Below are 119,891 nucleotides of genomic sequence, written 5' to 3' on the forward strand. Positions count from 1 at the left end.
GGGTTAGCTGGCATTTTTCTACAAGAAAACAAACAAACAAACAAAAAAACCAAAAACTTTCCCTCATCGATTAGAAATTAACCTAACTACAGTTCCTCCCAAAAAATGCAGGAGAAATGCTTCATTCTCTAAGGGAAGGTCTTTGTTTTTACTCTTTAAATGAGAATATCTAGAACCTGTTCGTATGCTGAGGGAATCATTCCATGGAAAGGATGGTGCAGGAGAGGAGGGAGTTACAGAAGGAGTGAAGTCCACAAAAGGTGAGAGGATTCGGAGTGCAAGTGGGGAGGAGGAGAAGAGGTGGAAATTTAGGGGACAGAAGGAAGGGTGTGAACTGGTCATCTGGGCAGACAGAGGGCCAGCTTACTAAAAAACTGCCCTAAAAAAAAACACCCCAGAAACCTGGCCAGTTGTGGGCTCAATCCCGAGGGGCGGGGGGGCGGTGCGTGCATGATTGATGATGTTCTTCTCTCATCGATGTTTCTATCTCTCCATTCCTCTCTTCTCTAAAAATAATTAAAAACATTAAAAAGAAAGAAACTGCCCTGAAGGATTGTTGGGCTTGGCTAGTGTACTTTTTAAAACCCTAACCAGAGGATATGTTTTACTGATTTTAGAGAGAGGGGAAGGGCAAGAGAGAGAGAGAGAGAGAGAGAGAGAGAGAGAGAGAGAGAGAGAGACGCATTGATCTGCTGCCTCCCTTACCCCCACTGAGGATCATACCTGAGGCCTAGGTGTGTGCCTGACTAGGAATCGAACTCAGCCTTTGGTGTATAGGACGACACTTCAACCAACTGAGCCGCACGGACCAGGGCCTGGCTAGTGTCCTGAGGCGGGGAGTTGTGAGCATGTCTGCCTGCATGCAGGTAGTTTTCTCCTCCCTCCACGCCCAGAGGAGGTGGCTGGTTGGATTGCTGCAGACCTGGGGCTTTCCAGGTGAGCACGCCAGAGCAGAGGGAGGCAAGCAGTGCAGGGTCTTTTCGAAGTGGACTATGCGGAGTGACAACAGAAACTAGGCTGGTTAAAAACAGAAGTGAGCCCTAGACGGTTTGGCTTAGTGGATAAAGTATCGGCCGGCAGACTGAAGGGTCCAGGGTTTGACCCTGGTCAAAGGCACATACCTCGGTTGAAGGCTCGATTCCTAGCTCTCGTTGAGGTACATGCAGGAGGCAACCAAATCAATGAGTCTCTCTCACACCAATGATTCTCTGTCTCTGTCTCTCCTTCTCCCTTCCATTCTCTATTAAAAAACATTTAAAAAATATATAAAATGCTAAAGTGTCTGGCAGTTCAACCATTCGATGGTAACTATGACATGCACTGACCACCAGGGGGCAAATGCTCAATACACAGGCATGGAATCATGGAACAGATTGATGAATCTCAGAGGGAAGAGGGGAGGGGGGAGAGCAGAAAGAGATTAACCAAAGATCTTCCTTTTAAAAAAATATATTTTTTTATTGATTTCAGAGAGGGAGAGATTGAAACATCAATGATGAGAGAGAATCATTGATTGGTTGCCTCCTGCACACCCCCTACTGGGGATCAAGCCCACAACCTGGGCATGTGCCCTTGACCGGAATCGAACCCAGGACCCTTCAGTCCACAGGCTGACGTTCTATCCATTGAGCCAAACCAGATAGGGCAACCAAAGATCTTATATGCATACTAGAGGCCTGGTGCATGGATTCGTGCACTGGTGGGGTCCCTCAGCCTGGCCTGCACCCTCTTGCAATCCAGGACCCCTCGGGGGATGTCGAACTGCCAGTTTCAGCCCAATCCCTGAAGGCCAGGCCGAGGGACCCCACCAGTGCACAAATCTGTGCACCAGGCCTCTAGTGTTTATATATATATTAAAAAAAAAAAAAAAAAAAAAAACAGAAGTGAGAGCAGGAGAGTAATGGCTAGATGGGAAATGGATGGGAGGTCTCAGCCAGCTTGCTGGGCTTTGATTTTTGGTTTTGGTATCAGTTTTCAAAATTGATTTCACATGTTAAGCGCCCAGCCTATTTTGTCTTCCCTGATGGAAACTATAGTGCCAGTCACCAGTGACTGACTGGGCGCTTAACCTGTTAAACAAGCATGAAAGCATGGAGGTGGAAAGGGTAGTGGAGGCCTGTCCTGTGGCCTCTTTGCCCTGTGCCCACCATCACCTGTACCATAAAGGGAGGGAGTGCCACATTGAGGACAAGGACTGGACCTGATTCCTGTCTGAGCCCCCAGTACCCAACCTGGCACAGAGTAGTGACAGGGAAGGCTTAAGGTTTCATTGAATGAATGAGGATAGCAAACACTTATATGGCACTTACTAGGTGCCAAGCACTAGTCTAGCAGCTCATTGATTTCTCCCAAGACTCCTGTGAAGTGGGGTCAACTATTATTCTTACTTTAACAGATGAGGAAACTGAGGCACAGAAAGGTAAAATAATTTGTCCAGGGTCGTGGAGCTAGAAAGAGGCCAAGTCCATGTTCCTAACCACCAGGTTATTCTAAATGGAGAAATAAGAGTCAGGATCTCTGTCCGGAGTGATGCCAGGTTTCTCGAGGTCAGAGCCCTGGTCTGGTCGAGAGATCCAGAGACAATAAACAATGAACTGAAAAATACACAATTCTAGATTATGACAACTGCCATGACGGAGACAAACTGGGTGCCAAGAACAAGAATGGGCAGACTTCCTTAGTTGGGGTGGTCAGGGAAGGCTTCTCAGAGGAGGTGGCAAAGGATAGACAGGAGCCAGTACTGTGAAGAGCAAGGAACAGTATCTTAGGATGAGGGAACAGAAGGCCTTGAGGCAAACATTCCATGTACTCTAGGAACTGAAAGGGATTCCAATGGCTGAAACGGAAGATGGCCCAGTGGCACTGGAGAGGTGGGCAGGCACACAAGACATGGCAAGGTGTTTGGATTTTATTACTCTTTTTATTATTTTATTTTTATTATGCAAGCAAAGTGGAAGGTAAGTCATTAGAGAGTTTTAAGCAATTGGGTTCAAATTAATTAATTAATTTACTTACTTATTTTAGAGAGAGGACAGGAGAGGGAGAGAAACATCGATTTTTTAAAATATATTTTATTTTATTTTTTTATTAAGGTATTATATGTGTACATATCCTACCATTGCCCCCCCCACCCCACTCCCATACATGCCCTCACCCCCCAGAGTTTTGTGTCCATTGGTTATGCTTATATGCATGCATATAAGTCCTTCGGTTGATCTCTTATCTCCCCCACCTCTCCCTAACCTTCCCACAGTAATTTGACCTTCTGTTTGATGCTTTACTGTCTCTGTATCTACCTTTTTGTTCAACAGCTTATAATTTTCTTTATTATCCATAGATGAGTGAGATCATGTGGTATTTTTCTTTCATTGACTGGCTTATTTCACTCAGCATAATGTTCTTCAATTCCATCCAGGTTGCTGCAAATGGTAGGAATTCCTTTTTTTATAGCAGCATAGTATTCCATTGTGTAGATGTACCATAGTTTTCTAATCCACTCATCTGCTGATGGGCACTTAGGCTGTTTCCAAATCTTAGCTATTGTAAATTGTGCTGCTATGAACATAGGGGTGCATATATTCTTTCTAACTGGTGTTTCTAGTTTCTTGGGATATATTCCTAGGAGTGGGATTACTGGGTCAAATGGGAGTTCCATTTTCAGTTTTTTGAGGAAACTCCATACTGTTCTCCACAGTGGCTGCACCAGTCTGCATTCCCACCAGCAGTGCACAAGGGTTCCTTTTTCTCCACATCCTCTCCAGCACTTGTCGTTTGTTGATTTGTTGATGATAGCCATTCTGACAGGTGTGAGATGGTACCGCATTGTCGTTTTGATTTGCATCTCTTGGATAATTAGTGACTTTGAGCATGTTTTCATGTGTCTCTTGGCCTTCCTTCTGTCTTCTTTTGAAAAGATTCTATTTAGGTCCGTTGCCCATTTTTTATTGGATCATTTATCTTCCTTTTATTAAGTTGTATAAGCTGCCTGTAGATGTTGGAGATTAAACCTTTATCAGTGATAACATTTGCAAATATGTTCTCCCATACAGTGGGATTTCTTGTTTTGTTGATAGTTTCTTTTGCTGTAAAAAAGCTTTTTATTTTGATGTAGTCCCATTTGTTTATTTTCTCTTTAGCTTCCATTGCCCTAGGGCAGTGATGGGCAACCTTTTGAGCTTGGTGTGTCAAACTTCGCCAAAAAACTGAGCATAACTCGGGTAGTGTGTCACTTTGAGGAAAAAACTAACTCCAAGACTCTAGTCGCAAATATTTCATCCTCGGCATGCGGCCGCGTGTCATCAGAAATGGCTACGCGTGTCAGTGCTGACACGCGTGTCATAGGTTCGCCATCACTGCCCTAGGGGCAGTATCAGTGAAGAAGTTCTTTCGGCATATGTCTGAGATTTTGCTGCCTGTGGATTCCTCTAGTAGAAACATCGATTTTTTGTTGTTCCACCTACTGATGCACTCATGACCCAGGATTGACTACCCAACCTTGGCACATCAGGACGATGTTCCAACTAACTGTGCTACATTTTAAAAATGTAGATTTTGCCGAAACTGGTTTGGCTCAGTGGATAGAGCGTCGGTCTGCGGACTCAAGGGTCCCAGGTTCGATTCCGGTCAAGGGCATGTACATTGGTTGCAGGCACATCCCCGGTGGGGGGTGTGCAGGAGGCAGCTGGTCGATGTATCTCTCTCATCGATGTTTCTAGCTCTCTATCCCTCTCCCTTTCTCTCTGTGAAAAATCAATAAAATATATTTTTTAAAAAATAAAAAATGTAGGTTTTAATTGATTTTTTTTTTTTTTTTAGAGAGAGGAAGGAAGAGGGAGAGAGAGTTAGAAACATCAATGATGAGAAAGAATCATTGATTGGCTGCCTCCTGCATGCCCCACATTGGGGATCGAGCCTGCCACCCGGGCATGTGCCCTGACTGGGAATCGAACCGTGACGTCCTGGTTCATAGGTTGACGTTCAACCACTGAGCCACGCCAGCTGAGCCCAGTTTGTATTTTTAAAGCAGAAGAAGCAGTTTTGTTCCTCTGTCTATTTGCTTATTTAGTCATTGATTCTCGAACTTCTTCATTTATTCTTTGATTCCTTCTTATTTATTTTTTATTGATTTTAGAATGGGAGGAGAGAGAGAAAATATCAGTTTGTTGTTCCACTTATGTATGCATTCATTGGTTGCTTCTTGTATGTGCCCGGACCAGAGATCAACCCCAAAACCTTGGCGTATTGGGACGACGCTCTAACCAAGTTACCCGGCCAGGGCCAGTTCCTGCTTTAATTCTTACCTTCGGTTATTTATCTGTCCATTGGGCTTTCATTGGTTCACCTGTGAATTCCTTTGTTCCTGAATAATTCACGCATTTCCATGTCTAAGAGCCTGTGACTGTGTCCAACCCTGCGTGGGCACTGGGGGCGTTGACAAGAGCCAGACCCAGGCCTTGCCCTCGAGGAAAACACCTTCCACACCCCACATCCTAAGAACCAGTCGGCACCCTAAGACGGCGCTGAGTGTTCTGGGGATGGGGTGGCAGTCAAGGAAGGAGGTGGGCAAGGCTGGTGACCGTAGCCAGAGGTCACCTGGCGTGAGAATTTGGGTAAGGCCTGTCCCGTCCGGTCCTCAGTTCTCCCGGCTGCAAAAGGTATTGGCAGGGGGAGGGGTGGGGGGGGGGGTCAGGGACAGGAAAGCCCCTCTTAACCTCAAAGGCAGCGATTCTAAAAGAGCAGGTGCCTCTGGAGGGAGGGACCCGCCCCTCTGCAGGGAGCCGTGGGAAGGCTGTGCTGGACGTTGGGGTCTGCGGAGAGGAGCTGGGGTGCGGGGACGGGGCCGGGCCGACCCTCGGTCGCCAGGGGAGGCGGGCAGTGGGGGCGGGCGGGCCTGGGATTTGCGGGCCCCTCCCCGCCGCGGGCAGCCGGCTCGGTGCTGGGGCGGGACTGCGAGCTCTCCCCGCCGCCGCCGCCGTCCCGCCGCTGCGGCTGCAATAAGAGAAGTCCGCGACGGCTTCCTCCTCTGCCCCGCGGGGCGGCGGCCAGAGCCCCGGCACCTCCGCCGTCCCCCACCCACTCAGACACTCGCCGCTGCCGGGCGCCCCACGGACTCGCCCCGGGGCCCGTCGGAAGGGCCTCCGCCGGGACCAGGTAGGCGGTCGTCAGGTGGGGCTGCAGGGGCTGCGCGGGGCCCGCCCCCGCCCTCGGGTGGCCCCGGAGGGGGGAGGGGGCAGCGGAGGGAACTGAGGGCCAGGGGGCCGCCCCCCGAAAAGGACCTAAGGAGGAGGACTGAGAGTCAGACTGATAACAGGTGGGGCGGGGCTGCGGGAATCGGGGAAGCAGGTCCCCACAGGTCTGGTGGGAGAACGGAAGGAACCTGCGGGGTGAGGCTGATGGAATTTGGAAGACGATGAACGGCGGAGAGGGACCGGCGGCCTCCGACCGGGGCTGGGGGGAACCGAGGGGACCCTGACCGTGAGAGTCTGGGGAGAAGCCCGGGGCCTGAGTGAGGGACCGGGTGGGGGTCCGGGGGCACCAGGAGGAGGAGCCGGCGGGAGGCTCATCGGGACAGCCTTCTCCGGAGGATGCAGAACGTGGGGGGCCCCCGGAGGTGCGGTAGGTCCCCCTGGCCGGCCTGGGCAGAAGTCGGGGCGAAGCCCGTGGCCGGAGGGGCGCGGAGGCGGTCGGGACCGAGCCGGGGACCCTCCGCCCCCCACGGTGGGCGGGTGTCGGGATGTCGGGGACTCCTGCACGGCCTGGAGGCGTGGGCCCCGCTTCCTGGGGAAGTCCCCGCCCTCGGCAGGGGTGGGCCTCTCGGGGCGCCCCCTCCCTGCCCTGCCCCTGCCGCAGCGGCGGGCTCGGTCCGCGTTCTTCTCGGGATCCGGGAATTGCTGGCCGCCCCGACGGAAATCCTGCCTTTGACCGCGATCGCAGGGAGGGGCTGTCTCCATGGCAACGAGAGGGTGGAGACGCTCGGCCCGCGCCTGGCTGCTGCAGCGCGGGGCCCTCGCAGCCCGCTCTGCTCCCCGCTTCGCTCCATTTTTTTTTTTTTTTCTTTCACTGATTTGAAAGAGAGAAAAAGGAGAGGGAGACAGAGGAGGGTAGGGGGTGTGAGAGAGAGAGAGAGAGAGAGAGAGAGAAATATCTATCGGTTGTCTCTGGTACCCGCCCGGGGGATTGAAACCGCAACCTGGTCTGTGCCCTGACCGGAATCGAACCCGCCACCTTTTGATACTCGGGAGGAGTTCCAACCAACTGAGCCACAACAACCGGGGCTTTGCCCCTGTTTTGGGTCCGCAGTCCCGGGAGGACCCGGGAGGGCAGCGGGACGGAGGAGTGAGATGATGGTGATCAGTGTTCAGGGATCCCGGGATCCCGGGGTGATTGCTGTGTGACTTTACGCTGGTTAGGCGGCTTCTCTGGGCCTCATTTTCCTCATTTGAATTATGGGGGAAATCACCTCTGCCCGCACCAGCCCCCACCTCCCTCCCATCCCCGGTCAGGAGCATCGGGTGCAGAGCGCAGCTTTTGCTAAGTGTCCCGGAGAGGTTAAGAGTTATTGGTCACTGAGCTGGGCAGCCTCCCCTTCACCTTCTCAAAAGCATCAGGGGCACCCGAAAGCCTGGCAGGGCCTCCAGGGACCAGCACGTAGTTGACACCTAACCAATGAGTGAACGTTTGGGGTCTGTCCCCAACTCCCATGGTCCCTCTGTGGCTGTGCTGGGAGAGCCAGGCTCTGTTCCCACCTCACAGGCAGAGGACGGCGGTGTGGGCGTCAGTGACTGACAGGGCCGGCATGAGGGACCGAGTCCAGGGAGTCTTGTCCCTGATGTGGTGAAGGAAGTAGCCAGAGCTGAGGTCGGAGTTCCCCCCTCATCCCTCCCGAATCCCGATGTCTATCCCTATTTTCTAGGCAAAGAAACTGCAGCTCGGGAAGGTGAACCAACTTGCCCCTCTGGAATGTGTGCGGGGGCGGGGGGGGGGGGGAGAGGGGAAGAAGGCTCAGGCTTCACGGCTGGCTCCCGATCCCCGGGGGGGCGTGAGGGTGGGCGTGTGTGTGTGTGTGTGTGTGTGTGTGTGTGTGTGTGTGTGTTTAGGGTTTGGGCTTTGAGTGAATGAGCATCAGCATGTAAGCATATGTGTGGGTATTCGGGTGTTCTCTGCAGCCACCTGGGGCTGATGTGGAAAAGGAAGTGGCCAGACCTTGAGGGGCTGGGTAGGGGGGCTCCAGAACCAGGGCCTTTCCAGCTGGCTGGAGAGGGGGCTTCCTGTCTGGCCACACTGTGGAATGTAGACTCATTCCTTCAGCTTCCTCCCAGCCACCCAAGAATCTGGGGTCCCTAAAGACCGCCGCTTTAGAGGCTGATGGGTGTGTTTTCAGCAACAGATGAAAAACCACTTTCACCCACAAGAAGTGGAAAAAATTCAGCTGACACCTCAGGACCATATGGAGGGTAAAGCCAGGGTAGCAAAGATAGGTTCCCCTCCCCCTCGCCTGCCCCATCCTTCCCCCACTGTCCTCCCCACACCAGGGTAGCAGCTTCAGATTGCGGTATGTCTTCCACGCCCCTGGCTGTTCATGGGTGGAGAATGGTCAAGGCCTCAAAAAAAGCTGGTGTGAGATGGTTGGAGGTTCAGGGAGAGGTGAAGGCCTCAGTGAAGGAGATCAGGGCTCAGGAAGGGCACTGGAGCAGGAGGGGTGGAGGGTATCAGTGAGGGATGCAAGTCAGGGGGGCCGGGTCTAGGTGACGAGACGAATGGGGTGCCGTGGGGCTGAGAGCCCAGAGCCCGGAGCCCTGAGGAGAAGCCGGAACTCTTGCAGGATGGTGGTTTCCGGCTGCTGCCCAAAGGCCCAGTTCCCTTTTGGTGAAATCTCCCAGGCAGCTGTGCCAGCTCAGTCCCCCCTCCCCCTCCCCCCCCCCCCCCCCCCCCCCCGCTCCCCCTGGGAACCTCCCTTTCTCCTCAGCCCTGCTGCTCCTCCTCCCTCAGCCTTGGAGGTGCTTTCAGGGGCTGGACCTCACTTGATATTCAGAAACAACCTCCGGAGGTAGCGATTTCCATTCCTATTTTCTAGGCAAAGAAACTGCAGCTCAGGAAGGTGAACTGACTTGCCCAATGTCTCAAGCTAGTTGTCATGCCGGGTAGAATTTGCCCCTAAACTTGTCTCCAGATCCTACAGACACTTGGCAGGGGCTGGGTTGGGGCGGGTGGGGGGGGGGGTGGACAGGACATCCTGGCTCTATATCAAAGCCCTAACATGGCTTTGGGAAGCGTGGCCCTCAAGAAAGACTGTGTAGGCCTCGGCTCCTATGTCCAGGAGTAGGGGGGGGGGGGGGAGGCAGGCTCCGGGCTGGGTGGCCAGCTGCCACATGATATGGCAGGGGGTGGGATGTTCAGTTGGCCAGGGGCTGGGATGGAATTATGACGTTCTCCTGCTCAGTCTTTGGAGAACACAGCCACGGTTCCAGGAACAGAACTCTGGACCTGAATTTATAGCCCTGGCTTTGAATCCCCTGTCTGGCTGTTTGACCTCGAGCAAGCCACTTCCCCCCTACACACAAGATGGGGTGGGCGGGGGTGGCCTGATTAATGGTCCCTGGGAGCACTCTAGCTTGGAAGCTTGTGGCGCTCAGCCTCACTGAGCCACTGCACCCTGGGCCAGAGGCACGTTTCTTCAAGCCTTCCCAACAGCTGCGCAGAAGGTACAGGTGCAAAGACTGAGGTTCGGGGGGCTTATGGCATTCATTCAAGGTTCCGGGGTTGGGTCGGGCCACACAGAGGAAATGTTGAAGGTCAGACCTCAGCTCTGACACCCACAACCTGATTTTGACCCAGGTGGGCCTCTGGTAACTGACTCCTGTCAAGCAGATGTTCAAGAGGCATATTTACGAACAGAATCAAGTCCCTAGCTGCGAAACGGGGGGGCTAATAAAACCCACTTCCTAGGGTCACTGAGTGAGGTCATGCATGGGAATTGCTTGGATCAACACCAGGCGCTGAATAGGTGTTCAGTAAAGTCGCATTTTTAAACGGATAGGCATTGCCTCCCAGACTTCTAGGGAGTCAGGTTGCTCTCCAAAGGTCCCTTTCTCTCTTCTGTCTCTGTCTCGCTGCTTTTCACTTCTGTCTCTGTTTCTTTGTTTCTCCTGGCCGTGAAGTGCTGGAGCCAGCTAGTGCTGGCCCTGGGGAGCTGATTCTGCGAATCTCTTTCCAGCCCAGCGTTCAGGAAGTCACTTCAGTAACCTGCAATCAGCCATGGTGGGAATATTTACACCATGGAAATCAGCAAATGCTACAAATCAGGGCCTTTTTTTCCCCCTCTCCCTTTAAGGGTCAGCATACCAGCACCTCACCCTGGGCTTCTCGTTGTCTCTGTCTGCATTTATGTCTTTCTGTGTCTCTCAATCTCTGTCTCTACCTTTTCTTTTTTTCTTTCTCCCCATCTCTTTCTTCTGAGACGGCCATATGAGTGTGGTCACATCCATCGTGGCCCTCTCACTGCCTTGGGGCATGCAGATGCCACACCCTGTGCCCCACACCCTCACCCCACTTCCTCCAACCCCCTCAGCATACTGGTGCTCAGAGGGTCAGGCTTAGCCCCGGGCCCTGGTCCCCTTCGGGTCCAGAGTGCCAAGCCCGGAGAGCTGACCCTGCTGCCTGTTGCCCATGGTGTCGGATCTGCCACGGCTCTTCCTCAGCCCACAGAGCCCTCTGCCTCCTTCTCCATGGCTGACAGTTCCTGATCCCTACCCCATTCCAGACATGCAGAATGTGGGCTCCCCTTAGGCTGGTTTAAAATCATGGTGGTAACTATGTGGCAACATAGTAACTATGTGGGGACCCAAGTGGTTGTATAAGTTTGTGTCTTTGATATATTTTTGGATGGAAGGGGGAAAGGTAGAAAGAGAAAGGAGGGGGGAGGGGGGAGAGAGAGGGGGAGAGGAACATCAATGTGAGAGAGCCACATCAATTGGTTGCCTCCCACATGGTTGGGGTGGAGAACCTGCAACCCAGGTACATGCCCTTGACGGGGAATCGAACCCATGACCCATTGGTGTGTGGGCCGATGCTCTAACCACTGAGTCCCGCTGGCCAGGGCTATGTTTGTCTCTTTTACACAAGGGAGTTCTGTGTGGGTCTGACATGTGGAAGGGCTGTGTGTCCCTGTGGGGGCCCCAGGCAGCTGTGTATGCTTGTAGGAATGGCTGTAATTTTCCAGGTCTGTGGCCAGGCAGTAGGGAAAAGTGGCTCTGATTCTGGAGCCAAATGCCAGGATAAATCAACTGTGTGACCCTGGGCAAGTTTCTAAACCTCTGTGCCTCAGTTGCCTTATCAATAATAATACTTACCTCAAGAGGTTGTTGAAAGAATAAAATGAGGCAATATATGTAAACGGTTTAATGCAGTGGCTGGCACATAGTGCTATAAATTCTATACATGCAATTCTTGTGGAGAGGCTGTGTGTGTGTGTGTGTGTGTGTGTGTGTGTGTGTGTGTAGGTGTAGATGGGTGAGGACTGGAGGTATGTGTATATGGGGGTGTGGGTATCCTTGCAGATGTGTGTGTCCGTGAGTGTGTGTGTGAATCTGTACAGAGGAGCTGAGTCTCTGCATGAGGTGCCGTGTGTAGCTGAGGTAATGTGTGTGTGTCTGAAAATGTGTCAGGAGAGGTGTGTGACTCTGGGCATCGGCCCTGTGTGCTGAGATAACATGTGTCTTCCGGTGAGAAGACCTCCATCTCATCCTGTAACCCTTGTTTTCATCTTACCCCCATCTGTCCCCTCGGCGCCTGAAATCCCTGGATGCCATTCCCAGCTCCATTCTCTCCCTGGCCCTATCCAGCCCTGCACCATCCTGGAGCCTTTCAGACACTGTGGTTTTGCCCCAGGGGAAGGGTCCTGGGGTGAAGACCTCTGCAATGGCTTGGTGAACAGGGGCTATTTTAGGTTTCTCACCACAGCCTGCCTCACAGTTCACCACGTGGGTGTCAGCCCCCCCCACTCCCCTTCCACAGGAGAACGGTTTCAGTGAAGGGTGAGAGGGGTGGTAGGACTAGGGTGGGGACCAGGGCACTGATGTGACAGAGTCATTGGCTGGGCAGCTGGACCTGGTGGATCCAGGAAGGCTTCCTGGAAGAGGTGAGTGTTGCTTGGTAGGAGGGGCAGGACCCATAAGGGGAACTGGATTTGGGGGTTAAGAAAAGCCAAGCAGGGGCCCTCGGGCCCCTCTGGGGAAATCAGTGTTCACTGTTGGCCCCACCCTGCAACTCTCCATTCCTCTCACATCTTAGGAAACTGAGTGCTCTCCCCAGCAGTTCCTCTCTGAGTGGTGCAATGGCCAAGTTTCTGGTAGGGTGTGGGGAGCCCTTGCTCAATGACCTGCTAGCCTGTTGCTCAGGGGACACAGTTACCAGGAAAGGCTAGGCACATTGGTGGGCTCCCCGAGGGATCCTGGTGGCCCTGGCTTCTGACGCGGTATTTCCTTGATGGCGGGGGGGGGGGGGGAGCTGGCTCTGGAGGTAGGTGTCCACCTTTGCTCTGCCACCATTTGTGGCCTGTAGCCGTGGGCTGCGGGGTTTACCCGCCCAGGCCGTGAGCAGAGGCAGCTTCCGAAGGAAGGAGACGGTTGTTAGGAGGCAGTGACTGGCAGCCAGAGAATGAGCTGAGCTGACTTGATAGAAATCCAATTAGAGAAATGGATCTAACACTAAAACATGAGTGTCCAAGTATCTGAGTCTGTTTACGTGAGAGGCAGCTTCTGTGTGTGTGTGTGTGTGTGTGTGCGCGCGCGCGCGCGCGCGCACGCTACTTTGCATCAGAGTTTGGGCTTGTGTAAGAGTTAGCTTGAGTTGGTGTGTTGCAAGTGCATGCTCTGAGTGTTTGTGTGTGAGTGTTGCTGGTGTGTGTGTGTGTGTGTGTGTGTGTGTGTGTGTGTTACTGTATGAGGTGGTATGTTGGTGCATCAGGTGGATATGAGTGTGAGAGTCAGTGTGGGTGGTGTGTCCTGTGTGAGGGTGAATGTGTAAGAGCGCCAGGGCCAGTGGGAAGGAAAATGAAGGCAGAGGTCATGCGGGGGCAGAGCCCAGGCCTTCTGGCTTCCTGAAGTGGCAGGAGCTAGCAGCTGGCTTGCAGGAACATTGGCAGAACCTTCATCTTCCATGTCCTTCTGTCTCCCCTCAGGTCTCTGGCCCCTCCCAAGGACCATGCTGCAGCCCCACTGACCGAGGAGTAGGGGCCTGAGGGGTGAGTGAGGAGGGAGGGGACTGATGGCTCCCCATACTCAGGAACCTTCCCCCAAGACTCATCCGCTTTGAGGGCTGGGAACTCGGGCAGGTTGGCCTTCCTGGGCCCCACAACTCCTCACAGACCCCTCCTCCTACAAGGGCCCTGTTGCTAGGTAACAGATGGGGGAGCCAGAATGAGGCAGCTTGAGAAGCCAGAGGCTGGACCTGAGACAGGAAATGGCCTTGATCCCCTCTGCAGGGAATCTCCAGGTGCAGGCACACAGCCCTCACACACTCACTCACAAGCATAACATGCACATACACAGAGACACACAGACATGCACAGACATTCACACATACTTCCACAGAGCCGCACACACAGACAGGCACATATACTCCCACACAGGACTGTGCACATGGTAATGACACAGAGGCACCTACTCCCACAGACCTGCATGCACAGGAACACACACACACAGGCACACACTCCACAAGAAACGCGTGCATATGTACACACTCACAAGACATGAGCACACACAGCCATACATACACAGATCGGTACATGCACTTACATCCACAGACATTCACAAAAGGCTGTGTACACACATAGATGCAAACCTACAAACAAACTCACAAATACTTAGAGACACAAAAGACACACACCGTGCTCTGAAGGAGTCACGGAAATACAAAACGCTGAAGCAATAGGAGGCAAAAATATATAAATAAGCACAGCAACATTTGGAAGCAGAAAAGCAGCCCCACTGAGAATACACATTCTCTCTGCAAACACACTAAGGCAGCTGGTAGTTAGATCCAGTGGTAGCCCCGCCCACCTTCATCCCTCACGAGGGGGGAGCCCCTGCTCCAGACCTGAGAGGGAAAGCTGCATGCTTGTGACAGAGTCATCGGCTAGGCAGCTGGACCTGGTGGTGTGTATGTGTGTGTGCAGGTGCGCACATGCATGCATGCACATGTGCATGTATGTGTGTGTACGTGAGCACAGGCATGCATGCATATGTGCTTCGGGGGCCTCTCTGGCAGGGGCCCCTGAGTAAGGCATGCCCCCATTTTTTAGCAGGGCACCTGGAATGGGCTGTGTGTTTTGCAAGAAGGTGGAGCCAGGGCCCAAGGAGGATGTTGGCCTGGAAGGGGACTTCAGGAGCTACGGGGCTTCGGACCGCTATGGCCCTGACCCTACTCAGGCCCGGCCTATGTCTTCCTTGGCCCATATTCCCAACTACAACAACTTCTCCCCTCAGCCCACCAGCCCCGCCTTCCTTGAAGGGAGCACCATCAGGGCCATCACAGGTGAGTTCAGTAGCTGGAGGCAGGCACGGCCTAGACCCTGGAGAAGGGAAGGTGTGGACTTGTCCTTGGGAGCCTCCAGCATGGCACGGGAAACAGCCCTGCTTTCGGCGTGCACGCTGAGGACATACGTAAAGCTCTGCCCTCAGGGACCCCCGTCTGAGGGGGAAACACAGCTCTGCCCCAGTCTGAGAGAGGGACCCTCACCACCCTGCAAAAGGGAAGTCTTCTTGGTGGGGAGGGGGAGGAATTGGTGATCTGGCGACTTCCCAGGTTGGGAGGGATGGGCTTGAAGGTGTGTGTCCTGAATCCAAGGCGTGAAGCCTGAATTGGACATCCATGGGGCTCCAGAGGCCTTTGGGAAGCAGGCCTGACTGGGGATCAGGACTCTAAGGATGCAGCCCCTTGGTGCCCCCCATCCTGTGCCCTACCCTACTGAGTAGCCCTGACTCTACAGGGCCTGGGGTGACCCTGTTCATTGCTCTGTATGACTATGAGGCCCGGACAGAAGATGACCTCACCTTCACCAAGGGCGAGAAGTTCCACATCCTGAACAACACGTAAGTGACCAGGCCGCTCAGCGCAGGGCACGGCCTGGGTTGGGAGCAGGACCCACAGAGGGATTCTACCTGGTTCCTATCCTCAGAAATCTCCAGCCTAGTTGGAGACACAGATGCATGGCAATAACAACCCTGGGTGATTGCTACTATGCGAGGGGACCATGAGGAACTATGGGCACAGAAAGAATACCAAACATGGTCTCCAGGGTGCTGGTGGTCAGGGCAGGCCTCCTGGAGGAGGTGATTTCTAAGCTGAGACTAGAGAAATGAATAGACCTTGAAGGGAGAGGTGAGAAAAGAAGAAGAAAGAGAGAGAATGAGAATAAATGATGACTTCTGGAAACTACCAAGTGGTTTGGTCTAGGTCTGTGGTCGGCAAACTGCAGCTCGCGAGCCACATGCGGCTCTTGGGCCCCTTGAGTGTGGCTCTTCCACAAAATACCACGGCCTGGGCGAGTCTATTTTGAAGAAGTGGCGTTAGAAGAAGTTTACGTTTAAAAAATTTGGCTCTCAAATTTCAGTCGTTGTACTGCTGATATTTGGCTCTGTTGACTAATGAGTTTGCCGACCACTGGTCTAGGTGGATCATAAAGTATGAGGTGCTGAAGAGAGAGAGCAGGGGCTGGAGGGGTGAGTGGGAGCATATCTGCAGGGCTTCAAACGCCATGTTGAGGAGTCTGGATTTTATCCAGAAGGAAAGATGTGGCCACTGGGGGTGGGGTTCAGTGGGGAAGTGACCTAGTTAGCTGTCCCATTGCCTACCCAAACCCCAGCCCAGCACTGGAGCCAGAGGAGAGAGTCAGAAGGCCCAGATGTTCCCAAACACATTCCCCCTGCAGGGAACAGTCTCCTGGGACAGCTGCCGTGGCTGGGGTCAGAGCAGCCAATAGCCCTGGGGTGGGGGGAGTCCAAGGTCAGGGGTTGGCAGGTTCAGTCTCCACCTGAGCCTTTGTGTGGCCCTGCCTGGTCCCAGGTTGCTGCTGACACCCCCTGTTCTGTGCCTGCAGTGAAGGTGACTGGTGGGAGGCTCGGTCCCTCAGCTCTGGACAAACTGGCTACATCCCCAGCAACTATGTGGCCCCTGTGGACTCCATCCAGGCTGAAGAGTGAGTAGGGGGTGAGAGGAGACCAGCCCTATGAACAGTATTCTGGAGGTCAAACTCTAGGTCATCTCTTGGGCAAGCCACAGCTACACACTATCTCCTTATCTATAATTCTGTAAGGTCATTGTGAGACTAAAAGAAGATAATAATTATGATAATAATAGATGATACTTATGTAGCATGTACTATGTTCTGGGCACTATTCAAAGTGCTTTCTGTGTATTAATCGAGTTAGGAATTAATATTATTCTGTTTTACAAACGAGGAAACTAAGGCACAGAGAAGTTAAATATCCTGCCCAAGCCCTAGCCTGTTTGGCTCAGTGGAAAGAGCGTTGGCCTGCGGACCAAAGGGTCCCGGGTTCGATTCCGGTCAAGGGCACGTACCTCGGTTGTAGGCTCCTCCCTGGCCGAGGCCCTGGTCAGGGCACGTGCAGGAGGTAACCAATCGATGTGTTTCTCTCACATGGATATTTCTCTCTGTCTTTCCCTCTCTCTCCCACTCTCCCTAAAAATCAATGGAAAAACATCCTCGGGTGAGGATTAACAACAACAACAACAAAATATCCTGCCCAAGTTCACATAGCTAGTACGTAGGTGGAGCTGGTGTTGGAACCCAGATCGTCTGGCTGCGTTTGCTGAGCATTATACATATTGGCTCTCAGTGATAAGAACAGTGCCTGGGCTTTAAAACTTTGCAAACTGCTAAACAAATGTAAGGACGTATTACTTAGAATGAATTCTATGAAGGAGGCAGGGAATTATTCACAGAATACCTTTATATACTTGAGATACTACTATAGGTACCTACCTTGATTACTTCTCACACTATTGATATTACTATTATCCCCATTTCACAGGTGAGGAAACTGAGGCTCATACTTAAAAACAATCTACACGCTCATATGAAAAGGACAGATTAGAGAGACTGCAGAGTGAGAGTCAGCAGGACTTGGTGACGGATTTGCCACTGGGACATGGAGAGTGGGAGGAGTCAAGGGTGGCCCGGTCTTCTTGAGAAATTGGGTGGGTGATGGTGTGCCATTTGCTGAAGTGGGAACGTAGGAGCGGGTCGGTTTCTAGGGTGGACTTGTTGGGTTAAGTTTCATGGCTGGGAACACCCAGCTGGAGGAGACCCCCAGCTAGTGGATTCGGTTGTACTTTGCATGAGAAGTGTCCAGCCCATGGCAAGCCAAGCCCCAAACTGGCCCAGAGCAAGGGGCATCTTCTAATTGGCACTAGGCTCTTCGTTTGTTTGCTGTGGCTCTTGCCTCTGGCACACCTGGGGCTGGGGTGGAAATTTGGGACTCCTCAGAGTGCAGATGATAGTTAAAGCTGAAGGAAGAGGGAGGCATGGGAGAGAGATTGGCCCTAGGACCCAACTTCGAAGAAAGCTGCCCTTGAAGCGGAAGGAGCCGCTGGAAAACCAGGCCAGGCCCTGTCAGAGCAGCCAAGAGCGTGGGGGAGAGGTTTCAGGAAACAAGAGAAATGAGTACCAGAGGCTTCCGCTGGATTTGGCAATGGGGCTGACCTTTGTGAGACATCTCTGTGTGAAGTGGGGTAGAGGCCAGACTGCAGAGCCTGGGAGTAGGAGGTGAGGAAGTGGAGCCCCAAGTGTGAAGTGCTTTCTCAAGAGAAGAGAAGGTGAGAAGTACAAGAGAATGTTGATGGCAAGATAGGGCTTAGCCCGGCCCGCATGGCATCCATCTATGAACCAGGAGGTCATGGTTCGATTCCCCGTCAGGGCACGTGCCCGGGTTGTGGGCTCGATCCCCAGTGGAGACATGTGGGAGGTAGCTCATCGATGATTCTCTCTCATCTCTCTCATCATTTCTCTTACTCTCTCTCTCTCTCTCTCTCACCCTTTCTGAGATCAATAATAATAATAATAACAACAAAGAGAGGGCTTAGAACAGTTTCCTCTGGGGAAGGAAGAAATGTAGGCATATGTAGAGGTTGGTGGGAGAGAGGTGTTCTGAGCAGAGGGGCGTGGACAGGGTCCAGAGCTCAGTGGAGTGAGGACTTTACCTGTGAAGGTGGCAGGAGGCCTGGAGAAGAGGAGGGGTGATGATGCAGAAGATGAGAGGTTCGTGGGTTCATGCTTGTGTCCACATCTTGGCGGCAGAGGCACTGTGCAGTGTCGCTGTTAAGAACAGTGTGGTGGTTAAGAGGGCCGGCCCCAGAGCAGACGGCTCGGGTTCCTATTCTCGCAGCACAGCTTTTAGAGCCTGTGGCTTTGGTCAAGTTGCTTAGCCACAAGGTATCTCTATTTCCACATCTGTCTAATGGGCGTTAATAATAGTACTTCACTACCTTGTTATAAGAATTAAATGAATACATGTATGCATTAAAGCAGAGCCTGACACAAAATAAGTGCTGTTGTTATTACATTAATTATTAAGGAAGTAGCTAATGTCATGGGCATGGGTGGGGGTAGGGCTCTAAAAAAATTTGGAAATGTGTCTTGTCTACACAGTCCTTCAACAGTTCTTCCTTCCCCTTCCTGCCTACCCTCCTGGACATTTCATTTGCCAATGCCTTCCCCTGATCCCCAAAATGTGCCTAGTACCCGGGTGTGGATGACAATTTTAGAGTTCACAGAGACTGCCACCTTCCTTGATTTGAAAACGATGCTCCTTTTAATTGAGCCCAAGATGGTCAAGGGCCAATTTTGTGATCAAATGACATCTTATTCTTCTATGGCACCTGTGGTCATGTCATCTCCCCAGTAAACTTTCACAGTTGGTTTGAGGCTACAATTCAGTCCCCGAAGAATATCCAAGAGAGAGCAGCAATGCTCGAGGTCTGACGTTGAAGTTGAGACTTAGAACAATATTCAAATTTAAGAGAGTGGAGGAAAAGCAGCAGTCCGAACCAGGCAGGAGCAGTCAGAAAGAGGGGAAGAGAAGCAGGAAAGAGTGTTGTTCTGGAAGCCAAAGGAGGAAAGGGATTTCCGGTGGGTGTGGGGAGAGGGAGCTGAGAGAGTGCCTGGGGTGGTGTGAAAAGAACGGGGGTGGGCTGCAAGAGATTTCAGTCAGCTCATTGCAGGCCTTGCAGGAGGTCACGGCTCCTCTCCCAGCCTCAAGTCCCTCATCTGTAAAACGAACTTCTAGAGGAGCAGTAATGAGATGGACTAATGGACTGGTGGCACCCTGAGGAGGTCCTTGGTGACTGGGGTTCTAGCAATTTTAATTCAAGAGAAGCCCAGAGAGTGGAGAGGAGAAGTCTAGCCGTTAGTGGGCACCTACTGTGTGCCAAGTATTCCAAGTCCCCTTCTCTGTGACCCTCATACCCAGGCTGTGAAGCAGGTGGATGAGCCCCCTTTCAGGGATGAGGACACTGAAGCGTGGCTTGTGAGGTGGCTTTTCCCAGGAGGCTGACTTGAGGGTTGGACTAGGTGTGTAGCTGACTCTTGCCGGCCTTTCCCTGCAGGTGGTACTTTGGAAAGATGGGAAGGAAGGATTCTGAGAGGCAGCTGCTCTCCGCTGGCAACCCCCGGGGAGCCTTTCTCATTCGGGAGAGTGAGACAACCAAAGGTGGGGGCTAGGCCCTGGCTGGCCCTGGGCCAGGACAGCCTAGCCATTAGGGTGGGGCTAGGAGCCTTGGTGGGGCTAAAAGCAAGGGGGTGGGGAGGAGGGTGGGTGGGGGTAGGAGTGGGGGGTGGGGCTTGGGTCAGGGCCAAGACTGGGACTGGGTTTGAGGGATGTGGCCTTCCAACTCCAGGGTCCCCAGTCTTTTGGGCCTCTTCCTGCTTCCGGACTGGGGCAGGACGGAAGGTGATCCTTCCCAACAGGTGCCTACTCTCTGTCCATCCGGGATTGGGACCAGGCCAGAGGCGATCACGTGAAGCATTACAAGATCCGAAAGCTGGACACTGGTGGCTACTACATCACGGCGAGGGCCCAGTTTGACTCGGTGCAGGACCTGGTGCAGCACTACATGGGTGAGGCGGGCCCTTGGGGCTGTCCTGTGCTGCAGACCCCTGTCCCACGCCACTGAGACCGAGGCCCAGAGGAGGGTCTCCAAGCGGGAGTGGCAGGCCAGGACTAGGACCCAGTCTAGGCTCTCACCCAGCATACTGCTCTGTGGGGTTCCAGAGGAAACAGGCTGAGGCCGCGCATACCAGAGCAAGGGGGTGCCCCGGTGTCTGAGCCGGGTAGGAGGCAGCATAGCACTGACTAGGAGGATGGGCTGCAGGGCTAAGGGGAGGGTGGCATCATGCCCAGGTTTCTGCTTTGGTTGATTAGGGAGGGGATGAGGGCCATGGAAGAGTGAGGGTCCCATGTCCACACCTTTGGAATCGTCCACTCCATCTCCCCCCGTCAGAATCCCACCTTCTTCTTGGGGCCCAGCTGGAGGCCACCTGCCATGGGAAGTCCCCGGTCCTTACAGGGGCCACCTCACCCTCTTGTTTTAAAAAATATATTTTATTGATTTTTTACAGAGGAAGGGAGAGGGATAGAGAGTCAGAAACATCGATGAGAGAGAAACACCGATCAGCTGCCTCCTGCACACCTCCCACTGGGGATGTGCCCGCAACCAAGGTACATGCCCTTGACCGGAATCGAACCTGGGACCCTTCAGTCCGCAGGCTGATGCTCTATCCACTGAGCCACACCGGTCAGGGCCACCTCACCCTCTTGATGCCACCTCCTTGTCTGGGCACCAACATGTTCACCTGCTCCGGGGCCGCTGCCTCCTGCCCTGGCCTGGGACCTCACCTGTGTCCTGGTTCCTTGTAACGGATCCGGGAGACGGAGGTGGGATGAGGAGTGTGGGCCGTTCTAGCCCGGTGACCTCCGACACCCTGTGACCTCCGACACCCCGCTCCGCAGAGGTGAACGACGGGCTGTGCCACCTGCTCACGGCCGCCTGCACCACCATGAGGCCGCAGACGCTGGGCCTGGCCCGGGACGCCTGGGAGATCAGCCGCAGCTCCATCGCGCTCGAGCGCCGGCTGGGCACGGGCTGCTTCGGGGACGTGGCTGGGTACGGGGCCCGGGCCGGGCTGCGCGGGCGGGCGGGCGGGCGGCGGGGAGCCCGTCCTGACGAGCCGCGGGCGCCCGGCAGGCACGTGGAACGGCAGCACGAAGGTGGCGGTGAAGACGCTGAAGCCGGGCACCATGTCCCCGAAGGCCTTCCTGGAGGAGGCGCAGGTCATGAAGCTGCTGCGGCACGACAAGCTGGTGCAGCTGTACGCCGTGGTGTCCGAGGAGCCCATCTACATCGTGACCGAGTTCATGTGCCACGGTGAGCAGGGGCCGGGCGCCGGGGCCGGGGCAGGGTTTGGGGTGACGTTAAGGTGAGTGGGGGGGGGGCGGTGGGGGGAACTTGGGTAGCGATCTGTGATGGGAGGAGGTACCCGGCTGAGAAGCCCACAGAGGCCCTGAGAAGTGAGACCACGTGACTGCCGGGACTGGGGGCGGGGCCAGGTTAGACCAGGTGGGGTCTGGGAGTGGGGGCGGGGCCAGGTTAGACCAGGTGGGGTCTGGGAGTGGGGGCGGGGCCAGGTTAGACCAGGTGGGGTCTGGGAGTGGGAGCGGGGCCAGGTTAGACCAGGTGGGGGGGTCTGGGACTGGGGGCGTGGCCTCTGGCGTGAGGTGTGGTCAGCTGGTGGGTGGGCTTGGGGCAAGTGAAGGCGGGACCGTGAGGAGGTAGGGTCTGGGACGGAGTCTGAGTGTGGCGTGTCTAGGGGTGACGTAGGAAGAGAAGAGAGATGTGGGCAGAGTCAAGATGTCTGTGGAGGGGGATCCGGGTGAGCTGTGTGAAGGGCTGAGGGACCTGGCGGGATCTTGAATGGGGGCCGGTCTACAGGAGTGGGCTGGGAGCAGGGGATGGGGCTGTAGGATAGGAGATGGGTTCTGGATCCGGGTGGGCCCAGGGAGACAAGGCTGGCCTGGAGCTGGCGGTCGGGTCTTGCTGCTGATTTTCTGGGTTCCTCTCCCCAGGTAGCTTGCTGGAGTTCCTCAAGGACCGAGAGGGCCATGATTTGATGCTGCCCCAGTTGGTGGACATGGCAGCCCAGGTAAACTGGGACAGCAGCCTTCATTTCTCAGAGCCGCCTCCTATTAACCTTCCACAGATCCTTGTGCCCGTAAAGCCCTGTGCCCTTCAACACAGCCTCCCCCGGACATGCAGCCCCACCCACTGCACCAGCTGTGCCAACTGCCTCTGAGCCAGTGCCTGGCACTGTTGGTTTTTCTGATGATCCATCACGTAGCCATGGTGTTCCCATTTCTCCACACCTCGGCCCCCAGGTAGCGGAGGGCATGGCCTACATGGAGCGCATGAACTACATCCACCGCGACCTGAGGGCGGCCAACATTCTCGTGGGGGAGCGGCTGGTGTGCAAGATCGCTGACTTTGGGCTGGCCCGTCTCATCGAGGACGATGAGTACAACCCCCAGCAAGGTGCCCTGCCTCATCCCACCTCAGGGCCTCACATGCTCAGGGACCCTTCCCCTTCCCATCGCAATGTAGTATAAGAGGCAACCCTGGGTTCAAATCCAAGCTCCTCCACTTATCAGCCATGTGACCTTGGGCGAGTCACCTAAGCTCTGTGAGCTATTATTCTCATCTGTAAAATGAAAATATTCAGATAACAGTAAGTCAACAAATATTTATCAAGTACCTACTATGTGTCAGGTACTGCTAGAATTCTCAAGTGAGAGACAATAAGCATCATAGCATGAGCTCTGTAGCCAGAATGCCTGGGTTTGAATCCTAACCACCTATGAACTTTGTGGTCTGTCCCCTTTTCCTTATCTGTGCAATATGGATAATAGCATGTATCTCAAGGGGTTTTTGTGAGGCTTAAATGAGTTAATGCATGTAAATCACTTAAGACAGTACCTGGCATGTAGGAAAGGCTATATTGCAGGTCCTCGAATAATGTCGATTTGTTCACATCGTTTCTTATAACATTGATGAGAAAAAAATTAATTCCCAGGCTTAGGCCACTGTCTGTGTGGTTTGCACATTCTCCCCATGTCTTCGTGGGTCTTCTCCTGGTCCTCTGGTTCCCTGTCTTCCCAAAGCTGTGCATGTGAGGTGACTGGGCATGTCTACATCGTCTCTGCCTGAGTGAGCGTGCATGTGAGTGCAGCCTGCAATGGAAGGGCGTCCTCTTCAGGGTGGGGTCCCGATTTGTACCCTGAGCTGCCTCCTGCACGCCCCTCACTGGGGATCGAGCCCGCAACCTGGGCATGTGCCCTTGACCAGAACCAAACCCTGGACCCTTCAGTCCACAGTCCGACACTCTATCTGCTGAGCCAAACCGGCTAGGGCAAGACACCATTCTTTCAATCCGGCTGGTCCCAGGGACCCCCCTCACTAACTTCCCCTTCTCCTCCAATCTCTCCAGGGGCCAAGTTTCCCATCAAGTGGACAGCCCCAGAGGCGGCCCTTTATGGCAGATTCACCATCAAATCAGATGTGTGGTCCTTTGGAATCCTACTCACCGAACTCATCAGCAAGGGCCGAGTTCCTTACCCAGGTTTGCTGGGGGCGGGGAGGTGGGAGAGCGGTCATGGGGAAGGATTTCCTCCTTGCTGCTTCTTTGGGAGAGGCTGGGCCCCCTGACTGATGGAGCCTCATCCTCTAGGCATGAATAACCGGGAAGTGTTGGATCAGGTGGAGCATGGCTACCACATGACGTGCCCCCCAGGCTGCCCAGTATCCCTGTACGAGGTCATGTTGCAGACCTGGCGTCTGGATCCAGAGGAGAGGCCTACCTTCGAGTACCTGCAGTCCTTCCTGGAGGATTATTTCACCTCCACAGAACCCCAGTACCAGCCTGGGGATCAGACATAGCCGGTCTGGGCATCGGCCACCTCTCTGGGGGTGCCCACCAGCCCTTTTCAACCCCCCAGGGCTCTGGTCCCAAAGCCCCCAGGCTTAGAGCCCTATAGAGTCCTAGCCTGTCAGAGTAAACAGGTTGCTCTGATGTCATCGAGGGCAACCCACTCATTTTAAAGATAGACAAATCGAGGCTCAGAGATTATCCCTTACCCAGTGTGGCCCAGGCACTATTTCTCCCTCCAATTTAGGACCCTATGTGCCTCTAGTCTCCCTACTCGCCCCGCCCAAAAAAAAAAAAAAAAAGAAATGCTCAGACCTTGTCTAGTTATTTATAAAACTATATCCTTTCCCTTGCCTCCCATCCCTGCCTTCCTGCCCTGCCATCCCACCCTGGTCCAGGACTCCAGAATTCAACTCCATTCAATCTCTTGTGTCTGTAAGCTACAAAGAGAGGGAAAAACTTCGCTGGATCCCTTTCCTGTTGGATGTACCCTGTAGTCCAGGACTGGGGTCCAAGGCCCAGATTGAGAGAGAGGATTGCTGAGGGCTTACCCCGCCCCCCCCCCAGTCATGTGTGTGTGTATTGATTTTGTAAATAAGAAAAATGACAATGTGAATCCATGAGCTATGACGATCCCTTCCTTTGGGAGGGATGATGGTCAGTGGGAGGTGAGTGGGGCTGCTTTGGCTGCTGGGAAGAGGGAGTACCCTTAGAGCTGATAAGCACAGGGTACACCAAGGGGTGATTTAGGACACCCAAAAGTCCTGATGCTCGTCCCCATTGAGTTTAGGACAAGCTGAGAGATGGATACAGAAGACAGGCAGTTGGAGATCAAAATGTCACCTTCGTTACTAATGTGGTTTTAGTTTGTGCGCAGTGGGTTTGCTAATTCTTTACTTGATTCTACAGATTTACTGTTCTTCACAGGCATAGCAGCAGGCCTCCCTCCAAAGGGGCAGTGGGGGAAGATCACAGTGGACCCTCTGCAGCTCCCCCAAAGAAGACAGAGGGAGGGGAGGGCAGAGGCCTGAGAGTTAGCCTAGCTCACTGGGTCTCACTTGGACAGCTCTCACCCTAGGGGGTTTGGGAGAGGTTTGGAGGCAGTTTTGTTTGTGATGATGATTAGGGCTCCTGTCATGGAGTGGGCAGGGACTGAAGGTGCTAAGCGACCTGCCATGCACATGTGCAGTGAGGAATTGTCCCACCCCCAGGTCCCCTTCGAGACACTGACAGCTGACGTGCATCCATGTGGAAACAAGGGGAACCGGAAGTAAGGACTTCCACCTCTCCCATCAGGAAAGTGTTGACCCCCTGACTTAGTAAGAGTGTGGACAGGGTAAGAGGCTGGGAGCTAGGAATCACTGCTGCGACTGGCAAACAATTACAGGGCATTCAATGTGTGAAGGCCCTTTGCTAGGCAGGATTTCCGGAATACCAACGTGAACAAGACCCGTCCTTGTCCTGGAGGAGCTTACAGTCAGGCGGGAGAGAAACAATACTAACTCATTTACTAAGTGTCTGCTGAATGCCAGATGTGTTTACATCCATTTCGTCTAGTCCCGAGTCGGGTTCTATGATGAGGACACTGAGGTCATGGGTCACACAGCTATATGGGACCGAGCTGGGATTTGAACCCTGCTCTTACATTAAGGCCCATGATCTTTCTACCAGACCTCACCGCCTCTGGACTTTGGGAAGAAATCATATCGGCCCCAGGTGGATGTTTGGGAGATCCTTCTCCCTCTAGATTTTGGTAGAAAGATTTCCTGGAAACCCAAGTTGAGTGACCTAAAGAAAAGGGGACAAAGTGGCCAACGCAGATTGAGCGTTCCCTGTGTTCCGCCCTGTGCTAGGGGATGCTGGATGGGAGCCATCCTAGGGAGAGAGGCCAAGTGATGCTTAGAGAGGGCGACCACAGAAGTGGGAGCCGTGGCTCTGCACACTCAAACTCTCAGGTGCCCAGGCTTCCTGAGGCTTTTGCAGCCAACCGAACTCACAAGAGCCTGATGTACAAACCAGAGTCCCGGTGTTTCCATCTGCCTTGGAGTAAGCAGATAAGAGCACCGCTCAAGAGCTGTACTGCCTGGTGTGAATCTTGCCTCCACCACGCGCCAGCTGTGTGATTTTGTGTAGGTTATTAACCTCTCCAAACCTCAATTTCCTCATCTGTGAAATGGCAATAAAATGCTCAATACATGCTAGCTCTCTTTGTTATACCTCTTACTAATTACTTACTATATGCTAGGTATCCTGCTAAGTGCATGCTGCCATTTAATCCTCACAGAACCCTATGAGGAGAAGGCTTCATTTTATTAATAGGGAAACAGAGGCACAGTGAAGTAAATAGGTTACAGGACATAACTGGCCGAGCAGGGGCTTGAACCAGATCCTCTGACTTCAGAATCAGTGCTCTTAGTCTCTATAGTCTTTTCCTGGGACCAAAATATTTTTGTCTGACGGATGGAACTCTCTGCCTGGTACCTGGATGCCCATTGAGCTTAAATAAGGCCCAGCAGGGCAGTGAACCACGTGGAGCTCACCAGGCCCTCGCTGCTCAGCAGACACCAGAGCCTCCTGAGCCTGGAATCCGTGTATCTATTGGTTCCCTGTCCCTCCCTCTGGTGCAGCTGAATAAATTCTCCCTTGCACCCCCTTTTCTGTGCATCCTCCTGTTCCCTTCAGATAGAGCACAATGCAATTGATTAGGCCTCTGTTTTCTCCATTTCAATCACATCCTCGCCCTGCCTCCCTGAGATTACAGGCGGGCGGGTCACCTTGATTGCAGTTTCCACTGTTCACAAAACCCTTCAGTCGTTTACAAAACCATCTCTCGCCTCATTCACTCCCCCACCTGGCTCTTCTCCTCCTGAAGCGTGGATTTTACTGGCTTAAGACTCAGAGGGCAGTTTTATTTCCAAGTTCATGGTGGGGGAGAAGGGCACATAATTGACTAATGCTAGGTGTTTCACATGCATCATCTAATACGATCCTCCCGAGGCAGAGCAGAAGTGTGATCATTCCCGTTTTATAAAAGAGGAAACAAAGACGCTGAGAGGCTCTGACACCTGCCCAAGGTCATACAGCTGGATGGTAGGGTCAGGATTTGAACCCTGCATTCCACTGTGTCCCATTCCTTCATCTGATGGAGCAGCATGGGCAAGTATACTACTCACCCAGAGTCAGGCCCCGGGAGGGCCTGGTGCAGATAGAGGTCTGGGGTGGCCCCATAAATGCCGAGGATTGTATTTGTAAAAGAACCAAGTCATGTATTAATTTTGCACACACTTACTGATATCTCCTGTAGGCTGGTCCTGCCCAGGCGGCAGAACGGTAAGCAGTTACCACACTTAGGGGCAAGGTCAGTCTGGATGGAGGCCAAGGGAGGCTTTTTGGAGGATGTAAAGAAAAGTGCCTGGTGAAGCAGCCAGAGGGTGAGATCATCTCCCACTGAGGGAATAGCACATGCAAAGGCCCAGAGGTATGGAAGAACAAGGCAAGTCAGGCAAGTGCAACTAATTACGTATGGGAGGCTGAGGGTGCAGATGAAGCATGGAAGAAGGTCAGAAGGTCAGAGGCAAGAGGTGGTAGGGTTGAGCCCTGGCCAGGTGGGTCAGTTGGTTGGAGCATCCTCTCATACATCAAAAGGTTGAAGGTTCAAGATTCCTGGTCAGGGCACATACCTAGGTTGTGGGGTTAATCCCCAGTTGGGGTGCATGCAGGAGGCAACCGATGGATTTTTTTCTCTCTCACACATCTGTTTTTCTTTCTCTCCCTTCCTCTCTGTAAAAGTCAACAAAAACATATCCTCAAGTGAGGTTTCAAAAAACCCCAAAAAGCAGGAGAGTTGGAAAGCCAAGGGGTATGGCCCCTGAGTTGTGGAGAAAAGTCAGAGAGAAATCTATGAGGCCTAGGATCTACTGGGGAGTGGGTCTATCTTGGATCCCACTGTTCTAGTACTGAGCTGGGTGGACCCCCTATCTACTTCAGTGCTCTCCCAGGTACAGTGTCAAAGCCTCCCTTTCACCCATTACACACACACACACACACACACACACACACACACACACACACACACAGCATGGTCTTGCAGAGGTGTCCATAGGCCCTCTAGTGGTCACTCTGAGTACCATATTTAAAACTGCAGAAACTTTCCTCTGGGATAGGACTAGGTCCCTTCAGAACCTTCCAGTCCCATCGGATGGGAGATACGGCACAGTGCCTGCTCTCAGAGCTCACAGTAATGGTGATGAGGGCGAAGGGGGCAGACACAGGCAGAAAATGTGGGAGAACAGGGAAGGGTACTAACTCAGTTGGTCATGGGGAAGTCTGGAAGGCTTCTCAATGGAGATGTTGTTCACCAGAGCCTTGCAAAAGGAGTAAAAGTTTGCTTGATAAAGAAACAAAAGCCCAGCTGGCATAGCTCAGTGGTTGGGCATCAACCAGTGAACCAGGAAGTCACGGTTCGGTTCGATTCCCAGTCAGGGGTCAGGGGTCAGGGCATATGCCCAGGTTGCAGGCTTGATCCCCCGTGTGGGGCATGCAGGAGGCAGCCGATCAATGATCCTCCCTCATCATTGATGTTTCTCTCTCTCTCCCACTCCCTTCCTCTCTGTAATCAATAAAAAAATATTTTAAAAAAAGAAACAAAAGAAGGGCATTTCAGACTTCACTGGGACCATACAGGCTGTTACAATTAGGTAGGTGTGACTGGAGTGAAAATTTTGAGGGGGGTTAGTGGCTAAAGATGGAGATGGTGAGGTAGGCATGGGTCTTGTCTGCCATGCATGCAGGCCAGGCTTCTAGGTTTGGGGCTATGGAAGCTCTGAAGGGTTTTGAGTAGGGGAGTAACCAATCACATTCACTTCCCAGAAGGAAACCTCTGGTGACCAATGTGACGGAAGAGTGGGAGGGGAAGAAGTGGGAGAGGGACACCTCTCTTGGACACAAAGAACAGTACCAGGTCACACTCAGGACACATAACTTTGAGCAGGCCTGTGAACCGGGCACATCCTGACACCTACAGACATGTCACGGGGATCCCAGGCTGAGCACCCACAGATAAACAAATGCGCTGATATGCACTCAGACACATAGCTCAGGTTCATAGTTGAAAGGAAATCAAGGAGTGTGTGAGAACCACGCACACCCTGATGGACACAGGACTCTCTCTCTCTCTCTCTCTCTCTCTCTCTCTCTCTCTCTCTCTCAGACACATAGCTCAGGTTCATAGTTGAAAGGAAATCAAGGAGCGTGTGAGAACCATGCACACCCTGATGGACACAGGACTCTCTCTCTCTCTCTACACACACACACACACACACACACACAGAGAGAGAGAGAGAGAGAGAGAGAGAGAGAGAGAGAGAGAGAGACCCTATCCTACCCCCCTGTTTCCCCCAGGGTCCCTCACCACCTCCAGGCAGGAACAAAGCTGACCCTTGCCCTCTGGCCCCTGGCCTCTCCTCCCACACCCCCTGCCCAGAGGGAGGAGCTGTTTGAAGTCTGGGCTGCAGCTGGGGTTTCCTGTTGCCTGGAGGAATGTGGGAGGACTTGTAGGGAGGGGGGAGTGGAGCGGGCCGGCTCAGGAGGAGGGATAATGGGGGCCTGGGGGCCTTAGTTCCCATTGTACCAAAATGAGGAAGGGCTTTCTGCTTCCACGGTCTCTTGGGCCCCAGCCCTGAGCTGTTCTCAACCAGAGGAGGGGAAAACCAAGGCCATAATGGCTCCAGTCCAACAGGCCTCTTGTTCCTGGATCTGTATGTAGTTCAGTGTCTTAGGATAGGTCCTCAGCCTCTCTTGGCCTCAGTTTCCCCTTCTGTCGGCTGGGATGAATCCCTCTCTAGCAATCCACGCCTTTCCTGAGAGAGCTCCAAGGGGTGGGCCAGCCCCAGGACTTCTGTAGTCACGGAGGGCAGTGCCCATCTCTACCCAAGGCTCACTCCATTTTGCCCTTTCCATGAGCCCCAGGGGCCTGGCCCCAGCCTGCTGCAACGTCTCAATCATTGTCACCATTTTATATGACTCAGTAGCCCCACAACATGCCCTTGCCAGGTCTCAAAGTGCTTTTGCATCCATGTGCTCAGTAAGTCTTTTGCAAGCACTGCCTGGAACACAGGGGAGGGATGGCTCTTCTATTGTGTACACATGGAAACTGAGACTCTAAGGGGGTAAGGACACACGAGTAAAAGCAGAGTCAGAACCAGGTCTAGCTGGCTCCTCATCCGCACGGCCTCCAAACCCTGAGACCCTACCGCTTTTTTTATCTCTAGAGTCTCACCTCTGTTTCCTAGGATCTAGCTTCTGCTTATTGAAACAGAAGTGACTGGAATGAGCTGAGCCCAGAAAAGGATGATGGAGGCTCTTCCAGAACCTGGGTCCCCTCCTTCAAGTCTGCTTTCTTAGGGAGCTAACCGTTCTTCTGCCCAGCCTTTGGTGACACCCACCCTGTTAGGAACTGGGTAGCTAGTCCTAACCCTTTTTAGACGATGGCTGCCAAAGCAGATATGGAGATTAGACGCTAGGTGGCAGCAGCAGCCCACAGTAAGACTCAGCTTGAGTTTGTTTGGGGAGAGCCCCCCCAACACTATTTGGAGCGGCTCCAAGAGAAAGGCCAGCCCCCGAATAACTGTGAAACCCTGAAATGCATGATTTTCAACGATGCCCAACACCTTGGCGCTTAAATACTCACTTTGTCTTTGGGGAGCGGACAACTGAGGCAGCCTGGGTTGGGGGGGGGGAATACTTGCAAAATCCTACCTAACTTCTATTCCTTCCGTGGAGCCACGGAGCCTACAAATATTGCCCTCTTAGACCTCATCACTTAACCTCTCCCTTCCCAGGCCCTTCCCAAGCTCTTCTTCATCCCAACCCCCCGGGGCTCCCTATTTCCCAGAAGCCATCCTGTATCACCCTATCCAGTTCCTTCCCCAAACTTGGTTCCGACTGGGTGGGCCAGAGCCCAATAGGCAAGGATGTGAGGGAAGCTAAAAGAAAGGGGAATCTGGGCTTCTCCTCCCCTCCCCAGGGTTAAGTCTCTCCAGAGGGGGACCAGCTAGAGCAAGATGCCTGCAAGGAGAAGCTGTTCCCAAATGGGGGCCTCTCCAGCTGGCCATACCAGATCAATAGGGGTACCAGTTAGAGTCCTAGACTTCTCCCACCGCTGCTGCTCCCCTCACCAAAAGGACCAATGAAGAGAGCCCCTCAGACCCCTTCTTTTGCCCTCTGGAGATTCCAGACTATCCTAGAAGAGGGGCTTGGAAGAGATGGAGGTATAGGGAAGGTGGTGACAGGAAGCTGCGTTTGGCAAAACGTCACCACCTGCCTTTGTCACATACTGGCCATCAGCCTGCATCACCCCAGAGGGCCAAAGGCGACGTCAGAAACAGGTGGGCTAAGAACAAAGGCAGTGCTGAAGGAACTCCGGACAGGGAGCAAGACAGACAAAGCTGACATACGTGGGCAAAGGAATGCCAGGCACAGATGAAGTGGGTCTCGCTCAGGACCAGTCAGAGCCGGTGTTGGTAGACACTGAGGACAGGACGGTGGCCATCCATTATTCATCTCGTGTCCTCTGTGAGCCACACACAGACACTGGGAGAGAAGATCAGACAGAGGCCTGGGGAGTCACAACTCCCTGCATGGCTCAGAGGTTAATTGGAAGGCCTGGGCCTAGTGGTGTGCCCTCATCCTTGGAAATGCTAACTACCATTTCACCAGGACTTTGCCAGATTCTAGAGCCCTGTGGTGGCCAGTAAATGGCAGCAGCAGCCGTTCTCCTGCTTGGGCTGTCCAGCTACCTCCCCTTGGTAACCAGGCCCTGGCAGTGCACATTCCTCCCATCTGTGGGGCTGGGCCAGGCAGGGGGCCCGGAGCTGGGAGCTGGGAGCTGGATAACAGATGTGACCTGAAGAGGAGGTAGGTGAAAGTGCTGAGCCCAGCCCCCTGGCCGCAGCAGGGGCTTTGAACTGTTGAATTTGAATCTTACTTCCCGACACAATGAAGACGCTCAGTCGAATTCAGGAAGGGTATGCGTGTGCACGTGTGTGTGTGTGTGCGTGTGCGTGCGCGCGTGTGTATTACCCAGGACTTTTGTGCCCTTGCCGCCCTTGGACTTCTAGGAAAACAGGAGTTGGGGGAGGGGGAACGCTAAACCCAGAGCTCAGCTTGAGACGGGGCACTGAGTGAGGAGGAGACGCCAGTGGGGCTGAGTTTTCTGGAGCATCCCTCCTACGACGTAAGCTCTTGCGCTTTACTCAGTAAAACACCGTTTCAGTAAAGGAGAACGTCCCTAAATTCAGGGAGCCTGTCCTCCTCCCTCTCCCCTTCCTTTCCCATTTAATTGGGACTCCCCAGAAAGTCTCAGGTCTTTTGGCTAATCCCTTGATTCCCTATTCGACTCTCATTCCATTCTCAGACCCCGCCCCTTCCCTCCCACCCGCAACCTCCCTCAAGCCAGAGCACCCCGCCGGGGACAAGGAACTTGGTAAACGTTCCCAATCCTTGGGGAAAACCAGCGCCCCTTGGAAACGAAGATCACGCCCCCGCCGGAGGGATCCGGGTGCAGGCGTCCAGTGGGCTCCAAGCCGCGCCGTCGGAGCTGCCCGCGCGGCCCCGCCCGCTGGGCGCACGGAGCGGCCAGGGCGGGGACTACAAGTCCCAGCGTGCTGTGCGCGCGTCCCCCCCTGGGGTTCCGGATGGTGAGCGGCGAAGGTAAGGCGAGCTCGCAGAGGCAGCGGCGGCGGCGGCGGAGACGGAGAGAGGCAGGCAGGCAGGGCGAGGGCGAGAGACGGAGGGAGGGAGTGAGCGAGGCAGACCAGACAGACAGACAGGCGGGCGGGCGGGCAGAGCGAGCCACCCGCCAGGCTGCGCTCAGCCCCGCTCGCAGCGGAGAGAGCAGAAGGCAGGAGGAGGGAGGGGAGGAGAGGGAGGGAGGGAGAGGGAATCCAGCTACCACCACCCAAAGCCAGCGTCTGCTTTCTGTCCTCATTTCCTTTTCCCACCCAGCTCTGAGAGCAGAGAAAGGCAGAGAGCGAGAGAGATAGAGACAGTCGGGGAGACAGACAGACAGAGAGAACGGGAGGGAGGAGGGCGGAGGAGGAGCAGGAGGAGGACTACGCGGGGCGCGTTCTCTCCCAGGTTTGCAATTGGGGGGGTGGGGGCGGGGGTGTCCAGGACTGTGAGAGTGTGTGCGCGGCGGGGGGGAGCGAGGGGGGCGCAGAGAGAGCGAAGGAGTGATCGAGGTGGGGGGGCGCCGCGGGAGCGGGGGCCGTGTCCAGCGGAGTTAGCGGCGGAGAATGTGAGCCGAGGCGCGAGCCATGCTGTCAGCAACAGCGGGCGGCTCAGGGCTCCTTCACGACTCCTCTCCCCAGCTGCCGGGCGCCGCGTCGCTGCCGCCGCCGGAAGACAGACGCCCCCAAAAGCCCCTTCCCTGGCTCGGACCCACGGAGCCGGCAGCCCAGCACTCCGGTGAGTGGCGCCTCCTCCCCAGTCCTAGACCCCCGCTGGGGACCGGCTGGCCGGGCTCTTTTGTGCAGCGCGCCAGGGGGGCTCTGCGCCCCTTCTGTGCGCCCCGGTCCGGTCCGTCGGACCCCGTGGCTGCGGTGCCCGCGGTGCGATCTGTCTTTGTTTCCACCGGGGCCCGCAGCTCGGCTGGGCTCGGCTTGAAGCCTGGCAGGCAGTGCCGGGAAGGGGGAGGGGGAGGTGGACGAGAAGGGGGGGGGGCAGGGAGGGGGGGTTCTCGGGTTTCCTGGCCGCCCCGCGGCTCCCCGGCTCCCCCGGCTCGGGGGCGAGGTGCGCGCTCAGCGCTGCCGCGCGCCCTCTCCACCTTCCCCCTCCCTCCGTCTTTGGATTTAAAACTGCAATTTGCTCTCCAGCTTGCTGAGAATGTGGGGGGGGGGGGGCAGTGTAGGGGGGACCGTGGGAGCGGAGAACAAGGCTGGATTTTAGGAACGGCGCTGGGAAAGGGGGAGACTGCGGAGGGAGGAGCCCCTCCCCTTCAACCCCAAATCCCAAGGTTCCGCTGGTGCTCTGGGAGTTGAGGGGCGGGGACCTAATGACCCGGAGGGGGTGTGGGGTGGAGGAGGGATTTGGGGTGGCCGGGGCCAAAGGGTTGGGCCGCGTGCCCGGTTACCTGGCGAACAAAGTCGGCTCACTTTTGCATAAATAAATAAATAATCGCCTATCAGTGCGTTTCCTCTGGGGCTCCGATTGAATCGGCCCCCTCTTCCCCAGGGGTGGGGTGCTGAGTGACAGCTGTCAGCCCCCTGGGCCGGTAGCTGGAGGTGAATTGCTGAATCCCTCTGCTCTCTGGCTGAGGGCACCTTCCCCTGCTGGGTCCTGGTCCCCAGGCAGAGCCAGAGGGGCAGGGGGCTGGCTCTGAATCTAGGAAATAACCTTGTTTCCTGTTCTACAGGAAAAGGGACAGCAACCCAGAGTTTGGGGGCTGGGGATGAGGACTGACGGGAGCTGGAGGGGTTCCCCAGCAGCCTGACCCCCCAGCCTCCTGCCAGGCGAAGGGGCCAGCTGAGGGAGGAAGGATGTGGGCCTTGCTGGCCGGAGGCGGGAGCTGGGGCTGTCCCTGAGGCGGCAGCGGGCACAGAGAGGGAGGAGGGAGGGAGAGAGAGAGAGAGAAGCGGGGGCGGGAATTCTCTACCGCAGACCCTGGGGGCCAGGGCCAGATGTGGAGGGGTGGGGAGTCCCCCCCTCCCTTCTAGCTTGGGGGCCCTGAGGCTGGGCTGGGAGGGGCTGAGCCTGGTGCCCTCAGTTCTGCACCAGTGCCTGACTGGCAGGGCCAGCTGAATTTGGGCCCAGGCGTCACCCTGGGAGGCAGGGCTGGGCTGCACCAGTCTGGTCCCTGAACACAAGGAGGGACCCTTGGGGGGCCTGTGCCTGTCTGGCTGGGCAGGCGTTTCCCGCCGGACCAGTTGGTGTCAGGCGGGACTTGGCCCCAGCTCCCTGGGCAGAGCTCAGGGCGTGAGGACGAGCTTTGCCTCCCGGTCACGGTGGCCACATTTTGTCCACTGCTGCCACTGTCGGAGCGGGGGCATGTGCCCGGGACCGGGCCGAGTCCTGCGAGGAGCATTTGGGGTATTTCTATTGTTGGCTTGTCCCTGCTCCATGTGACCCCTTGTGTGTAGCTTTGTGAGCTGGGGCTGTAAGTGAAAGATTACCAGTCTGTCACCCCCCCTCCCCCTGCTTTGTGGGGGCGGCTAGGCTGTGTTGGTGAGTTGTGGGGGGACCTTCCCCCAGGTGACATGTGCATGCCGCTTGCTGTCTCCCTCTGAGCAGATGTATATTTATTTTTGTAGTAATGAAAAATCAAACTGGATAGTAAGTTGAATTCGTTTTTTTCTCTTGCTGTGTCAATAGTTGGAATAACCCCCAGGGACCGGCGAACTTCTTGCCCCAGAGCTCCCACCCCTCAGAGTCTGCAAAGATCAGTGAGGGCATGAGCTTTGGGCGGCCAGTGAGCACCAGTCCAAACCAGTACGCTGGTCTCTCTTGGTCTGGCATTGGAGCAGGTGCCCAGGTGGGCAGGCATTGCCCCCTCCCCAGGCAAACCCCCACACCCCAGGGTGTAATCTGGCCTCTCAGCCACCTCTTTGGTCAGTGCCTAAGCTGTGCCCAAGCCCTCAGGGAGAGTCTCCAGGTGGGCTCTACCCCCCTGACTAGGCTCCCCGGCCACGTGCTGATATTTATTTTCTGTAGTAAAATCCATTTTTAATGCCGTTACTTTTGAAATAATATAGAAAGAAACAAATGTGATGTGTTTAAGTTGCCCTCTGTGAGTTTTTAATGTGATCTATGGCTGAGGTAGTGATGGAAGGAACTATTGGGCTTGGAGGAATTTGGTGTCATAAAGAAAAAGAGCTTGCTGTTTATTATGGTTGCTGGGCTGGGGGTCTGGAATAGGGTCATGGGGGCAGGGAGCCCCAGTCCCCCCCCCCCTCCCACCCAGATGCGGTGGATGGACAGCGTAGCTTCTTAGTTTGGGGTATGAGGGTTCCAGGATTGTTTTTGCATTGCTCCACAGCTTTTAAGGGGCCTTTGGTGAGGGGGCTCGGGAGTTGGGGGGCTTTGTTCTCCCCCTCCCACGTGCTTAGATCTTGGCTGGGAGGCCTCAGGAGCCCCCTGCAGAATTCAGTGGAGGTGTACTGTGGGCGTTTGGGCTTGGATCCTAAAGGAGATTAAGGGATGGGATCTCCACCTGATTGTTGTGGTTGTGCTAGAAGCTTGAGGGGAAAACTGTCCCTGGCAGAAACCAGAGGACTTTTTTTGGTGGTGGTGGGGGGGAGGGGGCACCACTCTGGACTGGCAGAGCCCCAGAGGGACAGTGCTTGTTCTCGGATCCGCCTGGAACACTGACTTGGGGCCACTCCTTCCTCTTGACTCTATTTGCCTTTGGACAGGGGTTACCTTCAGGCAAACCTGATCTCCCTCATTTCCTGTCCCCCCCTCACCCCAAGCAAACCCCCACACCCCTGGGTGTCATTTGGGCTTTTTTTTTTTTTTTTTTTGGTTTGGAAAACAACTCTGTGTCTCATGCCAGCCAGCCACCGAAGACCGTGGGGTACCATGCCTTCCTACCAGATGCCCAGGCACTTCTGATCTGGTTGAGTAAGGTCAAGCAGGCTCACTATTATGGGATGGAGCCTGGCTCTGCCGCTGGGTCTCCTGGGTCCCTGGGGATAGAGCCTGAAAGGGGAAGCTAGGATGGGGTGCAGCTGGGGACTGCTGGAGAGAGCATGGGTAACATTGTTGATAAGGTCAGCAGACGGCCCCCCCAGGGAGAATGGGGGAGGCGGGGAGGAGAGAGACCCAGACAGCCACTTGCCCAGTGGGGAGAGGGAAAGGTGGTGACAGAAGCCAGAGGTGAGAGGGTGAGAGAGAGAAGCAGGCAAGGAGAAGAGCCAGGATCCCAGCCCCAGGAGGTGGGGTCCAGGTGATGAAGGCCTAGGCATGAGCCACAGCCCAGAATGGGCAGGCACTGGGCCCTCTCACCCAAGATCAAGTGCTGGGGTTGTTTTTGGAGGAGAGACAAGCAAATGTCTCTGGGAAGAGGAAGGACAGGTGGGAGAGAGAAAGATTCCCACAGGAGGAGAGAGAATGGGGAGACAGGGGGATTCCAGGGGTCACTTGGTTCCTGCTTCTGCCCAGGGCAGTGTCTTCCCTCTGCCCTCTCCAAATGTCTGGGGACAGAGCAGAGCTCCTCTTTGGACCTGGAGGTGGGGCCTGAGGCAAGTTCTGAGCCCCACGGGGCGTGGGTGCTCTATGTCAAGAGGCACTGGGGTTTTAAAAGCGGGGAACATTAGGGTCCCCAGGGATGCCAGGGGCATCGTCCAGTTGTGACCCCTCCCTTGTTTGACAGGAGGAAACCAAGTCTAGAGAGAGGAGCCACTTGCCCAGTATCACAGACCCTTGGCAGGGGCGGGCCTGGGACCCATGCTCTTTGCGCTCCCCCTCTCTGTAGCTAGAGAATTGGAACAGCTGCAGGGGGGCCTCCTGGGCTCAGAGGGGGGCCAAGCCTGGAGAGAGGAGCAAGCAGGCACCCTTGTGGCCAGAGCCCCCCCAGGGGAGGGGGAGGTGCTGCTGCGGGGAGAGAGGGAGGGAGGGGAGAGAGGAGGGGAAACAGTGAGTCAGGCTTCCAAGAGCTGAAGATGAGAGAGCCAGCCCTGGGAGGGAGAGGGCTGGGAGGGCTGCTCAGAAGCAAGGAGAGGGAGGGGGCCCAGCCAGGGGCAAGGAGAGCTCTGGAGGGAGGGAGCCCGCCCCTGGCCCTGGCCCAGCGGCAGGCCTGTGCTGTGTGGAGGGTGCCGCCAATATGGACTTTGCCCATGGTAGGTCAGAAAGGAGCCAGATTCTGCCTCTGCAGTGTCCCTTTCCCCCCTATTCCTCATTTATGATCCCACCCCAGGGTCTCAGGGGATGACTGTGTGCCCTCCCGTCCCTTCGTCAGTTTCTCTGACCATTGTGGGATTTGGACCTTGAGCTTTTCTGGGGGCGGGGGGTGGGCACAGCATCCTGGGCGGGCGAGGGATGCTGTCTCCAGCTGCTGTCTTTGTGCTGGGGACACTGTTGGAGCTGCCACTGGTGCAGGGTGTTAGAGTAGGCTCCCTCTTGAACCCTCTGAGCTGCTGGGCCAGGAAGTGGAGGTGGCTGGCCATGAGTGCTGGGGTGCAGACTGTGTGTGTGTGTGAGGTGCTGATCTGGTGATGTAGATGGGCTACCTGGGGCCTCTCGGATGGCCTGTGCCTAGACAGGGCCAAGGTCCCCACATGTCCAGAACCACCTTCCACTTGAGGATGGGGGTGACACTCATGTGATCCCCCCGTATTCCCATGGATCAGAGGCTCTGGGGAAACTGGGAAGCGGGAATAACCCATGTGGGGAGCTGGCGAGAGCTGCCTGTACAGCCTCTCATGCCTGGAGCTGGGACCAGAACTGGAGAGATTCCCCAGAGACTGCCTGGAAGGAAGTATGGGAGGAACCTCCCCCCACAACTGACAGGTAGCTAAGGCTCCCAGTTCCTCCCTCTCCCCCAGGCCTGGCATCACTGCCCCTCCCTCTTGGATCCCAGCACCTCTTCCTTTGCCTAGGGGATAAAGAAGGTGGGACTAGGACCCCTCTCCTGTGGGCCTGGCTTTAGGGAGGACTGGCCAAGTGAGGGTAAAGGAGGCCCCCTGCCTCCTCCCTTGTGTACATATGCAAACTCAGCTGCAGCGAGGCCCTGCTTTCTCTCCTCCTTCTGCTCAGGGGTCCTTGGCCTGAGAGCCCAGGGGAGGGGCCACTTCTGCAGCTGGCTGCCCCAACTCCCAGCTCAGCCCAGCTGCTACTGAAGCTTCCAGAAGCTGCAGCTCTGCACCCTTCCCCACCCCCTGAGCCAGGAGAGGCCTTTGCTGACCTGGGGGAGGGTACCTTGGGGAGTGAGTGGGCACCCTCACTCACAACAGACAACCAGACAGATGGGTGGTGGAACAGATGGACAGAAACACCCACGCACAGGCAGACGGAGAGAGACGGACAGATGGACCAGGACAGGGAGAGACGGACAGACAGAGGTGCTGGCAGAGAGGAAGAGTTGGAAAAGGAGGCGCCTGGGAGAGAGAAACAGAGAGACAGAAACTTGGAGACAGGGTGACCAGGTGACTGAGAAGGGAGAAGGAGAGAAATGCGGGGGGGGGGGGGGGGCGGAGTGAGAGGCAGGAAGAGATAAAGAAAGTGGGAAACCCAGAGAGAGAGAGAGAGAGAGAGAGAAGAGGAGAGGAGAGGAGAGGAGAGACGAGGAGAGACTTGAGGCTACAAACCACAAACAGGGATTTGATGAGAATCTGGAAGGTGTTTTCTCCTGCTTCCCTCCCCAAACCCCCAGGCTAGCCAAGTCTCCATTCCTTCCACCCCCAGCTCAGTTTCCAGCTGCTAAAGAGGTCAGGGAGAGAGGGGGGAGGGGGAGAGAGAGAGAGAGAGAGAGAGAGAGAGAGAGAGAGAGAGAGAGAGAGAGAGAGCCCAGAGACCCCTCCTCCCTGCTCTTTTTGTAGGGGCTTGAGTTGCTGAGAGCAGCTCTCAGCCCTGACCCTACTCACAGATGTATATACATACCTCTGGGCTCTTGGAAAATAGCATCTCACACTCACCACTCACTCAGTGTATGTCTCCTTGTATAAATGCACCCCTCCCAATAATCACACCTGTCCACACAAGCCTTACTACACACACACACACACACACACACACACACACACACATTTTGTGACATACAAGTCTCCACGTTTACACTCATTTCGAATCTCACAAACCTAACTAGTGAACTCATACCTATGTTTCTTTACCCATACAGGTGGTGACACAGGCCTTGATGTCTCTCTCTCTCTCTCTCTCTCTCTCTCTCTCTCTCTCTCTCTCTCTCTCACACACACACACACACACACACACACACACACACAGTCATGCAGTCACGCAGTCACACTCTCACACGTACTCTGGCAGCCACCAGAGCAGAGAGAAGGCTCTTTCTTTCTAGACATGAAGATCAGGGTTCCCAGGGAGCGGTGGGGGTGGGAGTGGTATACCCCTCACGCTCACCCAGCTGCCAGGGTGGGGTGGCAGGAGGCCCTTGGTTGGTGGGAGCCCTCCTGGGAAGTTGCAGGGCTGGGCCTGGACACAGGTAAATTGGCTAGTGGGTCTGCGTGGTGTGAAAGAGCTGAGACTTGGTGAGCGGGTATGTGTGCACATATAAAATATAGACAGCCCTAGCCGGTTTGGCTCAGTGGATAGAGCGTCAGTCTGCAGACTGAAGGGTCTCGGGTTCTATTCCGGTCAAGGGCACATGCCCGGGTTGCGGGCTCGATCCCCAGTAGGGGGCATGCAGGAGGCAGCTGGTCAATGATTCTCTCTCATTGATGTTTCTATCTCTCCCTCTCCCTTCCTCTCTGAAATCAATAAAAAATATATATGTATATTTAAAAATGTATACATATGTACAGCTATAAGGGATGGCAAGTGTCTATTATGGTGTGTGTGAGAAAGAGACTGAACTCATGTGAGATAGGTCATGGGTGTGACAGGAAGATCCAAGGTGTGTGGAGTGTGTAGGTGTGTGTGTGGTAGCTAATTGTCACGTATGTATATGTGAGTGCATGTATGTGGCAGGTGTGTGGCTGTAGCTGTTTTTTCATAGTGTGTGTGTGTGTGTGTGTGTGTGATGGGTGTACATATGTGAAGGTACAGGGCCCTGGGGGTGAGCTGTATGTGTGTGGGGGTGCAGTGTTATGTGGATGTGAAGGTGTGGGGGGCATTTTCATGTGAGTGTAGGCAGTGTGCACGTACGAGGGGGTAGCTGCCTGTGTGAGGCTGCATGTAGCCTGGGTTGGGGGGCTGTTTTCCAAGGCCAGGACGCTGCCGGAACAGAGGCCATCCGTGCAAACATATGCGAAGGGGCTCCAAGGCTCACAGCTGGGCACTGACCCACACAGCCACACAAGGACAGACAGACCCGCCCCGTCCTCCCTCTTCCTCTCTCCTGGCGTCAGTGGTTTTCAAAGGAGCCTCCGTGAGGACTGTTTGCCGTGCAGTCCCCCCACTCCCAGCCCATGCCTCTTCAAACACAGCGATGCCCTCCAGGCAGCTCTGTGGAGGCTCCTGCCTCGACCATCTGAAGGCAGATGGGTGGGCTAGGATCTGCTGCCATCCCCCAGGGAGCGAGGAGGCGGCTGCTCCTGGGCCTGGGCACAGGCTGAGACAGATGGACTGCCTGTCTGGACACCCTCGCACGGGGCCTGGGGGTGGGCAGGCACCCCCGGTAGGGTAGAGGGCTTCTAGCTGGCAGCCCTCTAGTGGGTGCCTGAACAGAGGCCAGGATTCAGCTCTTCATTTCCCCAGAGGGGCACCCATCCTCACCAACTACAGCCCCACCACCTCCTAAATACATAAAACTGCTCCATACACACAGCTCCGACACCCCGAAACACACAGCTGCTCCACCTGCAAACACACACAGCCCAGTACCTCCACAAACAGTCGCTCCACATAGAACACCTGACATCCAACTGCCCTGTATCGCACACAGCCCGAACATGCCCCTGAACACATAACCACCACATAAATGCCTACCCACACAGATATTTGCAACCCTAATGTTTAACCAAAACAAACATTTTTATGACCTGCAGTATACCCCGAAACATCCCAGTGTACACACGCACGCACGTAGCTTCAGCCACATGGACGCCGTCTCCAACCCCAACACTTCCCCAGGTATACCCCGGACTCCGCTGCAGCCCCGGCACTTGGCACGTGTGCAGACTCTCAGAGTCCCACCACCTCACTAGCACACGGGCTCTCCCGATAGCCCAGCATTCCCCCCCCCCCCCCCCCCGCTGCAGCCCAGCACCTCCCCAAATGCGTCTGTCCAGCCTTCTACACCTTTCCAAACACACAGCCCCCTCCCCGTTCACGGAGGCACACTCACTGCCTCAACACCCATTCAGATGAGAACACCCCCTGTAGCCACACCAGTTACCCCAAACACACAGACATTGATAGCTTTGGCTCTGGTATATCTCTAAACAGATAACTTCCCCCCAGTTTCTTGTACTCTCTCTCTCTCTCTCTCTCTCACACACACACACACACACACACCTGCTTTCCCCATCCAGACCCAAAACCTCCTCAAAAAGGCAGACCTCTGTACATCCCCAACAAGCTCCAGCTCCAGAACTTTCCTCAGCCATCTGAGAGCTCAGGGACAGCCCACACGCACCTCTCCAAACACCGACCCCACACTCACACCCAGACAGCCTCAGCTCAGTCACAGCCCTGCACATATTCACCCCTTAGAACTTAAGAGCAGCTCTTCCATGCTCCCCTGAACCCCCACCTCACCCTCACCCTGTCACATACCCCACCTCAATTTGACTGCAGCCTTCACTCCCACCATCACACATTCCAGCACACCCTCCTCCCAGCACTCTCCATCACAGCTCCCTCAGCCCACCTTGTTCTCCCCAGACGCTACCCCCCTCCCCAGACAGCCTTAGCCTTGCACACACAATCGCTCACTCCTGTGTGCTCTCTCTCTCTCTCTCTCTCTGCTTCCCAGACCTCCCCCACTTCTCAGAGCCTCCTCTGCCTGGGGAGGCATCTCCACCCCCCTCACTGCCCCAGGCCTTTCATTCCTGGACAGTGAGGCTGTACATCTGGTTCAAAGCTGCCCCACCCAAGACCCTGTGTGCGGGGCACCCTGGCCTGGGCTTTGGGGGCTTGGGGCCTCTTTGGGGGCTCTTGGCACCTGGTCACTCTGGTCTCTCAGCCAAGAACTTTGAGTACCTAGCTCTGCCCTGGCTGTGGCATGTGGGGGGCGGGCAAGGGGATTTACCCCCAGCCTGTACTTTCTCGGGTGCTTGCCAAGCCCTCCCCCCCCGCCCCCGCCCCAGCTCACCTGAGAGGGACATGGGCTTCAGGAAAAAAAGACCATGAAGGTGCTGGCTTGACGTGTTCCCCCCACCCCCATCCGGGCTTGGGGCTTGGTCTCCCTGGGAGTCAGTTCCGACAGTGAAGGTTACTTGACTAGATGCATGATTTTAAACGGAATCTCCACCATCTGTTCCACCCCCTAATTACAGATGCACAGAATCCGCCTCAGAGGGCAGCATGAGGGGAGTGATTTAGAGGCTGAGCTGCTTCTGCCCGCATTAGGGCTGGGGAAATTGGGGGGCCTATAGGTATTGCTCACAGCCTCCCCCTCCCCAATACCATCTGTTTCCCAGGGGCTTCTCGTGCCTCATCTGTTGCTGGAGGAAGGCTCCGAGAAAGGTTTCCCTGACCCCCAATACCTGACAGATGAAGCAACTGCAGTGCTGAGGGAGGGGTCCCCAAGACATCCCCTGTGTCCCAGGCCCCAAGTCCTAGGATGCAGGCTCCATTAGAGCCTTGAAAAATTCAGTGGATCGATCTCCTGCCTGCCTCTTGTACCCTGGGGAGCCACAGGCGCTGGCCCAGCTGTCTGCCCACCCCAGGGGTAGCAGGGATTGGTGAAGCAGGGAGGGGTTGGTCAGAGCTGAGTGGGGGCAGCCAGGTTCTGGCAGCAGAGGACACGGTCAGGCATGCCAAGATCCACCAAGTGTGTTTGCGTGTATCTGCTCATCCACCTTGGCACAGCTGGCATGCCTGACCCTAGCTTCAGCCATACTCTGTGGGGCTGGACCAGTACCAGGGGCTAGAGGGGATGGGCTAGGGCCTGGGCCTCAGAGGGTTCTGAGGGACATGGGGCTACACCCTGAGGATGGGTTCCCCTTTGCCCATGGGCACCAGCCTGCTTGGTGGTGGCATCGGCGGGCACACTGCGGTAGAGGCTGGAGCATTCACTTCTGGGAGAAAGGGAGCGCGGTTGGGCTGGAGGAATTTTAGATTGCTGCAGGCAGGAGGGTCTCGGGAACCCCGTGGAGCAGGCAGTCATGCAGAAGTAATCCTATCGCTGCCTGGCTGGAGGAGTGGAGAGGACAGGGCGGGAGAGGAAGGATGGGTTGCTGCCCCTCTCCCACCTCAGCCCCTGCCCTAGCCAGCCAGAGAGGGAGCCAGGGACCCCGGGGGCCTTCCCTGAAGAGGCACCTTGTCTTCTCCATTCCACTGTGGCGTGTGCCCCCTGGAGGGGCAGCGCTGCAGCTGTTGCTCAGCTCCAAGCTGTGGGTTTTATAAATAATGCAGCTCCGAGGTGGGGGCCAACGCAGCCCCGGTCACCTTGGGTCACCCCGTGTGATGGCTCCAGCTGGCAGTCCTGTGGCAGAGCCCCCTCCCTTCCAGCCTACTCTTCTGCTGTGTGAGCTCGTGCCCGAGGCCCAGCCTCTCTGGGCTGGGCCCGGGGCAGAGGAGTGTGGAAGAACCCAGAAACTCCTGTCCTTTTGTTCCGCCTCTCAGCCCGCACAGGTTAACTGGCACCTGGCTCATGCGAATTCAGGCTGGAGAAGGATGGCCTGCTTTATACCGGCCGCACCCATTCCAGCCCCTCCATTTTGCAGATGGAGTAACCGAGTCCAAAGCGGGAAGGATGGCCAAGGCCAAGCAGCGGATGAGCACCTCCTTCCCGCCCCATTCTGCTGTCACTCAGGCTCTGCTCAGCTCAGCTCAGCTAAGAGCAGGGCTTGTGGGGGGGGGGGGGGGCGGGGGATGTTTGGGAAAGTGGTTGCGGGCTGAGAGGTTGCCATGGCGATGCTGCAGGATGCTGAGCTGAAGTGGGGGTCCTACAGGGTCTCTGGGGCCCCCAGCTCCACACCCCTGTGGTCTTCTCCTCCCCATCTTCTGCTCCCCACCCAGATGCCTGTCAGGCAGCTCTGGAGACAGGCTGGGTGGGTGACAGGTGGTGCAGGTGATGGGCTGGGTGGGTGACGAGCTGGGTGGGTGACAGGTGGTGCGGGTGCGAGGCAGGCAGGTGACAAGCTGGGTGACGGGCCCTGCTGATGACAGGCAGGGGGTGTGATTGCCGAGGATGCTGTCTCCCGGCTGGTGGCCTGTTGCAGCTCCCCACCCTCATGCGTGTGCACAGACATAGACTCTGGGCACAGAGCTTGGGGCTAAGATACTAATGAGGCTTATTATGTGCAGAGGGGCAGGTGCCCAGGCTCACTAATGAGAGTCCTTTAACGAGTCGGGGAGACAGCTGGGGGCTTCGAGGAATTTGGTTGGCCCTTCTGGGCTGAGACCCTGGGGGTCCCGATCTGGCTGGAGGATGAGCCATTTCCCCCCTTACCCTGGCCACCTGGGTTTACGCCAGCACTACCCACAGTCGTGATAACTAGCCATGCATTTCCTCGTGTCAGCTTAACGGTGGTAGGCGGGAGGCACTGTTACCCATTTTGCAGATGAGGAACCTGAGGCTGAGAGAAGGCAAGGGACCTCCCATAACAAGTTTCTGGAACTTTAATCCAGGTCTTTCTGTTCTTTCTACTCTTAACCACCAGCGAAACTGAGGCCTTGGTCCAGACCCAGGCTCTATCCCAGAGCTTCAGCTTCTCTCTTCCGGAGAATGGGTGCGTGGCGAAGGGGTGGCCACCACAGGTTCTTCAGTTCTGACTTGGGTGGCTTCAGGGACTTTTCCAGGTAGCTGCTGCAGCCTCACCCCATCTGGCCCAGATTCTGGGTGACACCCCTGGACTGGAGAGAGGGCAGGGCTTAGTGCTGAGGGAGCTGAGCTGAAGCGGGGGACACCTGGGATTTCTGAGCCACTTCCTGCTTCACGCAGTGGGGAGGCCTGGAGAGGAGCAGCAACCGCCCAAGCTCACACACCCCGTGAGCTGTCGGGCCCCATGGGATCCCAGGTCTCCTTGCCTGTTGAAAGGGCGGGGCTGGGTGTGGTACCGGGGCTGGGAGGTCCCTCCTCCTGGGCCCCACCCACCAGCCTCGCTTCTTCCCTGGAGGTTGTGAGCCCTCAGCTCCTGGGAGGGTGCAGGGTGCTGTCACTGCCTCTAGCGCCATGCCCCCTCCCCATCAACCGGCTCCTAGTGTCAGTTGAGCTCCTCCTTTTGGAACTCATGGGGGTGGAAACACCCTAGCAACAGCTGATGGATGGGTTAGGGCCTTGACATTGGCCTGGGGCCACAGCATGACCCTGGAAGGACCAGGCTGGTGCTGGGGGGCTTGGTGGGGAATTTAAGGGAAAAGAATTAAGCTCATAAATCTTGGACCCGCTCAGTTTTCCTCCTCCACCACCTTAATCTCTCACCAAACCTGCTCCCCAGTTGCTCATCCAAGGCGGGGGGTTAAGGGAGTCCACCTGCCCACTCCCCTCTCCCTCCAACTGGTGCTCACCCACTTCTGAAAGGCACACTTGCACCCCTGTGGGGAGGGAAGAGTCACAGCTACTGCAGTTGGGTAGGATAAAGACCCTGTGTGTCCACTACTGGGTGTACCTCTGATTCACAGTGGTAGACAGGGCAGAGGGCTTCGATGTCTCCGTTTCCTCAACCTGGGGTTTGAAATTCTCTCCTGGTACCTGTCTGCTCATTCAGGAAGGAGCACTAAGACCAAGAGGGATTGCGCAGCTGCAGGACACATGGCCCTGTCTTCAGAAGCCCCAGTCTGAGAGAAGCACAGCCTTGGCCTTGGGAGCCCTCAAACCCAGAGGTGAGGTCTAGAATCCAGGCTGGGTGTGTGCTGAGGTTCAGGCGGGAGGGGTGGTGCTGGGTGGATGGCCTTTGATGGATTTCTGAAGCAAAGGCTGAGGCTGGGGGGAGGCCAGAGGGAGGGTAGTGGTTTGCTCGGGGGCTGGGGAGCCATCTTTGTTTGGGGGCAGGCGCCTCGAAGGGTCTGGCTTTCCCACAGGCCTGGGCAGCAGTAGGCTAGAGTTCTGGGGCCCTCCTCCCTCCCCAGGGAACTGACTGCTGCCTGGCCCTGGGGACCCAGGCATCCTGGCGAGTGAGGGCGGGTCTCCAGCAGGCGCCCTGCCAAACCCTGCAGCCTGCTCACCAGGAATCTTGTTGCTGAGAGATGGAAAATCCCGGCTGGGCCTGCAGCTCATCCCTCCCCTCCGGGAGGAGGAGGGGCCCAGAGAGTCCTTCCTGTACCCCCTCCCATCTGGGGCAGGGCCCTCAGCAGTGGGTGGGGCTGGGGGGCCCAGGACAGGCCTCTAAGGCTTGGTCACATGTCCTGGAGCCCAGCCCAGCCCGCAGTGGGCACTAGGGCACTCTGGAGGCAGAATGGGCCTGGTGCAGCAGAGGAGGGCAGGGGTGGGGTGCTGAGACCAGAGTGGGCCTGGGTGGGGGCCCATGCCTGGCCCCGGCCCCACTGGCTCCCCCAGGGCGGAGGGTGAAGAGTTGGTTCTCTCCTTGGACAGGAAGACGAATGATCCCATTATGGGAGCGTGATTTTATTCCACGTGTCATGGAGTCTGAGATTAACTTGCTCACCAGTCTGTGACAAACCCCTCACACCCAACACACACACACACACACACACACACACACACACACACAGGCACAGAAACAACACATATCCTTGGTCCCACAAACGTATATCCCACAGATACAGATAACAATTTTCCTACCACAGTATATGACAGAGTCTCCCACACAGAGACAGACACAAGCACATACTCACACTTAGTTACACCGAAATCTAGACCCACAGCCTCAAAGCACACATTCCCCCATTCACGCTAAGGCCACATGGACGCACAAATACACAGGCATTCGGGGGGATGCTCGCAGCCCTGCTTAGACACGCACAGATCAAGGACACACGGTACCCCTTAGACACAGATACACTCAGCCACACACAAACCAGACACAGCCATGCAGGCAGGCATAGACCAACAGCCACACACACTGAGACAAAGGCCTAGATACATACAGAGACAAAGACAGGCACAGACACACAGCGGCAGTGCGCACACAAGCACAGGCGTGCACACCCGGACACAGACAAAGACAAATAAATGCCCAGAGGTTTTGCTGTGGACAGATGTAAGGCACACACACATCTGGGCTTCCTCCTCGACCTCCCTGCCTGGGGATATGATAATCTGGTGCCTGTGGTTCCAGGAGGAACTCTGAGGAATCTTCTGCTCAGCCAGAGCCCCCCACCCTGGGCCCGGGGCCAGCCCCCACCTCTGGCACTGGGCCCGTGACCGAGGCCATGGCAGCCACACCCTCGGCAGAGCCCTGACATTTCTTACCTTACCCTCCCCATTGGGCGCGCTCACAGGCCCACCGTCTCCTTCTGCACATGTTCTTAGCACTCCCACATACCCACACACTTACATTTCTCACCCACACCCCCCACAGGTGTCCCCTTATCTTTCTCAGTCACCCCCCCCCCCCAAGTAGACGTATACAGTCTCCAGCACATACACACCGCCTTCACGGCACACACCCTTGCCTTCTCTTACACGGACCCCCACACAGATAATACACACAGGCTCTCCACACCCTCATCTCTCACGGACCCTCCCCGCACACACATATGCTCTCCTTCGTGTACCTCCTCACCTTCTCTTTCACAGACTGATTCCCAAATGCAAAACGCACACACATGCATCCTCACCACTTTCTCACACATGTGCGCACGCACGCACACAGAAAGCCGCCCTCACACCGGCACCGTCTCTCACAAACACTCCCGCTGCCAGACGAGTAGCCGTGCTGCAGAGCGGTGCTGGCAGCAGCTGTCCCTGCCCCCACTGCGCCCTTGGCCTTGCTGGCCTCAGTCTCTTCCCCTTCACCTCCAGCCCTGCATTCTGTGGCCTTGTCATCTCTCTGTTTAGTCAACAGTTATATATGGAGCATTCACTTATTCATTCAACAAATGTTGATCGAGCATTGGTTTTGTGTTAAGTATTGGGGCTACTGTGGTGACTCAGGCCTTTCCTTCATACAGCTCTCAATGTTGTGACCAGTTTTGCCTGTTGCTTGACTGGTATGACTAGATTCTAAGGTACCCTTTGATCTTGGACGTCGAAGAATGGGAAGGGAAAAATATGGGAAGGGTCTTCCAGGCAGAGGAAATAGCATATGCAAAGCCTGGAAATGAATCAAACTATTATACAGGGGTAGGCAAAGGTAGGTCTACACTTGTGAGTACATGAAACAGTTAATATTAAGCTATTGTAATAATCATAACCTGCATATCTTTTTCCATACGAACAACTGTAAACCTACTTTTGCCCACCCTGGTATGCTGGGCCGATGGGGTGATGTGCAGAGACTAGAAGAGAAGCTGCAAAGAAAACAGGCCGGCTGTCCCAGCGTTGAGATGCCATGCTCAGCGGTTTGGATTTTGTCCAGTGGGCCACAAGGAGTCACGGGAAGTCTTCAGTGACCGGATAGGGTGGGAAGGGAATGGAGGCAGGGAGGCTAGTGGAGAGGTTTTAGTGGTCCAGATGGGAGATGAGGGTGGTCTGACCTAGAAGAGGCAAGCAGGATGGAGGGGATTCATTTAGAAGCAAGAACCGGTGGAGTTCCAGTTCCTGAGCTGGAACCCTGGAAAGCGTCCCAAAGAGTCCCATAGACTCTGAGCTGGGTCCATCGTGTGAGGATGGGACAGTGCAGGAGCCAGGCTTATAGGAAATGCTTAATAAATGATAGCCAATAGTCAGTTATCAGTAGGGCATGGGGAGACATCCGATGAGGAGGAGATTTTCGGAGCACCTTCTGAGTGCTGGGTACAGTGCCCGGTCTGGGCCCAGAGGCAAGATGGGCTGCAGCTTCAGGAAGCTCATGCCCTGAAAACCACAGCTCACGCAGACAACAGGGAGGCCAGGCGTCGGGGTGGGCGGGAGAAAGCACCCTGGGAGGTCAAAGGAGGATGAGGCAGCACCTGTCAGGGCTCTCTGGGTGGCTCACGGAGGAGCAGGCATTGAGTCGGACCCTAAAGAGGCTGGTGGAACTTGGGCAGGTAGAGGTGGGGGAAGGAGCTTCGGGGGGAGGGAAGCATGTGAACAAGAGCTCAAGGGCAGGTTGACGAGTCTGGCTCTTGTGTTGTGGGCCACAAGGAGGGGGCGTCAGGAGTTGTGGGATGGGATTATTGAGGCGAGGCCTTGGTGGCCGGCTCAGAGGGATGTCAGCACGGAGCGGAGCTGCACCCTAGAAAATACCACGTGTTGGTGGTGACATGGAACATGCCCATTAGACATTCTGCTCCAGGCTTTGCTGCTAAGCCATTGATGATGGCAAACAAACGCCTTGGCCCTCCTTGGTCTCAGTGTCCCCTTCTGTACAATGAGGCAGTTAGTCTTGCCTAGGAGGGAATCGTGTGTCATGTCCCAAGGGTTGGTCTGCCTGACTCTGGGCATCTTCCAGCCTGGGATTCGGGGCCTCAGCCGTGCTTTCTTCCTGCGCATTCTGAGGAAAAGGAAAGAGCAAAGTGAGGGGTTCCCCAGAGACAAATTTTGGGTGCTCCAAATGAGGGGCCAGGCACTCACCATGCAGGGAGGGTCTTTGCCAGGCTCCGACTCCAAGCCCAGCAGGGACCCAGAAGAGAAGGCAGAGCCCCCCTCCCTCTGTCCTGACCCGTGTGGTTGTAGATGTGGGCCATGTGCCTCCTGGGCCCGGAGGGTGTCAGGACCCTCCCTACCCACTGACCAAGGAGCAGGGCTTGGGTTCAGGAATGGGGGTCAGGAGCCAGGAAGCCAGTCTGGGGGTGACAGAGCCAGGTGAATGCCTGTGGGTAGCTGGGTTCTGCCCCTGATGTTTGGGGTTGCTGGGAGCTGTGGTGTCATACAGGCAGGTTCCGGTGACCCCCCCCCCCCCCGGATCCTGCCTGCAAGGGCCCCTTTAAGCATCTTACCTGTGTGTGAGGTGGGGCTGGTAGAGAATTAATTTCCTGGGCTATTTTAATGTTGCTGTATTTAATTTGCTGTTTATTTTAATTAATTAACGGCAGGTAATCGTTTCTCGTAACTTGCTGCCGCTGGCTCCTCTTCCTTTTCAGCGGGTGGAGGCCAGGCCCTGATGGCTGAGTGAGCGTGGAGGGGAGGGAGGGCCGGGGGACATGTCCCTCTCCCCTTTGCCTCCTTCGCCCAGGAGTCTTCTTCGCTCTCCCTGCTTCTCTTCTAAAGGGGCCCTCTCCTCCCCTGCCCTCACTTATGGTCCCTCCTGCTCTGCCCGCTCCACTCCATGTCTGCGTCAGGGTCTCAGATGCAGTAATTTGGTGAAGGCAGGCCTGACTGAGACCCCTGCCTGCTCCCCGGTAATCAGTATTTTAATCAGTATTTTAATCTTAGGGTGGTGCTTTAAAAGGGGCAGGGAGCTCGGCTTGCAACCTAAGCACTGTGTAGGGGCTGATGGGAAAACTTTAAAAGTGAAGGTCAGTTTTTCATGCCAGCCCCCTTTCCTACCCCATTGCCCAAACGGCAAACCCACCCATGTGGTCAGGCCTGTGGGACACTACTGTGTCCAAGCACCTGTGAACACACCTGTGGGCATGATTTCAGTTATTAAATAGCCAATCTTTAGGACAGACCTCCAGGGTCGACTGTCCTCTTCTAGAGATGAGGAAGTGAGGCTCAGAGAGGCTAAGGGACTTGCCCAAGGTCACACAGCAACTAAGAGAGGCAGGGCCTGGATTCTGGCAGTCATCTGTCTGTGTAGAACGAGTTAACAGTTGGAAGGAGAGGAGGGGAAGTGGCTGGGGGATTAGGGTAGGAGTATTAGGTCAGAAAACTGATGTGGCCAGGAAATGGGGTCCTCTGCCTCTGGAGGATGTAGGGGGGGGAGGGGGGGTCCCTGCCACAAGGGCTTCCTGAGGTGTAAGGCGGAGCCACCTGTTTTCCTTTCCCCGTGTGTCTTCAGTTGTCTGTTTGGAACTGGGCCTTCTTTGTCCCTTGCACTGTACCCCTACCAGGGGGACCCTTCCATGGAACCCTACTTTTACTTAATTTAACAAACACACAGCATTTACCATGTCCCAGACAGTCCCCTAACTTTATAGATATTTATTTAATCATCATAGCAGCCCTATTATCTTTTTAAATTTCTTTATTGATTAAGGTATCACATATTTGTCCTCATCCCCCCATTCCCATCCCACACCCCTCCCCACGGATGCCCCCACCCCCCTGTTGTCCCCAACCATTGGTTAGGCTCGTATAGCAGCCCTATTATTATCATCTTTGTTTTACACATCAGAATATTTTTTTAAATATATTTTTATTGAATTTTTACAGAGAGGAAGGGAGAGGATATAGTGTTAGAAACATCGATGAGAGAGAAACATTGATCAGCTGCCTCCTGCACACCCCCCACTGGGGATGTACCCACAACCAAGGTACATGCCCTTGACCGGAATCGAACCTGGGACCCTTCAGTTAGCAGGGCGACATTTTATCCACTGAGCCAAACCGGTTAGGGCTACACATCAGAATATTGGGGCTTGGGTTAAGCCTCATGACTTGCCCAAGGTCACACAGCCAGTACCTGGTAGAGCCAGCCTTTAAACTTGGAACACTGGTTCCTTGCTCTGAAGCACCAGGCTACCCTGCCTCCTTAGTCCTCGAAGTGGGAGATGGGAGCCCCGAGTTCCTGGGAGTCATGGCATCTTTGGGGAGCCTCTAGTCTCGGTGGAAGAGGAGATCCAGCCCTGCCCTCACCAATCCCAAGCCTGATTGGGCAGACACAGCTCGCAAACCAGGACCTGCTTTGTGTGAGGAGCAGGCGAGTGTCAAGGTGTGCCTGGCTGGGAGGAGCAGATCAGCAGCCAGGGAGCCTCTGTGGAGGAGCAGGGCCCACGGTGGCGGTCACATGGAAGGGCTGGCCTCAGACTGCCTGCAGAGAGCTTGCTGTCTAACTGACTGAAAAAATAGGGCAGATGTGTGCCAACAGTTACCTACAGTTGTATAGGACAGTGGGAGAAAAACATCACAAACACGATGCAGTTGAAAGAGTTGGGGCTTTGCATCCTATGTGACCTTCGTTACTTGACTGCTCTCTGAGCCTCAGCTTCCTCATCCGTCAATGAGAAATAATGTGGCACTGATTCCATAGGGTTTGTGAGGGGGTTGAGCTCTGGAGCAGGGGCTCAGTGACCTAGATTCTAAGGTCCAGCCTCTGGAGAAAGACAGCGTCCTGGCCTGGGGGTTGGCACTGGAGCAGAGCAGGGTGGGAATAGTGAAGGCAAGGAGGGCGATGAGAGTCTCAGCTTTAGAGGCAGACTGCCTGGGTTCACATCCCAGTGATGGCGAGTTGCATACCCTCTCTGGGCCTTGATTTCCTTGTCTGTAAAGTGGGTATAATAATAGTGCCCCTCCTCCTAGGGTGTTGTGAGGATTAAACTAGTTATTTCATTTATTCAGTGCGCAATATTGAGCACCTTGCTGGGTGCCCGACATATTTTTACTTGCTGCAGATAACAAGTGGTCAATACATGTTAGCAATCTTATTATTGCCACTTATATTCTGGAGGAGAGGGCTGATTGGGAAGGAGGAAGAGAGGAGGCTGAGGCCTTAGAACAGGGATGAGCAACATGATGAAATGGTGTAGGAGAAATCACAGCTGGTATTTACTGAGTGTGTGCTGTGTGCTAGGCACATTCGTCCACGAGGCAGGTGCTCCTATGATCCCCATTGTGCAAATAGGAACAGGTTCAGAGAGGTGTAGTGACATGTCCAACGAAACACAGCTAGTAGGGGGTGGAGATGGAGTTTGAGAGACTCCAAAGGCAGGCTCTTAATCACCGAGCTTTAAACCTGATTAAGAGATGACATGGGGTGGGAGCAGTGATTCAGCAGAGGAAGGAGGGAGGAGAGACCTGGCCAGGAGACCCACAGAAGTGAACAAGGCCTCCAAGTTCAGGAAGCAGGGACTGGCCCAAGCCAGCATATGCTGCACGGGTGGGTTTTCCCAGCAGTAAACCAGGCACGAGGTCAGGGAAGGGAGCACGAGGTCAGGGAAGGGAGCACGAGGTCAGGGAAGGGAGCACGTAAGGACTGGAGGCCAGGCTTCCTGGAAGGGGTGGGTCCGGAGAAAGGGGTAGAGTTGAAAGAGATGGGGTCAGCGCATTCCAGGCAGAGCACAGCATTAGCAAAGGCCCTGCGGTGAGGATGAACATCGCGGCTTATGGCTGAAAAGTGGGAGGAAATGGCTGAGAGAGGTCAGAATGTGGATTGGGAGGGCTGGTAGCCTCAGGGGCACAGGGAGAGTAACAGCCCCAGGGAGATAGGGAGGGTGACAGATTCAAGAGGCTTAGCTAAGGAAGAAATAGAAAGAACCCCCCTCCCGCCCCCCACCTAGACAGGAAATAGAACATAGAGTTCAAGAGGGCAGTTGCTAGAGTCAAATCCCAGCCAGGCTGCTTCCTACTAGGTGATCAGGGCAAGCCACTGAAGGTGTCTCTTTTTAAAAATATACATTTTTATTGATTTCAGAGGGGAATAGAGAGGGAGAGAGAGAGAGTAACATCAATGATGAGAGAGAATCATGGATCGGCTGCCTGCTGCATGCCCCCCACTGGGGATCGAGCCCACAACCCGGGCATGTGCCCTTGACCAGAATCAAACCCAATGCTTCAGTCCGCAGGCCAACGCTCTATCCACTGAGCCAAACTGGCTAGGTCTGAAGGTGTCATTTTTAAAATGAGGTAATGAAAGTACTTGTCTCCCAAGGTGAGATGATCTGTGAGAAGAATAGCACAGTGCTTGGCACATAATAAGCACTTGCTTCATTCATTCATTCATTCATTCATTCATTCTTCAACTAAAAGTACACACGGGAACTTTCCTAGGGCACACAACAGAGACCAAAATAAATAGAAATCTCTTCCCTCAAGGAGCTTACCTTTAGAGGATGAAACACAGTAAACACAAAAATAAATAAAATAGTTGGTTTGTTAGATGCTGGTAAGTGTCAAGGAGAAAAATGAAACAGGGAAAGGGGTTAGGGAGTGCCAAGGTTGCAGTGTTGTTGCAATTTTAAATAAACTTATAAATGGAGGCTTTGTTAGTATTTTTGTATAGCAAGTTTTAATAGAAACAGTACCTTCCAGTTTATAAGGAATGAATCCTTTGTGAGAATCACATGAGGTGTAGGTATTGCTGTCCCCATTTTATAGATGGGGACATTGAAACTCAAAGAAAAAAATCTGACCCAGGAGTCATGATCGAGGACAGTGCTATACCAGCTGTCTCACTGTGATGAGAGGAGTGTTCCTGAAAGTCTAGGGGACAGAAGGAGAGGGGTTCACTGAAGAGCATATGGGCCGTGGCTAAGGTGGGTCATTGTCGAGGGATGGTTCTGGGCTGGAGAGCAGGGGCAGAGGGCTGATTCCTGGAGCCAGAGCTGCGATCGGTATACCCAGGCGTGGCCTGATCAGGGTGAGTTCAGAGAGTGGCTGGACCCAGGGGCAACCCTAAGGGCAGAACGGGGGAAGCAGGCTAGGCTGAGACACTGTGTGATTGAGCAAAGGGGCAGAATCTGTCCAGAACTGAGTGATTGTGTAGGTGGTGTGAGACTCTGGGGAGGGGGAGAGAGGAGAGGAAGAAGTCAGCTCCACTGACCAGACAAGAGGGAACAGTGAGGAGGTTGGGAGCCAGAGTTGCCTTGAAGGCTCTTGAATGTCAGGCTAAAGACCTCAGCCTTGATGTTGTTGTCAGCAATAGGGAGCTATTAAAGGTTCTGGAGCAGGGACACAGTGTCATGAGAGTGACATTTGAGGAAGATGAACCTGGCACTAGGTGGAAGAGATTCAGTGGAGGCATTTGGAGGTGGGGAGCCCACTGTGGGGGGCTTTCATGGCTGAGCAGGTGAGAAATGATGAAGTCAGATCAGAGAGACAGCTTGGCCCAGTAGAAAGAGTGGGGCCTTGGAGATGGTACTCCTGGGGGTACTTTCTAAGGGAGCCTGGGCTAGTCCTTCCCCCTCGGTGTGCCTGTTTCCTCGTTTGGGTTGAACGAAAGCCCCCCCCCCCCCCCCACACACACACACACCCTCCTCGTTTTTAGCCATGTGGGCTAAGGATTCATTTTGAGAAGGTGAGAGCCATGGGCCTTCTCTTTACAAGAGCGCAAAAACAGCTTTTGGTTAAAATATTGTACAAACCTGCCAAAGTCCACCTGTGGAACCATGCTAGATCGTTAATATTAATAAAAATAGCAGCTAGCACCTCCTGCTTACTGGGCCCGGTGCTGGACAAAGTGACAGACGTCATGGTCTTAAGTTTGTACAACAACCCTGCGAGGTAGGTACCATGGTTTTTATTCTGTTTCACAGATGAGGAAACTGAGGAAGTCTAGAGGGGTGGAGTGTGACTTGCCTAAAGTCAGAGCTGGAACAGAAGCCTGGGTGTGTCAGCTCCAGAGCCCACGACCTTAACTGCTGAGGTTAAGGCTAGAATTTCTAGGCTGGAGGGAGAAAGGCAGATGTGGGAGGGTTTTCAAAGAAAGCCACGAAGAAGCAAAGCTGGAGGCAAACTAGGGGGGTAGCGGCACGACTCATTCCTGAGGTGATAGGCGTCAGGGGGTTGGAGGTGAAGATTCTGTTTGGAGCCCTTTGTCTGGCTTCTGGATGGGTTGGTTATCTGGCCCACATGACCCCCAGCTAAGTGACCTGCTCTGCAGCCTGCTGGGAAGGGGTGGAGTGTGGGCTACTCTGCCTTCTTGGCCTGGTTATGTTCTGCACCCTTGGCAGGGAGGGACTTACCCCGAACGCTTCGGCGTAGCCTCCAGTGCCGGCTCTGGAGTCTACCCTCCCTCTTTCTTCTCAAGGCCACTGAGCAGGGTCAATGGGCCTTGAGCTCTCTGGGGGAATTCGGAAGTGGAAACACCCTTTCCATCCCAGAGAAGAGTACCGGGTCCCATTTCCTGAGATCAGAGCAGAATCTGGAACGCATGGGGCACATGGTCAGCTCTGGGTTAGATCCTGGTCAGTGGTACCCTCTTACAGGAGGTGATCTAGATTAGATCAGGTGAGGCCATAGTCTCGTCTAGATACAAGATGGGTTAGACTAGTTGGGCCTCTAGAATGGGTTGGCAAACTTTCTATAAAAAGTCAGTTAACATTTTAGGCTTTGCAAACCATAGGATCTCTGTCATGAGTCCTCAACTCTGCCATTGTGCCTCGAAAGCAGTCCTAGATGATGCAGAAAGGAATGGCCATGACTGTGTTCTAATGAAACTTGAATTGTTAAAATAGACACAGGCTGGATTTGGCCCTTGGGCCATAGTTTGCCAACCCTGGATCTAGAAGCTTATTCCTCCTGAGGGTGTCTAGATCTTAAATCTGACTAAGTGATCTCTAAGCAGACAAGGTTGGGGTTGTCAGGCTGGATAATACGGAAGGCGATCTAGAGATGCATCTTGCTGGGATCTAGATATTGGGAATTGTCGAACAAGAAATGTACTGGACAGTGGTTTAAAGCAGACAAAGCCATAATCTCTGGCTGAGCCGAAATTCACAGGAAGCTGGAGTGTGGTGAGACAGGGTGGTGTGTGGAGATTTAGACCCATACATAGGCTGTGGTCTGGATATAGGGAAGTCGATGAGCTGAAGCCACAGAGACAATAATCTAGAGCAGGCAAAGTCTTGGTTCTAAGCTAGAGCACCATATGATCTAGAACAACATTTTCCAATCGAAATGTAATAGCAGCCATATATGTAATCTAAATTTTCTAGTAGCTACATTAAACAAAGTAAAAAGAAATAAGTGAATGTTAATATATTTTATCTAACTCAACATATCCACATTATTATCATTTCAACATGTAATCACTATAAAAATTATTAATGAGATTTTATTTTTTTCATATTTAGACTTCAAAATCTAGTGTGTATTTTATACTTACGGCACAGTCCAGTTCCAATTAGCCACATTTCCAGTGCTCAATATTTCTACTATATTGCGCAGCACAGGTTTAGGAGCGGGATTGTCTTTGGGACCAGGGTCCAGAGGCACCATGAGCCAGAATGATACAGAATAAATAGAGTTGGACACACACCAGAGGTTCTATTGGTACTTTTAGACTTGAACTGGGTCTAGACTGACTCACCCTGGGAGAGCATCTAGGTTCTGGGTTGGGAGGTGGGGTACCTCCCTTAGCGTCCTGACCTACTGGCCTGCTCCTCCCCCCCTCATCCCAGCGTCACCTCTGACTCTGAAGTCTAGCCTGGCCTGGCAGGTGGGGCTGGGGCAGGGGAGCAAGAGCTCCACCCCTCCCAGCCAGCTGCTGCCAGCCTTCCTGGACTGACTCTGTGGAAACAGGGGGCCCAGAGACAGAAATAAACTGCCAGGTTTCCGGGGAGGAGTGGGGGGCCTGCCAGGCTTTGTGCTTCCTTGCCTGGGGTTGGGGGTGGGGGCCGGAAGCAACTCCAGGCCCTGTCTGAGGCTGTCACACCTGCGTGCATCTTCTTCCCTCACCCCCAGGTGCCCCCACCCCCATGACCGAGGCCCGGCTAAGTCTAGAATTTGATGGATTCGTGAATCCTGGGGTCCAGGAGTCTGGGTCTGACCCTTGGGAGCAGAGGGTGATCTCTAGGGCCCTGGGGCACAACCTGGTGCCCATGTGGGTAGTGCCCACGTGCCCATTTCTAGGACCGTATCCTCGCTGCAGCGGGGCATTAGGCTGAGTCGGAATATCTCTGTTGGATGCTCTGCCACTAACTGGCCAAAGGCAACTTTGGACAAATCGCTCTTTGAACCTGCTTCCTCCTCTGTAAGAGGGGGCAGCGCTTGCCCCTCTTGGCTCAGGCCACTACCCACTGCGGTTCAGTGGTTAACTCAGGCTCCGGAGTCAGAGGTCCTGGCTCTGACCTCTGCCAGTGTGTGGCCTGTGGCAGGTCACTTAACCTTTCTGAGCCTCAGTTTCCTCCTCAGCAAAAGAGGGACAGTATCACCTACTTTATGGGAACCTTGTAATCAAGTATTCAGTGATGGTTGTTACCACTGGGCAGTCCCTAAGCTCAAAAGGGCTGTAAATGAAAATGCGCTATTCAAACGTAAGGTCTTCTTTCCCCCTGGAAAGAGCCCTCTCAGACCCCCTCATTTTATAAATGAAAAAACTCAGGCCCCCAAGAAGGGAAGGCATTTTGCCCAAGGAGAGACACACAGCAAGCCAAACCTACTGGATGATAGTAGATGTCACTCTGGCACTGTGGGTTGGGTACCCACCATATAAGTAAGCCAGGGAGCTCATTCCCAGTTTACCCCATTTACAGGTAAGGAAGTTGAGGCCGGTGATTGGCCGCCGGGGCACCCCGGCGCTCTCCAGTGAGGCCCGACTCCGTCACTGGGGAGGGAGTGCCCTGCCGGCGGTGCTCCCCGGGGGAGGGGCGCGCAGGTAGCGGGCGCCCCGGAGCTCGAGTCCGGCCCAGGCGCTATTAATAACCCGGCCGCCCGGGCCCCGGCCGAGAGCAGAGGTCCGCACCGCCGCCGGGCGCCTCCGGGGCCTGGGCCCGAGCCCGGTCGCGGCGGCCCCCCCACCCGCACCGCCCTTCGCCCCGCCACGTGACCCCCTCCTCCCACTCCGCGGGCAGCTGAGGGCCCGGGCTGGTGGGCCGGGGGCCAGGAAAAAGCCGAAAACACGGAGGCTGGGCCGCTCCCCTCCCGCTCAAAATAGCCCCCGGCCGGGGCTGCCACGCATTCCGCCCGGCCGGGGTGCGGGAAGGGGCGGCCGGCCCGGTCCCCGCCCGGCCCGACGTGGCTGCCCAGCCGGGATGGAGGGGGGGTGGGGGGGCCGAGGGCGGGCCGCGCGGCCGGCCGGCATGTGGCTCTCCTTCGGGGAGCCTTGGCAGCCGGGCTGCGCGCTGCGCCGGGATGATGGAGAGCTTCTGGAATTTCCTGCAGCTGGAGCGCGCGGCCGGTCGGGGGAGCGGGCCGAGCGCGCGGTGCGGGAAGGGGCGCCTCTCGGCGCGACCCTAGGGGGCGCCTCGGCGGCGAGGGCTGCGGGGGGAGACCGCCTTATCTGCCTCCACACCGCCGGGGAGGAGGCTGCACACCTCCCCTCCCCCGCCGCTCCGTTCGGGTCTGGCAGGGGTCCAGTCCCGCCCTCCCGGCCTGGGCGGCAGAGAGGGGCCAGGTGCAGGCGACGCCCCTCCCCCAGCCGCCTGGTTTCCCTCTCGCCCGTCACCTCCTCCAGGAGCCGGGAGCTCGGCGGCCTCCTCCGGGAGGGGGCGGGGGGGGGGCAGGGATCGGGGGGCAGCCCGGGCCTGCCAGGTAGCCGGAGAGGCGCGGCGGGAAAACCCGCGAGTCTTCCCGGCGGACCGGCCAGGCCCGAGAACGGCGGGGCCGGCGGACCGGGGAGAGCCTCCTGCTGGAGTGATAGGCGTCTCAGGGCCTCCAGGTGGGGGGCGCGGCCGTCTTCCCCCAACACGCCCTCACCCCCACCCCGCCACTGCCCAGCGGGTGGGGGGGCGGACGAGCTGGAAAAACCCTGGACACTTCTCCCGACGGTGGCCGCAGATTGCTTTGGGGGTGGCTGGGCACCTTGCAGGTCCCGAAGTCCAGAAAAGGGCTCCCGGGAGGGAGGGGCCTCCTTTTACAGGAGCCCCGAGAGCCAGGGGAGTAGGTAAGTGACTTCTCGGGGCTCACTCTGGCACTGTGGGTTGGGGGAGGGAAAGCGTCTGCCCTGCCCTTTGTGGGGGAAGGGAAGGGTTGCTTGCCCACAACTTGACTGGTTCTCCTCCCATTTGGTGCTCTACAAACTGATGAACCTTTTGGTAACTCAACAGGCACCTCCCCCACCTTGGGTGAACCCAGCCTCTACCCTTGCCAATGGTTCCAGTTCAACCTCATTTTCTGCCCCAACCCTGCACCCCCTCACCATGTCCAACAAAAGCAGAGGGGACAGACCCTTTTCTGCCACTCACTGGCTGTGTGACCTTGAGCAAGCCCCTTCACTCCTTAGTCCCTTTGCTCATCTGAAAAACTGGATGATAGTAGGTGGGCTATGGCCCACAGCATTTAAAGCAGTTAGCAGGTAGTAAGGGTGGGAAATAAAGGGCACCTTTGTAACATACAGCCCCATTCAGAGTCATCAGAGTATCTAAATCCCCTTCCCCTCCAACAACACTTCAATGGCTTCCAATGGTAAGTAGTGCCTCATTCAGGTTGGGAGGATTGAAAGATGGTTTGATTGAGTGTTCATTTATTCATTAAACACATATTTAATGTTGTTGCTTCAGACCAGGGGAGACACTTCTGAATTTGTGCTGTGGACTGAGACCTAGGGACTGGTCACCAAGCTATGTTAAAGCTGGAAGGGCCCGGCCCTAGCTGATTTGGCTCAGTGGATAGAGTGTAGGCCTGCGGACTGAAGGGTCCCAGGTTCGATACCGGTCAAGGCACATGCCCGGGTTGCAGGCTCCATCCCCAGTGTGGGCATGCAGGAGGCAGCCAATCAATGGTTCTCTCTCATCATTGATGTTTCTATCTCTTTCCCTTTCTCTCTGAAATCAATAAAAATATATTTAAAAAGAAAAAGCTGAAAGGGCCCTTACAAGGCCTTCCTGCTAGGCTAGCTCTTAGTACAGATGTGGAAACTGAGGTCCATGAAGGGGACCAGGTCTCCTTATAATGCTCCTTCTGCTGTTCAAGTGCGGGTGGGGGCAGGGGCTGGCAGAGAACTCTGGGCTGGGGGGAAGTTGGGGCAGCCCTGGCCCAGCTCCCTGGGGTATGGCCCAGGCTGGCTGAGAGGCTGATGGAATTCTGCTTCCTCTCCCTCCCATCTCCATGCTGACCTTTCACTCCACCACTGTTAGAGTGGGTGGGGGTGGAACCCAGACACCCAGATTCAAATTCAGATGCCTGTTGGCTCACCCTCAGCCCAGGATTTTGGGCCTGGGCCTGTGTCAACTCCCACCCTTCCCTCCCTTCCACCCCCCCAACCCCCCCAGTTCTCCCTGTTTCCTGTTGGATTGGCCTTCCTTGTGTATTGGAAGGAACTCAAGGCTCCATTTGTTGTCTGTGCAAACTTAGGCAAACTACCCCACCTTTGTGAGCCTCAATTTGTTTTTCTGCAAAATGGAGTTGAAATAAAAACTTTCTAGCATAAAACCTCTTTCACATGAACCCCAGAGTCTTCCTGGTAGATCTATTTAAATAATAAAAGGCCAGGATTCAAGGCCTGGGATCTGAGCAGTCTTCCTGTATCTTTGGTCTGGGGGACAGCCCTCTGGGTTCCTGGGTTAGGAAGTGGAGTGGGGATAAGTATCCACCAGATCATTTTGTCAAAGTCCAGATTTGAACAAATTTACAGGGCCTAGATTCCAAGACCGCCAGGTGCCCATGTCACTGAATGCTCATTTTTTACAAACTTCTCTTTAGGATCACAGATTCTCTCTCTCCCACTAATCCAGTCCCACCCTCCCCTGCCTCAGGGGAGCCTTCCTGGGCTGACTGTACCTCCCTCCTCCTCAGAGGGCTCTCCAACCCAAAGAGGGCTCTCTTCAAGGGGTGGAAGCAGTAGTTGGGCTGTGTGACCCTGGGCAGGCCACGTCCCCTCTCTGGGCCTCAGTTTGCTGCTGCATAGCAGAGGAGGCTGGATTAGTGACTCCCTAAGGCACCTTCCAGCTCTGACAGGCTCTAAGCCTGTGTTGACTGATGTATCCTAGGAGATAGGAGCACACAGAACCCAGTAAAATGGGAGATTCCTGTTGAGGTATATCCCCCCACCTTCCCTCCAAGGCTGGAGTGCCTCCCTACCCAAGACACACCCTTCAGGGATACTTGCAGAGATTGTGGTGGGTGGAGGGGGCACATCATCCGAGTGAGTGGTACTGCTGAATCCCAGGGTCCCTGCTGACAGCCGAGAGGCCTGAGCCCAAGAACCAGACTTGTGTCAGGCGGGGCTGAGAGACTGCTGGCTTCTAGGGGAAGGGAATGTGTGTGTCAGTGACCAGTCAGCCTCCAGGGAATGGGGGTGTGGTGCACGAGGCAGCTAGTTAGTGGGATGGTGTGTCCAGAGGGCAATTGCAGGGGCAGTATATTGGGGTGTGTGCAAGACCAAGGAGGCTGGCAATGAGAGGGAGGGGAAAAAATGAACCAGAGAACCAGGCTCTGGGTTAGGACGACAGGCTGTGTGGGGAGGCTCCCGCCTCATGGGGAGGTGTGGAAGAAGATTCAGCACAGTCTGACACTGCAGTCTTGCTTGTGCCTAGGTTTGTCCGCCTGTAGCCTCTGTTGTGAATTGCAGTTGTCACATTCTTTTGTGGGGGTATCTGTGTCTGCGTGTTTGTCAAGGTTTTCTGAACAGTGAGTGTCTATTTGGGGTGCATGTGTCTGAACAGAATGGTATTGTAAGGCAGTGGGCAGCTTCTGTCCATTTGGGGTGCTTATCAGAGTGTACCGGGGGCATCAGTTCTGGCTGTTAGGAAGCCTTGGGCTGTATTGGGATTGCTGGGTTTTAACGGAGGATGATTTCAGGCTGTGAGCGAATCCTGGCCATGATTTGGGCGCCTCTTCCCCCTCCATCACTTACACACGGGAAGGGAGGTCTCCTGGCCTTAATCAGCCCTGGGGCAGATAGGCCTGCTGGCAGGCAAGCCTGTTCACACTCGCAGTAATTTTACCACGGTGCCTAAGTCAGGAACAGGCGTGAATTGACCTTTTAACCCCTTCCCTGCCATGGGATTAGACTCTGTTTTCCTGTTCAGTCTCCTCCAGAACCAGTTCCATCCCGCCTGGGTCCCCCCCCCCCCCAAAAAAAAAAAAAGAGCGGATAAGCACCCCCCTATAACTTCTCCCCCTCCCTTCCCTGTTGAGCCTTGGGGGGGCCTGAGGGCCAGGCTAGTGGAGAAGCTGAGGACCCAGGCGGGAGTGATAAATATTGAAGAGGAGGGATTTCGGTGTGGGCTGGAGCAGCTGCAGTGGTTCGAGTGTCACACTATCTCTCCCCAGGTTTACTGACCCATTTCCATTCACGCGGCTGCTGGTTTCCTAGCAACGGCAACAGTCCCCCCAGAACAGGCGGAGTATGTGTCTGCCATTAGCGACTGCCGCAACTGTGTCAAGGTTACCCCGCTCCCTGCAAACCCACCCCGGCGGGTTTGTTTTCTGCCAGCGCCTGGCACACGCGGTGCCAGCCAGGGAGGGGGAGGGGGAGGGGAGGGGGCCTGGGGCCAGCCCAGCGGCTTGGGTGGGGGTGGGGGGCTGAGGAAGAGCTTCAGTTCCTGGTCCAGTGGGAGCCAACTTGGACTGAGGCCGAAGCAGCCCCCCCTTCCTTGGTTGGTGGAATTCCTGAGCCCGAGGGGAGCAGGGGGCGGGGCTGTCCCTCAGCCCTGACCCCCGAGATTCCACAGCCTTGGGGGAGGGGTGTGGGCCGAGGGGCCGCTGGGAAGCCTGCCCGATCTGACCCCACCTGGCTTGTTCTGCTCCTGCCTTGGCTTCCTCCCACTTCTGCGCAGCTCCATGCACGCCCTGCGCTCAGCTCTTTGTCCCAGCCTCTGTGGCTGGTCTCCTCCGTCAGACTCCCCGGGGCAGGGTTGTGTTTCTCCCATCAGACTAGGGGCTCCTGAGGTTGGGGTTCATGGTGCCTTCTTTCCTTCTCCCCTCAGCACCGCCTCGTGACTGTTTTCTCCAAATGTCATGGGAGATGAGATTAGACTGTTGGGGTGGCAAAGTCTAATTTTTCTTAACAGAGACGAGGGGGGCAAATATCTCCATCCCACCCCCTTGGTGAAGTAGATTCCTCCTTCTCTCCCCCACCTGGCAGCGCTCATGGGAGTGGCCATTGGAGGTAGAGTACCCCTCTTTTTCACCCTAAAAGCCTGGCTGCAAAGGGTTAAAGCGCTCCCCCCCCCCTTGTCTTGGTATGTGAGCTCCCCCAGGCTGGGGGGGATGGGAGGATGGGGGGTCTGTTGCCTTATAGCCACTCATGTGGTCAGCTCAGACCTGACCAGTCACATTCCTGCCCAGGAGGGCTGGAGCTTGAGGTGGAGGGGCAGGGGTCAGGCAGAGGCTGGTTTGTAGAAATGGGAGGAGGGGGGTACTAAGAAGCTGGGGTTAGGGGCTGCCGGGAACTTGGGAGTATTGTGCAATATAAACCTTAAGGAAGCCTGAATCCACCCGCCGTTCCTCTGGGCCTCAATCTCCCTCTTTCCTCCCAGTGTGCACCTTCCATACTGTTCCTGTAGTCCACATAGTTGTGACACAGGTATAGACCTGGGCCCAGTTTTAAACAAAGAGAGTGGTAAAAGCGATTTCTGACATGCATGGTGGCACAGAGATTTGTGGGTAGCCTCCAGTGTGACTTTCTGGTGCTCGGAGGTCGGCTGGGTTTTTGGCTGGGTCAGAGGCTCCGAGATCTAGGGTACAGAGCAGGCTGTGCTAGACAGTAGAAAGAGACCTGGGCGGGAACCCAGGAGGCCTGGTTCTCTGCCCAGCCCTGTGTCTGACTCATGGCCTCAGTCTCCCCTTCTGAGGGGCGTAGGTCAGTGGTCTCTAAAAGCCCTCCTGTCTTGTTAAGTGATTCTGGGTGAGGGATGAGGAGTGGGGGGCAATCGTCTGGAGGGCTGTGGGAAGCTGCCAGTTTAAGGGGGAGTTTGCAACTCGATCCCAGAGCGAAAATAGCCCAGGTCATTTTCAGCTGCTTGGGCGGAGGTATCTGATCCTGGGAGGGCAGGGCCGCTTGGGCAGGGGGCAGGGAGGAGCATTCTGTAAAGCCCTCTGGGAAACCGGACCCCAGGATGGGAGGGTGGGGAGAGGTTGGCACGCCCGGCTGGGCTTCGGGCTTCCTGAGACCCGCTGGGGCCCTGGCAGGGGCTCTGGAATGGAAAGATGAGGAATTCAGAGGGTTAACAGGAGGTGAGTGCTGGACTCCTGCCCCCTTTGGGTCCTGGCCTGGATGAGGTGAAAGGTCAGCCCCAAGGAGTCCAGGCACAGCTGGGGAAAGAGTAACCCGATCCTTCTCCCTAGCCAGGCTCAGGGGATCACAGAGCCGCCTCCCCCAGGAAAGGTGCTTTGACATCCCCAGGAAGGAGTTTGTTTCTACTTGTTCTCAGCAGGGGTTGGGGTCTAGGGGAGGGTCCTGGCCCAAGGGTCAGGGAGAGCTGCAGGCCTGGCACCCCAGCCAGTATGTCAGTGCTTTGTCATCCTGGGGTCAGGGGAGGTGGAGGTGAGCCTGCTGGAAAGGTTAGAGGTGGCCTGATCCAGCCCTGCTCTCACTCTGTGCCCCGTTTATAACGGTTGTGACGGGAGTAGGAGGTAGGAGACTCCCCCACCTCCCAATACACACCGATGAGTGAGAGAAACTGCCTGATGTTAGACTGTGATGTGTTTGGGGTGGAGAATTACACCTCAACTGATAGGGCTTTGCTGTCTGTGGTTGTGTGTGTGGTGGGGTGTTAGGGTGGTATGATGGGAGGCAGCGATAACACAGAAAAGAACATGGGCTCTGCAGTCAAGCTTGACCTGGGTTCAAATCCTTGCCTCTGCCTTAGGCAAGCTATTGAACCTGAGCCTCAGTTTCCCAACCACAAAAAGGGACAGGTCGTATTCACCATAAAGGGTAAGGGCAAGGATTAGCACGGAGTAAGTGCTCAGTAAAAAGTAACCTTAGTGAGCGTCATTGTGTGCCAAGGTCACATGCAGCGTGGAGCCCGCATTGAGGCTGATTTGACTCCAGAACAGGAAGTCGGTGAGCTGCAGATGAGGGAGGAGGGTGGTTGTGAGAGCGTGAGTGGGTCAGTGTCCCCAGGGCTGTGCAGGAGGCTGTGGGAGTATCCAGGTCACTTGGTGTGAGGCGGCGTCAGGTGAACGGTGTTGAATCTGTGACAAGGGGTGGTTGGGGCGCACGTCTTCTTACCCGCGACCTCTGGAGCTGGCAACAGCCCCATCTCCCCAGGCCAGCGTGCTCCGTGCAGCCATATGTGGGTGTAGCTGTCCCTGGAGTGTGACTGTAGGTATGTTTGAGAAGGCGCAGGCATCCCAAGAAAGAACAAGTCGTCTTTTGTACGAGTCCAGCCTCGGGCTGGGCTGGGCCCTCTCTGGGGGATCCCCTGTTTCCGCGCCCAGCTCTCCGCCCACGGACAGCGCCCTGGCCCCGCCCGCTACCTGAGCGCCCCCGCCCCCTCCCGGGGACCCGGTGCTTTGGTCTTAGGGCAGGGGTCTGGGGCGGGAGGCAGGCTGAGACCTTGGCCACGCCCCTCATGACATCACCCCAGGTACTACCAATCTCCGGGAGTCCTGCCCCAGGGCGGCCCGCCCCCACCGGGCACCCGCTTGCTGCCAGGCTGAAACGCGGTGGGTGGAGGAGGAGGCGGCTAGGCCGGCCAGTGGGGCGGGGAGACCATGGAAGGCCTCGCCCTTCCTGCTCTGGGAGGGGCTGAACTAGCGGCCCTGAGACCTCACAGCTCAGCTCCCCTTGAAGAGCCTCACAAGGCCTCTCTCCTGGAACACTGCCTTCTTGCCCACCTGCCCAGCTGGTGCCAGGCACCACTCTCTGCAGGAGGCCTCCCAGACCCGACCTACACCCTAATCTTTTTTCGGATTACCTGCACTCTTCGTGACCCTCTGTAACGGCAGTACCGGTACTACCACTAACACCAGCGGTTGTCCACTGAGCAGTTTACTGTGTACCCACCGCTCCGTGTTTTTCATGGAATATCTTACCTGAGGATGGATCTCTGATTGCTTTCTGCCTTGTACTATGAGCCTTTCTCACCCACTGGATTGGGAGTTCCTCTGGATAGGGGTTCCAGACATGGCCTCACTCAAAGTAGGCACTGCTAAATGTTCGGGATAAATGATAGGTGAGGAGACAGGCTATGGAGGGAAAGTACCTTGTCAGAAGTCACACAGCAAGGAGGTAGAACAGTCAAAGCTAGGAACCAGGTTTCCTGGTTCCATTCGGTTCTTTGGTTCTACTGTGTGACTAAGAATAGGGAAGAAGTTAACACAGAAAGATGCTATAAGCCTTTCCTTTCCCCCATAGACACCCCCCCCCCCCAAATAAAAGATCAGAAGAATCCGAAGTCTATCTTCCTCTGCAATCCATACACCTTGTACCAGAAACCCTGACTTCTGGGGGGAGAAGGCAGTGGGAGGAGATATCGGGGGAGCTGGGAGGCGTTTGTAGGCCAGAGGGCAGTTCTGGGCTGCAAGGAGTATTGTGGGCTCAGTGATTAGGGGGTACTGGTTATGGGGATAGGACTTAGCTTGCAAGTGGGAGGTTCCAAGTTGGGCAAAGAGGAATGTTGGGAGCTAAAGTATATTGGGGTTCAGTGCAAGGGAGGCAGGTATTATGCCGGGCCAGCACTCCCCCTACCAACAAGCGGCCCCGGTGGAATGCTGGGAGGCCCAGGGGATGGGGGCCAGGCAGCCAAGGTGTCTCCGGTGGCACAGAAGCAGTTAAGAGCTGCCTCAGCCTGTTCCTTCAGACAATTAGTGACATCTCGCTTGACAACACCACACTGAGCCGATGCAGACCTCAGCCCCCCTCCCGGCCCCCCCACGGCCGCTTCAGCTGTTTATTCTTGGGCTTTAACAATTGGGATTCTGACTTGGAGGAGCGGGCGCCCCGAGCTGCCCTCTGACCCTCCGTCGCCTTGGCAACTGGAGCCCGGTAGGCTTGGGCTCTACGTTAGGATTACAGATCCTGAATTCACAATCTTGCTGCTCCCTGCAAGCAGAAGCAGCAGCCGCTGCTGCAGCACGCTGGAGGGGCAGCTAGACTGGAGGGGCAGAGACGGAAGATCCCCAGGGGCCAGCCTCTGGAGCATGGCGGGAACCTGGATGCCCACAGGCGGCCTGGAAAGTGGTGCCCCACTGGCAGCCACCATGGGGTGGAGCAGGGCCCAGAGCCCACCTCAGCTCCCAGCATCTCCCATCCGTTCTCTGGAAACTTTCCTCCTGGTAGAGCCCCTGGGGCATGGGTGAGGCTACATCATCGCCCCCCCCTCCTTTCCTCAGTCAGCCCCCTACCATGCCCAGAACTCCAAGTGCCAGCAGACTGTGCCCCTGCCGTGCCCGCAGCCATGGCAACAAGCCCCCTCCCTCGACAGCCTTGCTCCTTCCTCCCCCCCCCCCCCCCACTCCAGCAGCCAACTGCCCCAGCTGAAACCGGAGCTGATGCATCTGCGAGCCTCATGCCCAGACCCACATTCCATTTCTGTCCTCTTTCCCCCCCAGCTCTGGCGACGACATTTCTCCCCTTCATACCCCCTCCCTCCTTGCCTCTGTCTACCGCTACTCCCCCCTCCCCCCCACACACACACTATCACTTAGGGCCCCCCGCTTCTTCCCACCCCGTTTTCTGAATGTCTCGTCCTCAGACTGTCTCTTGGTCTCTGGGTGTGTCAATCCCGTGTCCGGCTCCTGCTCCCCGTGGTGCCTCAGTTCTCTTTGCCTTGCCCTGTCAGTGCAGGCTCCTTCTCCATCTCTCTCCCCGCCAGCGTGTATCCTGCTCACTCTCTGTCTTTGTCTCTGCCTCATCCTGCCTGTCTCTCTGTCTCTTTGTCTTGTTCTTCCTCCTCTGTCCCTCTCTTCCTCTTTTTCCTTCAGCATTCATATATTCTGTCCCCTCTCTCTGTCTGCCTCTCTCATCCTTCCCTTCCTTCTTCTTCAGCTTCATCCTGTCCTGTTTCTTTCTGTTCTTCCTGAATCTGATTCTCTGCCTTGGTTTCTTCCTCCCTCTTTCTCTTCTCTCTGGCTCTCTCGCTCTAAATGCGTAGATTTTCTTCACGTCTTCTTTCTCATTTTCCCACCTGATCATTTCCCTCATGGGTCCCCGGGATGGTGCTGGGAGAAGGGGCCTTCCAGCTCACCCCAAAGGAGTCCCCTCTCAAGTAGGGGCCAGATGTCCTGGCACCCCATTGGGCAGGTGCAGTTGGGTCTCAGCTGGGGAGGAGAGGGTCTAAGGTTAAAGAGACTATCGGGGTGGGGCACTAGGAACCTAGAGTGCCTGGCTTCCCTTTCCAGGGTTCCAGAGGTGGGGCTCCGTCTCTCTAGTCTACCTTCTGCCAGCCTGGATAGGGGCAGAGGGTAGTCTCAGGGGCGGAGCTGGCCCGAGAAGCCTCCTAGTGATAAGGACTCAAAGAAGAGCATGTCTAGACCTCACTGATTCCTGGGATTTGTCTCCTCCCCTGCCACAGTGATGACTGTCTCAGACTGTGCCTCAGTTTCCCCCAGTGGTACAGGGGTATTACTGCCCTTGCTCTATCTTTGACTTCTTTAAAGTACTTTGAGTTCCTGGAGCAAAGTCAAAGTTGTGAAGAGAGAAAAGGTGGCCTGACTCCCACCCCCTTGCTCACCACCCCCATGGGGACTGCAGCACAGAAGAACTTGTCTCAGGGCAGGGGTAGAATAAGGGTCCTGTCCCCTTAAGTGTCTGGTGGAGGACAGTGCCCCGCCTCCTCCCCAAGACTGGCAGCCCCTGCTGTCAGGCCCTCCCTCCCACTCTGGGCAGTGGCCTCTAGCCCTCCTCCTGGCAGCCCCTCTTCAAGGAATGAGGTTAGAGTCATGGGAAACAGGCCCTGGGTGGGGGTGCCAGCACTCCAGGGCTCCGCTCTTGCCTCGGGGTGTGACGAGGCCTGGTCAGGCAGGAGTTCTAGGACCTGGGGTCTTGGCACTACTTACCAAGGGGCCAGGAGGGGGAGTCAAGGTGCCTGGGGGAGGCGGTTTGCACGCAAGGCATGCTGGGCCCCCCTCGGCCTGGTGGGTGGGGGGAACAAAGCTGGCATCAAGGCCTCAGCTAAAATTAGCCGTTTCCCTGCGCGGGAACGAGCATGCCTGCCAGCCGCCCAGATCGCCGCTGCCTCGGCAGGCCATCTGTCGCCACGTTTTGCTCAGTCCCCCAGGATCCCCCAGCTCCAGCCACCTCCAGGGGCTAGAGGGACTCTGCTCTGAGGCTGTCCCTGGCCAGGGCTCTGGTCTCCGCTGCTCTCATGCTGTGTGACCTCAGGCTAGGCAGAGTCCCTCTCTGGGCTCCTACACAAGAGGGCCCTGGGTACTGACATCCCGGATCCCCCAGTCCTTGCAAGCACCAGGTGCTGATGCTGGTCATGGGGGGCTAGGGTGTGGGCTGCTTTTCTCTCTTAGAGCTGGCCCCCTCTCTTGTCCATTATTTGAAGGTGGTCAAAGTGGGTTTTAGGGTAAAGGTTGAGGTGTATGAGAGACTGCTATCCGTTTCCTGGGTCTTCGCTGGACAGTAGGGCAGTTCTGTATCCAACAACACCCCAGCATTCCCCCCCTTACGTCCCCCACATACACACATTATGGAACTCCAAGCAGTCTTACAAAACCAGCTCTAGTGGGAAGCCAGGAGGTGGAGGCTGAGCTCAGCTGATGCTGACTTCCTCTGTGGCCTGGCCAAGTCTCCTGCCCTCTCTTTATCTGCTTCCCCCTCTTCCATAAGAAGCTCCCATTTCTTGAGCACCTGCCCACTTTTTGCCACATTGTCTCTTGAGGCTGACATTATCCCCACTTTACAGATGAGCAAACTGAGGGGCAGGAAGGTGAGGAAGCGGTGGAGCCAAGGATGGATGGCTGTGTCCTCCTTCCCATGGCCCCCAGTGCTCTACTTGCTGGTCTGCAGCCTCGACTACTTTCAGACCCTTACACTTCCCTGGCGGCTACCCCTACCCCACTCCAAAGCCTGAGGCTGAGCCGCTGCTCCGGGGTCACTCAGCTTGGCCTGGGAGGAGCTCAGACTTGAACCCAGGCCCCTTGGCCCCAGGCCTCCCTTCCTCTGGCCAGCAGGCTGGGCTTGTTCCCTGGGTGAGTCATGCCCCTGGACTTTGGCCTTCTTGTCGGGCTCTGTGGTCTGAATTTGGAGACGAGGAGGGCGGCCTTTGTAAGAAAGAGGGGCTCCCCTGGCAGCAGTGGGGGGCTTAAAGCTATCGTCTCTCCTTCCTCAGTGCTGTGCCCTGAGGGCACGGTGAGAGCCACCCAGAACCTGGCTCCCCTCCACCGATCTCTCAGAAGTCTCATAGGAAATGGTCCTCAGGCTTCAGTGAGCACTCATTCTGCCCCCTCCCTAGATAACAACCACATTCAGTTGGAAATGAGGTGAGGCGGGAGCTTGGGGTTGGTGGCATTTCCAGGTTATCTGTGTGCCCAGGTGGCTTCCTCCCCAGCACCAGGCCACTGGGTTACCTCCCCTCCTGGTGTCCAGGGACCAAGGTCACACCCCAGAGCCGTGTGCGCTTCCACCTCCTCCTGGGGCCGGTGGTGTTTGTCACTGGGGCAGCGTGCGGCTGTGCCTGGCTCTGGCAGTGCTGGGGTGACATTCATGCCCTGTGAGCTGTGACGCCTCTGCAGGCAGAGGACAGCGCCACCCAGGCTGGCAGGGTGGGGGCAGGGTGGGAGTGTGCTGTCACCTGTCCGAAGCGGTCAGGGGGTAACGTGTCGTGTGCCCGTCCCAGTCTGGAGGGAGGACTCATGGGGAAGGCGTGAGGTTGTATCCCTGGCATATACCATGGATTGGGGTTGGGGGGCAAGTCTGTACCCTCCTCACACCTGGAAGGTGAGGCTTGTGTCTGTGTCGGGGTTGGGGGGAGGTTCTCCAGTCATTTCACATCCAGGTATTGGCTGTGGGGTACCCGGGTGTATGTTAGTTACACCGTGTGAGGGTGGTAGCCTGTGTTCCTGTCTGGGGTATCAGACGTGCCCATCTCACGCTTTGTGGGAAGTGACAGGTTAGGAGAGTAGTCAGTCATGTCATAAGCCTGTCTCTCCAGCGGCTGGGTGTGTGTGAGATGTCCCCATGTGCCCATCTCATGCTGTTGTGGGGAGTGACATGAGTGATTATCTCATGCTGTTGGGAGGTTGTCAGTCACTTAGGAGTTTGTCTTTCACCCTAAAGAGACAACATGTTGCCTGGTGGTATGGAGCTGACCGTTGGCAGAGCCTTCCCATGGAGACCACAGGACCCCAAAGGGGTGGCCAGCAGAAGCCCTGAGCACCCGGACAAGGGGGGGGGGGGCGGTGTCTCATTCCCACATGACCTGCCTTCTGGCCCAGGTGCCAACCCAGAGCCTGTTTCCCAGGAGGAAGGACCAGTGTTTTTCAGACCGTGTGCAGCGGGGCCGCTGGGACGGGGGCAGGTGTGACTGGAGGGGGGGGCACCAGGCAGGGTTTGCGTGAGGGGCTGTCCCCCTAGGCCTGGGGGACCCTATTCCCTGCCTCGTCTGCCCCTGAAACTGTTAAACTAATTAAGGCTGTGGAGCCGCAGGATTAATCGGGGCAGCTCTCGCGGCCCGGAGCTCAGGTAGTCGATTAGTGTGCCGCGGAGGATATTGGATTTCTGAACCGCAAGTCAGCACTATTCGGGCCTGTTATCTCTCTGAGGCTCGAGGGTCAGGAGGCGGAGGCTCCCGGCCTGCTGGCCACCCCCGCCGGGCCAGCTTGGAGGCCCTCTCCCCCTGCCCACACTGCCATCCCTGCCGGTCAGCCGGTGTCCCCACCCTCTTCCCCTGCCCGCCTGGCCCCGCCGCTGCCCACTTGGCGTCCGCACCCAGCTCTTCTCCCTGGCTCCTCCTGTGCGTGGTCCCCTCCCTCTGTCTGCCTCCATCACCCTCCTGTTTCCCTCTGTGAGGCTGGCCTCCCTGCGCTGCCGTCCCCTCTGCCCCCCCCCCCGTCCCCCCTCGCTCCCCCTCCCGTCCCACCTGGCCTGACTCACACTGTGCCTCACTGACCCGCTCTTCAGCTCTGACCAGCCTCGCCACCTCTGTCGTTCCCCTTCACTGTCCCTTCCTCCAGTCGCTCGCTCGCTCTGCTTTTGTTTGTATGTTTCTGTATCTCACAGTTTCTGATTGTCACTGTCTCTCATGTCTCTCCCTCTGGGTGTCTCTGTATCTTTCTCTCTCTCCCTCTCTGTGTTTTTCTCTCTCCCTCTGGCACTCAATCTCTCTCTCTCTCTCCCCCTGTCTTTCTTGTGTGGTCTCGGCTGGTGTCTGCAACCAGAACAAATCTCCCCCAGCCAACACCCCCTGAACAAGGAGGCCAGAGCAGCTAATGGAAAACATGTGATTCTGCCTTGCGCCTGGAGCACCGTGAAGGGAGCCTTAGTCCCAGCTCAGCCCCGGCTCCCCCCTCACTGCATTCCCCCCACCACACTGTCCCCCGCCTCCCATTGGCTCCCCCAGCCTGTGTGGGCACAGTCGCAAGTTCCCTAGTCATTTACATTTCAGGGGTTGGGGGAGCTGTCATTTATCAGTTGGGGAGTATCAGGTTCTGGAGGGGCTGGGAGCAGCTTTGCTCCGTTGGCCCCCACCCCCATCCGCCCCGGCACCCAGGGCCAGGCAGACCCCATGCAGACTCCCCACCACCACCCCCATATGTAAGAGAACAGGGCCAAGATGAGCTGAGCTGTGGGGGCCTGGATGGGGGGCAGCCAGTCCACCCCCCTTGGAGGGCTCTGGAGCCACCCAGATTTCCATCTTTCCCACCCTCTTGTGCCCCTGGGGAGCTGAAGGGAGGGGGGCTCCCTGAGGGCTTGGGAGCTGCTGGGCTGCATTTCTGTGCCCACCCAACCACGGGGAAAGGGGGGATGGATCAGAGGAGGGAGGCTCTGGCAGGTTGGAATTCTCCTTCTCTGCCTGTGGATAAATTGTCCCTAATCCAGGCTTGGGGAGCTGTCTGGCTCTGAGAGAGAGAGAGAGAGAGAGAGAGAGAGAGAGAGAGAGAGAGAGAGAAGGCAGGAGATGGGGAGGAGGAAGCAGGCACACAAACACAGTGACACAGACACACACTGTCTCACAAAGGGTCTCTCACATGCGCTCACACACGCACTGACGAGTCACACAAAGGTACCACACAGACCCGGAGGCGCCCTTGGTCTGACAGGCACACTTGGCACACAGACCCTCTCACCCGTGTTGACACTGACAGAGCTATACCAGCACCGACAGAATGACATGGCACCAAGGACCCATCGACACACACAGACACAGTACTAAGGTCATACGGTGCACAAATGCACGGACACATGCGTGAGCACATACCGACCCACGGTGAAACAGACCCATAGGGACGCCGTGACCAGTACGCCGTCACACCGTGACCCTGGAAACCCAGAGAAAGGCAGCGGAGGGAGGGAGGCAGCGCTGATCCACGGTGACACCAGTGCCCACAGCCACAGGCTCGAGACGGGAAACCGGCAGGGACAGCCGAGGACCAGCTGCATTCCCCCGCCCCACCCCACCACTCACATGCAGAGAGCTCTGAGACAGGCGAACGCCGGTGCGGCTCCTGACACAGAGGATGCAGAGAGCCAGGCAGAGTGTGTGCAGAGAGGCACACTCATGGCCTGATCACAGCTGGGCACACCTTTTCATACATAGGCACACATACTTTCACCTCTGTCCTCACAGGTGTGCAAACACAGGCTCAGGTGGACAGAAACAAAGCTGAACAGACCCAGATGCACACACCCACATGTAAGACACCAGATCCAGGTATACGTCGGACACACACACACACACAATCCCATACATGTATACTCTTAGATATACATATACCTGCACAGACATACAAAAAATACACAGAGAAGCATAAGTAGACCCAGGACCCCACGTGCAGGTATATTTATCCCGACAACTGAACACTCATAGATGGGCATGATACAGGCAGGATCTCTAACACACACAAATCCCAAGGCCACCAGAACCTGTGAGGAGTCTATGAGGCCGAGTTCTCAGACCCTTTCTGGCCTCCAGTACACACCTCAAGGAGGCAGACTAATGGGCAGGAAGCAGCAGGATAGGGCGAAGGGCCCTGGCCATTAAAGAAAACAGGAGATGTAACCAGCTGATAGAGAAGGGTAAGTGCCAGCTGCATGTACGTCCCTCGTGGAAATCTGCATACACCATCACTCTGAACAGAGCTCACACCTGCACTGTAAATAAGCTCTTAGCATTTTATAGTCTCCCCAGAGTGCTCCTCCCCAATTACAAGATCTCCCCATTTAATAGATGAGAAAACTGAGAGCCAGAGAGGGTGACTGACTTGCCTAAGATCACACAATTAGTGAGGGTTGAGCCAAGGACTATCTAACTCCCAAGGCCAGGTTCGTTCCACCATAGCCTATGTGTTCATGTTCATGCATGTGTGTGCCTACACATACAAAGATACTGCTTCCCAGTAGGAGCCTGAGGTTCACAACTCCTCAGTGAAATGAGGTTTGAGCTGATTTAATTGCATGCAAGAGTGAACCCCACCTCGGACCGCCTCCTGGTCCCTCTGACTGGCTCATCCTGTGGCCGTGCCTAAGCCGGTGGTGCTGTTTGCTTCCACAGATGGGAGTTTGCCTGCTTGTCTGCCCATCAGCCTGGACCCCAGAGCCTGCCCAGCTAAGTGCGTGCGGAGGGCCCCGGGTTTGGGGCAGCTCTCGGGCTGCCGCGGAGACCACCCTGGAATCACTGGTGAGGACTGGCCTTGCCTGCTGAGCCGGGCCTATCTGCACAGCCTGCTCAGGTAAGGATCAGTGTGCGGGGAAACCAGGCCTGAGCTTCGGCCACCCCCACGAAGTGGGCACCAGGGGCACTTACTTCCCCGTCCTGGCAGGGACTTCCCCCTCCCAGCTTAGGCCAGAAAGAGGCCCTTGGTAGAACCCAAATATATTAACGCAACTTACTCAAACTCCTCATTACCCAGAAAGGGGAACCGAGGCCCATGGGTACACAGCAGGTTTCCCGAGTCCTGCCCCCTAGTCTGGGGACTCTTCCCTGCTCCTTGATGACCTGAGATAACTGGGAAGAGAGGCTTTGTAACCATGAGCAGAACTCAGGGCAAAGGTGGAAACCAGGGTGCCTGACGTGTGCAGCCCACCCCCCGGACTGAAATCTGTGGGAGCAAGGGCTGGGCCACCAAGGCGAGGTGCTGAGAGGACCCAGTCGTTCAGGTACGCCAGGCTGCCCGACCAGGATGAGGTGGAGCAGGGGGCAGCACCCCCTCCCTCCTCCTGGCCACACTAGCCCACCCAGGCTCAGGAGCCACAGAGGCCAGGTGGGGCTGCCCTGCCCTGCAGAGGCAACTCCCTGAACTGACACATGAAGCCTCCAGGCTCCAGGAAGCTCCCTAGAGCCCAGCCTGCCTGGGGACTCCACCCAGCTTCCAAAAGAGCATTCCTGGGGCCTGAGGTCTGGGGGTGGGGCCTCCTGGGATTGTAAGGGCGGGGAGGTTCCATTGTGGGAAGATGCAGGGCTGTGTACCCACAGTAAAAGTGTAGGGCATCTTGTGTACAAACACACAGGTGTGCATGTAAGCCAGTGTGTGTGTGGGGGGGGGGGCGGGGGGGCTCTACCCTTACGTGTGCAAGGTTCTGTATATAAGAGTTATTATATAAGTGGACTGAGCTAGGGGTGTTTGAGGGTTGTGTATATGCACATTGGAGTGAGGCGTGTGCAGGATTCGGAGTGTGTCCTGGGCAGGTGTGGGAATACTGGAGTGTTGTGTGTGCCACCCTGGATGGTGTATGTGCACAGGGTGTCAGTCTACACTGGGGAGGTGTGTAGACAAGAATCTGAATACACTGGGTGATAGGTGGGTGCGCTGGATGGTGTGGTGTGTGTGTACACTGGGATCGCTCCGTGTGTCTGGGAAAGCATGTGTTCAGGGCTGGGTGTTGTGTGCGCATGGCACCATTTGTGCTTTGGAGGTGGGCTGGGCAAGCCTTCAGCTGAGCTGGGCTCAGCAGTGCCCAGCCTTGTGGCCAAATCACTGAAGTCACTTCCTTTCCAGCAGCAACTTTCCAGGAGGAGGAGTTCTTCAGACCTGGGCAGGAGGGGGGGGGGGGGGGGCGGAACAAGGAGCTCTCAGGGGAAGGAGGTGGGCGGGGGTGAGAGGCTGTGGGGAGGGCCTGGTGGGGCTGGAGGAGGGGAGTCCTCTGGGAGACGGAGGGAAAGACAAGGACAGAAGTCTGGGAGGGCCAAGGGCAGGAGGGGATGGGGGCGGAGCAGGGCGGGAAGCACAGTCCCTGGGTGACCTCGGAGGGAGGAAGGGAGGGCCTCCAGGCAGGGTGACCCTCGGGTTCAGCCAGAGCTGGCTGTGGTGCCTGCACACCTGGCACCCAGGTCAGGGGGCTGGCAGGGGCGGGTCTAGGGCAGACCTGCTTGCCAGGTGCCCCACTCCGTGCAGGAAGGGGGTGGGCGAGGGCCTCACAAAGGAGCTCTGTGTGTCTGGGGGTAGGGTGGGGTGGGGTGTGCTGTGCTGGGGCGGGGGCTGCTGGCTCCGGGGAGCAGGGCGGGGCTTGCTCCCCTTGGGGGCATCAGTGGCTCTGAGGGGACACCTAGTGGTGAGGGAGGATAGTGCAGCAGGATGGCTGAGGTGAGAGGGGTGGGTGAAGAAGCTGGCAGGGGGTAGGTAGAATTCAAAAATTAAAACTGCTCGTTGGGACTAGGACGGTTGGAGGACGCTGCAGAGGAAGGGGCTGACTCTGGACAGTGAGGAAGTTTGGTTTAGAGGATCCCAACAAACCTAAATTAAGACTTCAACTCTTCCACATCATGGCTGTTTGTCCTTAAGGGCATAATTTAACCTCTCTGGGCCTCCATTTAAATACCAAATAAGTGACAGCTACCAACATTTTTTCATTATTGTTATTTTTGTTATCATTTCGGCTGGAGTCAGGTTGGAAGATTTTTAGGTGTAATTGGGTGGATGGGAGGGGGCTGAAGAGGAGGAGACTGAGAGGGGTGTTGCTTAGTTCCTGAGGGGACAGGTCCTGGGAGATAAAGGCCCCAAAGGGAGATGCCGGAGCTCTCACCGCAGCAGTAATGGCCCTTTTGATGTAGTGTTTTCCATCTGAGGACATCCCTGGGCCTTCAGTCCAGGCTGGGAGGGAAATGGTGGGGGGGGCGGGGGAGGAGTGTGCAGGCTGGAGAGAGGGTCATGAGGCCGGAAGTGAGAGCTAGGCCTGGCAGTCTGGCTCCCCTGGGGAGGCTTGTGGGTGGGGGAGGGGGGCAGTCTGGGGAAGGGGTGGGGTGGTCACAGCCACAGCCGGGGGAGGGTGGGGCTGGGGACTCAAGGATGTGGGCTGGCGCTTCCCGGCACTGTGCACAGCAGGTTGGGGCCCCCTCCCAGCCGTCTGGTGTCCCCGTGGGCAGGCTCAGACACACTGACCCAGAAGCTGACAGAGGGACAGAAAGATCCTTTTGACTTTGTTCACAGACATGGGATAGGTGGTACCCTTGGGAGGGGTCCAAGAAAATGGCCACCTGGGTGTGGTGGGGAGAAGAGCCAGCTGCTTCCCTCAGATCCCGGAGCCTGCGAGAGCGAGCAGAGGACAGTCAGGAGGTCTGGCAGGAGGACATGCCCGAAGGTCTTCACGGGTGGGTGGAACAGAAGCAGCCACTGGAAAGGAGGTTTTTCTCTTCTGCCAAGATCACAGCCGCTGGTCCCAAGTGGGAGGTCTCCAGAGCAGGGCGGCTTACTTAGTAAACACCACCCTCAGGAAGGGAGGGATGGTGGCTTCTGTAGGCATCTCTAGGAAGGGGTCCGGAGCCATCGTCAACCATATGGAAATCAGAAGTGGAGACTCCAGAGCCTGAGCCCCTTCCCTCCTTGGTGAGGATGTTACCCACAGTCCTTTCTGCAAGAGCAGGCAGAGATTCTTGAGGCAGAGAGAGCCTAGTGAGCCTGGCCTGGGAGGGCGAGGCACGGACAGAGCAGAGCCCTGAGTGATCCAACAGGCAGGACAATGTGAGGACCAGCTAAGGCCTGGGAGCTGCAGGGAGGGAAGGGACAGTGGACAGAGGGGTGTTCTGCCTGAATGAGCAACCGAAGGGCCCTCCCCATGCCTTGGGCAAAGGCTCTTTCCCTCTTCGATCTCAGTTTCCTCATCTGTAAAATGGGCGGGGCTCGAGGTGGCACTAAAACACTGTACCCACTGAGGGGGAGCTGTTTAAAAATACAGGTTCCCAGCCCGGCCGCTGTGGCTCAGTGATTGAGCGTCGACCCATGCACCAAGAGGTTGCCTGTTTGATGCCCAGTCAGGGCACACACCGGGTGGCAGGCTCTATCCCCAGTAGGGGTGTGCAGGAGGCAGCAGATTGATGCTTCTTTCTCGTTGATGTTTCCTTCTCAGTGATGTGTCTGTGTCTAATTCCCTCTCCCTTCCTCTCTCTTAAAAAATAAAAGCCCTAGCCAGTTTGGAAGGCTTTCCTCCCAGCCTGGATTGAAGGCCCAATGGATAGAGTGTCGGCCTCTGGCCTGAAGGGTCCCAGTTTCGATTCCGGTCAAGGGCACGTACCTTGGTTGCAGGCTCCTCCCCGGGAAGTGTTTCTCTCACATTGATGTTCCTCTCTGTCTTTCCCTCTCTCTTCCACACTCCCCAAAAATCAATGGAAAAATATTCTCCGTTAAGGATTAACCAAAAAATTTTTTAATTAATTAAATAAATAAAAATCAGTAGAAATACAGATTCTCAGATGTCCCCTCAGATCTGTGAGTCAGACTCCCCTGGACTAGGGCCTGGGCATCTGGAATGTTCCACAGCTCCCCCAGGCCCAGGGTTTGGAAGCCAGTGGGTTAGATGGTTTTAAGGTTCCTCCCAGCCTTCAATTAGATCACGGCTCTAGAAGGAGCATTTTCAGGAGTGGCCGAAGGAGAGCTGCAGGAGCTGGGAGTAGAAGGAGGCTTTGGACTTAGGGCAGAATTAGGAATCCTGCCACTTAGCAGCTATGTTACTTCAGGCAAGTTACACAATCGCCCTGAGCCTGTTGCCTCTGTAGGGAGGGGAAGATAAACCATGAATCCTGGGTAGCTGTAAGGGTTCAGTGGGTCATATGTGTGGAGGCGCTTTGTAGATTGCAAATCGATGTCCACCAAGAGGGATGGAGGAGTGTCCTTGTGTGTACCATCCTGTCCCTGAGTCAGGTCTGCAGTCTTCCTGTGGGGTGACAGACAGGACAGTGTGGCAGCCAGTGAGAGTCTGCAGGTGTCTCTGGGGGATGGACCCTGGGATTAGGTCAGGGCCAAACACTAGGCACAGTCAGGGTCTTTAAGACCCTCGTGGTCGTCAGGGCCCATTCAGCTCCTTGTTCCCCAGGATCCCATCTCCTGGGGGTCAGCCAAGGCCCCGAGTCCTCAGGCTCCCTCGAAAGTCGGACATGCCTGGATCTAAATCCCAGTTCTGCCCAGACCCGCTCAGGGAGTCCGTTGGTAAATATTTATGTAGCATCCATAGCCCAGGCCCTAGGGTTGGGATACAGCGGCAATAAACAAGACAGATGCCGTCCCTGCCCGTAAAGAGCCCACACTCCAGGGGGACACACTGCACAGCCAGTTATACAAGTAATTGATTGCAGTCGTGATAAATACTATGAAGGTGAGATAGAGAGGGCTCTGAGAGTGTTTAGCAGGGTGGGATGGGGGCTGGGGGGGTCAGAAAATGTCCCTTTCCACATTCTTGTCTCCCTCCCTTCCCTCCTCCTCCTCCTTGGGTCACACTTGGGTCTGGGGAGGAATAAGAGAGAGCCCATGAGAGCCCATGAGTGCTCTGTGTGCTTCATGCATCCGTTCAGTATTTTTGGAAGCACACTTGTGGGCCATGTACTGATCAGGGTGTTGGGAGATACACAGAAGTGAACAGGACAGAAATCCTTGCCCTCGTGGTGCTTAAAATCTCACAGTGGGTGGTTTCCTCATCTGTAAAAATGGGGATGATAATCACATTGATCTTAGGTTTGTAGGAAGTCAGATGAGATAATCCATATGAACTGCGTAGGCCAGTGTTTGGCAACAGAGAGAGGTCCCCAAAGTATGAGCTTCTATTGTTGTTGACTCCCTGGTATGATTGCTAAACCTCTGACCCCAGGCACTTTTCACTTTGTCTTCACAGCTTTTATCCCAGTAATAATTAAGTCATTTTGATTATCTGATGTTTTGTCTACCCAGTCCTTGTGCAAAGTAGGCAGTCCATAAATACTATGAATGAATGATGTTACGTCATCTCTGAGCCTCCATTTCTTCATCTGCAAAAATGGGGTTATTAAATAGCCCCTGCCTCGCAGGATTGGTGTGAAGAATTAAATGAAATGATGCCTGGACAGCTTCCAGCCCAGGGCCTGGCACGCAGTAGGTGCTCACTAAACCTGAGCTGCGATGGTCCTTTCCAGGCGCTGCCCACACCCCGAGGCCTGGGCTCAGGCCGAAGTTGTTCCGCAGCACCCCCAGCTGACAGCCAGCAGCTAGCAGAGCCCCCAGGCACGGGGGCCCTCTCTGTTTCAGGTCAGCCGGGTGTGTGCACTGGAGGGAGCTGCGGGGGGATGTGGAGGAGCCTGGGCCGGTGGGCAGGTGGGCAGTGATTGGGCTGTGGCCACCAGACCATTCAGATCTCCTGTTGCCTGTCTTGTTGCCCACAGATATCTCCAGTGTGACAGCCCAGGCGGCAGAGCCGAGGGTGAGTGGCTGGGGTTCCCCCGGAACCCTGGGAATGGGGACAAGAAGGAGGGAGGCCTTGCCCTTGATAGGACTTCCTGGCCCTCCGGCAGGGGCCTAGCCCTCTTCTTCAGTTTGATCTGGAGTGGTTGCCCTGCCCTGCTGTTCTTCCCTATCAGAGGCAGGTATCCTGCGCACATAGCCAGGATCTAGAAGGGGGTGAGCTGTTACTAAGTGGAACTGGGGCTTGTGAGGGGTTCAGGGTGCATGTGGTGGTTTGGGAAAAGCTGGGGGTCAACAAGCAGATTGCCTTGGGGAGGGGACTTAAGAGAGGACGCAGAGGTTCACTGGGGATATGGGAAGCTGATAGGCCTTGAGTATTCAGTGAGGGACCTCCTGCCTGTCCTGCCCGCTAGGTCCTGGTCCCGGCTTCTCGCACCCTCATGTCAGCCCCGGCCCCGCCTGGCGGCCCTCGGAGGACAAGGTCAGGATGCGTGTGAAGCCCCAGGGCCTGGTGGTGACTTCCAGTGCCGTGTGCAGCTCTCCTGACTACCTCCGGGAGCCCAAGTACTACCCCAGCGGCCCCCCTACCCCCCGCCCCTTGCTTCCCACCCGGCCCCCCGCCAGCCCACCTGACAAGGCCTTCGCCCACACCTTCTCCGAGAACCCACACCCACCCCCACGCCGGGACCCTAGCACCCGGCGCCCACCAGTCCTTGCCAAGGGGGACAGTCTGCTGCCCCCTCGGGCCGCTCGTCCAGTCTCACAGGCCCACTGCCCCACACCTGCTGGAGACGGCAGCAGCTCCCAACGTCACTGGGACAACGGGCGGGTGAACCTGCGTCCAGTGGTGCAGCTGATTGACATCATGAAGGACCTGACCCGGCTCTCCCAGGACCTGCAGCACAGCGGTGTGCACCTGGACTGCGGTGGGCTCCGGCTCAGCCGCCCGCCCGCCCCACCCCCTGGTGACCTTCAGTATAGCTTCTTCTCCTCCCCGAGTCTGGCCAATAGCATCCGCAGCCCAGAGGAGCGGGCTACCCCCCACGCCAAGTCTGAGCGGCCCAGTCACCCCCTCTATGAGCCTGAGCCTGAGCCTAGAGACAGTCCTCAGCCCAGTCAAGGCCACAGTCCCGGAGCCACGGCCGCGGCCACTGGCCTGCCCCCAGAACCTGAGCCGGACGGCCCCGATTACTCCGAACTCGCTGATGCCGACATCCTTAACGAGCTGGCCTCCCTCACTTGCCCCGAGGCCCAGCTGCTGGAGGCCCAGGCCCTTGAGCCACCATCGCCTGAGCCAGAGCCTCAGCTCCTGGACCCCCAGCCCCGCTTCCTGGACCCACAGGCACTAGAACCGCTTGGGGAAGCTTTGGAGCTGCCGCCCTTGCAACCTCTTGCTGATCCTCTGGGGCTGCCAAGCCTGTCTCTGCAGGCCCTGGACACCCTGCCCGACTCCCTGGAGTCACAGCTGCTTGACCCTCAGGGCCTTGACCCCCTGCCCAAATTGCTTGACGTCCCCGGCCGTCGTCTGGAGCCCCAGCAGCCCCTAGGGCCCTGCCCACTGGCCGAGCCCTTGCACCTGGACTTGTGCTCACCCCATGGTCCCCCTGGGGCCGAGGGACTCCCCAAGTACGCCTTGCGGCGCACCGATAGGCCAAAGATTCTGTGTCGCCGGCGGAAAGCTGGTCGGGGGCGCAAGGCAGACGCGGGACCTGAGGGCCGCCTGCTGCCCCTGCCCATGCCCACAGGGATGGCGGCCGCCCTGGCTGAGCCTCCCCCGCCACCGCCTCCACCGCCTCCTGCCCTGCCAGGCCCAGGCCCAGAGCTGGAGCCGGAATCCTCCCAGAACCCAATGATTCCTACCCGCAAAAGCAAGTGCCGGGGCGTGCGCCGCATGGTGGTGAAGATGGCCAAGATCCCCGTGTCGCTGGGGCGGCGGAACAAGACCACATACAAGGTGTCCTCCCTGAGCAGCAGCCTGAGCGTGGAGGGCAAAGAGCTGGGCCTGCGCGTGTCGGCAGAGCCCACCCCGCTGCTGAAGATGAAGAACAACGGGCGGAACGTGGTGGTGGTCTTCCCCCCCGGCGAGATGCCCATCATCCTCAAACGGAAGCGTGGCCGCCCTCCGAAGAACCTGCTGCTGGGCCCCGGCAAGCCCAAGGAGCCCGCCGTGGTGGCGGCGGAGGCAGCCACCGTGGCCGCCGCCGCCATGGCCGTGCCCGAGGTGAAGAAACGGCGGCGGCGGAAGCAGAAGCTGGCGTCTCCCCAGCCGTCCTACGCGGCAGACGCCAATGACAGCAAGGCCGAGTACTCCGACGTCCTGGCCAAGCTGGCCTTCCTGAACCGCCAGAGCCAGTGTGCCGGCCGCTGCTCGCCGCCCCGCTGCTGGACCCCCAGCGAGCCCGAGTCCGTGCACCAGGCCCCCGACACCCAGAGCATCTCCCACTTCCTGCATCGCGTGCAGGGCTTCCGGCGGCGCGGCGGCAAGGCAGGTGGTTTTGGTGGCCGGGGTGGGAGCCACGCGGCCAAGGCAGCCCGGTGCTCCTTCAGTGACTTCTTCGAGGGCATCGGCAAGAAAAAGAAGGTGGTGGCAGTGGCGGCTGCCGGGGTGGGGGGCCCCGGCCTCACCGAGTTGGGCCATCCCCGCAAACGGGGCCGTGGGGAGGTGGATGCCCTAACTGGGAAGCCCAAACGCAAGAGGCGGTCCCGGAAGAATGGGACTCTGTTCCCAGAGCAGGTGCCCAGTGGCCCCGGCTTTGGGGAGGCGGGCGCCGAGTGGGCCGGGGACAAGGGTGGTGGCTGGGCCCTTCACCATGGGCACCCAGGTGGGCAAGCCGGCCGGAACTGTGGGTTCCAGGGGACTGAGGCCCGGGCCTTTGCCTCCACTGGGCTGGAGAGTGGGGCCTCGGGCCGTGGCAGCTACTACAGCACGGGCACGCCTGCGGGCCAGAACGAGCTCAGCCAGGAGCGCCAGAACCTCTTCACTGGCTATTTTCGCTCCCTGCTCGACTCGGATGACTCCTCCGACCTCTTGGACTTTGCCCTTTCCGCCTCACGCCCTGGCCCTGAGTCCCGGAAGACATCGGGCACCTATGCAGGGCCCCCAACCAGCGCCCTGCCTGCCCAGCGGGGCCTGGCCACATTCCCCAGCCGGGGAGCCAAGGCCAGCCCGGTGGCGGTGGGCAGCAGTGGGCCTGGCGCGGACCCCTCCTTCCAGCCTGTCCTGCCTGCTCGCCAGGCCTTCCCGCCAGGCCGGGCAGGGAGCTACGGGATAACGCCCGCCACGTCCGATTGCCGGGCAGCCGAGACCTTTCCGAAGCTGGCTCCTCCGCCTTCAGCCGTGGCCCGCTCCCCCACCACCCACCCGCCGGCCAACACCTACACCCCCCAGTACGGTGGCTATGGGGCTGGACAGAGTGTATTCGCCCCAGCAAAGCCCTTTACGGGCCAAGACTGTGCTAACAGCAAGGACTGCAGCTTTGCCTACGGCAGCGGCAACAGCCTGCCCGCCTCGCCCAGCAGTGCCCACAGCGCTGGCTATGCCCCACCGCCTACCGGTGGCCCCTGCCTGCCACCCAGCAAGGCCTCCTTCTTCAACAGCTCCGAGGGGGCTGCCTTCTCTGGTTCAGCCCCCACACCCCTGCGCTGTGACAGCCGGGCCAGCACGGTCTCGCCTGGCGGCTACATGGTGCCCAAGGGCACCACAGCCTCTGCTGCCTCCTCCTCCTCCTCCTCCTTCCAGCCCTCACCCGAGAACTGTCGGCAGTTTGTGGGGGCTTCTCAGTGGCCTTTCCGGCAGGGCTATGGAGGCCTGGACTGGGCCTCGGAGGCCTTCAGTCAGCTCTACAATCCCGGTTTCGACTGCCACGTCAGCGAGCCCAACGTGATCCTGGACATCTCCAACTACACGCCCCAGAAGGTGAAGCAGCAGACGGCCATGTCCGAGACCTTCTCTGAGTCGTCCTCCGACAGCACCCAGTTCAATCAGCCCGTCGGGGGCGGCTTTCGGCGTGCCAACAGTGAGGCCTCGAGCAGCGAGGGCCAGTCCAGCCTGTCCAGCCTGGAGAAACTCATGATGGACTGGAACGAGGCATCGTCTGCCCCCGGTTACAACTGGAACCAGAGTGTCCTCTTCCAGAGCAGCTCCAAGCCAGGCCGTGGACGGCGGAAGAAGGTCGACCTGTTCGAGGCCTCACATCTGGGCTTCCCGTCATCCGCCTCAGCCACTGCCTCAGGCTACCCGTCCAAACGGAGCACAGGGCCCCGGCAGCCACGGGGCGGACGGGGCGGCGGGGCCTGCTCAGCGAAGAAGGAGCGGGGCGGCGCAGCAGCCAAAGCCAAGTTCATCCCCAAGCCACAGCCAGTCAACCCGCTGTTCCAGGACAGCCCAGACCTCGGCCTGGACTACTACAGTGGGGACAGCAGCATGTCACCCCTGCCCTCGCAGTCAAGGGCCTTTGGTGTGGGTGAGCGAGACCCCTGTGACTTCATGGGGCCCTACTCCATGAACCCGTCCACACCATCTGACGGCACCTTTGGCCAAGGCTTCCACTGCGACTCGCCCAGCCTGGGGGCCCCCGAGCTGGATGGCAAGCATTTCCCGCCGCTGGCCCACCCGCCCACGGTGTTCGATGCCGGCCTGCAGAAGGCGTACTCACCCACCTGCTCACCCACGCTGGGCTTCAAGGAAGAGCTGCGGCCGCCGCCCACAAAGCTGGCTGCCTGTGAGCCCCTCAAGCATGGGCTCCCGGGGGCCAGCCTAAGCCATGCGGCTGCAGCCCAGGCCCACCTGAGCTGCCGGGACCTGCCACTGGGCCAACCCCACTACGACTCCCCCAGCTGCAAGGGCACAGCATATTGGTACCCGCCAGGCTCAGCTGCACGCAGCCCACCCTATGAAGGCAAGGTGGGCACGGGGCTGCTGGCTGACTTCCTGGGCAGGACGGAGGCTGCGTGCCTCAGTACCCCACACCTGGCTAGCCCACCAGCCACACCCAAGGCCGACAAGGAGCCCCTGGAGATGGGCCGGCCACCTGGTCCACCCCGTGGCCCCGCTGCAGCCGCTGCTGGCTATGGCTGCCCGCTCCTTAGTGACTTGACCCTGTCCCCTGTGCCAAGGGACTCACTGTTGCCCCTGCAGGATACCACCTACAGGTATCCAGGCTTTATGCCACAGGCGCACCCCGGCCTGGGTGGGGGCCCCAAGAGCGGCTTCCTGGGGCCCATGGCGGAACCTCACCCTGAGGACACATTCACCGTCACCTCCCTGTAGTGCCAACTGAAGTGCCGACTGGACCTCGAGGTTTTGTTCCTGGGTGAGTCTGGGGATGTGGGTGCAGTGGGAAGAGGCCTGGGGGGTGGGGGCGGAGATGAGGACATTAGAGGCTGGCCAAGGAGAAGAGGTAGAGTGATGAGCAGGAAGAATTTAAGGACAAGGTTGGGGGCCTGAACACAAGGAGCTGGGATTCAGTACCGAGTCCAGGGTTAGATTTTGGGAACAGTCTTATGGAATTGGGTTGCTTGGGCGCAGAACCCAGCACGGGACTTGGATGTTACTGAAATGGCAGGAGAACCCTTGACGACAGTCTCACCTAGTTTGGTTCATCGGGGTATTTCCTTCCTTCGTGCGAGGGCCCCGACAGGCACATTTGAGTCCCAGGAAACAGTCACCACTTGACGTCACTAAGGGAGGGCGTTTGAATGGCTCTGTGAAGGGGGGGGGGGGGAGGTTGTGTAATTGTCTGCCAGGGCCCATTCAAGGTACCGACCCTGACTTGCTCCTTCGTTTGCCTAGGAGCGTCCCTTAGTCTCAGAGGCAGTCTGGCGAGGGCCAGGCTAAAGGTGCAGCCAGGATGTCGGGTCACACACTCTCTAAGGGCTTTATAGAATGGCCCGGAGTGTCCTTTCCTGGTCACCCATGGTCCCCCCAAAGGCCTGAGGTAGGCTCACTGTGGTCGGACATGTGGGACAGGGATCCAGAAGGGGAGGAGGGGTGCTGGGATCCTGCTGAGCCTGTGTCAGTGGGTCATCCCCGGGCAGGCTGTTTCCTGCCTAGAAGAAGCCAGTCCCTCCTGAAGCCACACGCTTTTCCAAGAGCTCAGTTACATATTGCTGGATATTCAGATGTCTTCATCAGGCACGGTGACCTCAGTAGTTAGAGTCACCGTTTTATGATCTCAAGATTTTATGTTTTAGGGAAGGAAAATAAAGGAGGGAAAATGTTCCCAAAATGGTAAAAGGGGAGAAGGTTGGAGAAATCATTTTCTTGATGAACAGCCTGCTCCAGAAATACAGGCACAACTGGCCCATCAGATCCCACTTTTGAACACCTGACCCGTCACAGAACTGGCTCAGGTGTGGTGGCGGTGGAGGGGGCTGGGGGCCGGTCTGAGCCCCTCACTCTTCACCTCTGCTGCCACTGCGGCCTCCTGGGAGCGTCTCTTCCTTGAGAAAGAATAGCAGGGCTCCTGGAAAGCCCCGTCCCTGATCTGGGGAGGCCATTCCAGGCCAGGGTGACTCAGGGTCCTGAAGTCATGTCAGTGGAAACTTATTCCGCCCTCCCTGCCTGACCCAGCTCCCTTGGTGCCTGAAGGTGGCAAAGGGCAGCATGTGGGAGGCAGGAGGCCTAGAGAGGACCATTCCCCAACTGGCCGTCAACTTGCTGTATGCCCTTGACCAAGCTTTTATCCCCCCCCCCCCCCACACACACACACACACACTCTGGCCTATGTTTCCCCATCTGTTCAAGGAAATTTACTTTGATAATCTCTTGGGCCCTTGCAACTCTGCATGGCATAGACAATGGTTCAAACTTATTGGGGTGGGGGGCAGCTTATTTTTCCTCCTAATGAAGCCAGGCCGAGATTAAAATGACCTTCCATTCCCTGTGCGTCGTATCGCAAGCAATAGAGCCACAGATCTGAAGCCGGCCTGGGGGAAGCTGCTTAGGGTTTAAAATGTCAAACTCTTGATCCTTCTCACTGGAGGGGAGATGTATCATGGATAATCAGAAATGTGAAATCATCCAAAAACCATTCCTCCCAGGCTCTGGGTGGGAAAATAAATAGGTGTGGGGGCTGGGTGTTTGGGCAGGTCACAGCTCACTGCGATACATAATGGAGCCACCAGTGAGGCCTGAGCACAGGAGGAACTGGGACACCATCCAGCCCCACATTCTGGCCCTGCTCCCTGCTCAGAGCTAGGAGTTGACAGCACTGTCCTCAAACCAATGCATTCAGTCATTCCAAAGACATCTGTCCAGCATGCACGACGTGCCAGGCATGGGGACACCACAGTGAACACCACGAATGAGATCTTGGTCCTCGGGGCGGGGGGGGTGGGGGTGGGGGGGCTTCCAGTTTAGAGGGGAAGACAGTAAACAGAATGGTGCAGAACATGTGGGAAATACCGCTGTAAGAAGGACTGCAAAGAGAAGAAAAGCTAGGAGGCCGTGAGACTGCTGCGAGCTGACCAGATCCCGGATCTGATGCTTCAAGGATGGAGTGGGAAGAGCATTCTGGGCAGAGGGAACAGCAGTGGGTAAAGCGCTGAGGCAGGAAGGAGATCAGCTTTGAAGACAGTAGCGCTGAGTGAGGGGGCGAGGCAGGCAAAGCCAGAATCATGCCGGGCATAGGAAGGAGTGTGAACTGTATTTCAAGACAAGTAGGGACCCACTGAGGTGAGCCCTCAGCTGGGACGGGCCAAGGGTCTCCGTGGAGCAGGGCAAGTGGTGAAGGAGGGAGACCAGGCAGGCACTGCAGATGGCTCTGACCAAGGCCATGGCAGAGCTGGCTCCCTTTGTCTGCGACGGCACACCAGTTCCCTCTCCTCAGACAGCCTTCCAGTGCCAGGCACTGACTAAAATCATTGTGGGGACGAAGAAGGTGGGGGGATCCAGGGAGGTAGAATGGTGAGGAAGACGAGTTAGCAGAGGGAGTGTCACTGTCAACAGGACTTCAGCAGAGAGGACAGTGCCAGGCTCGTTCACCCACAGACTGAGCACTCGGTGTCGGGCACGGGAGAAGCCATCCTTCAGCTGAGCCACATCTTGAGCCCCTCCATGCCCATCCCAGGGCCAGACGTGGGGAGACAAAGCAGCCATGACCTCTGTTCTCAGAGGCCAGCGTCCACGCCAGGGAGCTAGAACACGTACACAAAGAACCTGAACACACCTGGTGGGACGTGGCAGGTGCCAAGAGGCAGGGAGCCACAAAGCTTGCGCTCCGGGAAGGTGGGTGTTGAGGTCAGAAGTCATCTCTCTGCCCCTTTGGTGGGAAAAGGGACACATTCCGTGCGGGGCTCTTTGTACAGCACGACTTGACTGACCTTTCCCAGCCGCCTGGGAGGTGAGTCCCCACCCTCAATCAGGGAGTTGAGGAAAACAGGTGCAGCTGTGGACTTTGCCCAGGGGATCCACAGTTAGTAAGTGGCGGAGCCAGCATTTGAACCCAGTTCTGTCATCACCCCCACCCCATATCCCCCGCCACACTGCTCCCTCTCCACCCCACACCCCTGACTCCCCACCCACAAAATGACAGATTGGTTGGATGTTCCCTGCAGCTGTTCCTGGGCCTGACATTTTAAATGGATGTTGAGGTTCTGTGGAAGAAGCTGCATTTTAGCTCGACCTTGAAGAGTAGGCAAGATTTGGACACTGGAGAGTGGGGGAGGGGCATTCCAGGCAGAGGGAACTGTGGGCCAGGGCAGGTCACATCCCAATGGGAACTAGAAGAGGGGAGCTCAGAGGAGCCAGAGTATAGAATGTGGGACCAGACCGGTCTGGGAGCTGAGCTAATGGGACAGAGTAAAAGGGGTGGGGGTCGCGGGCACCTGGGCCTTACAGACATCTCTAGTCCCTTAGATGGAAAGCAAAGCCAGACAGGCTGGCTCCTTGTTGGGCCCTACCGTACCCTGGGAAGAGGGTGGGAGGGTAGGAAGGGCCCTCCAAGGTGTTCAGGAATCTCGAGTCCCCCTCCCTCCCTACTCCCTCTCAGGCCTGGATCTGAGTCCAAGAGAAATGTCACAGGTCTTCCAAGGTGACGCCAGCTGGGGCCTGACCAGGGCAGGAAGCAGTCTCCAAGGCCACCATCCAGCCAGGGTCAGCAGGCATGCCCGGACCTGGGCCAGGCCCTGGCTGCTCTGGGCTTTGTCTCTTCGTGTCTTGAAACCTCAAGAGGTCACTTGATCTTGCTTCTGGCTCTGAGCAAGAAGAGGCCCTCACGTCAGGGGTCAGCCAGCCCTGCCCTGCCTCTTCTGGGCTCCTCTTCTCAATCCCTGAGGCCATCCTCCCTCCAATCCTATCTCTTGCCTCTCCCGCAGCCATTTTCAGGCCAGGCCTTCTCGTTCTGAGCCCTCATTTCCTGGAAACCTAATCTCTCCGTGAACATGCCCTCTCACGCTCCTTCTCTCCCACATCCCTGTGGCCCTGGAAGAAGAACCCAAGGGAGCAAAGCCCTGAAACGGGGTGGGGGGTGGGGGGTGGGGGGGCTGGAAGAGCACGCCTGTGGGCACAGACAGGCCTCTGTGCAGAATCTGATTCCATCTCAAACCAGCCAAGTGACCTGGTGAGTCACGTCACCTTGCTGCATCTCGTAAGAGAATTAAATGAGATTACCCGTGAAGCACTTAGCCGAGTCCCTGGCACAGGAAGCACGTAATCAGTGGCTGGTAAATGGGGGGATAAAATCCTCCTCGCCACCTGAATCCCGGGGCCTCTGATCCAATCTGTGTGAGTCACACACCCCTGACCTTTTCCTGCTTGCTCAGGACGCTGTAGCCAGGCCTCCTTCACCTGCTCAGCCTGATTCCCTCCGAGGAGGGACCTGGTATCTATCGAGTGTGGATGTGGGGCTTTCGGTGGGAGACGAAATGCTACCTGGGTCTTTGCCTTAGCAACTAAGTTCTCCCTGGGGAGCCAGAGAGACAAGGTAAGTCGCAGGTCTCACCCCAAGGGACCCGAAGCCAAATGCACGTCAGGACCCAGGTCAGCTAGAAGCCCCGCCCACACACGTATCCACACCAGTCCTCTCTCTCGGTGCAGAGAATCTGAAAAAGATTTCCTGTGACTTTGTAACAGGTCATGGATTTTCCCCTGGCAGATTGGCCACCTTTGTCACCACAACTGCTGCCGTAGTGCCCTCTGTTTATGCTGGAGGGCAGGAGGAAGTAGATTAATTCTGTATCCAACGCACATGAACCGGACACCTTCCGGGCCACGCATTGCAGCTAGTGCTGAAGGTACCACTGAACGAGACGAGCAGTGCCCTGCCCTCATGGAGTTTGCGGCCTATAAATAGGTGTTTATTCAAAGCCTCCGTGTGGGCATCCCTCTCCAGGGAAGGGAATGGAATACTCCCACCAGAAATGCCAGGGACCACTTGTGAACCGTGAGCAGGGTGTGGGCAGTGCGGGCTTCCTGGAGGCAGAAAATGGGCCTTGCACAAATTTGAGACTTCGGAAGCGGGAACGCCAGCTCAGCCGCCTGGGCAGAGCACCCGGCACCTTCCGGGTCTCTGCCCCAACATCTGTCCCCCCTGCCCTAGTCCGTTCCCTCCGCTGCTGCCACCAGAGTGCTTTGTTCATCCGTGCCTGGGGTCTGGAGCCCCCCAAACATTTACTGAACGATTTGATTGAGACATGTGCTCCTATGACTTCATTGCTTAACACCTTCAAAAGCTTTTTTTTCTTTTTATTGATTTTAGAGGAGGGAGGGCGGGAGAAACATGAATGTGAGAGAGAAACATGGTCAGTTGCCTCCCTCACGTGCCCTGACTGGGGATCGAACCCACCACCTTTTGGTGCATGGAACGATACTCCAACCAAGTGAGCCACACAGGCCAGGGTGCCTCCTCCCCTCCCCGGCCTCCTTCCCTACAAAATAAAGCCCAACTTCCTAGCTTGGTATTCCCGGTATCCAAGGCTTCGTTTGTGACCCGACCCCGACCTCCTCCTCACACGCGCTCCCTTTTCAGCTTTGGCCTGGACTCAGGAGTGGGGGGCAGGGCGCCCTCCCCAGCGTGCCCTGGGCCTTTGCTCTGGCTGTTCTCTGGCCTGGGCTGCCCTTCCCTACCCACCATCCATCTCCCACCTGTCAGCTCCTATCTCTCACTCAGGCATCACCTCCTCCAAGAAGCGTTCCAGGATCCTTCCCAGGCCCAATTAATCTCCAAACCTTTCTGCATCCGTGACAGCCCTTCCTGGGAATGTCCTCCCCACGCCATCAGCTTCTTTAGGCCAGTTACTCATGTCAGTGCACTGTCCCCATCTCCCTCCCCAGTATCTCATCACGCCTGAGACATTTCGGGGTCAGGGTTTGGGTTTTTGTTTTGTTTTGTTTTTTCCCTTGAGTCGAAGAACAGTATGTAGACGAGGGAGAATTGTGAGAGGAAAGGGTAAGTGTTGGGGAACGGGTGGAAGATGATTTCTCTCAGCTTCTGTTATCAGATACGCTCCCAAAAGTGGGGCAGGGCTAACGGGGCTTTCGGAGAGCTCCAAGTACAACCCACCCAGGCAAGGACGCCCCACAAGGCAGCGTCAGGAAGGGGCCTTGGGAATCGCACGGTTCCACTTTCTTGTCCTTTCTTTAGCCTCCATCCACTTCAGCTGCATCCCAACACATACCCATTGGCATCCCCTGTCTACACAGGCGTCTGTCGGGAGACAGGAGAGGGTGAGGGTGAGCCTCCTCCCCGCACCTGTAAGAAGTACGAGACTCCCGAGAGGTGGGAGATGGGCACGAGGCCGCACGGCTTGGTGGGCGGCCGTGGGTGTGAGACCTGTTTGGCCCTATAGCATCCCTGTACGCCCAGCAGTGGAGGGAGTGGGAGACCCCTACGGAGGGAGTGAGTGGGAAAGCTAGTTTAAGAAGCACCTCTCTGGCGGACACAGGTTGTTTTATTTATTTATGTTTCGTTAATCATCACCTGAGGATATTTCTCCCATTGATTTTTAGACTGGGAAGGAGAGAGGGAGAGGGAGAGAGAAAGAGAAACATCAATGTGAGAGAGACACATTGATTGGTTGCCTCCCACACACACCTCAATTGGGGCCAGGGATTGAACCTGCAATCCAGGTACCTTTGACCAGGAATTGAACCCATGACCCTTCTGTGCATGGGATGATGCTCTAACCATTGAGAAACACTAGCCAGGGCTGGACTCTGATTTTTTTAAAACTTCCCTGGAGTGGGGAGGGGAGCCCCGCCCCCCAACACACACACACACAGCCTGCCCATTCCCAGTTGGAAGCCCCGCCCTCCTCGGATCTCTCTCTCTCTCTCTCTCTCTCTCTCTCTCTTTCTCTCTCTCTCTCTCTCTCTCTCTCTCTTTCTCTCTCTCTCTCTCTCTCTCTCTCTCTCTCTCTCTTCTCTCTCTCTCTCTCTCTCTCTCTCTCTCTCTCTCTCTCTCTCTCAGGAGTGACCAGTGTCCTCTCCACATTGGAGGGGCTTGCTGGCCTGACTTGGCCTGAAAGTGTCCGATGGGCGGATTAGCCTTTGGGGGGCTGTGGCTTGCCTCTGGCCACTTGTCTCTGGAGCCGTTTCTCAGCACCTGGAGCTCTCCCATTGCCTGTCCAATCCCCTATTTTACGGAGCAGCTGAAGGCCAGAGAGGGAAAGGGCTTTTCCCAGGTCACACAGCAAGTCAGTTCCGTTCCATGGACTCTTGGCCTTCTGCTCCGCTGCCCTGTTTGATGTTGAGGCCCCTTCTGGAGGGCAATGCCTACAAGGTGGGGTTAGATCTTAGCTGTGGCCTGCAGTCAGTGGGTGGGAATATATGTCTGCTGGTTGCTTCAATGAACACGGGATGTGTGCTTCTTTAGTGGGGAGAGCAGCTCTCTCCAGACAAGCTGATTTGTACATGATCTGCAGCACTTTTTTGAGTCCCTGCCCAGTGCCCCCCAGTGCCAGCCCCCACTGACAGGCAGAGACCATTTAATGCCCTGACGCCTCGGACAGTGAAACTGCTAGAGCACAAGGACTCCGTGGCCTGTGACTCTGTAGTCCTTCATCATGGAGGCACTAAAAGGTTAAGTCTCATGAACAATGGCTGGTGCCCTGGGGCGCTAGGCACATGCTGGTATTGGGGATACAGAGGTACCACACAGTCTCTGCCCTGGAGGAGCAGGGACGGCAATGACAAGTGCACTGGTAGCTATGGTAACAGGGTGGTCTGAGGCAGCATCCAGGAGGTGTGCAGGACCTGAGCTGGACCTTGACATGCTGATCAGACTGAGACCCGTCTTCGCTATCTTCGCTGCCGTTCAGTCAGCACACACTCTTGACCCCAGCATGGACGGGGCTCTGTGCTCAGCAGTGAGGAGAAGAGCCACAGTGGCTCCTGCCAAGGCTGGGCTAGGCCCCCCTCTGTGCCCCCTGAGCCCCCCCCCCCCCCCCAGGGCTCCCTTGGCACAGCCCTCATCTCCCTGCATTGTCATTTCCTGGTTTGGGGTCTGCTTTGCTTCCTTCTCTGCTCCGTGAGCCCCCCAAGGGCAGGGACTAGCAGTCTTGTTCTCTGCTTTGTCTCCAGTGCCCAGCCCTGGGCCCCCTGGCATGTCAGCCTTGGCTCCATTTTGTGGAGAATTGAACCTAGTGAGGTCAGGGCTCTACATAGCCACAGCGTCCTCCATCCTCCCCTGCTCAGGAGCCTCTGGATTCGATTCCCCCTCCCCCACCATCCCCCAGATTCTGGCCAAGTCATGAAAGCTGGGGAGGGCGGTGGGAGGAGGAAGGTGAGACAGGATGGCTTAGCAGAGGGTGAGAAAGCCTCCCTGCTGCCTGGCCACCGGCACCATGGGAATGGTTCTGGCAGGAGCTGCCTGCTGGGCTGAGATCACCATGGAGACCCGGCTTGGAGAGGGTCACTGGCAGTGGCTAAGGGCTGGAGGGGGTGGGGGTGACAGGGATTTGTGAGGAGGCTCCCAGCCTGCCCTGGGGCCCTTCAGGGGAGCAGGAGAGGCTGGGGTTTGTTAGAATCCACTTGCTAAGTGGTTTGGAGCAGCCCATTGTAAGTCTCCCCCTCACTTGTCTCCCCAACACATTATACCCATCACCCCAACAGGAGGTTCCTGAGCTTAGCAGCTGTTTTTAAACTGCAGGGAACTGTCCTGCAGATCGGTGCCTCCAGCCCTTCAGCTGCACCTTTCCCCCACATCTACCGGTCCTGCCTAATGGACACCCTGCTTATCTCTGCAGCTGCTCCTGTTTATCACCCTGCCTGTGGCGAACTGGCCTCCATCCCACTGCACCCCTTGCCCCAAGAGTCGCTTTTCCACCAATCCCCCCAGTCGCAATATAGCTGTCACCCTACCTGGCATACCTCTTACCCCTGCGGCTAATGGGCCATCCTCCCTCCCCTGCAGGGGACCTGACAGCTTAACAAAGATGCAGCTCCCACCCTCCCCCTCTCATCTCTGTTTGCCACCTGCGCTGAGGCACCTCGGTGGGGTGCTGCTCCCACGTTTCGGGAGCCCACCTGGGTCCTCTGGCCTTGGGGGCGTACTGGCAAGTCCATCCTCAGGACAAAAGTCTTCCCCGGGGCTGACTGCCCAGCAGACAACAGCCGAGGCTGAGCAGAATTTAAATGTGGCCCGTTGGGAAGGGAAGCCAAGAAGAGGACAAGGGAGGAAAGGCTTTCTGTGGCTGCTGGTTCCTGCAGGGTGGGGGATGGCGGGCTGGCTGGCTGAGGAGTCTTCGAAGGTGTTTTTAACACCCTCACCTGCCCCTGAATTCTGGTGGGGCGGTCACTCACCGAGTGTGGGAGATGTGAATTTCAGGGCTCAGAGAGGACAGAACTCGGAAAGGGTCAGGCTAATGACTGGGAGTCTTGAGAATGACTGAGCCCATCCCTGTCCCTCTGGGCACCTTCCTGCTCATCCCAGCAAAGCTGGGGTCAGGGTAGGGAGTCAATACCCCAGGGCCCTTCTAGGGAAAGGGGGCACTCCAGCCCTCCAGTGTCTGGTGACTGTAGGGACTGGGGACTTGGGAGTTTCTGAGCTTCGGGAAGGCAGGAGGTGCAGCCAAACACAGATGGTATTGTGTTGGGCAATTTCTTTATTCCTTTATTCAGACAGACTTCCTCCTCACCTCACCTCTCTAAGGAACAGAATGGCATTGGTGGGGGTTGGGAAGAGGGTTAGATTTAGAAGAAATTAAAGCTGCAGTTCACACCTGTGCTGTGCTACGGCCCCATCTTCTCCATTATGTCATTCCTCAGAACAGCCTCGGTTGGAAGAATTACTAAACTCACTGTCGCATGAGGAAACCCAGCCTTGGAGAGCCTAGCTGGCCCAGGCCCCGGAAGAGAATAACAACTAGTAATTAGTGTCATTCATTATGCATTTATGTACCAGGCTTCATCTGCCTTGAACCACCAAATCCTCCCAACAAACCTATGGAATAGTTCTGTTGTCCCCTTTTTACAGATGAGTAAACTGAGGCTCACAGAAGATTCACCAACTTGCCCAAGGTCATAGAGCTATTAATGGTGGTGCTAGCGTTTGAACTTAGCTGTGTCTGGTTCTAGAGTTCAAGTTCTTTTTTAAAAATATATTTGTATTCATTTCAGGAAGAGAGAGAGAGAAGCATCAATGATGAGAGAGAATTATTGATTGCTGCCTCCTGCACGCCCCACATTGGGATCGAGCCTGCAACCCGGGCATGTGCCCTGACTGGGAATTGAACCATGACCTCCTGGTTCACAAGTTGACGCTCAACCCCTGAGCCATGCCAGCCAGGCTAGAGTTCAAGTTTTGGATCTCCAACCACTTACCCAGCACATCCTTTACCCCTCAATGGAGTAGGCCTTGGACCACACATGGTTTTACAGATGGGGAAACTGAGCTCAGAGAAAGCCAGAAGCAGCCCAGAGTTTCATTGGGGAACTGTTGGGAGAAGGAACAATGGGGTTAGCTTCTCCCAGAGTCCTGGTAGGAACTAGGTGGGGTCCCACACTTAACCTCCCTGTTCTCAGAGCTCAGTGTCTGCCTGCCGCTGACTTCCGCCTCTTCTCTTATGTTTCTTTGCAGCTTTCAGAAAATCAACGCCAAGACCCCTCCCAGCGTCCACATCGTCCTCTGGCAGGAGCGCTTGCCCCTCTGCCTCCCGCCCCCGCCCCCCTGCACCCCCTGCAACCCCATCTCCTCCAACACCCCCCCCCCGCCCATCTCCTCCACGCAGAAGCCCAAGGTGAGCCCTTTCTGCACAAAACCAGCAATTGTAAATACTTTTTAAAAATGTACAAAACTTAAAAAACAAAACACAGTTTTAGAAAAAGACAAAAAAAAAAAGAGAGAGAGAGAGCGAGAGAGCGAGCGCGTGCAAGAGGTTGCAAGCGGGGCCTCGAGGTGTCCAGAGCCCCTGCAAGTATGCACTGAGAAATTTATCTACAGGTCGTTTGACAAAAATGAACAATATCCTATTTATTGTATATACTGTTTTATTATAAATCGTGGATTGTATATTGCATTCTGTAAACCTGCTGTGGTCCCGTGGTGTGCAAATTCGCATGGTGGGGGGGAGGGAAAAGAACCTCTTGCGGGAGCTTTTTTTTTTTTCTTTCTTTCTTTCTTATTTTTCACTCTTTTGGGTTTTCTCTTCTGTTGTTGTTGTTGTTTTCTGTTGGCAGGACACACCCAAAGATCCAAGTTTGTATTAAAAAGAAATGAAAAAAAAGCAAAAAAAAAAACAACAAAAACACACACACACCTTGTGTCTTGTGAAAGGGGCGGGTGGGGGAGTGCGGGCGGGGATGGAAGGGGCATGCCTGGGTTTTGTCACCAGCCACTGGGTCCCCAGGGAAGTTGAAATACTGCCCTGTGGTCCCTCCCTCTTCGTTTCTTCTTTTGCCTGAGATCTGAGTCACCTTCACATCTGGACCCACTACCCCAGTTCCTCCCCAGGCCCTGGGTCTCCCTGCCTCTGGCTCCCCAGTCTGCCCCCTAGCACTTCTGTCCCCTGGTCTGTTCATTCTGTCCCGGGTGCAGGGATTCTGCCTCTACGCTCCTCGTTTTGCCCTAGGTCTTGGGTCTCCCCTCACTCTAAGACCCCTCTTTTGTCCCAAGTCCCAGCTCTCCCTTTCTCTGGACCGCCATCCTTTTCAAAGTGCAGGGATGCCTGCCTCTAGGACCCCTGTTCCCCCAAGTCCTCGTTCCCTCTCTGAGTCAAGGCTCTGATCTCCCCTCCTTCTAGACCCCCGCGTTTGCTCTAGGCCCACATCCTGTGTTTCCCCAGCCTCTGGGCCACACAGTTCTGTTCTGGTTCAGGGACACTTGTCTGAGACATTCCTTCCTTCCTAAGCCCAAGAACCCTTGTGAGATACCCCCTTTCCCCACAAGGACTGGAGCACCCCCCTGTTTGTCTCCCGTTTGCCCCAGGCCCTGGGTCTCCTCTGTCTCCAGGCCCTCATTTTGCTCCAATACACCTCCATCTGCCCCTGCGAACTGCCGGGAGTGACTAAGCCAGTAACCCCAATGTTTCTTTCTCTGCTTTCTCTTTTCCATCCCGAGCCCCAAATGCTGGGTCTGGGTTCCCTCGCAGCTTTTGTAAACGCTGGAAATGCAAAGACAACTCTTAATCCCGAGCCGGTTTCTGGTGGACCTGGAAGAACTGAGCTGTTTCCCACTCCCCTGACGTTGGGAAACTCTTGGCTGCTTGACCAAACAGTGCCCACGTAGAGCTGCCCGGTCTTGAGCGAGCAGCTTTTCCTATCGGTCCATTGTTTGTTAAATCTCTGTCCAATGTGGCTTCTCCGTGGCCCTCCCTGCTGAAGCTCAGGGAGACCCCAAGGGCCAGCTCCCCGCGGCCTCCCTTCCCTGACCCAACCAGCAAGGTCCAGGCCTGGGGAGAGTCAAAGAAGCCCAAGGTGAGCCCTTTCTGCACAAAACCAGCAATTTGCAAACACTTTTTAAAAATGTACGAAATTTAAAAGCAAAACACAGACCCCCACCTTGTGGGCACCCCCGTCTGAAAGAGAAGGCCAGAGGATTCAGATAGGGGCCGGCAACAGAACTGCTGCGTCGGTGCTGGATGTGACGGCTCATCCACCCACCAAGGCCCCTCCACGAATCCCCGAGGCCGCACCCTCCTGCGTGGTGAGAGCAAAGGCAGCAACACTGTGCTCGAGCCGACAATCCAGAGAGACTGGAAGTGGGGGCAGGGAGCAGTAAGACCCGGTGAGGGTGGGGAGAGGGGCTTTGTTCCTGGAAGAGGAAAGAGCACGTGCAAAGGCCTGGAGGTGTGAGAGGGTGGCAGGGGGCGGAAGTCACACATAGTTAGGTCTGTTTGGAGTAGACACTGTGTGGGGAGGGGAGAGAGCTTTGGCAAGACCACTTGGGCAGGGAGGAGGCTGGCTGGAGGGGGTGGGTGGCATTGCAGGAACCAGTGGGGGAGGCCGGTTAAGCTTGTTTTCAGCCCCAGGAATCGCCTGCAGGGAAAAAATGTTCTGCGGTTGCTGAGGAAGCAGAAGAGACTTGGAGAGGCTGTCCAGGTGGGGCAGGCTGGGCAGGGGCAGTGCCCAGTGGGGGACTGAGGGCTCCACTTGGGATTGGTCTAGAAATGGGGAGGAAGGCCAGGGAAGGGTGGCTACCACAGAACGAGAGTGGGGATAGGGAGGGGGGGGGGGCAAGAAGGAAATGGGAGTTCAGGGAGGTGATTATAGCCCAGCAAGGGGGCTCATTAATTTGAGAGCTTAACTTGAGGGGATTAACTACAAAGAGAGGGGTGTCCTGGCCAGTGTGCTCAGTGGTTAGAGCACCCGCCCGCACACCGAAGGGCCAGGGTTGTGGGTTCGATTCCTGGTCAAGGGCATGTACCTGGGTTGCAGGTTTGATCCCCAGCTCCAGTCGGGGTGTGTTGGGGAGGCAACCAATTGATGTGTCTCACATTGATGTTTCTCCCTCCTTTCCACTCTAAAAACATCAATGGAAAAAAGAGCCTCGGGTGAGGATTCTTTAAAAAAAAGAGGGGCAACCCGAGGGGGATGGGAACTCAGAGAAGAGCTGATAGCTTTCGGGATGGAAGGCAGGCTCGGTAAGGAAAACAGGTTCCCTGAAAGGAGGGGTCAGCGAGAGAATGGGGGAGGGCAGGGTTCTGTAGCTTAGCAAGGGGTAAGGAGAGCCGAGATGTATTTTGGAGAACAGACTCCAGAGGCCAAGGGCCCAGCCTTTGGGGTTTAAGGTTCTCTGTGCCCTTGGGCCCTGGGGCCTTGGGGGAAAGGACAACAGAGACCCTGCCCAGCCGGATGGGGGAGGATGGGTAGCACCCTATTTATTTTATTTTTTATCCTCACACGAGGATATGTTTTTATTGATTTGAGAGAGAGAGAGAGATGTGAGAGAGAGAAACATCTCTATTGCCTCCCATACTCACCGCAACTGGGGATCGAACCCACAACCTGGTTATGCACCCTGACTGGGAATCGAACCAACAACCTTTTGGTGTACAGGACTATGCTCTAACCAACTTACACAACCGGCCAGGGCAGGGCACTCTGTTTGATCTGTTCTTACCACAGTCTCGACAGTCCCATACCTGATCCCAGAATATATCAAGGCAACCTAGCCCCTAGATGTTTGGATTTTACCACCATTTATTAAATACTTCCTGGAGGTGTTTATTCCTCAAAACAATCGTTGAAGTAGAGAAAGATGCCTCACTTACAAATGAAAAGGCAGCTTCAGAGACGTGGAGTAAGTGACTTGTCCAAGATTACATGGGAAGTGGCAGAAGTAGGTTGGCCTGGAATCTGACTGAGCCCTTGCCTTTTCGTAACAGTTTAAAGGGGGGGAAACCCTGCTCATAAAATTCATCCAAAAAAATGATTTGTTCTATAATAAAATTTTAAATTATACAAATAAAAATCAGAAATAATTATACAATTATAACACTATGCTCCAGATACTGTTCTACTGTTCTAAACATTTAACATATATATGCGTGTGTGTGGAGATATATATATATATATATATATATATATATATATATATATATAAAATGGAATGAGTTCATATATATATATATATATATATATATGAACTCATTCCATTTTCACAACAATTCTACGAGGCTTTTTATTGTAACGATTATTATCACCATTTTACAGATAGAGAGGTCATTTACAAAGACCACTCAGTAAACAGTGACACCAGGGTTCAAACGCTAGACTGTGGAAGTCTGCTTCACTTCACTATTAAAATCTACTTCACTGCCATTCCTGGTAATAACCCCCGTGTCAACATTTCTGAGTCCATTCATCTAGATCGGTGGCTCCCAATCTAGGGATTCTGAGATTATGCTCTAGGGTGGGGCCTGGGCATTGGAATTTTTTAAAGCTCCCCCAGGTGGGCCCTAGCCAGTTTGGCTCAGTGGATAGAGCACCAAACTGTGAACCAAGGGGTCCCCGGGTTCGATTCAATCAGGGTACATGCCGGGGGTTGCAGGCTCCTCCCTGGCCCAGGCCCTGGTCAGAGCACGTGCAGCAGGCAACCAATCGATGTTTTCTCTCACATGGATATTTCTCTCTTTCTCTCTCCCACCCTCTCTAAAAGTCAATGGGGGAAAAAATGTCCTCGAGTGAGGATTAAAAAATATAAATAAATAAAAGCTCCCCAGGTGGTTCTGTGCAGCCACAGTTGAGAACCTCTAATCTAGGCATTGTGCTGTCTGCACACAAGCAGGCACCTGTGTGCACACACCTGTATTGAAGGTGTCCTAGGTGTGCATCAGATGCCTTCTTCTGTGTACACTATGGGATGCATTCATGTTTTTCACTGAGTGGCTGTAAATTACTATGGATTCTCTGAATGACTGTTAGACACTATACACACATGTATTTAACAAATAGTTCTCAAGCACCTACAAGATTCCAGGTATGTCCCAGGCACTTGAGGCCACAACAGTGAACAAGAGACCGGGCCTTTGAGGATAGCCTGATGGAATTGACCAGTTTGGGCCTCTGCTTTCCCTGTGGATGGCAGAGGTTTGGAACTCCTCGGAGACTGCTGAGGGGTGAATGGGAGAGCTTAGGAAGGTAGGTCTTGTGGTGCAGCTGTGTACATGGTGGATCTTCTGGCCAGACGTGCAGATGTGTTTGAGACAGGGAGACCCAGGGCGTGTTTCTGGGTTTGAATGAGTGTGGTTGACTGTGTGGCATGTGTGCATGATCTGGGCCTGAGAAAATATGGGCAACTGTGGTGGGGGTGGGGAGAGGGAGTAAGGGAGGGCTGTGAGCAAGGTGGTCACTAGCCCAGAACAGCACACAGATGGTGGCACATGCACACACACACACACACACACACACACACACACACACGGCCAGCTGCTGCAAGGAGGAGGTGGGGTTCCAGTCCCAGGGCCAGGAGAACTCTGCTTTGGGTAAGTGGAGGAGGAGGCATGGCCAGGGCTGGAAACTCTGGAGTGGGAGGAAGGGAGGGAAAGAGACAGAGGAGGCCAGGGCCCCACATCTTGGTCTCTGGCCTGTTTCTGCAGTTCTGACTTGGTGCTCTGGGTCTCTGTGTGAGCCTGGGCCGCCCTCTGTCTAATGTCCGTCTCTGTTTCTCTCTCCTGGGTCTTGGACTATAAGGCTGGTCACATGACTCTAGGTCACCACGTCTCCAGCCTACTTGGCTCTCTGTATTCCCCCTCCAAGTCTCTCTGTCTCTGTCTCCAGGTCTCCTCTGTATCCTTGTCCTTTCTTGTCCTTGCCAGGTGGGGGGAGGGCCCAGTGCTCAGGGAGCAGGTGTCGGCTTGCTCAGGCAGCAGGGAGTGAAGCTGAGGAGGGCACAGAGCCAGCAGCCCCTGGACACAGCCACACCCCAGGACACACACTCAGGGCACTCACAGGAACACAACGACGTGGAGCGTTGGGTTCTCAGGGACTCACCGGGAATACACACAGACAGATACGCATTGCCACATGCAGCTGTGCCCAGAAGCACACAAGGATGCAGAGGGTCACAGAAGATACCAAGGGATCACGCACACACACACGCACACACACACACACACACACTAAGACATACTCCTCCAGGTACAGGCACCCCTGGGCATACATCCAGAGGAAACCCAGGGCCATGGGCATGCAAACAGGAGCACACACCTTTGTACAGGCACAAAGGTTAGCAAAGTTACACCATGGCAATCATACTCAGACACACACGATCAGGAATGAAGAGGCAAAAACATGAGCACAGGCAGGCAAACACCCTCAAGGACACTAGAGACAGGCACAATAGGCACACTGAGGAACACACCCGGGCATGGGCATGGGCTGAACCTCTACAGTACCCGCCCCCCCCCCCCCCCCCCCGCTCCCCGCCCCTAGAGGCTCCCTCCGGAGCACCTGGGGACACGCCCATAGGCCACGGGGGCGGGCACAGCGAGGCCCGGGCGCACCTGGAGCCCCCAGCTCGCCCGCGGGTTCCCCGAGTGTGCGTGCCCGCTGGTGCGTGTCGCCACCTGTGGGAGGAGAGGTGCGCACTGCGCCTGGGGCGGCCCGGATGCGAGGCGCGGGGGAGCGGTTGCCATGGCGAGGGGAGCGTGGCCGCATACTAATGGGGCGGCCAGGGGTGCTGCCTCCCTGCCGCCTGACTGCCGCCTCCTCCTGCTTCCTCCAGCTCCTCCGAAGTCACCCCGGCCCGCTGCTGGCCCCGCGCACCCCACCCAAAGAGCCTGAGCCCCCTGCCGGGGGCTTGGGGGCGATCGGGAGGCCCTTGGCTGCAGGACCCTCGCCTCCCCCGCTCCCCACAGAGAAGGCCCAGGCCAGGCGGGGCTGAGGGCCTGGGGCGCTGCGGGGCTACCCTGCCTGGACGGGGGCATCGAGCGGGCACCGCAGGGCGTGCAGCTGGGCGCGCAGGTGCTGCTTTGGAAGTGGGGGTGGCTATCCTGGGAGGGGGAAATAAAGGGGACACTTAACCCTTCTCTTCCCTGGGCTAGGCTGGGGTGGGGCAGGGGACTTGACCAATCACTAACACGACCCTCATGCCTCTCCTTCCAGCTGCTTCCAGCATCTCTCCAGTTCTGCCTTGACCTACGGGGGGAGGGGGGGGGGCATCAGCTACCATCACTCAGTTCTGTTCTAGTATGATTGGAGAGGTGGTGGTGAGGAGACGTGCCCTGAGGACTGAGCGGAGGGGGGCAATAGCACGGGAAGGGTTAACACCTCCCCATACCTTGATCCCAATCCCAGAGCCCCGTTTTCACCGCGGCCTTGACCCCTCCTACCCGCTCAGCCCCACTGTTTTAATTGGCATGGAGGGGTATGGCGGTACCCTGAGGTGGGGGGAGCCAGCAGAGGGTTTGCAGGTACAGGCAGTGGGAGGGGGGCCTAATGGGGGGGAGCCAGGCAGTTGCCTAGCAACCCCACAGCTGTCTGTTGACCTAGAAGAAGCTGCGCAGTCTTGACACAGCTGGTGTTTACATGTAACTGAGGCTCTGGCTTAGCGCTTGCTTGGAGGAAAGCTGAGGCAGGGCCCTGGTGGCAACCTGGCCCCGGACCCAGCTGTGGCGGGCTCTGTGCCTGCCCGCCCTCTGCTTCAGCTCCCACCTCAGGTCCAGCCAGAGAGAGTGGGCGGGCAGAGCTCAGAGCTGGAGACGTTGTGCTGGGGAAAGTTGATGCACAGACACACACAGACACAGCCTGAGGCCTTCAGCACAGAAATGGCGGGAGACTAAGCAAGGGCTGGGGGAGATGGATGCCCAGCTTGTGCACAGATTTCAACCCACACAGAACACCAGCGTTCACAGGGACACATGGACACACAGACCCACAAAAATCAAACTGACTCAGGCACACACACGCACAGGCGCAGAGATGCCTACTGACACAATGATATTCAGGCAGACAGATACACAAACACAGTAATCAAGAGACTGAAAGCCCAGCACAGACATCCCCACAGAGATGTCTTGATGCAAAGGACAAACAGGCACTGACCGTCTGGTAGAGACACCCACTCCAACACACTGATACACAGAAACACCGTGTGTTAATGCCAGCATCCCTCACATGAACACGGTTCATTCCAGCTAGAGTTTGCAGGCCTGCATTATGAAAGGGAGAAACCCAGACCCACACATGGAATCACCTACATGCACACAGAAAAACACACAATGCCTCCAACGTCTATTGATTGCCTATAATGCTCAAGGCAGGCAGCTGCTGACACCACTGCCATAGGCAGAGACACGCCCAGGAGCCCAACATGTGAAGAGGTCCCTGACAGACCACAGGCCCCGACATGTCACACCACACCCACACACATACCCTAACAAACACATGCCTGCCCAGGGTGTGGGCAGAGCGGAGACATCTCCCTGCCCACAAGCTCTGAGCAGCAGCAGATGTGCCTTGGGGTCAGTGAGCACTAGTGGCCGCTGGACCAGCGCCAGATGAGCCCATACAGCCTGGGCTGCACCCCTGACCCTCAGCTCTAGGGAGGAAGTAGCGCCAACTCTTTCCCTGGGAGTCCCCAGACTGAGTGGAAAGATACAGCCCGTCCCCCGGAGCCCCCATCTGAAGCTCTGTCCTCCAGGGCCCCTGGGCTGACAGAAGAGGCCCGGCCCAGATGAGCCCCAGTCTGATGGAGGCCATATCTCCCTCCCAGGCCGCTCTGGATACCACAGACAGACACACACACACACATGCTAGCATATGGCAGCTCCTGGGGGGTTCTTGCGGGCTTCCTGACAGAGGAGAACCTGGGGCCTGGCTTTGGAGCCCAGAAGGAAAGGGGGGAGGGAGTGTGCTGAGAAGGGCCTCTTTCTCTTCACCCCACACCCTGCCCTCATCCAGCAGTTCCTCCTCCCCCCAGGGCCCAAGGGGCCTGCTGGGGCCCCACAGCCCCATCAGCCCAAGCAGTGAGCAGGAGGAGGAGAAGGGATATTTTTAGCTTCTCTGCCACTGACATTTCACAGCAGGCGACCTGGGGTGAAGCTGAGTGAGTGCTGAAGGCTGGGAGAAGCCGACAGCGCCTTCCCGCCCCCATGCACAGTGCACACGCACTCACAACTGTGCACGCACACAGCCGCGTCCCCCAGTACTCCCAAGGCTCACATGGTGGCACAGCCTTAGGCACAGTCACAGACCTGGAGACACACATGCACCTTTGCTCAAGTTTGGTCACATGCCACTCACTTATGCCTAAAACACCCCACACCGGGCCCTAGCCGGTTTGGCTCAGTGGATAAACGTCGGCTTGCGGACTGAAGGGTCTGGGGTTCGATTCCTGTCAAGGTCACATGCCTAGGTTGCAGGCTTGATCCCCAGTAGGGGGCGTGCAGGAGGCCGCGGATCAACGATTCTCTCTCATCATTAATGTCTCAATCTCTCCCTCTCCCTTCCTCTCTGAAATCAATAAAAATATTTATAAAAAACAAACACCTCACACACCTGGACACAAAATACATCTATTCTATTCACATACCCAGATACATGCACACACAATTCATATATATATATATATATATATATATATATATATATATATATATATCACATACATATATATATATATCTCACACTTCCCACACCTAGCCATGCATGTACACACTCATTCATCATTCATTCAAAAAATGTGATTCAGTGTCTACTGTGTGTTGACACTATTCTAAATACTAAGGATACTGTGAACACAATAGACAAAAATTCCACCCCGTTTAGAGTTTACATTCTGGCAGGGGAAGTTTGACAAAAAACAAAAAATAAACAAAGAACTACACATATAAGCCAATCCCCCAAAATATACAACCACATGTTTAAACAGTTCTCTAACATTCACTGCCCCACAAATACATACAGTTGCACACATAACCCATAGTCAAGACTCATACAAACAACTTCACTATGTACCTCAAAAAAATCACAGATGTGTGTACACAGCAGTACACATATGCAATTGCACGCTTCACATATATTCATGCAGCCCAAACACATGATACACACATAAATTCAACCACACACACACTGTACATAACTATACAATTTACCTACCTACAGACACAGCATACAGCCTCCAGGTTCATGCACTCCACACACACATGCACACAACCTTTCCCTCAGTAAAATTTCTCTCTCTGCCTGTTACAGTCACACACATACACACATTCCTACAATTTCCCCCTCACCCTGTGAAATCCAAACCTGTTCACAGGTGTACACACAGAGTCCTAGCACACTCACAACTTGGACATACACACCCAACTCCCATGTTCCAAAGAGGCCACAAACCCTAATTCAATGTATACCCAGGTTCACACCCACCCTCCTCGTACAGCCCCTCCCTCCTATCTCAGTAGGTGAGTGTGGTCACTGCACGCCATACAAGCACCCAGAATGCTGTACCCAAGATTTCAACCCTGCTGCCCGTGGCTTTACGGGTTGAGTCCAGGCCATAGAGAAACCCTGGGGTCCTTATCCCAGTCCCCAAGGGGCAGGACTCCCTCTGAGCTCAGACTTTGCCCCTGGTGCCCAGGCTGGAGGTGGACACAAAGGAGAATCTATGCTTCCTAGATCAGCCCTCAGCCCCCAGCCCTCAGCCCCCTCCCTTCACTCTTCTCCCCTCCTCCCTCCCTCCTTGAGTTCCTTTCCTCCAATTCCTCCCTCTCCCCATCCCACCCCCACCTCCCCAGTAACACTTGGCCAAGAACCAAACTCTCCTCTTCCAGGTTCTGCTGCCCTAGAGGGTACTGGAACCTTGTGACAAACAGATGGACTAACAAGCGAACAGGTCACTTGGGACAAATATATATATATATATATACATCCTGAAGACCTGGGAGGGAGAAGAACGTGCTAGATGAGCCACGGGAAGAAGAGGACTGACTGGCCCATGCAGCATGCCCGGCAGACACAACTGGGAGAAGCCCTGGGTTCCAGTCCTGCCTCTGCTGTGCTACCCAGAGCAGCTGCTGCCCCTCTCTGGGTCTCTCTTCCGCTCTGTGCAAAGAGGGAGTTGCAGTCAGTGATTTCAGAGGTAAGGAGCTTCTCAAAGACGCTGCAGCGTTTATATAATGAGGGAGGGGCCTGGGAGCCTTGGGAGTCTGATTAGAGCAATAAGAGCCCTCTCCCCAAAGGCTCTCCCCTCTCCCCACACCCTCCCTGAAGCCCCCTCCTCCTCTAGGCCTGGTCTCTAGTCTGAGCTGATACACCAGAGGCCAATAGCACCCCCTGCCCCCCAACACATATAAACACATGTGCCCCCCGCCCCAGTCTTAGTCACAGCCTTTGTTCTCCTGGACCTTTGGTGTGCAGGCTTGTGTGTTTAGGGGCTCACACTGGGGCTTGGGCCGGTGAGCCAGTCTATGTGTGCACTGTCTTTCTGTCTGTCCAGCTGCCAGCAGCTTTCAGGCGCCAGGAGGGGAGGCAGCAGTCGGGAGGTGGGGGCGGGGAAGGAGGTAGCGTTGACAAGTTCCAATGTCTGGCTTTCCCTCCTGGAAACCCCAAGCTGGGGCTGGCCCCCCCTCCCCTTCCTGTCTCTCTCGTTCAAGCACGTCCCTTCTAAGAGCCCCTCTCTGCAGACACCCCCAGTGGAACCAAGCCCAGATTTGCTGCCAAGAAGGCCGACATTTCTTAGACTTGCCACGTTCAAGGTGCCTGCACAGGCACGCACTCAAATCCTCCCTCCGTGTCCTCCTCCTGGGCACATTCACACGACCCGAAACACACAAAGACACGGTTGGACACAGCGGCCACCTGTGCACACAGGAGGTAGCACATGGAGCGCATCTGACCCCGGCTCTCAGACAAGTACAAACACAGCCACGTACTCCCCCTCCTTACCCTCAGCTTACCACACACTCAGCAGCACGCACAGCTTCCAGCACGCGGTGCTCACAGACACGCACAGACAGTCACACACTGACTGTGCCATGCAGAGAAACAAGTGCAAACCCATAGCACATTGTCTCCCTGCACAGCACCACCACCGCCACCGCCCTGCGCGGATGCGGCACAGGGACACAAAGCCAGTGCCGCCTGTTCTCTCGTGCACACAGCCAAGCATATACAGCCGCACATGGTGGGCCCCTGCGTCGCCATAGATAACTACACTGCACGGTCTGTGGGTAGAGAGACACCGCCTGCCTATACCCTGGACATTTGCACTAGCCCACACGGTTACACGGTGTCTTCCCGGGCACAGAGACACATAAAATCACAGCTACATGCAGCATTTTCCTATGCACACACAACCACCGTCCCTTGGACACACACAACCACCGTCCCTTGGACACACACAGATGAGCCCAAACTCACAGTTATGTCCTTATCCTCTTGTACATAACAAATTCACAGGAGCCCCCAACACACCCAGACATGAGCTGAGTACACAGACTCAAACACATGAGCTGACCCTTTTGTGCACACACAGACTGGATTCCTTGTTGCTAACAGTTGTGTTCAAACTTAGCTTTCCCTTGTGCTTACACCAACACACGGTGGCCCCTGGGTATGCATCATCCGGCACGAACTCACACACACAGCATCACCCGTCCACATTGAGGCAAACACAGACTCACAAATCACCCCAACATGTTCCGCTCTGCACACTTAAGTGTGCTTGCTCACAGAACCAGACTCGGCTCTCTGAAGCTCACACACAGACACTCAAACCCAAGCCCCTAACCCCAGCCTTCTGCCTCCCTCCCTTGGCTGCTCAGGGTGGAGAAGGGCTGGGAAGGTAGGAGGCTGGCTCAGCCCTTGTTCCCTCCCTCTGCCCGCTGGCTCGCTCCCACTCCCTCCCATCTGGCAGAGTCAGCCAGCACAGCCCTGCTCCGGCAGCCCTGGCTTTTCTGGGCAAACTCTCTGCGGGTTGGTCTCTGCTGATGCCGCAGCAGCAGCAGCAGCAGCAGCAGGGGCGAGAAGGCTGCGGGCGACTGCCAACGTGGCAGACGGCGGGCAGGGCGGCAGGAAGGAAGCTGGGCCCATTCAGCGCCCACTCACTGAGGGAGACAAAACCAAGGTGGCTGGATGAGCGAGCAAGGCAGCTGGGCAGGGGGACCTCGTGCCCAGCCTGGGCTCTGGGCCCATATTGGCCCCAGACTTACTGGGTGACCTTGGGCCACTTGCTCCTACTTTCTGGTCCTATTTCCCCTTCAGCAAGTGAACATTCTAGACTGGACACGTCTTCCAGCTCCAAATGCTTTTATCAGTTCAGTGCGGACAACTCAGGAGGGAGACATGGGGTCACTCTGTGGCCTCGGGCTAGCCCCTTCCCCTCTCAGAGACGCAGCCTTTCTGTCCAACAGTAAAACGTCCTCGCCTCTGCACAGCTGTCACTGTTGACAAAATGTTTTGTAGCTCCCTTTTACAGAGAAGAAAACTAAGGTTCAACCCTAGCCGGGTTGGCTCAGTGGATAGAGCGTCGGCCTGTGGACTGAAGGGTCCCAGGTTTGATTCCGGTCAAGGGCACATTCCCGGGTTGTGGGCTCAATGCCCAATAGGGGGCGTGTAGGAGGCAGCTGATCAATGATTCTCTCTCATCATTGATGTTTCTATCTCTCCCTCTCCCTTCTTCTCTGAAATCAATAAAAAATAATAATTACATTTTAAAAAAAGAAAACTAAGGTTCAGAAAAGTCAGTGATGTACCCAATATTCCCCAGCAAGAGAGTGGCAGAGGTGGGAGAGGAACTCAGGGCTCCTGATGTCGTCTCTCAAGTCAATGCTATGCTGTCTCTCTCATCTTCCAGTCATCCCACATACCCCACTGCCCCTCTGAGAATCCCCTCCCCGCCCCCCCTCCCCCCGGCCCTGGGCCCCACCAGAGCCACCTGGTTCTGCCCTGGGGAGTCAGGGTGCAAAGGCCAGACAGGCCTCCCACCAGCATTCCAGCTGCCACTGGGAACACAGCTGTCAGCAGGGCCACGAGAGCCAAAAGCCGCCTCCCAAGCAGGCCCACATAATTGGTACATTGTCAGCTCAAAACAGAGCTGCTGTGGGATCTCGGGCAAGCCACAGTCCTCTCTGGGCCCTGGCTTCTTCATCTGGCGGCCGTGGATTGGGCTAAACCATTTGCAAGGGCCCTTTCAGCTTGGACAGTTGCCTAGGGCCGTGGTCGGCAAACGGCGGCTCGCGAGCCACATGCGGCTCTTGGGCCCCTTGAGTGTGGCTCTTCCACAAAATACCACGGCCTGGGCGAGTCTATTTTGAAGAAGTGGCGTTAGAAGAAGTTTAAAAAATTTGGCTCTCCAAAGAAATTTCAATCGTTGTAACTGTTGATATTTGGCTCTGTTGACTAATGAGTTTGCCGACCACTGGCCTAGGGCGTGACCAGGAGAAACGCGATGGGGGAGCTAGCTGGACCAAGGTCCCCGGCTGGCCACGTGTGTGCCTCAGGTGCTTGGGACAGCGGAAGGGGGCCCCTGCCTCACCTATAGGCTGGGGTTGCATCTGGTCCTTCTCTGAGCTCCCACTCGGGGAGAGTTTGCAGGATGGATGGATGGACGGACAGATGGATAAACAAAGGTGTGAAGGAGAAAAGGGAAGAGAGGCCCTCAAGCAGTGCTTAGCACCCCCTGAGGAGGAAGGAGAACAAAAGGCAGAAGGAGGCTCTCCCCCTACCCACCTCCTTTGTCTACTCCATAAACCTCTCCCTCTCCTGATGCTACAGGGCCGTCTGTGGGGAGGACACGTGTGGGACAGACACATCCAGCAGGGCGGTGAGTGCTGTGGGGTCTGTCCTGAGCACTATGCAAGAGGCGCCCAGCTCACCTGTGGGGTGAAGGAAAGCCTCTGAGGGGAGTCACCGGCATTGAGCTCAGGCTTCTGGGGTAAGTCAGAATCAGCCTGGTGCAGTATGCATGCTTGAGTGTGTGTCTGTACAGGCGCAATTATGGTCCCATTCTACAGAAGCCCACACTCAGAGCTGGAGAGCTGGAGCTAGGCCTTACACCCAGGCCTGCCTGACTGCAAAGCCAGTGTTTTTGTGCTATGCCACAATGCCTCCCAAAGGAGTGAATTGCTAATGGTGGCATTTCAGATTTCAGATGTAGTGACAGCAAACTAGGGAAGAGGTTCTGGACAGATGGTTCCCAATCGGGTCCCTGCCTCGGGCTGTCAGGGCAGGCAAAGCGCCCTCCCCTCCATTCCTCTTGTGTGTGGGATGCAGGCAGGTCCCCCCCACACTCTCCTCACCATCCCCCTCCAGCCCTTTGGCCCTGCCTGGGTGACCTGCATGAGCTCAGCTTCCCAGCAGCCCTGCGGAGGAGTCAGCCAGGGCAGAGGCTGTCTCTGCCCTCTCACTGCTTGGCAGTGCCAAGGGAGGCGGGGCTGCAGAGGGGTTGGGGGAGCTTCCCAGCCACAGGCCTCCGGTCCTGTCCCCCAACTCAGGCGCCCCCTGGGGTTTGCTGCAAAAGAGGAGGCTGCGACAGGTGGTGCAGGGCTGGGGCACGCTGGTCAGGCCCGTCCCTGTTGCTGCAGCCTTGTTGAGCTGCCATTAACAAGTGGCCGGAGGTTGCCGTGTCTCCATGGAGACCAGACAGTCAGTGCGGCTCCTCCGGGGTGAGGGCCGTGATTAGTGAGTGTCAGCTTTGCCAGCCCTGCTCTTCCCACCGCCCTCGCCCGGGCTCAGAGACAACAGGCCTGAACGGGGGTGGTGAAGGACAGGGAGGGGGCTCTGGGCTCCCACAGGCAGGGGGCTCCCGAGCCCAGCCCCAGGTGCTATGTCTTTGTCTCCCCCTGTGGCTCCTCAATCCCCCCTGCCTTCCCTCCTGATCCATCTTCCACTCAGCCCCCAGGGCGAGCTTTCTACAACACAAGCTGAATCCTGACGCTGCCTTTCTTAAGAACTTTCCATGGCTCCCCATTCCCTTGAGGCTAGGAATCAAATTCCTTATCTCGGCTTTCAAATCCTTCCTTCCTTCCTTCCCGCACTCATGCGGCAGGTATACGCAGTCAATAAAACAAGCAAGATCCCTGACTTGAAGGAACTTCAAATCAGTGAGGAAGACACACTGTAAGTAAAATACAAACCAACAGCTACCCGGTTACACCCATGAGGAGGGCTGGGAAGGAAATGGAGAGTGTGTATTGGTAGAGAATAATTTTTTTAAAACAGTATTTGCTCTCTTTCTCTTGTTTTTATTTACTGATGTTAGGGAGGGGAGAGAGAAACATCACTTTGTTGTTCCACTTATGTATGCATTCATTGGTTGCTTCTCGTGTGTTCCCTGACCAGAGATCCAACCCACAACCTTGGCTTATCAGGACAACGCTCTAACCAACTGAGCTACCCAGCCAGGCTGGTGGGGAATAATTTGTAGGGGTCAGCCTAGCTAGGGCGGCCAGCATGGCTTCTCTGAGGAGGCCATATTTCGGCAGAGTCATGGACATTGATGGGGACCCACTCTTGGGGAGACAGAGAAGTGGAGCATTCCAAGAACAGCCTGCCCCAGGCCCCAGGCTCCAGCCCTGGCCTGCTCCTCCTGCCCCACCTCCACCCCCACCCATGTTTCCTATCTTGGTTAAAGGCATCAGGGCTTATCCAAGGGAGCCGCCTCTTGAGTTCTCACCAACTCTTTCTTTTCCCCTGGGCTCACCTTCCATCAATCATGTGTCCTGTCAGCTCTCTCACCATCTCTCTCCTCATTGCCACCGCAGACCTGAAGGAGGGTGAGAAAGTGGCTGGACAAAGGGAGAGGAGAGATATCCCTCGTCCAGGAAAGAGCCTGTGGATGGGCGGGACGGAAGCGAGGTCAGAGCCTGGCCTGTGGGCTGGTGGGGAGCCACCGAAGGACTTGAAGCCACAGGGAGCATGCTCAGCTCTGCTCCCCGACATCCAGGCTCTCCCCTTCCGGTTCACTCTCCGCACTACAGTTAGGATCATCTTTCTAAAATAGGCACAACCCTGTCCCTGCCCAGCTCTGAAAGTCCTGCCCTGTCCCCAGTCCTTTAAAGTCTAAACTCGGCAGCCAGGCCCTTGAGGCCCTTGAAACCGCCTTTCCAGCCTCATTTCCTATCCCTCCTCCCAGCTGACGCTGCTCAGCCACACCCAGACAGGTCACATCCTCCCACATCTGGGCCTTTGTCCATGTAGTACATCCCTCCTGGAATGGCCTCCCCACTTCCCCAGGTGAATTCTTCATTCGCCAGGGCCCGGCATAGCTGTCCCCTTCTCCAAGAAGGATCTGACCCTGTTCCCCAACAAGAATCAGTTTTCAGTCTACGCCCTTCATTACAGGTAGTTAATACTCATTGAGTGCTTCTTCCTATGTGCTAGGCTAGCAGCTAGACTTTAGAGAAGAACTTTATGTTGGTGACATTATTTAATTCTCATGGCTACCTTGTAAAAAAAGTATCTTATCATCACCCCCATTTCACACATGTGAAGCCGAGGCCCCAAAAGGTTAAGTGACTGGCCCGGTTTCCAAAGGTAGTAAGTGTGATTCGTCTAGGGTCCCCAGAGCCTAGCCTCGAGCTCTACGCACTGGAGGGGGGAGCAAACGTGTGTGGGATGAATAAATAACTTTAGCTAGAACACTACTAGAGGGTTGTGAGATGGGCTCACAGACAGGTTTCTGAGGGCAAACTGAAGCCCTCTATCTTGAGTGGAACTGGTTATCCTCCTGGGATAGACACCATGCCCAGCCAGCCCCTGGCTCCTGGCCCAGCCCCAACAGGGATCTGCTGGTGACCTTGAGATTCCCATTCCTTGGCTAGCAGCCCCTTCAGAATCAGAGCTTCAACTACCAGCTGTGCCCTTCGATATAGCTGTGTGACCTCAAGCAAGTGACTTTACCTCTCTGAGTCTGTTTCTTCATATTCTAAATAGGCTGAATAGTGCCTGCTTTCCAGGTTTGTTGTGAAGAGAATGGGTGACAGCCATTCTTACTTTCTCCCAAGTGTCTACCATGGGCTATGCCGGGCTTTGCCATTTACTCTTAATTAGTTTGGCCCTTAGGCCCAGGCAACCAGGGAGACAGGAGCCCCTGTGTTTCAGAGGGCCCATCTAGCCCAGCTGTATTAGGCTCTTCTTCACCGAGTGAGAAGCCAGATAAACCAAGAGGCCATGCACACTAGAGCACACCCCTAGCCCCTTCCAGACCACCTCTGGGTACCCAGATCCTAGAGTCCCTTCGGGTAGTTTCAAGGGCCTGAATGGGCCATTGCCTAGTCTAGACCCCACTATCAGGGTGGATTCCTAGGCCTGAGAGGTGGCCAAGGGGCAGCTCTGTTCTGGGGACGGGTGACTAGAGCTTGAACATGCAGATGGCGGTCCAGGGAGAGGATGGGAGAGGAGAAGGGCCTCCGATGTACCCTTATTAGAGACCAGCTTGCCCTTTACTAATCGTCCCAAATGCCCTTGAAGGCAGGAATTAGCAGTATTTTCCAGATGAGGAAACCGAGGCTCTGACTGGAGGAGCGACTCCAAACTTGTTCATTTTACTGCCTCTGAAGTAGCAATGCTCTATATTCACATACTTTACATCTATTATCTCCTTTGATTCCCACAACAACCCCATGATATAAGTAATGTTGTCATCCCACTTTACAGATGAGGACACGGAGGCACAGAAGGGTTAAGGGACTTACCTAAGCGCACACAGCTCATAAATGGCAGGTCTGGGAGTGGGACCTTGGCAGCTATGCTCTTAACTATAAGCTCTGCTGTGTTTTACCATTATCATAGTTATAACTCAGTTTCTTAATTTGGCTAGCAACCACTCTGCCTCAGTCACCCGCCTCAGGAATGGGTATGGTATAGGGGCTCCGCGTGCCCCCTGGTTGTGAAGCCAGGAAGAGGCCGAAAAGTGATCCAAGCCGGAGGGAGGGTCCCATGGACGGAGCTTCGGGGACTGGAGCGTGACTCTGCTCCGCATCCTCTGCAGCCCAGCCTAGCCAGGCAGGGCCCTGGGGGCTGCTCAGAGAGGCCCCCCTGGCCTGAGCTCACAACCATGCCCTGCTTCCCAGCCTGCGGCCTGAGAAGATGGTGCTTTCCCAGGGCCAAAGCAGAGGCGGCCCCCCACCCCCCCGAAAGCCCAGCTGTGGGGCGGCTGCCCAAGCTCCCGCCAGCCCCTCCTCTTCTACTCCCTGGCCAAGTTGCTTCTCTGTGGTCACCTGGACCCAATTTCCTCCTTCCTGCCTCCTCCCATCGCTGGGAAGCGCCCCTAGGCTGCCCTGCCAATTTCCAAAGGCTTCTCCCCCAGGAAGCCATTTCTGTCTCACCCCTCCCGGCCCCCCTAATCCCAGGTCTCCTACCCCTATTTGGAACTGCAGCTCCTCTCCCTACAGCCCCACACACAGAATCACTTGGACCATCCGCCCATTTTCCATTTGGTTCCTGGCTGAACATTGGGTCCCTCTGGCCAGACTTCGAGTTCCCTGCCCCAGGGCGGTTATCACATCCTGTGCCTCCCTCTCCCCCCACAGTGCCTGGCAGGGAGGAGCCCGGAGCCAGAGTTGCCCCTGCTGCAGGAACTGAACCTTGATGCTCAGAGGCCCGGAGCCAGCATCACTGTTCTTCAAGTGTGTGAGGTCAACCTACGCCTCATTTTAGGTGAAGAGATCCAGGGAGCCCAGGGAAGGGAAGAGATTGGCCCAAGGTCACTCAGAGGTCAGGCCAAGACTCAAACCCAGACCTTCTGACTCTAAGGCTCGGGCTTCTGACACATGACCTGCATCAAGTTTCTAACCCTCCCAGGCCCTCGTTTTCAGGGAGGAGACCCAAAGAGTCCCCGACAACGTATTTTCATAACCCAGAGGGGTAATTTTGCCCCAAATGCCATATCTGGAAAAGCTCCAAAGAGATTATTAGTCCAACCTGCCTCCATCCACCTCCATTTCATAAACAGAGACCTAGAAAGCAGGAGTGACCTCTTCAAGATCACACTGAGCTGGAGCTAGAGCTGAGATATTAGATTCCATTCTTAGAAGAAGAATTAAGCATCACCAACTAATTCATTCATTCCACAAAGATTTCTTTTTTGAGAGCCTAATAATGCCTGTGCTGAGTGCTGAAAACATAAGGATTAAAAAAAAAAAGAGACAGTTATAGCTGGCAGGAACATGAGGGGGCTTCTAGGTATAGGAAATGTGCAGCATCAGAATGTATTATGTCTGAATCTGGGTACCATTACATAGTGTGTGCAGTTTGTGGAAATTCACCAAGCTATATATTTTGATATATTTCAGTAAAAAGTTTTTTAAAAGACAGTCACAAGCATTGAGCTCACAGAGCGACAGTATACTCGAGGAGATGACATATTAAACAAGTAATTACAGAAATGATTACAAATGCTACAACAGAGGGTGCTATGGGCTGTGGAGTAGGAGGACCGGATCTCATGCAGGAGTAGTCATGGAAGGCTTCTCAAAGGAGGTGAGGCATAAGCTCAATTGTAAAGAAGTAGGAATTAACAGTGTGGGAATGAGTCTCAGTCCCTACCTCGAACCACACGAAAATTAATTCAACATGAGTCATGGTCCTAGGTGTGAAAGCTAACACTACAAAGCCACTAGAAGAAAATATATGGAAATATCTCCATGACCTTGGGACAGGCAAGGATTTCTTAGGCATCAAAAGCACGAAACATAAAACAAAATTGTCAGGGGATAGTGGAAAGCAGTCAAGACAGAGAAAACGGTTTGTGTGAAGGCCCAGAGGAAAGAAGGGGCCAGGTCTGTTGGAAGAACTGAGAAAAGGCCAGAAGAAATGAAGCGTAGGCAGCAGGAGAGGGGAGGGAGAGAAAGTCCAAGAAGTATACAGGGGCCAGACCATCCAGGGCTTCGTGGGTTGGGTTAGAAGTTAGGGCTTTATCCCGAGGATACTAGGCAAACAGAGAAGGGTTTCAATAGGGGGAGTGGCAGGAGCAGCAATTGAAGCAGCAGTTGGGGAAAGTGTGACCTTAATCTAGGTTTGCAAAATTGAGCATCACCTTCTTTGACGTACGCCAGGATTGCAAGGTGTTGCCTACACAGAAAGGAGAATAAAAGTAAACACTCCCTTTTCTCCCTGCTCAGCAACAGGACAAGCCAGGCTTGGATTCTGCTTCCTTGCAAATCATGAAGTAGCTTTACAACTTGAAAAGTCACTTAATCCATGTGCTGGGATGAGGCAGGGCATTGCAGGTGGGAACTTGGGCTGTGAGGACCACGCCCAACCCTGGCCTTAGAGCAGCTGGAGTCTGCCAGCTCCCACCCACACCACCAGCTCCTGCTATAGCCCCACCTCATCCCTGTTCAACACCGGGACCTCCTCACCCCCTCGCCCCTCTTTCTCACTCCCTTGGAGGATGGAGGAGTCTCTGCCATGAAGAAAGTGCCCAGAGGTCAGGAGATTCCTCCATCCACTCATACAGAAACCAGTATGCCCCGAACCAGAGCTGAAGTAGGACTTGAGCAGTCAGGTACCAGCAGAGTCCAGCTTTCTCATCACTCGGGTCTCCTCCCTGCAAGGTACTCAAGAAAGGCACTGAGAGTGGTGACTCCATTCAATTCAACCAATATTTATTGAGTACCTGCTGCATGCCAGGCTCTGTGCTGGAGTTAAGAAGAGCACTATAGCCCTAGCTGGTTTAGTTCAGTGGCTAGAGCGTTGGCCTGTGAACTGCAGGGTCCCGGGTTCAATTCCTGCCAAGAGCACATACCTCAGTTGCAAGCTTGATCCCCAGCCCTGGTCAGGGCACGTGCAGGAGACAAGCATTTGATGTATCTCTCTCACATTGATGTTTCTCTCCGTCCACCACTCTCTCTCAAAAAAAAAAG

At 55.8% G+C, this 119,891-nt stretch overlaps 2 protein-coding genes across 10 annotated transcripts; both read left to right on the forward strand.

Annotated features, from left to right (window-relative positions):
* The first annotated feature begins 6,012 nt into the window (after nt 1-6,012).
* FGR (FGR proto-oncogene, Src family tyrosine kinase) lies at nt 6,013-24,506 on the forward strand. Its single transcript, XM_079778399.1, is given in 14 exon segments — nt 6,013-6,150; nt 13,178-13,240; nt 14,300-14,532; nt 14,987-15,089; nt 16,097-16,195; nt 19,624-19,727; nt 19,985-20,134; nt 21,027-21,171; nt 21,173-21,180; nt 21,262-21,441; nt 22,140-22,216; nt 22,449-22,602; nt 23,555-23,686; nt 23,795-24,506. Coding segments are annotated over 12 exon segments (1,581 nt in total). The 5' UTR covers nt 6,013-6,150; nt 13,178-13,240; nt 14,300-14,312; the 3' UTR covers nt 24,004-24,506.
* Nucleotides 24,507-32,668: 8,162 nt separating this feature from the next.
* Nucleotides 32,669-99,275, forward strand: AHDC1 (AT-hook DNA binding motif containing 1). 9 transcript variants are annotated; one of them, XM_079777510.1, is made up of 8 exons: nt 32,669-32,701; nt 33,361-33,457; nt 46,483-46,597; nt 76,124-76,301; nt 81,944-82,055; nt 82,190-82,227; nt 82,622-87,520; nt 98,225-99,275. In XM_079777510.1, the coding sequence occupies exon 7, from the start codon at nt 82,696-82,698 to the stop codon at nt 87,475-87,477; it is 4,782 nt and encodes a 1,593-aa protein (XP_079633636.1). In that variant the 5' UTR covers nt 32,669-32,701; nt 33,361-33,457; nt 46,483-46,597; nt 76,124-76,301; nt 81,944-82,055; nt 82,190-82,227; nt 82,622-82,695; the 3' UTR covers nt 87,478-87,520; nt 98,225-99,275. The 9 variants fall into 9 exon arrangements, with proteins under 9 accessions (XP_079633636.1, XP_079633637.1, XP_079633638.1 ...); XM_079777511.1 differs by lacking the exon at nt 32,669-32,701 and adding an exon at nt 32,724-32,755; XM_079777512.1 differs by lacking the exon at nt 32,669-32,701 and adding an exon at nt 32,726-32,759.
* The last annotated feature ends 20,616 nt before the right edge of the window (nt 99,276-119,891 follow it).

Source organism: Cnephaeus nilssonii (genome assembly GCF_951640355.1).
Source record: "Cnephaeus nilssonii genome assembly, chromosome: 7".
NCBI classification, from domain to species: domain Eukaryota; kingdom Metazoa; phylum Chordata; class Mammalia; order Chiroptera; family Vespertilionidae; genus Cnephaeus; species Cnephaeus nilssonii.

Excerpts from the sequence above, each read along its gene's own strand:
- AHDC1 (XM_079777510.1), top strand. The coding sequence starts at position 82,696 with ATGCGTGTGAAGCCCCAGGGCCTGGTGGTGACTTCCAGTGCCGTGTGC.